The sequence below is a fragment of the Mytilus trossulus genome, chromosome 7 (assembly GCF_036588685.1).
Source record: "Mytilus trossulus isolate FHL-02 chromosome 7, PNRI_Mtr1.1.1.hap1, whole genome shotgun sequence".
In the NCBI taxonomy this organism is placed as follows: Eukaryota; Metazoa; Mollusca; class Bivalvia; order Mytilida; family Mytilidae; genus Mytilus; species Mytilus trossulus.
In genome coordinates, this window is record NC_086379.1 from 14,967,598 (window position 1) to 15,103,038 (window position 135,441).

The 135,441-nt window shown below is 32.1% G+C and overlaps 1 protein-coding gene across 1 annotated transcript; it reads right to left on the reverse strand.

Annotated features, from left to right (window-relative positions):
- Positions 1-3,407: 3,407 nt before the first annotated feature.
- On the reverse strand, positions 3,408-92,535 carry LOC134724675 (zinc finger ZZ-type and EF-hand domain-containing protein 1-like). Its single transcript, XM_063587846.1, has 75 exons — positions 92,444-92,535; positions 81,684-81,714; positions 80,778-80,859; positions 79,224-79,305; positions 78,743-78,814; positions 76,240-76,384; positions 75,941-76,005; positions 75,222-75,345; positions 74,788-74,896; positions 73,504-73,569; positions 73,080-73,226; positions 71,871-71,923; positions 71,423-71,501; positions 69,755-69,886; positions 68,917-69,033; positions 68,162-68,268; positions 66,836-66,916; positions 64,642-64,742; positions 64,390-64,405; positions 64,065-64,153; positions 63,555-63,610; positions 63,096-63,188; positions 62,585-62,647; positions 61,745-61,787; positions 61,296-61,412; positions 60,486-60,584; positions 59,744-59,841; positions 59,261-59,354; positions 57,973-58,078; positions 57,639-57,709; positions 55,195-55,302; positions 52,357-52,588; positions 51,754-51,824; positions 51,166-51,222; positions 50,168-50,296; positions 49,372-49,476; positions 48,957-49,024; positions 48,225-48,387; positions 47,835-47,946; positions 47,329-47,462; positions 46,768-46,853; positions 45,751-45,875; positions 44,939-45,018; positions 44,259-44,316; positions 43,829-43,902; positions 43,233-43,295; positions 41,924-42,000; positions 41,447-41,564; positions 40,651-40,832; positions 33,081-33,147; positions 32,620-32,683; positions 32,076-32,239; positions 31,586-31,782; positions 31,143-31,256; positions 30,482-30,525; positions 29,841-30,056; positions 28,406-28,530; positions 28,046-28,116; positions 27,655-27,736; positions 27,165-27,265; positions 26,481-26,652; positions 24,628-24,756; positions 23,077-23,379; positions 21,856-22,140; positions 21,244-21,344; positions 20,786-20,842; positions 20,193-20,303; positions 16,437-16,788; positions 15,562-15,773; positions 14,443-14,558; positions 13,742-13,901; positions 11,875-11,991; positions 8,845-9,004; positions 7,904-7,975; positions 3,408-5,008 (listed from the first exon to the last, which is right to left on the reverse strand). The coding sequence occupies exons 1-75, from the start codon at positions 92,495-92,497 to the stop codon at positions 4,898-4,900; spliced, it is 8,337 nt and encodes a 2,778-aa protein (XP_063443916.1). The 5' UTR covers positions 92,498-92,535; the 3' UTR covers positions 3,408-4,897.
- Positions 92,536-135,441: the final 42,906 nt, after the last annotated feature.

Below are 135,441 nucleotides of genomic sequence, written 5' to 3' on the forward strand. Positions count from 1 at the left end.
AGATTTCTTTTCACTTTTACTAAAGTTAGAGTGCGAAAACTAAAAGTATTCGGACGACGACAACGACGCAGACGACGACGCCAACGTGATAGCAATATACGACGAATTTTTTTTCAAATTTTGCGGTCGTATAATAAATGAGCCGGCCGTTGTGTTAACTCGATTTATCACAGTTTATAAATTGGGACTTGTCTGAGTACTTGCATATAACAGAAGGTAATAGGAGATTCAGAAAAAGCAAACACTCAGAATTAAAAAAAAAAAAGGAAAAAGAAATAATCGTATGTTACAAGTTGCAATCCACATCATGATCTGTGCATTGTATCTTCTAGCTATAAACCTTTCAGCTGAGGGACTGGTGGAGTTAAAAAAATAAATGAAATTGGACACATATAATGCCAGTTAAAAAGGAAAAATAGATGAAAATACACCTGCTTTGGTGATAAGTGGTTTTGGTCCATGTTAAATAATTTTTACCTATGGCCAGGTTGTTGCCCTACCAGTATCTTCGGAAACTACTCTAACATCGTGTCAACCAACCAGAAAATGTGTCTTTATTGTAACACAGAGTTATATTAATGAAAAGGCATTATACAGGTCTAACAAGAGTGCACACGCTGGATTGTCTTGCTTGTACTACTGATCATGATAAAATTCCTCAAATTGTGTATTGAAAGTTTTTAAAATACTGAAATATTTTACAAAATATCCCACAATATTGTAAACACTATTTATGATCCGTGTATATAAGGTAGTACTGACATGTAATGGTCAGGTGATATTTCCTTCAGGTGAGTGAGTACACCTTACACTCATTCCATGCAATTATTATGGTGACCTTTAGTTGTTAATTTCTGTGTCATTTTTGTCTCTTGTGCAGAGTTCAGTGTCTCATTGGCAATCATACCACATCTTCTTTTTTTATAATCAATACTTATTGCTAATATTAATAGTATCGTAGAAAAAGACATGAACGTAAAACAAGAGTGCACACACTGAAATGTCTCGCCTTCTTTACTAATCATTGATATTATTTTGATAGTCCTAAGTATAAAGCTTTATCAAAAACTGTCACATAAACTTAACATTAACCAAGATAACTAAACAAAGACCAATGAACCATGAAAATGAGGTCAAGGTCAGATGAACCATGCCAGGCAGACATGTACAGCTAACAATACTTCCATACAATAAATATAGTTGACCTATAACTTACAGTTTAAGAAAAATAGACCAAAACACAAAAACTTAACACTGAGCAATGAACCATGAAAATGAGGTTGAGGTCAAATTAAACCTGCGCATCTGACATATAGATCATAAAATACTTACATACACCAAATATAGTTGACCTATGGCATATAGTATTAGATAAAAAAGACCAAAACTCAAAAACTTAACTTTGACCACTAAACCATGAAAATGAGGTCAAGGTCAGACGACATCTGCCGGCTAGACATGTACACCTTACAATCATTCCATACAACAAATATAGTTGACCTATTACTTATAGTTTAAGAAAATTAGACCAAAACACAAAAACTTAGCACTGAGCAATGAACCATGAAAATGAGGTTGAGGTCAAATTAAACCTGCGCGACTGACATATAGATCATAAAATATTTCCATACAACAAATATAGTTGACCTATGGCATATAGTATTAGATAAAAAGACCAAAACTCAAAAACTTAACTTTGACCACTCAACCATGAAAATGAGGTCAAGGTCAGATGACATCTGCCGGCTAGACATGTTCACCTTACAATCATTACATACAACAAATATAGTAGATCTATTGCATAAAGTATGAGAAAAAACAGACAAAAACACAAAAACGTAACTATAACCACTGAACCATGAAATGAGGTCAAGGTCAGATGACACCTGCCAGTTGGACATGTACACCTTACAGTCCTTCCATACACCGAATATACTAGCCCTATTGCATATTGTATCTGAGATATGGACTTGACCACCAAAACTTAACCTTGTTCACTGATCCATGAAATGAGGTTGAGGTCAAGTGAAAACTGTCTAACAGCCATGAGGACTTTGCAAGGTATGCACTTACCAAATATAATTATCCTATTACTTATAAGAGAGAATTCAACATTACAAAAAATCAGAACTTTTTTTTCAAGTGGTCACTGAACCATGAAAATGAGGTCAAGGACATTTGACATGTGACTGACTGAAACTTCGTAACATGAGGCATCTATATATAAAGTATGAAGCATCCAGGTCTTCCACCTTCTAAATTATATAGTTTTTAAGAAGTTAGCTGACACCACCACCGCCGCCTCCGCAGGATCACTATCCCTATGTCGAGGTTTCTGCAACAAAAGTTGCAGGCTCGACAAAAAAATGACATGGACGAATGAAACATGAAAATCAAGGCAAAATAAAAGTTTCAAGGCAGGCAAGTACAATCATTATCTACACCAAATATGGTTGTGCTATTGATTTAAACATTAGGAGAGAAAAACCAAGACCTGACCACAAACAATTAATGTTAACCAATTACAATGAAAATAAAGTGAAGTACATATTACCCCTGTGGGACAGTCATATACAGTTTGCAATCAATAAACACACCAAATGACTTCATCAATAAAATATAACATTGAACCATGAAAATGAGGTCAGGTCAAATAAACCCTGTGAGATGGACATGAACATCTTTTAATCATTCCATACACAAAACAGATTGACAAACAGCTATTAGTACCCTAGATACAGAAATAATCAAGAAAACTTAACATTGCCCATTGAACCATGAAAATGAGGTCAATTCAGATAAACCCTGGTATATGATATCTCATCATCATTTCGGTCTGTGAAATGAAGTTAATCATAAAACTTTAACCTTGACAGGTCTTTACTTTGTAAAAAATAAAGCTTCAAACCAAGTAGTTTATGCTTCTACTGCCACTGAATTAGCATTCCTATGTCTTTTACCCTGCATTTATTTTGTTGCATGCAAGATAAAAATAAATAGATCCTCATGATATCTTACCTAACATTAACAATAATAAGAATGTGTCCAAAGAATGGACATGAATGCCCCCCTTGCACTATCATTTTCTATGTTCAGTGGACCGTGAAATTGGGGTAAAAACTCTAATTTGGCATTAAAATTACCATATTATAGGGAACATGTGTACTAAGTTTCAAGACTTCATCAAAAACTACATTGACCAAAAACTTTAACCTGAAACGGGACAGACAGACAGATGGACAAACGAACTAATGAATGAATGGATGCACAGACCAGAAAACATAATGCCCCTCTACTACCGTAGGTGAGGCATAATAAAAAGACAATTCTCCTTTTGAGGGCAGAGGGATTTTTAGTACATGTTGCTAGCAATATACAGCAATAAAATTCAAAGCTTTTTTTTTTTTTTAAATTTAATTGATATGATAGTACATCTATAACAAACTAATATCACAGCAAATATAACATAGTACATATAAAATAACTCTGATATACAAAACTTTGTCAAATATCTGAAAAGTATTTATGTAATGTTATTTGTCATGCTGAACTTTACTTGAAAACACCAGGGCTTTAGAAGGGGTTGGGGGCTAAATAGTTTTGATATTACCAATTTATTAGAAGTGAGTTATATATTTACATTATTTTTAGCTATATATATATAGACCATGTGCATGTATACCATAGGGCTCAATTACATTTCAAACATAAATATATTTTTTACCCTTTTAAAGTCCCACCCCTTTCTTTTAACCTTGCAAAGTATTATCATCAAATAGCAGAAAAAACATATATGGAGATTAACTATGTGTCAGTGTAGTAACAAACATCAACACACTTTGACTAGACTAACAGTTGTTTCTCATAAGAAATTTATCCCCAAAATAATAATTTTCACTCAGTTGTACCTATATTTACAAAATAAAGAACAAAATGGCCAACAACATCAAAATGTAGATGTAAAATTTGTTTTAACCAACTCCAAATTTGATGATTTCTTTAAGCGAGTGCTTGGATATATTTGTATTTGTAAATAATCATTTGAAGACTCCTAAACTGTGTTGCAATACACAAATTGTAACAAAAAATAATTGTGTATATTAATAACAAGTCTTATGCAATTTATCCCTTTTCAAAAATCAAAATGTCATATGATTGCCTATGAGATAACCAAAGTTCAAATGAAACAAATTTAAGCAGTTATAGGTCATATAGCTCTTTACAGGTTTCAGTATTACATGTATATATATCTTTAGCTTTCAAAGATTTGGCTTTACATGATGGAGGTGAATAATGAAAAGTACTTTATCTGGAAGGCAAGCATATGGACCCTTCTTTTTTTTACTTTTTAAGCTCCTTTATTTATATACTATTGTTTTATATTTAAAATCTTTCAAAGCACTTGCTATTTTGAAAAAGAGTATCCAACATTCATAAGAGTTATTATATCTAAACTAAAAGTCTTCAATTTGTACGAATATTAATCTTTTAATCCTAAAAAAGAAATAAAGTGAAGGATTAATAATAAATTATGTTACTTAGTATCTTAGAACAAGTTTATAAACTTAACATGATCTAATTGTCTTAATTTCTCATTCTTAAAACAACAGCATATTTAAACATTATTAGTGACACAACAACTAAAATTAAAAAAAAAAATACTTATACAGATACTGCCTTGTAGATATATCATAATTTCAGGCAAATATTACATGAATGCAGTAAACATCTGATTGTATTTAAACTGGTACCTCAGCTACTTAGTAGGTGGGTTTAAAAATAAATAAGTGTGCTATATTGTGTCTATAGGTAACCTTTCTCTCTCTAACAACAAATAGTATCTGAAGATTAAGTTTTAATCTCTCTCTAATAACACATAGTATCTGAAGATTAAGTTTTAATTTTTTGTTGTTTTCGTAGCTTTCTTCTTTCTGACAGCACTGATAATTTCTGTAGCTATGTTTGTATAACCTATACTGACACTCACAGCAGCAACATTTAAAATGCCCTACAATACAAATTAGACAGATTATTGTTCAGATTACAATAAAGAAATCAGTTGGATACAATCACACCAAAATCATATAAATAAATATGGTAGATAGTATTCAGGTGTAACACCACTAATTCGGGCCCAGCCAGAAAGCACATACCAAAAAGAACATATCTAACACAAAATAGTTCCTACGCACGAGTGTAAATAAAGGCAACAGTAGTATACCGCTGTTCAAAACTCATAAATCCATGGACAAAAAACAAAATCTGGGTAACAAACTAAAACCGAGGGAAATGCATTAAATATAAGAGGAGAACAACGACACAACACTACAATGTAACACACACATAAACGGACCAAGCATCAGACAAAATCCCATGAGAATAACAAATATAACATCAAAACCAAATACATGAATTTGGGATAGACAAGTACCGTGACACGTCTCATTGCACTGTGAATTTACACTCTAAAATAAGACGCAACATTAAAATGTAACACATAATAGAAACAAACAATAATATAACCATGGCCATAATCCTGACTTGGTACAGGAACATTCAAAATATGTAGGATATTTAGGTATTTTTGGCATCAAATGAAAGCTGAAGGACTTGTGATCATTGTAGAACACTTTTGGACTTTAAATTTTAAATATTAAAACTAGAGGCTCTTTAGAGCCTGTGTCGCTCACCTTGGTCTATGTGCATATTAAACAAAATACACAAATGGATTCATGACAAAATTGTATTTTGGTGATGGTGATGTGTTTGAAGTTCTTACTTTACTGAACGATTTTGCTTCTTACAATTATATCTATCATGAACTTTGCCCATTAGTAACAGAGAACTATATTTGGTAAAAATTTACATAAATTTACCAAATTAATGAAAATTGTTAAAAATTGACTATAAAGGGCAATAACTTCTTAAGGGGTCAATTGACCATTTAGGTCATGTTGACTTATTTGTAGATCTTACTTTGCTGAACATTATTGCTGTTTACAGTTTATCGCTATCTATAATAGTATTCAAGATAACCAAAAACGGCAAAATTTCTTTAAAAATTACCAATTGGAGGGCAGCAACCCAACAACCAGTTGTCCAATTCATCTGAAAAATTCAGGGCAGATAGAAATTGACTTAATTAACAATTTAACTTCTTGTCAGATTTGCTCTAGATGCTTTGGTTTCATAGTTATAAGCAAAAAACTGCATTTTACCCCCATGTTCTATTTTTAGCCGTGGCGGCCATCTTGGTTGAATGGCCAGGTCATCGGACACATTTTTCAAACTAGATACCCCAAAGATGATTGTGGCCTAGTAGTTTCAGTGGAGATTTTGTAAAAGATTACTTAAATTTATGAAAAATGGTTAAAGATTGACTATAAAGGGCAATAACTCCTAAAGGGGTCAACTGACCATTTTGGTCATGTTGACTTATTTGTAGATCTTACTTTGCTGAACATTATTGCTGTTTACAATTTATCTCTATCTATAATAATATTAAAGATAATAACCAAAAACAGCAAAATTTCCTCAAAATTACCAATTCAGGGGCAGCAACCCAACAACCGATTGACCGATTCATCTGGAAATTTCAGGGCAGATAGATCTTGACCTGATAAACATTTTTACCCCATGTCAGATTTGCTCTAAATGCTTTGGTTTTTGAGTTATAAGCCAAAAACTGCATTTTACCCCTATGTTCTATTTTTAGCCGTGGCGGCCATCTTGGTTGGTTGACCGGGTCACGCCACACATTTTTTAAACTAGATACCCCAATGATGATTGTGGCCAAGTTTGGTTTGATTTGGCCCAGTAGTTTCAGAGGAGAAGATTTTTGTAAAAGCTAACGCCGGACGACGACGGACGACGGACGACGGACGACAGACGACGGACGACGGACGCCGGACGCCGGACGCCGGACGCAAAGTGATGAGAAAAGCTCACTTGGCCCTTTGGGCCAGGTGAGCTAAAAAAATGCACCAAATTTTAAAAAGAGGGTACATTTTGTCTGTTTGGCAGATCTGAAGTAGGTACATCCGGAGTTCTGGGAACCTGTTCTTTTTTATATGCCATTAAAGGTATGCTGATTTTTTTCAGTACAAGACAAGTATTAAGTGTTGCTTTGACATGCAATGGTTGTCACTTTATTTGAACTTAAAATGAAAGAGGTGTGCCTGCTCGAAATGGAGGAATTTAACATAGAAAGTAATGGGACCATGAATTAGTGGTGCACTTCCTTAAACTCTTATTTATTTGGAAGAAAATAAAACCTATCCAAAGAATAAGTTGGTTTTCACCTGGCCATTAAAATTTTGTAAAGTGAATTTTAAGTTCCTATTGAATGAATTCCACAGAGAACAACTGTAATGGTATTTTTCATAAGAGAGTTCATTTTGACAACAACAAAAAAAAAATGGCCAGAAAAATACCAGGTGATCCATGGGAAAGGATTATTTCCTTCGCATAAAACGTTTTGCAGGAATGCATGGCAATAGTTATTTTCACATTCTTCTGGTTGATTACTCTTTTTTTTTAAAGTTTTTTTGGGGGATTTTTTTTACTTGTTTCTTTGTGCAGTTATCCATCAACAATTTAAATCTAAAACTACTCCTAAGTCAGTTCCCTGATTTTCTTGAAATCTACAATATTTTGTGTAGCTCTTCCTTTGTTTCTGGATCCAACTGATTTCGAATGATTACAATGGCTGATCATTTGAAAAATCTCTTTTTTTGTTTCAGTGAAAGATTCTGTTTATTTGTCTAAATGTCTATTTTTTCTGATTATTTTTTTAAATATATGTTTTAAATGATATGCAACTTAAAATGTGAATTCATAAACTCAACATAAAATCCCCCATGGTCTGGCCATATATCTTTTTATTTAACATTAGTTAACTGACCTGTTTAACAATTTTCTTGATATCCTCCATGTCCTGTAATGCCACTAAGTATTCAATAACAGCATCCCATTCCTGTAAATAATAACCAGGGGTTCAAGTCATAAAACTTTGCTCAGTGCTTGGAGCACAAAAATAATGCTCGAAACATGAAATCCAGCATTTTGATTGGTTGATTTTCGAGTCTGAGTACAAAAATCATGCTCGAAAGAATTATGACCGCAAGGCCAGATCCATTGTTTAATATAACCATTTTAATGTATAAAAATGTCAAACTTTACAATTTTTACAGATAGTGAACAATTATAAAATTAAAATAAAATACAGAAATTGTTTAATAGTAAAGTTAAGTGTTCAGCTTGCAAGAAAAAACATGAAGCTCAAACTTTCACTTGTAAACAAGGTCCAAAAAAAGTTCTGTGAAAGTCCTGCAAGAATTCTGTGAAAGACTTGAGGGAGTTCTGTGAAAGTCCTGTGAAATTCTGTGAAAGTCCTGCAAGAATTCTGTGAAAATCCTGCAAGAGGTCTGAAATTTCTGTGAAAGACATGTGAGAGTTCTGTGAAAGTCATGAAAGAATTATGAGAAAGTCCTGCAAGAGGTTTGTGAAAGTTTTGTGAACGTCCTGTGAGAGTCCTGGCAAGTGAGATTTCCACACAAGTTTTATGTCAAGATGAACTTACAGACAAGTGTTTAGTTTTCAACTTTTAACAGATTTTCTGTGGACACCCAGAACAGTGGGGGGACATATTTCAAATCTTAAGCTTTCATGTCATCAGATTTCTTTAAATGTCTAAACATGTTTTAAGATAACACCATGCCTAATTCTTACATTCTAAAAATACTTTTCTGTGAAAGCCCTGGTTAATGAAGGATACATACCAAGAGCGTAGTTTTCAAATTGAGAAAAAAGTTCTGTATACCTTTACTAATGGAGGGTACATACCATAGCTAAGTTTTCCACTTGTAAGAAGAGTTCTGTCAGAGCTCTGGCTAGTGGGGGAACCAATGTCTTTGTATCAGAACCATCTTTAGTTATACCATTATATAAATTCCACAGTGGTTTTAACAAACTCAGATCTATAGATAAACTCTCAGCTGATGATCTAAAGAACAAAATAAGATACAAAAAAAAAGATCAAAACTCTGTTTCAGGAGGCTCTCAGGTACAAAAATTTCAGCAAAAAATTAAACATTTCCTTTTTCATAACAAATTTTATTTATTACACTATTAGTTATTACTTTATGATATGCAACAAAAATTTTAACAAAAAAATTGATTCAGTTTAGCCCCAGATGACTTTTAAAATGTTTATATCATTGAAAAAGCTCCAAATTATCTCCCTTTGGTGAAAAAATGCTATTTTTTGGCATTAGAATTGAAATATCTTTTTTTACTCATCGGTGACCTATACTTTTTATTATTGTTTTCAAATTAGCTATACATAAACTAAACAATTGTAAAATTTAAGCGATTACTGTAATTAAATTCTTTTTTTATTTTGATATTACCTATTTTTCTCCTATTAGTTCAGGGCTATTCCAGAAAAAAATGTATGGGGGGGTTGGAAGGCTCATTGTATTAATAACACATGAATGATGGGTATCAGAGCAACTTTTCACACTATATTGCACTATAATTCTCAATAACAATTGTCTGGGTGGTGGGTGATGACAAAAACTGCCTTCCAACAGCCCCCCCCCCCCCCCCCATACATTTTTTTCTGGAATAGCCATCAACAGAAAAAAAGTACCTTTACAAAAATGTATGCTTCTTTCAAAGGCAGATTGTAAGCGTGAATGATTGGTGATACAGTCACTGACCGTTTATCACCATGTTTATTATGTTGACATTGACAATGTTTTACTGTAGAGTTTTATTTATGACGTCAATAAAACATAGTTTCTTGGAAATTTTACATCTTCTGCTCAAAATTAAGAAATGATGGTTTTTACCCTAAAAACATCATTTAGAACAGTTATAAGAGTTGCAGTATATAAAAAATAACCATGCATTGTCTCGAAATATCAATGTTATTTGCACTTGGCTCAAAACAGGGAGAAATGCTCGGCACAGGCTCACTTTCTACCTGTTTCTGAGCCTTGTACAAATAACATTGATATTTCAAGACAATGTATGGTTATTCAATAATTATTTTTCTGTCAGGTATAAGATAAAGTTCATTTATAGAAAAAATTAGCGAAATCTTATATTAAATACAAAAAAAATGATTTAGACACGCGGGAGCCCCCTTCAATGCAGCAAATAATAAGTATTAAATTTCTAAAATCAAGAGATACTTTCATCGGTTTTTAAAATTTTGTTGATTTCAAGGGCTTGAAAGAAAGTCAGTGATTATTCCTTTGTATAGAGGAACAAAATGGTTGTGCATAAAATATGTGGTGTAGTGGAATAAGGATTAGGATCAATAAACAAAAAAAAAAGATTTTCTTTTGTATTCAAGCTACAACTTTTAAAACTATATCATGACATAAAATTTAACAGGTTGATGGAAAAATTGAGGCAGTTCAATTAACATGAAATAAAGAGTTGTTTGCCACATCTACAAAATAAATAATAAACAAAGAGAATAAAACTAACCTATGTTGAGTGTGTATATAAAACTAACCTATGTTGTGTGTGTAAATAAAACTAACCTATGTTGAGTGTGTATATAAAACTAACCTATGTTGAGTGTGAATATAAAACTAACCTATGTTGAGTGTGTATATAAAACTTACCTATGTTGAGTGTATATATAACTAACCTATGTTGAGTGTATATAAAACTAACCTATGTTGAGTGTATATATAACTAACCTATGTTGAGTGTGTATATAAAACTAACCTATGTTGAGTGTGTATATAAAACTAACCTATGTTGAGTGTATATAAAACTAACCTATGTTGAGTGTGTATATAAAACTAACCTATGTTGAGTGTGTATATAAAACTAACCTATGTTGAGAGTGTATATAAAACTAACCTATGTTGAGTGTGTATATAAAACTAACCTATGTTGAGTGTGTATATAAAACTAACCTATGTTGTGTGTGTAAATAAAACTAACCTATGTTAAGTGTGTATATAAAACTAACCTATGTTAAGTGTGTATATAAAACTAACCTATGTTGAGTGTGTATATAAAACTAACCTATGTTGAGTGTGAATATAAAACTAACCTATGTTGAGTGTGTATATAAAACTTACCTATGTTGAGTGTATATATAACTAACCTATGTTGAGTGTATATAAAACTAACCTATGTTGAGTGTATATATAACTAACCTATGTTGAGTGTATATAAAACTAACCTATGTTGAGTGTGTATATAAAACTAACCTATGTTGAGTGTGTATATAAAACTAACCTATGTTGTGTGTGTAAATAAAACTAACCTATGTTAAGTGTGTATATAAAACTAACCTATGTTGAGTGTGTATATAAAACTAACCTATGTTGAGTGTGTATATAAAACTAACCTATGTTGAGTGTGAATATAAAACTAACCTATGTTGAGTGTGTATATAAAACTTACCTATGTTGAGTGTATATATAACTAACCTATGTTGAGTGTATATAAAACTAACCTATGTTGAGTGTATATATAACTAACCTATGTTGAGTGTGTATATAAAACTAACCTATGTTGAGTGTGTATATAAAACTAACCTATGTTGAGTGTATATAAAACTAACCTATGTTGAGTGTGTATATAAAACTAACCTATGTTGAGAGTGTATATAAAACTAACCTATGTTGAGAGTGTATATAAAACTAACCTATGTTGAGTGTGTATATAAAACTAACCTATGTTGAGTGTGTATATAAAACTAACCTATGTTGAGTGTGTATATAAAACTTACCTATGTTGAGTGTACATAAAACTAACCTATGTTGAGTGTGTATATAAAACTAACCTATGTAGAGTGTGTATATAAAACTAACCTATGTAGAGTGTGTATATAAAACTAACCTATGTTGAGTGTGTATTATCTTTAGCATAAGTTGTATAGATTTCAGTCTGTTTTCTCCTGTCTGTTTAATGGCAACATATACTAAGGTATGCCACAATCTGCATAAAGGCAAGGCTCTGGAAATGACAAGGTTAACATTTAAAAGTTAAAATTGACTGTAAAACCTTGTATTCTTATCATATTTAATGCAAAAATCTAGATACTCAACTGAATAACTGCACTTGTCAGTTAACCATAACTTTCTATAACCTCAACTGAATAACTACACTTGTCAGTTGACCATAACTTTCTATAACCTCAACTGAATAACTGCACTTGTCAGTTAACCATAACTTTCTATAACCTCAACTGAATAACTGCACTTGTCAGTTAACCATAACTTTCTATAACCTCAACTGAATAACTGCACTTGTCAGTTAACCATAACTTTCTATCACTTCAACTGAATAACTGCACTTGTCAGTTAACCATAACTTTCTATCACTTCAACTGAATATCTGCACTTGTCAGTTAACCATAATTTTCTATAACCTCAACTGAATAACTGCACTTGTCAGTTAACCATAACATTCTATAACCTCAACTGAATAACTGCACTTGTCAGTTAACCATAACTTTCTATCACTTCAACTGAATAACTGCACTTGTCAGTTAACCATAACTTTCTATAACCTCAACTGAATAACTGCACTTGTCAGTTAACTATAACTTCCTATAACCTCAACTGAATAACTGCACTTGTCAGTTAACAATAACATTATATTACTTCAACTGAATAACTGCACTTGTCAGTTAACCATTACTTTCTATAACCTTAACTGAATAACTGCACTTGTCAGTTAACAATAACTTTCTATAACCTCAACATAATAACTGCACTTGTCAGTTAACTATAACTTTCTATAACCTCAACTGAATAACTGCACTTGTCAGTTAACCATAACTTTCTATAACCTCAACTGAATAACTGCACTTGTCAGTTAACCATAACATTCTATAACTTCAACTGAATAACTGCACTTGTCAGTTAACCATAACTTTCTATCACTTCAACTGAATAACTGCACTTGTCATTTAACCACAACTTTCTATCACTTCAACTGAATAACTGCACTTGTCAGTTAACTATAACTTTCTATAACCTCAACCAGTTTCCTGCAGTTGTTACACGACAGGCATTAACTTACACATCATTACTGTAAAATCAATAGATGGTTTTTATTTTTAATGTTGTGGTCATTTTTTACAATGAATGTTGTGTGGTCAAAATATCATTAACAAACCAAGATTTATAAGGTCAATTTCTTGAACAGAAATTATTCATGAAGGCATTCCATAATATTTGTTTTATCTACATTGGCTAGAAGTATAGAGGAGGGTTGAGATATCACTCAACATGTTTAATATGCCACACGTTTGAGTCTGTTCCAAGTCAGGAGCCTCTAGCCTTTGTTAGTCCTGTATGATATTTGATTTTAGTTCATTTACTAGAATATGTTTAGGTTTTAAGCATGACATCCATTTTCACCAACTGGTACACATTTTTGTTTAGGGGCCAGTTGAAATCTGCCTCTGGATGAGGAATTTTCTCGTTGTTTTGAAGACCCATGTTGGCATTCAGCTGTCTTTTTACTCTTTGGTGGTCAGGTTGTTGTCTCTTTGACACATTCCCCATTTCCATTCTCTATTCTATATCATATCTCAAACCTATTTAGCACTAATAATACTTACATAGTCATAAGATATAATTCAGTACTGTAAAGATAACCCTGCCTATTTTTCGCAATAATAAAATCATTGCAATAATAAAAACATTGCAATGATTTCTGAATTTACAGTACAATATATGATGTTTTCTTTACTTACAAGGCCAACTTGGTTGAAAGGACATTATTTAGAATAGCATATCCTGTTTCAAAGCTGTCCCTGGTCAGTATAGAGCCAGCGGTCACACTAAACTTGTATCCCCAGTTTGATGTCTCAGATGGTGATTTCTTTATAGAAAATTTATACCATAACTTGTCACCTTCAAATATAACAAAAACATAATTTATTTTATCATACAGTTATCAATCACCTTCAAAAGCAATTATTAGCACAAATTGTCATACATGTACTATTAAAATAGAAAAACAAAGGATATGGGGTATAAATTTATGAAACAAACGGTACATGTACAAAAAAGAACACACAAAAATCAAAGGAACAGTTCTTTCAATGTTGTTCTTAATCTAAAAGTCAAAGTGAGGCCTTCAGAATGGAGCCCCAAAAAATAAAAAAAAACTCACTGCAATACAAATTTGAAATGGCCCCTACCACTGTTACATGTGTTATATAGGGATACATTTTTTCAAAGCAAATAACTTTAATTGTTAAAATATATGTGATTCTTTTATTTGCTTTGCAAGAAAATTCTCCCAAATCATAGAGAAGAGAATCAAATATAAATGACAAAGTCAATTTGTCAAGAAGTAAAAAACTGTCTTATAACAAGAAATTCCCCTCAAATCATTATTATTTAATACCTGCAGACTCTGAATTGTTTTAACACATTGTTCTATACATACCTTGAAATTCAAAGTTAATAAAGTTGGATGAATCTCCTGAAAATGTCTTAGAATTTTGTTGCATGTCATCTGATGTTGAGAATGTCAGTGTATCTTCATTCTGTCTTAAACTGCATCTATAAAATATACAATCAAATTACATTTGTAGTACAAAAGAAATTGAGCCAATCACATTGAAAGTTTTACTTATATCAGATTTAATTGGAGCTGGACCCCAACTACTGTGGTATATATCACAACCAGACAACATGGTTTAACTTACCAACCGTGCAAGGGCTGTATAGCCAGTCAAGGTCGTTAAAAACTTCCGTTTGTTGTTGGTTTAACATACTCAAACAGTTGATATTTAGTAACAAAGCTCTAAATAAACTAGATTGGACCAGTAACAAGAAAAATTGTTCACAAATGTAATAATGCACAAAATATGGATTACTTTATACTTATTTTTTTTTATCAGATATCTATTATGTGTTAACTGACAAAATATTTTTCCTTGCTTAAGAAAGATCTTATTCCCAAGATTATGCAATAATATAGGTCAAGGTGACCCAATTTTTTGAATGATCCTTCTTTTCTAACCAAAATGTATGCAGTGACAAAATATGTCAAACCTGTATCACTGGAGGACAGTATATTAATAGTGTAAAAATATGCAAGTGTTCGGTAAACAGGAAGTTGTCGAGTGATGAATCTGAAAAAGCATCACACGGTATAGCTGACTTATATAAATCCTGAAACCAAATTTCAGAAATCCTTGTATTGTAGTTCCTGAGAAAAATGTGAAGAAAATTTTCAACTTGGCTATCATGTGTAAAATCATACAAGTGCTGGGTAAACCGGAAGTTGTCAAGTGATCAATCTGAGAAAAATGCGACGAAAAATATTCATGGGACGGACGGTCTGACTGACAGAAGGACAGACAGAGGTAAAACAGTATACCCCCTTTTTTAAAGCGGGGGGTATAACAAACCAGACATCAAAGACACATTACCTGTATAGTTGTTTATTCTTTCAATTGATTGAACTTTAAAAATTAGTTAAAATCAAAGTGCAAAGAAAGCCTTAGCATTTATCTAAAATTATAAAAATGAAATATTAAATAGAATGAAGTTCACTTACTTGCTATCAAAAGATATCTGTAGTTTTGAGGCTCCAGGGATTTGTATAGCTTCCTTCATATCTTTGACACAATCTTTATTCTGTTTATAATCATCAGTGTTTAACTGTTTGATTAAGGATGACATTGTGATCTCCTCCATAAACTGGGCAGCCGTACAGGCTATGGGGATCAGGCTCTCTTTATCACTGTACTTTATCACTTTCTGTACAACCTGTTAAATCATAAACTTGTAAAAATTTCGTCTGCTTAACATGTAAACTTAACATTATAAATGATCCATGTAAATGAGATCATGGTCAGATGGACCCTGCCAAACAGATATATTTCTACTCATTGCACACTGCATACAATTGACTTACTGCTTATGGTTAATTCGCAACGGACCTAATCATTTTAACTTCACATTGACCAATGAACAATGGCAATAACTGAACAAAGTCAAGGTCATATGTTACCTGCCAGACATATATGTGAACATTACAATACACTGAATATATATAAATTAAACTATTTCTTATATTATCTAAGAAAAATTCTTAACCAGGGAAACTTAACTTGACCAATGAACCATGAAACTAAGGTCAAGGTCAGATGAACGTGACCATTTCAATATGTACCCCTTATATCTGTATATGTAATCAGATACTATGAATTCATTATTATTCGTGAGACTTCAATTTTAGTGAGTTCATGGAAAAGCTAATAAACAAGTTCCAATGTTCAACCATTAACAATTGTACATAAGCTTAAATGTATATGAAAAGATATCAAAACAGTTAACTATCCAGGAAAATACAATTTTTTCTCAATCAGTGAAAATTGGTATTCACGAAACAAATGGATTCACATAAATGAATGTACGAATTAAACCTACAGTCTGGAATACATCTTTAGTTTCTGATCTGTTGAGTAAGTCCAGGATACATGGGATATCATGAACTTGTTTACATCCCAATAACTCGGCTGTAATGGCAGGAGCAGATTCTGGCCAGTGTGCTAATAATTTTCTGAGAACTTGTCTAGCATACAACACAGCCATTGCCATATTGACTTTATACAGATATTCTCTAGAGCTAGATTTCCCTTGTTTTTCCAATTCCTTTTTGAGAAGTTCAGCGCTTCTGCTACGTTTTTGTTTCTGTATATCATCTTCCACATCATTATCTGGTGTATTCATAAGCTTGGTGTCTTCAGAACTTGCTTCCTCTTTTGCCTTTTCAGGGATTCTACAATCAAAATTACAATGTTGATAAAACTTTTATACATTATCTATGATAAAAGGGGTATTTATTAAGACAATTGTGTGACCTCCTTGTCAGAACAGAATGCTGACTTTAGAAAAAGATTTTTATATTTTTAAATATTTATTTCATATATATTTGGTTAAATATTCCTACCATGAAAATACATTTATATTATATAAACTTTGTAGAATATGTTGTCTATGCTCTCATCTCAAAAATTAATATAAATTCATATAAAATCTCTTCTTTACATTTCAAAATTACAATTTCAACACTTTTTTGTATGCAACTGTATGTGATGTACTATGATTTGGGTTTATTACACCTTGACAATATTTTCTTTTAGAAATGTATGGAAAAGTATAGTCAAATAATAGGATAATTTGACAATCTTTTGTTAATACTTTGCTTAAGAATTATTACTAGTAGTTTGGAAACAAAATATTATTCATAAATTAAACTTTTTTTGAGAGCAGTAAATAAGCTAAAGAAGCTATATTTATATGGGGTCACTGTCTTTAAGCTCACAATCTGCCTGCATTTTTGTTTAGGTACCTTTTTCTGTTGAACTTATAAGAGAAAAAAAGGTAATATCGAAATAAAAAAAGAACTTAATTACAGAAATAGTAACAAAAAGTAACAATAGTTAAGTTTAAGTACATGCTTATTTGAAAAAAATAATAAAAAATATAGGTCACCAATGAGCTAAAAAAAAAATTCAATTTTAATGCCAAAAAATGGCATTTTTTTCTACAAAGGGAGATAATGTAGAGCTTTTTCAATGATATATATAAACATTTTAAAAATCAACTACGGCCAAAACAAATTGGTTTTTTTGGTTGATTTTTGTACCATATCATATAGGGACAAAGTCCCCTATTACAGTAGAAAATTCAATAATTTGTTGTTTTTTTTGTTTTTTTTTAAATATTTCATTGTACTAAAGAACTCAAAATCGTTGAAATTTTGTTGTTGTTGCGTTATTGATTTCCGGATCTGCGCAGAAATCTACTTCCGTTTCCGGTCTTGTTTGCATGAGACTTTGAATAAAATGTATATTTATCAGTCTAAGAAAGGAACTTAATACTAATTCATTTTTAAAAATTGTTGGTTATAAAAAAAAATGTTACCTGATAAAAGTGTTTTTTTGTTTACATTGAATATGACGTCTTAACTTAAATAACATCCCAACTAAAATCCATAACAACAGAACCAAAATTGGAAAAGTTACGGTATTTCTGTTCCTCTTTTCAACATGTTTGATTTAAAAAAAAATCATACAGACATTCGTCTCCATTCACAGGTAATGCCTGCCTCATAATAAAATAACAACTAATAGTGTAATAAATAAAATTTGTAATGAAACAAGAATGTATCCCCAGTACATGGATGCCCCACTCGCACTATCATGTTCACTGGACCATGAAATTGGGGAAATAACTTTAATTTGGCATTAAAAATAGAAAGATCATAGCATAGGAAACATGTGTAGGCTGTAATTCAGTGGTTGTCGTTTGTTTATGTGTTACATATTTGTTTTTCTTTCATTTTTTTACATAAATAAGGCCGTTAGTTTTATTGTTTGAATTGTTTTACGTTGTCTTATCAGGGACTTTTATAGCTGACTATGCAGTATGGGCTTTGCTCATTGTTGAAGACCGTACAATGACCTATAGTTGTTTTAAATGTTTGTGTCATTTTGGTCTTTTGTGGATAGTTGTCTCATTGGCAATCATACCACATCTTCTTTTTTATAAGTTTGACTTCAACTTCATCAAAAACTACCTTGACACCAAAAACTTTAACCTGAAGCGGGATGGACGAATGAACAAACAGACAGACAGAGGAACAGACGGACGAACAGACGAATAGACACACAGACCAGAAATCATGATGACCCTCTTCTATCGTAGGTGGGGCATAAAAAAAAGAACAATAAAATATGTTTAAAATCACCATTTACACATACATGAATGCGCAGCTGGCAAACGGAAAACTGGAATTGTCAAGTTTGTCATAAATCCAAGATTCAAGTTGTCCATCTGTGTCAGTTTCAAATGCTAACTATACAAGCCTGATTAGGATAACTTATAAGGATGGTTCACAAGTGAAAGCAAAGGTGAACAATATACAATGGCTATTAAAGAAAAAGTGCTAAAATATGTGAAGTGAATAAAAGATAGACTTACTTATTCTGTGACTGTATGACTTGATGCTAGTAGATGCCTATATCTATCAGTTTCTCTGAGTCAGTGAATAAAAGATAGACTTACTTATTCTGTGACTGTATGACTTTGTGAAAGTAGATGCCTGTATCTATTAGTTTCTCTGAGAGGGACATGCATAAAAGATAGACTTACTTATTCTGTGACTGTATGACTTGGTGATAGTAGATGCCTATATCTATCAGTTTCTCTGAGTCAGTGAATAAAAGATAGACTTACTTATTCTGCGACTGTATGACTTGGTGATAGTAGATGCCAATATCTATCAGTTTCTCTGAGTCAGTGAATAAAAGATAGACTTACTTATTTTGTGACTGTATGACTTGGTGATAGTAGATGCCTGTATCTATCAGTTTCTCTGAGTCAGTGAATAAAAGATAGACTTACTTATTCTGTGACTGTATGACTTGGTGATAATAGATGCCTGTATCTATCAGTTTCTCTGAGTCAGTGAATAAAAGATAGACTTACTTATTCTGTGACTGTATGACTTGGTGATAGTAGATGCCTATATCTATCAGTTTCTCTGAGTCAGTGAATAAAAGATAGACTTACTTATTCTGTGACTGTATGACTTTGTGATAGTAGATGCCTGTATCTATTAGTTTCTCTGAGAGGGACATGAATAAAAGATAGACTTACTTATTCTGTGACTGTATGACTTGGTGATAGTAGATGCCTGTATCTATTAGTTTCTCTGAGAGGGACATGAATAAAAGATAGACTTACTTATTCTGTGACTGTATGACTTGGTGATAGTAGATGCCTGTATCTATTAGTTTCTCTGAGAGGGACATGAATAAAAGATAGACTTACTTATTCTGTGACTGTATGACTTGGTGATAGTAGATGCCTGTATCTATCAGTTTCTCTGAGTCAGTGAATAAAAGATAGACTTACTTATTCTGTGACTGTATGACTTTGTGATAGTAGATGCCTGTATCTATTAGTTTCTCTGAGAGGGACATGAATAAAAGATAGACTTACTTATTCTGTGACTGTATGACTTGGTGATAGTAGATGCCTGTATCTATTAGTTTCTCTGAGAGGGACATGAATAAAAGATAGACTTACTTATTCTGTGACTGTATGACTTGGTGATAGTAGATGCCTGTATCTATTAGTTTCTCTGAGAGGGACATGAATAAAAGATAGACTTACTTATTCTGTGACTGTATGACTTGGTGATAGTAGATGCCTGTATCTATCAGTTTCTCTGAGTCAGTAGGGATGACTGGTGCTTCTTGTGTAGATGCAGTCAGACGTCCTCCCCTGAAAAATAAATTGTGTATTTTTATTTATGAGGTTGTTTAACCCCGCCGCATTTTTGCGCCTGTCCCAAGTCAGGAGCCTCTGGCCTTTGTTAGTCTTGTATTATTTTAATTTTAGTTTCTTGTGTACAATTTGGAGATTAGTATGGCGTTCATTATCACTGAACTAGTATATATATTTATTTAGGGGCCAGCTGAAGGACGTCTCCCGGTGCGGGAATTTCTCGCTGCATTGAAGACTTCTTGGTGACCTTCTGCTGTTGTCTTCTCTATGGTCTGGTTGTCTTTGACACATACCCATTTCCATTCTCAATTTTATCATGAATCATTGCAGCAAAAAATGGAAATGACTGGCACACATTTGTTGCTTGAGCCTTAATCATTAAGAGTTTTAATTTTTTGATGTTTTCAAATAAAATAAAGTTATAACAATTATATAGTGTTACATTTTATAGTTCCAAATATTTATAAATCTCTACTCACCATTTGAGTGCCATCTTCATAATCTCATCCTTTGTCTGTAATGCTGAACTTTCCAGACTGAAAAAAAAGAGAATTTTTCAAAACCAGTTATTCAATAAAGTTCCATGAGTGACAACATATATCATCACAGGAAAAGTGTGTATTAGATCATATTGTATGTAATGAGGTTTGGCATTGAACCTGCACAAATTATTAAATCAAATAATGAAAATTGCATAAAGGGTGTAGTAATAATTTACCAATGAATTTTCAATTATACAGAAGTTTTAGGTTTAAACAAAAATGTGAATGTTGACATATAAACTAGATATAAATCTTTTTAATTTGATGGCAGATATGAATTGTGACACTGTTCTGCATAGTTAAAATAAAGGCCAAACGTTGAAAATTGAGTGAATGTTTTTGATAGTCATCATTCAATTACTGAAAGACAAATAGTATATTTCTGTAATACTTACTTTTCTATGAGTGCTTTATAACACTCTGAAGTATTTTTATCATTCATATCATAAATAGCTCTAAGTACATCTAATGGAACCTTACAATCACCATGGAAAAACTGAAATATACAAATTATAATCATAGAAAAGTGATTTGATATTCCCCCCTTCCTGTATAGTTTTTATAGCCTGCAAAATGCTTGATGAATGCATGCTGATCTTGTTTTGTCTTTTAGTTTTCTTGTAGTGGGTTGCTGTCTCATTGAAATATACCCAGATATCCCTTTAAATGAAACTAAAGTTATTATTTTTAACTAAACTTGCCAAGGGACAAATTTTCACAACATGTATTTCCACATCCCTGCATGTAGGTTTGATAGTCACCAAAATTCTTGATGACTGTATGATAACCTTGTTTTGTCTTTTGATTTTCCTGTTGTTGCATTGCTGTCTCATAGAAATATACCCACATATTCTTTTATTACAAAAATCACTATATAGTATGGAGAATGGAAATGGGGAATGTATCAAAGAGACAACAACCCGACCATAGAAAAAACAACAGCAGAAGGTCACCAACAGGTCTTATAGCATGTTATATGAAACTTTAATCATTATTTGAACTCTAACCTTAAACATTCCCTTTGTATCATCGTCTGCGTCAGGGAATATACTATTGACATCATCATTCTCTGTGTCGTCTGCTACATTCTCATCATCATCAGACGACGAAGGAGAAGATGATATTGAAGATGAAGATGTAGACAACAGACTTTCTTTGTCATCTCCTGATTTTTTATCCTTGGATTTCATAGGTTTTAATGAGACAATAGAAGGCGGTTCTGGGAATGAAGGGTGTCTTCCTTTCTTTGCACTCGAGTTCACACCATCTGTATACAACATCAGGGACAGAACCTGAAATTAAGGTGATATATTTTACATGTTACAAAACATATATGATTAAATACTAGCTTTACCAGCTGTCCAAAATTAATATCCATTGGTTTGATGTGTTTGAGCTTTTGATTTTATCCATTCGTTTGATGTGTTTGAGCTTTTGATTTTGTCCATTCGTTTGATGTGTTTGAGCTTTTGATTTTATCCATTCGTTTGATGTGTTTGAGCTTTTGATTTTATCCATTCGTTTGATGTGTTTGAGCTTTTGATTTTGTCCATTCACTTGATGTGTTTGAGCTTCTGATTTTATCCATTCGTTTGATGTGTTTGAGCTTTAGATTTTATCCATTCGTTTGATGTGTCTGAGCTTTTGATTTTGTCCATTCGTTTGATGTGTTTAAGCTTTTGATTTTGTCCATTCGTTTGATGTGTTTGAGCTTTTGAATTGTCAATTGATTAAGGACTTTCGGTTTTGAATTTTCCTTAGGGTTCAGTATTTTTGTGATTTAAATAAAAATAAAGAATTTCAAAACTAATCCCATATTTTTCTGCTGAAATTGTATGAAACCACACAAATTTAATCCTAGGAACTAAAAAATTTCTCCCCAAAATGAAAGTTGACATTTTGTCCAATATGAATTGGTAAAAGTTCTTTAAAGTTTCTTCAAATTAATCTAAAATAATTTGTTTAAGGAAATGAACAAACATTTGTTATAAATTGAGGTAAATGCATGAGGAATCCACATAATAAAAAAAATATTTGGAAAATTTAAATTCCAGGATGTGCATGTCCATATGCGGTATGGGCTTTGCTCATTGTTGAAGGCCGTACGGTGACCTTTAATTGTTAATGTTGGTGTCTATTTGGTCTTTTGTGGATAGTTGTCTCATTGGCAATCATACCACATCTTCTTTTTTATATTTACTATAACAAATGTTCATACTATAATTTACCTCCAAATCTTTAATGAGCCACTGCTGACTAAAATCTGTTCCTTTACTTGATAAATACACCAGACACTGAATAAAGCTGGCTTCAAATAGTTCTGTAGCATAATAAGTCTCCCCTAACTTTTTTAAGTTGTTGCTAAGGACCTTTAGACTTAGTGATAACACCCACACTGCCTCCACAGATATATCTTCATCAGTCTTGATCTTGGCTGTAATACTTTTTACAGTTTGTATAAAAACACTAAAGTGATCTGTATCCCATACTTCTGTTACCATACTGAGGCAATCAATAAATTTATCATTTATCTGAAGGTAAATTAAAAAAGTTGAATTCTATTTGATTAAAACATATATTCTTGGACCATTCAACATTTATTAAAAGACAACTAAATAAAAAATCCAAGTATGCTGGAAAATCTTCTGAAACTAAATTTTTTAAAAGCAAAATCTTATAACTGATCAAACCTAAATCATGTGTTCACAAGAAAAAGTTGCAACCTGCATTATATAGTACTTCTACCATATATAGTCGACCATGAAAATCTGAATTACTTCATGTAGAATTCATTAGTTTTCTGAGGACTTTATCAATATCTGATAAATTTCATTCATTTTAAAAGTATACTTATTTTGCAGTTTTTAAAATTTGACACTAAACTTTTTGTTGTATTTACAGCTTGACAGACTTGACTGTCCTTCATCTATTTGAGTTTTACAGATATAAGGGTCAGCTGTTCACCAGCCAATCATCTTCTGTCATTACTTTCTTTCCCATTTGAAATAAAATTTTAGCTCATTTATGGCAGGGGAATTTTAGCGCCTATATTCTGTAATACTGCAGTGTTAGTAATAACAAACTTGAAAAAAGAAAGGAGGAAAAGTTATCTAAATATGATAAGGGAGATAACTACAAATGTAGGTTTAACTTACTGTATGTCTTTTCCTTGTTTTGATGTCTATGACTAGAGTTTGGTATTTATCAGGGAAATGTTTTAGGACCACACCTGTTTGCTCTGTTCCTCTATGACAAGGGGAGGTAATAAGATTTGACTTACCGTGTGTCTTTTCCTTGTTTTGATGTCTATGACTAGAGTTTGGTATTTATCAGGGAAATGTTTAAGGACCACACCTGTTTGCTCTGTTCCTATATGACAAGGGGAGGTAATAAGATATGACTTACCGTGTGTCTTTCCTTGTTTTGATGTCTATGACTAGAGTTTGGTATTTATCAGGGAAATGTTTTAGGACCACACCTGTTTGCTCTGTTCCTATATGACAAGGGGAGGTAATAAGATTTGACTTACCGTGTGTCTTTTCCTTGTTTTGATGTCTATGACAAGAGTTTGGTATTTATCAGGGAAATGTTTTAGGACCACACCTGTTTGCTCTGTTCCTCTATGACAAGGGGAGGTAATAAGATATGACTTACTGTGTGTCTTTTCCTTGTTTTGATGTCTATGACTAGAGTTTGGTATTTATCAGGGAAATGTTTTAGGACCACACCTGTTTGCTCTGTTCCTATATGACAAGGGGAGGTAATAAGATTTGACTTACCGTGTGTCTTTTCCTTGTTTTGATGTCTATGACTAGAGTTTGGTATTTATCAGGGAAATGTTTTAGGACCACACCTGTTTGCTCTGTTCCTATATGACTAAAGTGGACCAATGTTCCTATTGTTAGTACCTAAAAAAACAAAAAAAAACAGATCAATATTTTAGCACATCAATTTATCAGTGCTGGTCCGAAACCACAATTGTCTACCCTTGATTTTCGTTGACAAATATAGTTCATAGTGTTTTTTTTATTCATGTTCTATTAGAAATGCACTACCAAATGATTGTGAACTCGGACCTGCTTTTATGTATAAAAAGTAAAATCACAAAAATACTGAACTCTGAGGAAAATTAAAAACAAAAAGTCTATAATCAAATGGCAAAATCAAATTGCTCAATTCATATCAAAGATAAATGATAAAGAAAAACAAGAATATGTCCAAAGTACAAAGATGCCCCATCCCCACTATCATTTTCTGTGTTCAATGGACCGTGAAAATATGGAACAATCTCTAATTTGGCATTAAAATTAGAAAGATCATATCATAGGGAACATGTGTACTTAGTTTCAAGTAGATTGGACTTCAACTTCATCAAAAACTACCTAGACCAAAAACTTTAACCTGAAGCGGGACAGACGGATAGAATAACGAACGGACGAACAAACGGGCAGACACACAGACCAGAAAACATAATGCCCATAAACGGGCCATAAAAATCAAATAAATCTAGGGTATTATCATGGGAATCAGGTTTACAGACAGAAAATTCTAATATTTTTTTACTTTCAAAAGAGACAACACAAGAAAAACATTAGACTAAAAATTTGTAAGCACATCAATATACCTCAGGGAAGCCAGCCATAACAAAAAGTGCAAATATAGACTGTAGATCTGGTTTGTCTGTCATAGATAACACACAGAACTTTACCTCAGGGAAGCCAGCCATAACAAAAAGTGCAAATATAGACTGTAGATCTGGTTTGTCTGTCATAGATAACACACAGAACTTTACCTCAAGGAAGCCTGCCATTACAAACAGTGCAAATATAGACTGTAGATCTTGTTTGTCTGTCATAGATAACACACAGAACTTTACCTCAGGGAAGCCAGCCATAACAAACAGTGCAAATATAGACTGTAGATCTTGTTTGTCTGTCATAGATAACACACAGAACTTTACCTCAGGGAAGCCAGTCATTACAAACAGTGCAAATATAGACTGTAGATCTTGTTTGTCTGTCATAGATAACACACAGAACTTTACCTCAGGGAAGCCAGTCATTACAAACAGTGCAAATATAGACTGTAGATCTTGTTTGTCTGTCATAGATAACACACAGAACTTTACCTCAGGGAAGCCAGCCATAACAAACAGTGCAAATATAGACTGTAGATCTTGTTTGTCTGTCATAGATAACACACAGAACTTTACCTCAGGGAAGCCAGCCATAACAAACAGTGCAAATATAGACTGTAGATCTTGTTTGTCTGTCATAGATAACACACAGAACTTTACCTCAGGGAAGCCAGCCATAACAAACAGTGCAAATATAGACTGTAGATCTGGTTTGTCTGTCATAGATAAAACACAGAACTTTACCTCAGGGAAGCCAGCCATAACAAACAGTGCAAATATAGACTGTAGATCTTGTTTGTCTGTCATAGATAAAACACAGAACTTTACCTCAGGGAAGCCAGCCATAACAAACAGTGCAAATATAGACTGTAGATCTGGTTTGTCTGTCATAGATAAAACACAGAACTTTACCTCAGGGAAGCCAGCCATAACAAACAGTGCAAATATAGACTGTAGATCTGGTTTGTCTGTCATAGATAACACACAGAACTTTACCTCAGGGAAGCCAGCCATAACAAACAGTGCAAATATAGACTGTAGATCTGGTTTGTCTGTCATAGATAACACACAGTGTGTTAGGTGTTGATGAATCACCATCTTCCACTCAGTAGATATGTATAAACTCTGTAATATCCTGGCCACAGAACAGGCCCATTCTAATCCCCATCTGTAATAAAAAATTAAAATATTGATGCAAAAATGGCCAAATATATAGACCCTGTGTAAACAACACAGATTTCAATGTAAAAGAAGCTTTAGAGGTGAAGAAAAAAAAGACAATAAAAAACAGTATATCAAGAAGAAAAACTATTCTGGTTAATTTAAAGTTATCAAGCTTTTTAGGTTTGAGTTATTTCATACAATTCAATATAATTATCAAATTATGATCATGGTAGAGTACAAAAACCACTTCATTCTCCATTTTTAAAACAGTCCTAGATATCCTTTAATAAAAGTTTGGTAAATATTGGGTTATTGTTTTCAATAGGATGTATTTATATTGTAATTTGTAGTGCCAACATTTATATTAAAATGCATAAAAAATGACAACTGAAATACCACAAAGTAAACACATCTTCACTTTTCATGTCACATTTAAGATGACCTTGGAGTCTTGGACTTGATCAGTCATTTAATTGTATCTATTTATAGAAATAAAAAACCATATATCTGACTTACTTTTCTAAACAGTTTGCTCCAAACGAGAAGAGATATTTGATTGACTTTTGACCTTCAACTTCACTGGTCCAATCCTTAGTAATGACTGCCTCATCTGCTACCTAGTGTAAATAGTCAACTATATTTTCAAGATCATGTCAGAGTATATAAATGAATCAAAACATTAGAATAACGGTTCCTAAACAGTATAACCTCCCTTGGATTGTCATAGATCAGCATATTTCAAATTGTTCAAAAAATAGATAAATATCTGTAAACCTAAACCAAAATGTTTCATTTATGTTATATTTTTGAACATTGAATTGATTGATAATTTTATGATAAACACATGTTTTATACAAAGCTGTATATTTTACAACAAAAATCAAATTTACAGGCATGCAGATTTTTTACTTGAAATGAGTTTTTTTTCCATGTGCTTTCTTATGCTTAAGAAGGCATTATCCAAAAAGAAAATATCCACAAAGCAAGAAAGCCAGAAAATAAATACCTTAGGTGATGATTTCTTCAACAATGGACCTAACAATCCCATAGCTAGATGTTGTGTGTTGACTTCATGGCCACTCTCTCCCCTGTTATAAATCATAAATATTATAATATGAAAGTGTTTTATCAACAATTGTTTGATAAAAATGAAGACATATTTATGTAAATGACTTAAAACTTTGTTAAATTTTACAACATTGACTGTTAAGTGTATACCAGAAATAAGTAAATTTCAATAGAATATAGTCATTCTATAAAAAAATATTATTTCAAAATACAGAGAATTTTAACACAGGGTTAGTGGTTTTCAGGTATGTTGTTGAAATTCAAATCATAGCTAACAAATTGTAAATCAATTAAACTTCCCTTGTTCCTAAAGTATATTCTATACTCACTTAGCTATTTTGAAGAGTAACTGTATAAACTCAACTGTTGAGAAATTAAACGTCACTCCTGGAAGTGTACTCTGGAATAATATAAAATGAAGGATTCATAGCACGGTGTTAGTATATATTCAATGTAACTAACAAGTAAAACAGACATTTGTTGAAGTCCAATTAGTGAATTGGGGAAAAGTTTGTTTTCATCAAGAACTTCAATGTATTGGTAAATTTTTACACATGAAGCAATATCTTTGAATTATATACCATTATATATATATTTAAAACAACTTTATTATCTTTTTTCAAAATTTTTGTTAAGATTTTTGAACCATTTAATATGATAATTAAATTCAGACAAATGTGAATACACACCTTTGAATCTGCTGGTATCATAGCTCCAAGTAATCCCATAACCCTCTCCTGGGAGTGAATTGCAAAAGCTTCTTCTTGTCGCTGTTCTAGTGACCTCCCTTCCTGTAAGATATCTTTACTTCCATCTAAAAAAATATACAAGTCATGTAAAGTTAAAACTACTAAACCGATACTTTCATATTACAAAATGTCATTCCTTATTTAATTGTTACATAAAGCTCACTCAAAACTTAAAGCTAGAAATTAGTCATTTTATGTATATACCTCCTGCATAACTCTGATTCCTTGTTTTGGCTTTGACTGTACTTTTGGTCCTTTTGGGATATATAAGCTCTTAAAAGTTTGTATAAGGTTTTTAATTTTATTTCTAACTTGAGCAATCACCTAGGAGACAAAAATTGTTATAAATCAAATTACTGTATAAAGAACATGAGATAGATTATAAGGCAGTGAGTGTTCTTGCTGAAATATGCTTTCTAGAAGAGGTGAAATTACAAGGTCTTTGGGGGGGGGGGTCTTCCCTTGGGCTTTCAAATTATGAAATTAAAAAGAAAAAGGCCACGATGGATTCATTGAATACAACAAAAATAAAAGTTTCAGCAAAAAACATCTTAATGCATCAAGTCAAAAATATAATTGATGTAGCCATTGAAATTTTAAATTGAATTATTTCGATTCTAATAGGACAAAAACGATCATTAAAAAAACTGAAGCAAGGGGGTAAAGCTGTGTGTGTGGCTGTTCTTTTTTACTCCCTGTTAGATGAAGCTCAAACATTCTAATAAATCCGTAGCTTGCATGGATTATTACAGAACAACCGCTAAAATAAAAATCTGTTTCATTATCAAAACCAACAATTGTCATTTTGATTTACATGTTTTTCTTGTAAGCTACCGTCAAATCCAAAGTTGATATTTCGTAACTAAGGAGCGGCCATGTTGACTTGCTGAAATCAGTAAATATGCGAATAATGCAATCGAATAGAAAATCAAACAAAACCTACCTTGACATTTTACACAACATTTCAATGGTTCACGTAACAGAAAACTTTCAACTCTAGTGTTTTCTTTTGTATGACGTCATGTTTTGAATTGACTTAAATGCGCCAAAAACATTAATAGACTTTCGCGGAATTTTATTTTATTTTTATTTTGTTGGTTTCTCCAAGGTCTTGTGCATTACTTCTTTTTATTATGCAACCAAATCAGAATAAAAGTGATTTTGTCTTTTTTTTAATTGAATTTTTAAAACAATAAAATCAGCAAAGGGTTTGCAAATAGGTTTCAATACATGTGGATTTACGTGGGAAGTATATTGTAACAGCCATTATTATGTACATCACAGAGTCTGCGCTAAGTATAGATATATCGAGAATTTTATCACAGTGTTGTTTGCTAAGAGAAAGAAGCACATCATATAAGAATTTAGTTTTTACCTTCAGCATCATCTGGTACTTGTTGGAGACAGTGAGTGACAGCATCTATACACTGACTCTGTAACTGGGCGGCTAACTTGATATAATCTGGGTCAGGATACTGATTATTATTATGGATTATATCTCCTGTAGCTAAAGCTTGTACTGTAAACAGCAGCCATACATGTTGGTGTATGTAGGCTTGTATCATAGAGTCAGAACTTTGGGATGTCTTTACTGAAAAAGGAAGAATATTATGATCAGAAAAGAATTAAACATTAATTGAACTTAAAAACTTGTATCGTAATAAGAAAAAGAAATAATAGGCAAAGTATTTCAAATGAATGCACAACCACGATCATGATGCATATCAAATCATTCAATTATACAATGTGAGAGCCTTTATACATGTACATGTATTGTATTTTCAAAATCCTTGACTCAAAAATAAATATATTTATAATGATACAGTGTGATTTCCTATAAAATATAACTGTATCATAATGGATTTAGCAGGGATTTGTTGCTCAATCTTTGGATTTCTGTTATTTGTCGTGTTGAGTGATGCATTTCTGTAATCTTTCTTTTGGCCATACGTTTTACCATTATTATGGCTTTTGAAGTACCCTTTTTTACAATAATTTTGTAACAAAGTTACTTACATTTAATCATTGGAAACTTTGTTATATCATGATCAGTATTGTGTCTGAAATTAAAAATAAATATTTATCTCCCAAATCCAAATAATGTGAAAGGTATATAAATTTGAAGATTGTCTTCTAAGTCTTAAAATTTGCTTTTGACACAAATTAGCAATATTTTATTTGAATTCGTAAAGCAAATATCTATACTCTTTCTTATAATTTGCATATCATAACAGTATACTGTAAATTCAGAAATTATTGAACGCATTTATTATTGCATTAATTAATGCAATTTAAATTTTTGCACTATTCAGGAAAATCCTGTACATGTATTCATATCATAAATTCGAAGTGTGAGTTCAAATTATTGCTATTATTAACCATGTCACATTTTTTTGCAATAATAAAAACAAATTAATAATTTCTGAATTTACAGTAGTAGAATATTGACATGACACAACTACAAGACAACTGTGAAAATAACCACTAAAATATACAAGTTTTGTCTTTGAAATCTCCATATCTAAACTATATCATAATAAACCACTTGACAATACCTTAGAAGTGCATGATATGAATGTTCTTGTACCACTTTTGTGATCAATTGTTTGAGTAACTATTTCAAAACTTTTCACTTTGATTTTTATTGAATAGAATGACATAATCTGAACAAACTTACTCTTTTGGAAAAGATCCTTTGTTATGACAGCCAATACAAAGGTCAAAATCTTCACACTGGTTACAATGTATTCTGGTACCCACTATAAAGGCTTGGCACATGTTACACTTATATCTGTAAAACATTAATAAAACATATTTTTTGGTAACCTACATAGATATTTCATAAAAACAGCAGTCCTATATTTTTTTCAATAATGAAACTAATTTCAATAAAATCAAGAATCCTATATAGATGCTTTAGAGTTATTACATTAGCTGGTATATATGTAAAGTATATATGTAAAATCATTTTCTATGTTCAGTGGACCATGAAATTGGGGTGAAATCTCTAAATTGGCATTAAATATCACTAAAAACTACCTTGACCAAAAACTTTAACATGCAGCGGGACAGACAGGTGAGCAGACAGGCGGGGCATAAAAATCCTTTAGCAGTACTTACACCAGATGAACAAATTCATGGTCATCTGCATGATCACCTTCTGGCTTTACTCCCCCAGCAAAACATGTGGCACAAAGATCCATATCACTACACTGTAAACATCTGTATCTTCTGCCAGGTAGTGTCACACCACAACCATCACAAGATATCTCCACCTCAAGTAGGTCACAAAACCGTGCAACAAACATCTGAACTTGCTATTAAGAAATATAAAAAACATAATTGTAATTAAAGAACTAAAATGTGTTTAAGTCTCTCCCCCTGATAATAACTATAAAATTCATTCCCAAGGAGTTCACTTCTAAATTTGATGAAAGTAGAGTGCCCCTAAAAAATAAACATACAGATATTTATAATAAAAGCATGTAAGCTTTACAAATTGCAGGGCTTATCAAACGCAAAAAAAATTACATATGCTCTGAATATAAAAGGGAAAATTTTCAAGACAGTATTTATTTATTCTTAAAAATAAAGAAAAAGTCCAAATTACCCTTTTTTCCTCTTTAAATTTTGGATCATCGACTTTGTTTTTTTCATACCACTCTTCAAAGCCAGAAGAGCAGTCTTCAAACCACTTGATAAACTTCTCATACTCCTTCAACTGATTGTCCTCGTCCTGATGGTCTACCATACAATCCCTCATCTTTACGGTTTCTGTGAATAGGAAATAAATTTAATATAATCTATCTACTGGTGGTTCAAACTGTCCACTATACAGATTATTCATTGTTTGTTTTTGAAAAGTAATATTTTGTCCTATTGAAAATGTATGAGTGTATCATAGAAAAAAGTGTATTAACTGCATTCTCCAAAAATAAAATTTTAAATTAATATAAGCAGATATGACTAGCCCTATGTTTTTAGAAGTGCCCGTTAAGAAACTTCTTGAGTAAAAAAAATGATATTGCAGGTTAATATCTTCATGTCTTTAAAAAATTATGTCCTTATTTTATAATGCTAAAGCTTTGATGACAGGAAACATTAAATCATGTTAAAAATAATAAATTTCTCATGAAGTTATTTGTTAACCATACCTTTAGCTACATCTAAGTACAGAGAGGGTAACTTAGTTTCTGTAACAAATGTCAGATCATAGGCCTACAAAAAATCATATTAAATAGTATCAAATATCCCATTAATTATCAATAAACACTGGACCTATAATACAAACTGGAATTGTAATGAAAATTATACCATAAAACTCCAGTAAAATGAATTTCTGTTGTGGCATTTGACTATTATTTGAACAACTGGATGTCAGATTTCAACAATATCAAATAAACAAGTGTTCTTGGTAATTGCAAAAAAAGAACTATGGAAATTAATCTTCATCAAATTCATGATGCATTTGTAAATATTTCTAAAAAAATGAATCACTGTAAATTGTTTGAAGAGGTTAACGAGAAGAACGGTATAGGTGTTGTTTTAAAGGTTTAATTCTCAAATGGCTCAACAAAAAAGAACTTTAAACTTTTATCTGAGTACAAAGACCTACCTGCCATTCCATATCTAGCAGATGTAACAGACACGCTTGAATGAACTCATAAGCTGGCATTATCTTCCTGTAAATATAGGTTGTAATTCTTATAGTCCAGCGGATATCAGAATAATTGATCACTTTATGGTAAAAGCATGAAACTTGGCATAGTGAAAGATTCAGGGGAATAGACAAAATTCAGATATGGAGCCACGAAAAAAAAATCCAATAAGGCCGCAAAATTCAAAATGGCAGACATTAGTATAACATAATTCACTTGATGAAGTCTTCCAATTTTAATGTGTTCAGATGATGTCACAAACTTAAGGAAATACAATTAAGATATGTCATTTATTATTTTTTTTAAACCTTATAATACAGAAATCATCAAAATGGCGCGTCAAAATGTCTAAGTTTGACAGTATTCGTATGTATACACCATCATTGTGTGATAGAAAGTTACCAAATCCGCGAAACTGATCATTTGATATCGACAAAGGCCTACAATGTATCATTAATGCCTGGGTGCATAGATAATATTTTCAAAATGGCGGCAATATTCAAAATGGCGCCGTTTAACATGTACAAATTTGACATTTGTTTTTAAATATGGTATACAAATGATTAAAAAATACTGGATAATTTATTTCAATACAAGCACGTATAAACAAACATATTATTATTTAATGTAACAGGTGACATTAACTATGAAATAAAAATGGCCGATACAGTTCAAAATGGCATCTTCGACGAGTTCTTATTTTTCACAGTTACAGGTAAAACCCAACATATGCAGTATTAAATCAGTGCAAAGAGTATTTTTTTTTTTAAATGAGATAAGAAATAAAAAAAAAACCTCACAAGTAACTATTTAACATAACCTGTACGAACTGTGACGCCCGTATATGACACGGAAACAAGGCGTAAAAATCACACTTTATCCTGGCGGCATTGCAGTGTTTACAAAATGCATGTCCAGGCGTCAACCAGGCGTCAACCAGGCGTAAATTAGGCGTAACTAAGGCGTAAACCAAGCGTAAAATTATGCGTAATATTTAAATGAGTACGCCTGGTTCAGAAAAAAATAGGCGTAATATGCAAATGAGTACGCCTGGTCAATGAATAAACCAGGCGTAATATCCTTACATAATACTACACTTATTTTAGTTCAGTGTATTAACCTAGTTGTGTACTTTTGTGTATTTGATACAAACTTCTGTACTGTTGCTTTTATTTCTTATTGTTTGACAAAAAACTTGAAATATTAACCTTTGAAGAAGCTAATATAGAAATAAATACATTTTATGCAGACAATGGCTCAAATAAGTTTAAGTTTGAATAAGAATTATGACAATTATTTTTTCTTGAAATAGAAGTAGCATTTTAACTAAGTTGTTTTTGAAAATAATTGTCTTTAGAACTAAGATATAAATGATAATACTGCAATTTAACTTAAAGTAAAAAGTTTTAATGTAATTGTCCAAGGATAAAGTTTTTGGGATTTCAAAAATTCTGATAGAACATAATACTTTAAAACTTAGTTATACTCACATAATTATTATCTACCATGTTATTACTACTTTCCTTTAATTTTATTTCACAACTTTCATTAATCTATTTGATTCAGTATTTCCAATTTCAGATTCTTCCAAAAAGAACAAAATAAGCAAATCATCCCTGAATTTATGAAGCTGCCATGTGTCCAACTCTTGCACACTAAAAGCAAAGAGCCAAATTTTGAAAAAAAATCCCATGATCCTTTAAACAAAGCATTATGGGTATTTCTATTTACGCCCGTAAGAAAATTTACGCCTTGCTTATTTCAATTTACGCCCGTAAGAAAACTTACGCCTTACTTATTTCAATTTACGCCAGGTTTACTGCTTTTTTCTACGCCCGTAAGGACTACAAATTTACGTTTCCTGCTCCCTTACGCTTGGATCTAGACACGTAACTACCACTTACGCCTGGTTTACGCCTTATTTCCAGGCGTAATACGCCTTATAATTTCGTACGGGAACAACAGATTAAAATTATAATTAAAATATGATACAAATGCAGGGAAATCAAAAGAAAGCACAGTCACGATCAGTTTCTCTTTCACAGTCCGGTGAGCAGTTGTATAATGCTGTGCATTTTAATGCTGCTTTCAAGAATTTACATGCTCCTATACATCCTTTCTTACATCCACAGTGAATGAACTCTTGGCATGACATTGAAGCTTCAGTAAGCACAGACCAGAATGGTACCCAAGTACCATCAAGTTTTTGCCAACCAAATAAATCTGGTGATGGCATACATGAATTTGCAACTAAACAATTGCGCCAAATAACACTACCTTGGTAAGCTGCACATTTCGTATGTTCAATGAAGAAGTGCATCTTGTGATGGAGGAATATTGTCAATTGTTCTTGTCTTCTGCGTGAATAACTGTTTTCTAAACTCATTCACCATATTAGCTGTACTAGACCGATCATACAAAAGCACAACATATCGTTCTATTACTTTTAACACTTTTAAAATTTCCACTTCATTTAGATTTTCAATAGCCTGCAGAAATGCTTCTGACAACTCCTCATATACGAACCATGTATCCCAAGCTGATTTCGTACCTTTCCCAGAAAAAGCTCACTCAAAAATGTTGCATAATTAGTAAAGGTTGAATCAAGTGCATTTGGTTACTATGCAATTATTCTAAAAATAGTAAAATCACGTGAAGGCCGCGTGGAGTCTGCATGCACAAAGCGTGATAGATATTGTTCGGAACCAAATTGCGTTCTGAAATTCTCTTGACTTTTTATTACTTTAGCGTATTCTCAATCATTTATTTATTTAGTATATTGATATATAATAAAGCCTGACGAAAGTTCATTCGGTTGTTTTGGGATTGTTCTTAAATATTCGGATACATCGGGATTTTTCAATTTCAAAATTCTGAAAATCAAGTCAAGGGTGCTTAAAGTTTGCATGCATCAAACATAGTGAAACCTTTGGGGGAACAACGTAAAAGTAGCATGTTCTGACAGAATATTAGACTTAAGTGAAATGTTTTTGACATCTCTTTTGAAAAAGATCAAAATGGCAGCCGTTGATATGGACACAGCAAAATTTGAAAAGTGAAGCATTTATGGCCTTCAACAATGAGAAAAATCAAATGCATTATATTTAGTTAGAATTTGTTTAAAAAATATGAAAAGTGAAGCATTTACGGCCTTCAACAATGAGCGAAACCAAATGCATTATATTTAGAAGTTGCTTTAAAAAATATGTAAAAATAAAGCATTTACGACCTTCACCAATGAGCTAATCGCAACTGTTGCTTAAAGAGTGTTTCGATGGAAGTCGTGAATTTCTGTATTTTTCCCATTATCCTGTCATTGGTCTGTATTCTTTATTTTTGTTTAATTATTTTGTTTAAATTTCTTTATACTTTACCACCCTATTAGCCTCTATTTTTTTATATTCGGGTATACAAGCGTATTGTATGCATTTACAGTTTAAGATGCCATAAATAAATTAATATAACTTCTGACACTACAAATTCTGTTAATAAGATATTTATTTAGGCGCTCCGTATAAATAACATGCTAAGAATCAATCAAGTTCATATGGACAGGTTACTCTGACATTTTTCTATAAATAGAGAATCAGGTGAAAGCTGCATGGGTTCTTATTATAGGACATTAATCACGACCAGGTCAAAAATGTTGCATAATTAGTAAAGGTTGAATCAAGTGCATTTGGTTACTATGCAATTATTCTAAAAATAGTAAAATCACGTGAAGGCCGCGTGGAGTCTGCATGCACAAAGCGTGATAGATATTGTTCGGAACCAAATTGCGTTCTGAAATTCTCTTGACTTTTTATTACTTTAGCGTATTCTCAATCATTTATTTATTTAGTATATTGATATATAATTGAACCATAAAACTAATTTTTGACTCTTCACATTTTACATAATCCGCTTCGCGGATTATTCAATGTGAAGAGTCAAAAATTAGTTTTATGGTTCAATAAATTCAAAATAAATAATAGCCATTCATTAAATAAAGAAAAAAAAATTAGACTATTTAAAAAAGATCTAGTTTAATTCCTAGTAAAACCTTCAAATTGAAGTTTGAAATGTTAGTATATATTAGATTTTATTGTGTAAGCTAAGAAATAGCAAAACATTTTACACTGTTTAAATCTTTTGAAGTTTTTTTACAAATATGACTTTCATAATGCTTAAAAGCCATGCAGTACTAGTGTTAGTGTATGTTATTTTTTTACAATTTATTTATGATCTTGCAAATATACATGTGTAGCTTATTTTTTTCTTATTTGTCTGTACATTTACCAATGATATGGAGATGGAGACATAAACAAAAATCTATACAGATAAGGTAAATAAATATAATGATTTATTTGCAAGCAGTGAACAATCATTTATCAAAAACAAAACAAGATTCTTCTTAATATTTTATTTTATTCAAATAGAGAGGCAATAAGGGTACTATAAACATATTACAATTTGATGGAAATTTGAAGAAAAACCACAATTTCTACATCATATGGTTACATAAGTACGACAAAATTTATGTCGATAAAAAACCTCCTGATCTGAGTCCTAATCTCCTGACCAAAATTTCCAAATCTCCTGATCTGAGTTTCACAGTCCATCACATGTATGAAGCTGAGACTGTGTCACAACCGATAAATGAATGGAACAATGGAAAGACTTTCAATTTCAATGGTCCTAGAGCAAGGCACAATCCATGAATTGAAATATATAGAAAGTTCTTTCCAGTGCCAAAACCTATCCACAGCTGTTCAGCCATTTGAATTCTCCTTTTAATGCAGCTGGGAATGAGGACATATCAATTGAAAGTTCTCCTTCAACTAATGGGATATCTGGTTCGATGAATATTAGTACAGCTGGTGGAAGATTTGAATAACTCTCTGGTAAAAGAGACACTCTCTTTGACTGGCATTTCAACATAGGTTCAGATTGGTCAAATGTTTGAACAACGCCTTGAACATCCTCTGAAATATGTTGGAATAAAGATATACCTGTACCATGGAATGAATCTTTTAACGAGATACTGCTTGAATTGTGATCAATGTTGACCTACAGTGGATTGGTAGGGCAAACAATACCTTCTTTGACATAACGACGACAAGCATCCTTGGCCATGGAAGTAGAAATTTCTAACACTAGGTCGTAGGAGACAGACAGTCCAAGATTGAAGAAAGTATCTACTAGATCACGTTTGCTAGTCTTACATGGATCATGATTCCCAAATAAGCACAAACTGGAGGTTCATGATCTTTCATGTAACGGTTGGATAGTTTCTTTGTACAACTATACATCAGAAGATGTGCTATTTGTTAATGTCGACTGAGAATATGAAAGATCCTGAATGTTGGGTCCAAATTGAATCATACTGACCAAAGTAAGCAATGACTGGGGTACATAAGCTTCCTGATATCCCTTTGGGAAGGTTCCTTTAAATTCTGAATTTGATGCGAAAATATCTTTACGAACAAACGTAGCTGATTTTGATATGTTGACAAACTCATTATCAAAGTCTTCTAAGCAGACTCTCTTCAATGCAGGTCCAATGTCATCATTGAAAGCAAGAATGTTTTCAAGACCTTGTTTGTAAGCATCTAAGTTAGGGAAATTACAATTCTGTGTTTTAGTCGTGTACTATTAACTCGAGATGAAACATCTGCACCTAGACATGTTATTCTTTCCGTATAAAGTTTACATACATCTGACAATCTGAAAATGCAATACCATGGATTTGACTTTCCTTCTTAGATTCGACATTATCATTTTTCATTTCAATTTGAGATGCACGATTATATAAGGAAACAAAACATTTAGAGTGGTACTTTGCTTCCTTTGCAATTAGATCACCAGCACTTAACTTTGCAAGTAATAACGTGTCATTTAATTTTACTGCTCATTCTCTCACACGTGTATCCTGTCTAAACGTTGAGGACTCATGAAGGGCTTCTTGGCCATTTTCATTACAGAAAAAGCACACAGACGGGTTACTGGTGGACTGAACGGAGAAGCTATGTCTAGTTTTCTTTTAGATGTGGTTGCTTTATCATATATTCTCTCATGTGAGGTTGGTTTTTCTGCTCTATCCAATTTTGTCCTGTTCAGTTTCAAGTTGCAAGATTTGTGCCAACATGCCTTTTGGTCAATGGAATACTGTGCTATTCCAGATCCCTCATCTAAATATAAGTTTTCAATGCACACATTAATGCCTTCAGGTATCAATCGTAATTCATGAAACTTCTAAATATTGTCAGCTAAAGATTGATTACCAGCATCAACATTGAGACGTTTAGATTGGGCATATACGTTTTTCATCTATTATTTCTTGGCATAGGATGCAATTTGCCCAACCAATATTATTTAACTTAGTTGGTTTGTCATATTCTACACTTGATACCCTGAACGTCTTTTCAGTAGCCATGTTGTAAGAAATATGATCGTAAATTAGTTTATATATTCCTTGTATATAACTTCTGTATGCCAGACGCGTGTTTCGTCTACAAATGATGTATCAGTGACGCTTGAATCGAAAAGTTAAAAAGACCCCAAAAAAGTATGTAATTTAATATTTAACGACCTGAAATCGGGAAAGTTTTGCAAAGCACAAATATTTGTTGATTATTAACAGCTTTCTAGATATACACGATATAGTTTCTGATAATAAGACTTTTGACGGCCATTTTGAATTTGTCGGCCATTAAGCAATTATTTTTGATTGTTCCATATTCAGAAAAGATTAATTAGCATCATAACTAGCAATATGCAAAGTTTTTTTTCTTTTATTTTCAAATGATCAATTATACCATTTTTTTACACTGCCTCATGACTGTTGGCTGCCATTTTGAATTTGTTGGCCATTATGGAATTATTTTGATTGTTCCATATTCATTAAAGATTAATAAGCACTATAACTAGCAATATGCAAAGTGTTGTGTTTTTATTTTCAATGATAAATTATACCATATTTTTGGACTCTGCCTCATGACTGTTGGTGGCCATTTTGAAATTGGCGGCCATTTTTTTTTTTTTTTATTGTTCCATATTTAGAAAAGATTATTAATCATCATAATAAGCAATATGCAAAGTTTTGTGCTTTTATTTTCAAATGTTAAATTAAATTATATTTTTGGACTCTGCTTCATGACTGTTGGCGGTCATTTTGAAATTGGCGGCCATTGTGGAATTTTTTTTGATGGCTCCATATCCAAAAATGTTTATAAGCATCATAACTAACACTGTGCAAAGTTTCATGCTTTTACCATAAAGTGATCAATTGTCCCAAAATATTGGACTTAGCTACTGGACTATTATTTGAATATTGTATTTCATTGGCTGATTTTACATTTCTTTATGATTCTTTTCTTTCTACATGTATTTCTTAATTTCAATGTGACCAAAATGGCAAGAATTACATTCTCAAAATCTAAAATCTGTAGATGGACATAAACAGTAATTAAGGGAGTGTTACAACAAATGATAATGCAAAAAAACTATGTACCAATAACTCTAAATTGAGATTTATGTGTTACTTACTTGTCTAACTCATGCTTGTGTAGATTATGAAAGGGTTCAGACAATCTTCTGATCAGCTGGTAATAAGCTTGTCTGACCTTAGCCTCTTGTTGTAAACCACAACCATCTAATCCATCAGCGTAGTGTTTAGCAAAGCCATCCTGATAGGACAATAATTCTTGGAAGAATAGCACAGCTGGTATCTGAAAATAAATAAAAGTTTTCTATGGATACTGATTTGTTTTAAAGCAAAGTAGTCTCCTGCTTTAATAAGACTGAGCAGAAACATTATTCATTATAAAATTAGTTACCCATAGTCAAAGATTGGACTTGAAAAAAAAGGTTGCAGTATTGTACAAGAAAAAAGTAAAGGTTGCTGTGTTGTACAAGAAAAAAATAAAGGTTGCTGTGTTGTACAAGAAAAAAGTAAAGGTTGCTGTGTTGTACAAGAAAAAAGTAAAGGTTGCTGTGTTGTACAAGAAAAAAGTAAAGGTTGCTGTGTTGTACAAGAAAAAAGTAAAGGTTGCTGTGTTGTACAAGAAAAAAGTAAAGGTTGCTGTGCTGTACAAGAAAAAAGTAAAGGTTGCTGCGCTGTACAAGAAAAAAGTAAAGGTTGCTGTGCTGTACAAGAAAAAAGTAAAGGTTGCTGTGCTGTACAAGAAAAAAGTAAAGGTTGCTGTGTTGTACAAGAAAAAAGTAACTTAAATCAATAATCTGAGAGTGGCCTTGCCATAGAAGCAATGTTAGGTATTTTCATTCATACAATTTACTTTTAGATTCAATATACTAAGTTGTATTGTACTTATTGCCAACATACCTGAAAAATTCCATTTGAGACAGATAGACAGTGAATCCTGAGGAATTCTGCTGTAAAGGAATAAACATCTGATACAGCTTTGGCATGGTTTACTCTCTCCTGAATCATTCTATTAACTCTGTAAAAACACAAAATAAATGGCCATTTTATTTTTAACAAGTATCTTCTATAAACATTATAGAGCTCAAAACAAAATTGGGGCATGTTTGCTAAGAGATGTTAAATAAATATATAATCAGTATATAACTTTATATAAGACTTTAAAAGGAAGCTTGCTTGACTAAATGGTGGTGTAACTGTAAATACATAATCAGATCATTACCAGTACTGTATTAAAACATAAAAAAAACTGTTACAAAATAAGTGGTAAATTTAACTTAAACTGAATGCAAACATTTACAATCATGTTTATCTTTTTATTGACAAGATTTTGTTTCTCTTTTACTTTATTTATATAAAAACAACTTTATAACAAACCTTTCTGTGGTCCATGCTGGATCCTGTACAAATTCTAACACCAGTCTAAAGGATGGGTATTTGTCTGTGACATCCAGCTTTAATATTAAAATATTACTTTAAATATGAATTAAAAAAAGATGAAATATACAATAACACATCACAAGAATAAACTATACAAAATCATAAACAAGTCAAAAAAATTTAAAGTGAAAAAAACCCCATTTACATATGAGAAAAGACAACCAATGATTAGGTTTCTCACTTGGTATATTAACATGTTTATATGAAGTAAAATAGTTCACTATGTCTACATTGAAAAACAGATATTTCCTTAACTCACCTTTAAATCTTTAGACTACTAATAATGAATGAATGAATTTTATTTCTCATTAACTACAAATTACATAGTTATAGAGAATATATATGTATAAACAATTACATTTAATATTAAAGCACATGTGAACAATACAAACATTAACATTAAATTACAAACTAACCAGGAGGAGTGACCCTCACATTTATAATTTTTATAAATCAACATAGTTTTTCAAGAACAATATAATTATTAGAGCTCATCAATTGTTGATATTTAAAAATATTATTAATTCGTATAATTTAACAAATTTGATTCGTTTTGAGATAGTCACATGTTAAACTATATTTTCGAAGGTAGAGAGAAAACGGCGGATAACAAAAAGCATATTGACCGGCAAAAAGCATATCGCACGGTTATTTTTAGAATATCTAAAAACTGATATACTTTGTGACGTAATGTAATGAATTTCAAAATATTGTTTAATGTTTTATAACACATGATATCTGTCATCGATAATTTGACAAAAAATCTTTAAATACATTAGATGTAAAAAATAAAAAGGGTAAATGAAATAACAACTAATATGTTGTTACTGTCAAGGAGACAATGTAATATCTATAAAATTCCAATAATCCTAAATGACGATTTTGATACAAATATGGTCGGAAATTAATAATATAACAAATTTAGCCTTTGTATGAGGTCAATACAGGATATATCGACCCAAAGAAGTATATCAACCTCGGACTTCGTCCTCAGTCAATATACTTCTTTCAGGTCAATATATCCTTGTATCGACCTCATACAAAGGCTGTATTTGTATAATATTCGGACGAAGAGTACAATAGTGTGGTAACAACCTCAGTCTTTCTTGATGTAAAGCATTACATGACATAATATACTGATATTCATCACCTACGTCTCTTGATTCACAAAGATTGCACAACCTATCATTTCTTGATGTTATTCCACCCGTTAATGTATATTGAGAAATATTGAGGTAAATCATACCTTAATTTTTTCATTTTTCTTGTTAGAAAGTTTCTTCCACTGCTTTGCTGCTTTAGATCTCATCTGTTAATTCAAAACATATTCAGTCAGTGTTCACCATTCTTATAAAATTATTCCTCATCGATTCATTTCAAAACATCATTTACTTTAATAAATATATATTGAAAATTTCTTTAAACACAACTATTTGATTTGGCATTAAACATGAATTAACCTGTAATTTTTGTAACTAAAATTAATAAACCATTAAAAAACAGGATATTTTTTTTCAAAACACTTCAAACCGAGTAAAAACATGTATGAAAGTATGAAACATCCGCCCAAATATTTCGGTAAACAGGAAGTTGTTGAGTGTTGAATCTGAAAACGTATCAGACAGTATAGGTGACTTATATAACCCCTGAAACCAAATTTCAGAAATCCTTGTATTGTAGTTCCTGAAAATATTCATGGGACAGACTGATGGATGGATGGACAGACAGAGGTAAAACAGTATACCCCCACTTTTTCAAAGCGGGACTATAACTTACATGTGCATAGTAAATAATACAATAACCTAATAGTGCTATTAAAAGACGATTAATGCTATTACTCACCTCATTTTTTAACTGGATCTTTGTTAAACCAGCAAACTTCAACAGGTACATAGCCTTATCTTTACATACCAATGCTGCAAAAATATATATGCTTCTATGTAAATATTGTTTTTGCACTGTTTGGGTTAAATAGGTTGAGGGTTAAGTAAACAAAATTTTGCTAATGTAAGGTGACAATTAGGGCTAAAAAGATATCAAAATATTCAAACAACCTTGATTTAATTTTTTTTTTAACTTATAAATGAAAGTGGAGATAAGTCATTTGAATGTAGGCAATTATTACAGCCGTCCATACTGCTACCTGGAACTCTACACTAAGTAACAAATTTTCATTTAGGACAGTGTGCACCTTCAGACCTTTAAGAAACTACAAACATGATTTTTGTTCACTTATTTTCTTTTAAATCTTATCATTGGTCTGAACAATTACCAGGTTCCTCGTCATTTTCTTCTTTTTCTGCTGCAGCTATTTTCTGTTTAAGTTGTAGCTATCAAAAGAAATTATAGCATGAAAAAGAAATTTTAGACACAGGGAAATCATTTCTGTTAATGCAAGCTTATGTTTGTCTATAATTCCTGATACACAATACATAATAACTACATTTCAAATGTCTGGGGAAACATTACATTCGTTCAAAAAGTAATTTTTAAATCATTGCTGAAAGATGAAAGACTAATGTACTTATGTTGTACTGTTATACCACTGTATGTATGTGCCTGTCCCAAGTTAGGAGCCTGTAATTCAGCGGTGTCGTTTGTTTATGTGTTACATATTTGTTTTTCTTTCATTTTTTGTACATAAATTAATCCATTTATAGTTAGCTCGTTTGAATTGTTTTACTTTGTCATTTCGTGGCCTTATATGCAGTACTGGCTTTGCTCATAGTTGGAGGATGTACAGTGACCTATAGTTGTTAATTTCTGTGTTAATTTGGTCTCTTGTGGAGAGTTGTACATGTCTCATTGCAATTGGCAATCTTACCTCATCTTCTTTTTTTTTAGAATGAAAAATTAATTGTTGAATTGCTTATTACTATTTCTTTAAAATCACATTGTTGTAGATTAATTTTTTATATCTTTGCTTTCTGTATATTGCAACAAAATACATACCAATTGCATTCTGATGGACTCAGCTGTGGAATAGGCATGTAATATACCATCTGATACACAATGGTCTCCAATGGATACAGCTAAAATTAAAACAAAACAAACTTAACTGTAAATGCACAATCATTAAAAACAAATATCCTCAACCAATACAGGTGAAATAAATAAGCAAAAAATATCCAAATGAACCATCTGAAACACAATAATCTCCAATGGATAACCGATTTATTATTGCAAAGTTAATTGAAAATGTATTTATAAACTTTCTCTAAGTTATTGACCTCATACTAAAATAATTCTAAAATGTTGCCCATCTTGTAAACTTACCAATATATTATTGTAATGTTTTCACAGTTGTGTAACCAAGGTAACTAACTAGTATATTTTAGTATATCCTCTCTCTCTTGTTTGTTGTATGACTATTGAAATCATTTGAAAGTATGTGCCTGTCCCAAGTCAGGAGCCTGTAATTCAGTGGTTGTCGTTTGTTTATGTGTAACATATTTGTTTTTCATTCTCTTATTTTGTACATCAATTAGGTCTTTAGTTTTCTTGTTTAAATTGTTTTACCTTTACATTTTGGGCAATTTATAGCTGACTATGTGATATGGGCTTTGCTCATTGTTGAAGGTCGTATGGAGACCTATGGTTGTTATTTTATGTGTCATTTGGTCTTTTTAATTGTGAGAGTTGTTTAATCTTTTTTTTTATATATCAACAAAATATTTAATTAGATCATTAAAGTTGTTGAGCAGCCACTATAACTTACCTATATATTTCTGTATATCATTTGTTGTGTAACTATAGTAACCTACCTATATATTTCTGTAAATCTTCTCTGAGTTGTTGTGTATGCCATATAAGGGAAGTAAACACTGCAATGACAGCATTCTCTATAGTTTCTCCTCCAACTTGTAGTCCTTTGTTATGGTCTCGACACCTTTTTACAAATAATCATAATATAAGTGACTTAGCTATTCTATTTGTCAAGTTTTGAAATAAAAAGTAGGGTTTTTGTATATTCACAAAATAAGAATTACAACATAACACAGTAGATATCTGTCGTCTTAAGTCAGAATATGTCTTTGTTAACATCTTAATGTGTGTGTCCATTCAGGACAATTTATTCATAACTTGGCAGGATTAATGGGGGAAATTGGCAGAATATACCAAGGGGCATTGAAAAACCACAAATTAACAAAAAAACCAGAAAAAACCTTGGTCAAAAAGAAAAAAATCAAAAGATTAACAACAGTACCAACAAAACTTGAGATACACAATTAACTAGAGAGAACCCAGGTGCTTGAAAGTGTCACCAGTTCCTACTTCACTGTCATGTTATTGCTGTTAAATACAGTGATGAACCATACAAAGTGATAAAGCATCGCACAAGAGTGGAACTGTAATTGTCTACCTCACTAACCCTAAGACATTAGCAAATTTAGATATATATATAAAAAGTTTAAACCCGCTGGATATGTTTGCCCTTGTCCTAATTCAGGAACCTGATATTAAGTAGTTGCTGTTTGTTGATGTGGTTCATAAGTGTTTCTCGTTTTTTGTATAGATTAGACTGTTGGATTTCTCATTTGAATGGTTTCTCACAAGTCATTTTTTCTGGCCTTTAATAGCTTGCTGTTTGGTTCTTGTAGACCATACTTTGACCTATCATCATTTACTTTTACAAATTTTGACTTGGATGGATAGTTGCCTCATTGGCACTCATACCACATCTTTTTATATCTATACAAATTGTTAAATAGCTATTCAGATCTTAACATATCTTCAAGTAAATAAAATAGAATATCAGTTATATCTAATAGTGTACTTACTTTTCAATAAGCCTGAGTGGAGCCCCTTCTTTCCTGTCAATTACTTCCAATAGAAACTCTAACACACTTCCTGATGATTCTGCTTGCTGAAAAACATGGAAAAAATTTAAATATTTTTCATATTTTAGTTTTTATATTCACTAAAATATTGGCTTCCAAAATAATCACATTTTTGTCTGGTTAATATTACATGGATATCACTATTGACAAAGGAGAAAATTCATACATGATCAATGTATATGTCAGAATTTATGGAAATAATACCCTTATCAAAGGATCCATAGGATGTGCAGTACGAGGGATAAGGTCTGTCATATTTTTTTGTAAAATTATTTTTGGGCTTATTCAAGACATTGTTTTTTTCATTTGAATATATTACATTTTGTCATGTCAGGGAATTTTTTAGCCTACTATATGGTATGGGTTTTGATCCTTGTTGAAGGCCATATGGTTACCTCTAGTTATACCTTCATCCTTTGGTCTTGTGGATAGCTGTTGGTTACCATATCACATTTTCTTAGTTTTATACATTTGTTATATACTTCTAAGCAAATAACTTACAAATTTTCCTGACAATGAGTGTTGAAGTTTTCCTATCATATATCCCCCTCTAAACAGAGTTGTCCAGAGTTCACTCCGTAATACATCTTGTTCAGCAGTGTCCTCTGGGCCAATAGCCAAGGTCTTAACAGCCTCTGTAAAACAAAGAGTAATTAACATGAAACAAAGAAAAACAAGAATTTGTTAATGGGTTTTTAGAAAAAAATGTCATTTCCTGGGATCTTAAATTTTGTGTTTCATAGCTATTGAAATTTTCATTTTTCATTTCATTCCAATTAAATTGGGTGGTTTTTCGTTAAAATATGAACAAGTAAATGATATGGTGGATATGATTTGCATTTCATCCAATAATACAAGAATTCTGTAATTATCCTGAAGCTTAAAATGATTAGAAATGCAGCTTATTAATAATGATATAATAAATACATTTCTAACTAACTAAACATAACTAGGAAAAGTAATAAATGATTAAATAAAGTTTATAAAAAGTTAAAACAGCATCTTACGTGAGTTGGAAGCTAAGGTTGCTCCACACAGACGACCCATCAATTTTGTTAGACTGAGCTGTAAGTCAAAAGGCCATGATAAAGGTACATCAGGACTTCCTCTAGCTGTCACCTGTAACATAAAAACTATGTATCAAAGTAGATGTTGAGTAAAATTGTGTGGTTTTCTTTTATCTTTGGTTGACTGAAATCATGATTAAAAATTTGATGATGATTATAATATTACAATTACTGATATATGTATTAGGATAATAAAATTGAAAAATCTGTAAAACTTGAAGCATGCTGAAGATGATTTTAGAAGGAAAAAAAAACCAGCAAAAACACAATGAATAAATAAAATCATTGCAAAATAGTTTTATAAACCATTTGGTTTAACAGATGTCTTACTTTAAATTTATATCCCCATTCTGTATTACTGTTATCAGAATGAAACAGGAAGTGAACATGTGGCCCTGTAAACTGGACTTGTCTTGGCCATTTGTTAGAGCCAACCCTCTGATCAAACTTCATCTGGTAACCAGTAGCATCAGTAAACATCAAGTAGTCATACCTACATAACAAAAGATGGTCATTATTTTATGGCATTCTATACAATTATCATTACTTGAAGGGTATAAGTTTCTTGACTTTTTCTTGTTCATTATGATTAACAAATTTTGACAAAACCCTTCTGTAATAAATTTGAACCCATGTCTACCTGAAATTACATATTATACAGATTTTGTTTTACATTTTCCAGTAACATTTTGCATGTATATTACTATTAATTATTCAAGTAGTCATACCTACAGAATAAAAGATGGTCCTTATTTCATGGCATTCTATACAATTATCGATACTTGAAGGGTATAAGTTTCATGACTTTTTCTAGTTCGTAAAGGTAAGCAAATTTTGAATCTCCATGGAATTACATATATCCAATTTTTTTTTACATCATCCAGTAACATTTTGCTGGAATATAACTATTAATTTGTATTTGAAAAAGATGCATTTATTATGTGAAAGTCAGTACTGATCATTCTCCCAATTCAATACAAAAAGGTCTCAATGCTGATATTTAAAGTTGGTACTTGCATAAACATAGTTTTAAACACAATGCTGAGAGTACAATTTGTTTACCTTCTTTCTGTTTCACATCTTGGATCAAAATCTATGATGAATCTGTTAGCTCCTGGACAACTGAATACCTGAAAACAAGAATAGTTATGAATATACAGAGCATTTTTTTTATCTCCCATTGTTAATAAGTTCCTAAAAGGTGCAAAACAAGCTACAGCTACCTCTATTTCAGGAAAACTTGTTAAGGTTCTGCAGAATGTAGGATCTTTTTCGACAAAAGTCGAAGGCTTGACAAAAATCTACATTTTTGAAAAAATTACCTTTTCTGAAATGTAACTGAAGCTTTTTTCAGAATTTTAAATTTTGAAAGCTTCGCCTGTACATTATCAAAAAAAATAATTCTTACGTTCTGGTAATACAAGGTATTTATCTCCATAACCCATGACTTAAGTTATCAACTATACTAGAAATATACCTGTGTTTCATGTTCATTGTTATGGTAACTATGTGATGACTCCACTTCCCATGTCCTTAGTACAATGTCATCTGTCTGGACAGTTGACCAATGATCACTTGTTATCTGAAAAAACATTTTATTGATTAATGATGTAAAATATCCAGAACAAATATAAAGTTTTTCTTAGTTCATGAAATAATTAATAGTGTAGATATTTAAGTAAATGTATTAAAAAATAATAATCTATTTAAAAACAAAAGTGATTATTTTTGTTACATGAACTTTTTGTTATATATACAATGTACAAGAATTCAGCAACCAAAAACCAATCACAACTGAGGTCATCGTTCAGAAATTTTTCATCTTTGACCTTTATTGTAGTTCTTTATAACACTAAATCTATGAGTTCTCCTGGTATGTTCAGTGAAATTAGACAAAACTTGCATGGGGAGTTGTCTCTTTGGCACTTCTACCACTTCTTCAAATTTATATTGCTCATTATCTGCCTCAAATACTGTGGATTCATTTATTGTCCTGGATATTTATTTTATATTTATTTATTGGAGAAAAAAATTATTAATCATGGATAATAAATTTCATGGTATTGTCAAAACATTTTCCTTTTTTAGTCTTTATACAGTTTTGCTTTTAAAAGTCTACATACTGGCGACAAAACACTTTTTTTTGGAAAAAATAAAAAACCAAGAGTAAGACTGTTTTTTTTAAAAGTTTGACAACATGCAAATAAATAACAATCACCTTACAGCAGAAGAGCAAAAAAACTTATATTTCAGAAATAAGTATGACAACTTACATTTGGAAATATTTCAGGAAGCATTTTAGCAAGGTCATTGAGGTCAAGGACAAGATGTTGGAAACTGTGTATTAGCACCACCCTAGCTGTAGATCCACAATAATCACAGATGTAGGTCAGCATCATTATCTGTTATCACAAAAGTCAACATTAAACAAAATCACAAATATGTATCAGTAATAAAATAAACTTGGATCAGAGCTCAAAACAAAAATTACATGTTCAATTTGTGACAGTCAAATATGGAAAGTACTTTCCTATAGTAAAAACAAAATTTAAAAACAATGCAATTGTCTCCTGACTGTAACATGAAGAACTTAACATTGATTGGTATATTAAGGTGGTACCTAACACTACAGGGAAGTAACTCTGTAAAATCAGCAGAATGTTTTAATGAGGTTGTGTTCATAAGGGAATATTAAGCTTCTCAATGACCAAAATAAGTGTTTGTCAAACTGCTATATAACTAATGTAATTTTTCTGAATAAACGGTTGGTTCAAATTTTTTGAAATTTTTATATTTTTGTCAAAGGGTCAAAGTAAATACTTTGTAAAAATTTTAAGAAAATTAAACGAGCCAAATTAATTTTAGTTAAAGTGTTACGTACCACCTTAAGCTTTCAGCCTTCACAATATCAGTACCCAGTAATTTTGCAATATATATGATCATATATACAGGCTTAACACTTCCACATTTTGTATGTGCCTGTCTGTAGTCAGTAGTCTGTAATTCAGTGGCTGTCGCTTGTTGCTGAATATCATATCTGTTGTTCATTTATTTTGAACATAAATCAGGCCATTATTTGTCGTGTTTGAATTATTTTACATTTGACATTTCAGGGCCTTTTACAGCTTGCTGTGCTGTATGGGTTTTGTTTGTTGTTGGAAGACAGTACAATGAGCTTTGGTTGCTCTCTATATTTGGTTTCAGGAGGAGAGGCTATAATGCCATATCATCTTATTTCTATAAGTTTAAAAATAATTTAAGTATGTCTTACCAACTGTCTGATAATGTTTCCAAGGAAGGAAGAATTTGGAATCTTGAAAAACTCCATCTGAAAATAAAAGTGTACTATTGATTTTACATAATTTGCAGGTTGGGGATCCTAATACTTTGAAGAAAAAAAACCTTGAACAGGGAGTCCTGCATAGAATGGTGACAGAAAGCAAAATGATTTTTTTAAACAGTTGTAGATAAAGTTTAAGCAACTAGTTGCAGGAAAACTGGTTTAACAAATGTATGATTGTAAAGGATACAAAGCCTATAAACTTAGTCACAGATATAAAGACAAACATTTATATTATTGCTAGTTTACTTTAATCTTACTTTAATCTTACTGACTGATAATTTCCTTTCACAGCAAAGAAGAGTGATATGAAAAATTATCGCTAGAAACTAAGGGTGCACATGCAGTTTTCAATGTAATTGTAGGTGAAATAGCGATAAACAGATCATCATTGGTAATCTCAGATTGATTGCTTTTCTCACTTTGGCCATACTGGCTCAAGTGAGAAAATCAAACTTATTGAGATGACCAACAATAATCTTTATTGTTTTACTTGATACAAAGAGGTTATCTACCTACCAGTTTCTCCTTTGACTGTTTTAACAACAGTTTACAAGCATTTGTTCCTTTCTTTGCAACAGACATGGCATCTACAAAATCAAATAATTCAAAATATTTATATCACCAACTTTCATTTTCAAAACATGCAAAATTCTGTTTCATAAGAGTGACACTGAAAAGTTGAATGAAAATCAAATAATGCCATCTCATAATTAGCCATAATTTTTTTACTTTTACTATAAAACATACAACCATGCAACAAGTAATGAATTCTTATGAACCAATGCACTGTAAAAATTTGAATTGATTTGATTTTTTGTGTTAAATATGCCACCTTTAAGCACTGTTTTATGGCTATTTTGTGGCAGTCAGTTTTTTATTGTTGGAGAAAGACAGAGAGGAGAGGCTGGAGAAAACCACTGACAATCCTAGTCAATTAAGATTGTGGAGTCGTGTGTACTCGCTTGGGCGAGGTTTGAACTCACAAACTAAGTATTGACTGGGTAATGATTACAGTAATAACTACTTAGACCACACGGCCTCGAGGCCAATGCACTGTTAATAAGACTAACACTAGTAGGTTATTTCTATGTCTGACATTACTCTGTAAACAGTACTTACACTGGTATGCTATTTCTATGACTTTTTCTTTCTGTAGGTCTGTTCGAGTCTCTTCCTCTAACATGTGTGACCAGCACCATGACAGTAGACTGGTCTGTAATGAACATACCAGCTCCAGGAGGTGTATCACTTGTTCATGACACTCCCCTGTATCTAACGTATCTGTAAACTCATGGTAGGTCACAGAAAGCATGGTCTCCATTATATCTAACACAGCCTGAGAATTGTAGTCCTGAAAAATATATCAATAAATAGAGGCATATATAGAACTATTTTTTTTGTTGCTTTATCTTATATTTCAAAGGGTTATTTTTATTTGAAGAAGTTTGTTTTGATGGCATTTCAATTTCTGATTCAATTTATTTATAATTTTTACAAACTAAAGACGCAAGTGTTGTACAAGACTTTCTTAGTATGTTTTCTTCAGATGTCTTATAGTTATTTGTGTCCTTTGGTTGCCATTTCTTTGACAAAAAAATCACATCTGCCTTATTCATATAATTGTTTAATATACATACTTATGAAGAGAAAGTTAACAAAAAGTCAAATTGCCCTAAAATTCAGGTTGTAATTCTGAATCAAGACACTTCTTACAACTTCATTATTATACACAGCTGACATAAAAATCTATCATTCATTTTAATTGATAAAATCTTGCTGAGGTAATGCAAAATTATCCTCTTTGAATTATCACTATATATTAAACATCTTCAGGCCACAATTAAAAGAATGTATGTTTCCCCCAACCCCTACCCACATTTTTGGAGGTGGGTAGGTAGGTAGGGTTTTTTTTTTTTTTTTTTATATCTTGATATTTTTTTTTATATCCAACAGAGCAAAACAAATCGATTATGTGTATGTCTGGCATATATAGCCATCTGTAGCAACTTAAATGTACGTGTTAAATTATCTAAATGTTTGTAGCTCTCTGTGTCAGGTGTCAACTTGACATTAATTTTATTTTATTTTATTTGGATTTGTATCTCAGAATTGTTCATGACTGATTTTTTTCCCTCTTTGACAGTGAGTCTGACTACTAAGTAGCAAACTGTTTTAAATATATATATGCATGTACTGTAGTTGTTCAACCTGAAGAATGTTCCATCAAACAATTTACCCTCTGACAGCTCAGGACTCAGATTTTGCTTCTGACATTGAGGAAATCACCAATATTAATAAAAATCAAATTTTCTTGCTTTCCTCTGAATTTCTTATTGTGACATCTAAAACAACGACAACCATGCCCAATGTCTTTACATAGAAAGAAAACATCTTTTTGGAGATCATTGGAAAAGATGCATATTGTCTACATTTGAGAAACAGATTCCAGTGTTCTCCCCAGGATTTTTGGATAGCGGCAGCGCTGTGGTAAGCGCGTGATTTTCCACAATTCTCAGTAACTTTGTCGCGTCTTGTAAAATAATTATCACTAATGTAGTTTCTCCTTTGTACTTATATATTGTAGGTGGCCTTTTAAAAATATTATAGAATTATTGTATGAAGTGAAATAAATTTAAAAAATGGTTTATTAGGTTATTAAAATGGCATGAAAAATTAAAAATATAAAAAATTTAAAGAAATTTGTATCAAATTATCCACTAAAACGGTTTGTTTCCTCTATAGATGTACTCCACTAATAGTTGATTGATATTTTCTGCATTTGGCAAATTGATTGTTAATAAATTATCTAGATCTGTTGGAATGTGTCCTGTTTTGAAGTATATTTGATGAAATAATTTGCCTCTGGCATCTGATTACAGGTCCCATTCAAAAAGGTAGTGTTGTACATTTTCTTTTTGTTTTTTCAAGATTTGACAATACTTCTTTTAGGTCTTTCCCTCCCAAATTATCTCCCTTACTGGCTGACATAACTTCCTGTTTACATGTGTGGCCTTTATAGCATTAAATACTATTCCTAATCCAAGCCATCCTCTGTTTACATTAAATTTCAAGCGATATTTAAACAATATATATTGATGATTGGTTGACAAATATCGATATTTCATATATATCTACACAAAATTTTCGTTTTGTCTTATTCCCTTATCCATTTGAAAAAGAACCACGGATGGACAAGTAATCGTAATATACGGGCTTATAATGAATCTCTTGATAACAGAGTTGCCTCCTTCAAACAATGCAGGTTTGACAGTTCGGTAGTAAAAGCGAAAAAGTAATGATATAGTCATAGATGGTTCAATCAATGGTCGGGACCACGTTGTCAGAGAAGGGGATAACACTTCCCTTATATTTTTTAGAAATGAACTTTTCAGCACCTGAGACATGTATTAAATGTCTCTGTCCATTCCTTTCTTAAGTTCGGTATCTTTTAAAAGCGAAAAATTGGAGGAAGGAAATGTTAATTTGGCAGTAAAAGTTTTTCAAATGGCACCATTTTGATCATTTATTGAACTGGTCCCTACGATATTTGACATCGTTGGGTGAATTAACGATTTCGCGGATAAATAAACCAGTCGATCACGTGAGCGGAATGTGTACAAATACAGGATGTTTGAAATTCAAAAACAATACCGCTGATTTTAGGTCACCATAAAATGATCATCGGCACCGGAAACAACCCCGAAAAATTTCCGGATATAAAAAAACATGTTGCAAAAAAACGGAATAAAAACTTTTGAGTCGGCGGGATTTCTCTGAGTCGGTCGGGCGAGGGGAAACAAACCATATTTTTATTTTGGCCTCACATCATGTCAAAGTTTCTTTCTAATTCATTGCCTCTTTCACTTAAAGTAAATTATTGCCTCTTTGAATAAAAGTAAATATCCAAGTTCAAAAGACACTGTCACATATGGACAAAGTGAAGTACAATTATCTTACTTCTTTGACATGGTTTGGTAGTTCTAACAAACCACTGGGATCTACAGAGCTGAAGAATCTACACAATGACTGGAATACTAACATCACAGATGGAGACTTGGACAAATTCTGTAAATATTAAACATATTTTATAGCTTTAAGATGTAAAATGACTGAATGGACCATCTTAGAAACAGTGTTGTATTATGAGTAAGGCAAACATTCTTCAGGATGTTTTGATTGGTCCACACTTTCTTATGACACAAATAATGAGGATGTAAGTTGAATTCTTAAATAGTTCATAAAGTTGTTTTCTAGTAAGTGTCATTTTTATATAAAATACCATAGTTTTGCAAGCAATAACTCTGTGTTGAAGGCCGTACATTGACCTACATGTATAATAGTTTAACTTTACAAATTGTGACTTGAATGAAGAGTTGTCTTATTGGCACTCAAACCACATCTTCTTATATGAATGAATGAATGACTGAATGAATGATTTATTATAGTGCAACCTGTATATATAATGTTACAGGCATTTTCTAAATTTAGGCATTTTGTAAAATGACTGAATTTTCAGGCAATTTAGAAAATGCCTAACCTCGACAGGCATTATACAAAATGACTAAAAATGCCTAGTCATTTTGTAAAATGACTGAAATTTTGATGCGAAATTCCACAAATTGCCTGTTGAGTTTCAGGCAATTTGTAGAAGGAAGATATCATTTAGATGCATATGACAAAATAGACAAAAACACAATGTCTTACAAAGATAATAACTAATGGTTTGGCATAACTAATTTATTCTCCAAAAACCAGATCGGAAGTTTTTTTTATGCCTGATGATATGTTCTTTTTAGGGAAACTACGCTAAGTACGTACTCGCTCTGTATTTGAGATACCAACAGTGAATTTATGATTAATTTGTCAATATGGCAAACAGACAAATTGTTCTGTCAATAGAACAGAATTTACAATCACATTTTAAGAAAATATAGATTAAAAACAGTAAAGTGTAACATATGAAATAGAGAAATGTTCGTTTTGCTGGTGTTTTTTTTTGCTTTCAGTTGCAAATATGTCATGCATTTTTTAAGATGTGAACAATTTGGTTATAATCCGTATGGATTGACCTGGATAAAGGACCTACATTTAGACTGCAGCTTGCAATTAAAATGAAGGTATTTAGGACAGGAACAGAAAATACCCCTTCAGAACAACCTTAGAGTTCTCAAAAGAGTTGTCCGATCGTCTGAAAATGTCAAGGCTGATAGATCTTAACCTGAAGAACTTTTGAACCCCCATGTCAGATTTGATATAAATGCATTAGATTTAGAGATATATCAAACCAAAAACTATCTTTTACCCCTATGTTCCATTTATAGCCATGTTGGTCATGTTGTTTGGCAATCAGGGATTACACAAGATACTCTAATGATCAATTGTGGCCAAGTTTGGTTAAATGTGACCTAGTAGTTCCATAGGATAACATGTTTTTAAAAGTTAACAAAAAAAGATGGAAGACAGCCGCCGAGATGAGAAAAGCTCACTTGACTCCCTTGGCTAGGAGAGATTAAAATCGACAAAGAAAAGAAAATAACAGTGCTTTAACAAGAGAAGCGTTTCCTGCTAAGAATCCTTTGATTTTTTTTTTAGAACATATGAAAAAAAGACAGTCATCTGAGATGTGTGTGCTTATTGCGTAACCTTATGTTGCCTAATGTTAAGTACTTGATCAGTAATGAACATGAAAGGTAATGAAAGACCTAAAAGTGTGATGGTCCAGATTTCTCCAATCTTAATCAGATTTTACGCCAAACAATATATTTGCAAACAATCAGGACAAATACTATGAAGTTCTGTCGTGCAAACATTTTTAGAAATATAAAATAAAATGTCAGGTTCTGTTCTTGTAATTGTAATTATTCAGTAAAATGTATTCTTGATTATTTAAGCTCTTCATTCTAATTCAGTAATTATCACAAATAAAACAGCTCTGGTTTTCAGAGCTTTCAAATGTTTTTCTTAAGATTTTTTTCTATAAAATAATTTTAGGCATTGTGTAAAATGCCTAGAGAATTTAGTCATTATGGATAATGACTGAATCTTTCAGGCATTTTGGAAAATGCCTAAAGTTTTCAGGCATTTTACAAAATGCCTGTAACATATACAATAGATACATATCAATACAATATTACATTACAGCAAGCCAGATAGGCTTACGATGCACTGACAACTCTTATATCTAATAACTGTTTACATAAAATACTTCAATCAATGTCAGCCATATAAGAATAAATAAGATTGGTCTATTTTTGCATCAAAATCATAACAAAAAGTTTTTATAAGTTTCTACAGTTATGTTAAGTTCAGTGCAGGTGGAAAAAGACCAATTATCACCAAATTCTTATTTCTTAAACAAGAAAATAAAAGATAGAAGTCAAATTAGAACTGTATAAAGTTACCTCAACATGGTGCATCATTGAAAACAGCTGTTTTCTTCTGGCATCTTTGTCTGGGAAAAACATCGCTGCACCTGAATAGTAGGACATTCATCACTCATTTTGTTTTCTTTCATTTTTATTTAAATTCATTTAAATAAATCAACAGATAAAATTCAATAAAACATACTAGAAACACTTGGAAGAGATTAAAAATTTTCAAAAATGAAGTGTGATATTTCCAGCATGAATCAAGGTGTGTTTGAGTTGCTGTAACTGTAAATCTGACCTGAGGGTGGTAAAGACTTCCCAGAATTTAGCTCTATTAGGTGTTGTTTGTCATTATTAAGTAACTTACCCTCTACAATTAGCTGTTTACATAATCTGTATTTCTTACTAGTCTTTACTACTGCAGAGTCATCTATTACTTTACAGAAATGTTCAAACATCTCCTCTGCACATTTCTGTAAGAAAAATATAGAAAAAATACTATTCAATTAAGGAGTGAGTGTAATATTTTTTCTGTCTATGAAGAAATAACATGAAAAATCTGGTGCACACTGAAAAACGTGCTAAGCAGGTTATTTAACAGTGTGCACCACATTTTTTATGCTATTTCGAATAGACAAAAAAAATATTACAGTAATTTCTTATAATTTAATTCTAAATTCCTTTTAAAACCGTAGAAAACCATTAAAAAAAGTTGATGACGTCATGGTCACTTGACAAAATTATGTCTATGGGCTCATAACAAAATAACGTCAGCCAATCAGAAGACGTGTTACATCCAAAATTCAATTATATGATTCTAGCTAAGAAGATAAATTACATAAATGCTTTATTTAAAAAAAATCCATTTCAGAATATGTCTGATGTTAAAAATTCATAAGAAACTTAATAACGAAACAAAAAAAACAATAGATGCACAAGGAGCAGAGCAGAAATAAAGTATCCTAGCTTAACCCTTTCACCGTATGCTGCCCAGACAGAAACTACTCTGAGATGATGGCTTCCCTGGCTACTATTACTCAAGTGGGAGATCTTAATAATAAATGTTAAAAAAAATCTTGTTTGTATTTATTTCCTTTAATAACACCATGTTCACAGTTTTGTTCATGTTTTGAAAATTTTTTCTTCATAATATATTAAAATTTTCCAATTTTCAGCATTTCTTAGGTGAAATTCTCAAAATTCTGCTTTTTAACCCCAAATCGTAATTTTTTAACCCAAAACGGCAAAATTTTTAGGCTGTACCAGTTCCTCACATTGAACGATGTCCATTCCAAGTGTTTTGTACATAAAACAATGTTTTTTATGTCAAAAAAAGTATACTAGTTTGGCTTCAATTCTTCCATATTCTTTTCAAAAAAAATATTCCCTCATTTCAAGTTCTCGTAAATTTCGTAAATTTCCTCTGATTTTGACACGGTTTTCAACAAACGGAAGCGCCATGTTTACACTTTCATCCAGGTATTAATCAAAGAAAGATAACTCATGTTTGCACTGTTTTAAGCAGGAAATGTAGAAGAGGTATTCCGATCCTGGTAAAACGGGACTCATCGTCAGCTGTTGAAGCGTGAATCCCGGTAAACCAGAACTCATCGGCAAAAGGGTTAACAATAAATTTCCAGACATTATATCTTTACCTTTTTCTCTCCCTCTGGAGCAGACGACACTGGCAGAAGACAATACATCAACTGTAACATCAAAATAGCACAACTCTGCCATTTCTCTTGGTCACTGTAAAATATGGATCAAATGTGCTAATCAATATCATACAAGTAAGACATATTTTTGTAAAATCTTGTTTGCATTATTATTTTTTTTGCCAAGATATATCACATCATATACTACACACACTTGAACATTTAGTGCAATAATAGAAGATCATCTTTTAATATCAAATTCAAATATATTCCAAATGTCACTGAGATAAAACTAGGTAAAATTACAATCTGCTAAATGAAATCGGGTGTAAATATTGTTAGATTGCAATACTATTGAGGGAAATTCAGTCAAACTAGAGGAATCTCACAAAATGGTACCCCTTACCAAAATCTAGAGAACTGTCTTTGTCTGTTTTATTGTGTAATTTTCATTGAGTGTATCTTGTTCTCAGGGTAACTTACTTATCTCTGAAAGCAGTATATAGTTCCCACAGGGTATCGATAGGTGTATCTCCAAACTCTAAGTAATCTGACTTCCCTGAGGAAATACCTTTCTTCACCTAAAAATAACAATAGGAGCCTTAACATAGAATTGTCAATATTTTCAGTTAGAGCTGGTAGACTTATATTCTATACTTTTGATATTACTTTTCGTAATAGTAGTACTTTACACTGTAAATGTCTTTTTGAGATAGAGCAGATGAGATTTTTAAAATATTTTTTAAATTTATTGTATAAAAGAAACGTACTACAAAATAACTGTGTTCTCAGGCCAGTGACTTTTAGTTGCTATTTCTACCACATTTTTTTTTTTTTTGAGAAATACCTCATTAAAGACATTATCTTTTCTTTTTTTTTCTTTACAGAAAATGAAAAAGCCTTTCTATGACTGTTTAGTCTAAACTCATTTTTTTCTTCTTCTATTTTTTATTACCTATATGCTCATTTCTCTAGTTTTACGTTTTAAAAATCTTTGATATTTTAATTGTGTAGCAATAAGCATACTAATTTGACAAGATTTGTCCCACAACTTTCAGATCAGCCGTAAAATGTAAGTACACTTAAGTGTTCATTAATAGCATAAGAAGTTTATAATTTACAGCACTTAAATTGTGGTTTGTATATTTTAACAAACATTAGCATTCTACAAATCATAGTCAATACATATCAAAACATATTGCTAATCTCTAACCAACAAACAAACCTGATCTTGTGCTAGATCAACTATGAACTCTAATACATGTTGTATAATCTCTAAACTGTTACAGTTTGGTTTCTTGTCAGGGTTTGGAGGATGCTTTACCTGCAAAAATGTCAAATATCTATTATGATAGATTATTTCTTATATATGAAGATTCAGAGATAAAATTTCAATAAGAGTCAATAAATTACATCTATCTTTAAAAGTAGCAATTTAACAAAAGAGAAAGGAGGCATTTGTAGTCACTTTTCAAATGAAATAAAATGGATTATTGCTATTTAAATTTTACAGAAATTTCCTTTAATCTTACTGACTGATTATTTCTTTTTTCAGCACAGTAGAGTGATATGAAAAATAATCACTAGAAACTAAGGGCACATGTGCCTGTTGTCAATGAAATTAACAACGTTGTCATAGGTAAAATAGTGATAAACAGATTATCATTGGTCATCTCATCTCAATTGCTTTTCTCATGTACGCCGTTTGAGCTCAAGCAATAAAATCAATCTGGTTGTGATGATCAATGATAATCTATAGTTATAAAATTTTGATCGGCCAGTCCACTTTTCAAAATATCTTGTAACAAGGATTCTGAAAAAGTTGACTATCTGTATGCGTAGCCAGGAATTTCCAAGGGTTGGTTCGTTGGACCCACAAACTCGACTTTAACAGTCACAATTCGAACAGAACATTGACTTTAATAGTGCTTATTTATTTTTAGGGGGGGGGGTTCGTCCAAAACCCCCAAACCCCCCCCTGGCTACGGGTATGGTATGAAAAGTAGGCATGCACTTGACTGCTATAAAAACTTACAGACACTTCCTCATCTATCAATACTTGTTTTCTAGGAAATCCATAAAATCTGACCCCAGCTACAGACAGCTTTGTTTCCTTCTCTTGTCGAGGTTCTAACAGCTTTATCAGGATATACTAAAACAGATATAAAATATAATAAACAATTTGTGAAATTTTAAACATGATGCAGTAACGATATTAAAAATTAGAATCCAGGAAATTTTGTTTAAATTTATGTTTTTCCTAAGTTAACAAGGCTAAAACACTTTTAATATTACAGGTATTCTGATTATATTTAATCAATGAATTAAAGGATTACAACAACAAAAAAACAGCAGAAAACTTACAAGTGCATTGACAGAGACAAAAATTTTCAGATACCAAAAAGTTCGGTCAAAAATTTCAGTGGGTGGAAACATAATACCACAAACTTCTGTCAAAAATGATGTGTCTTATGAAAAACTCACCTGCCCAACAGGATGCCAAGTAACTGGGATGTCTATTTCATTGCTGCAATGAGAACAATATTGATATGTATAGATTATCGGGTTTTCTACACATTGATATCGTAAAATATCAGCCGCGAGCCACAATGTGAACCTTTTTAGCGAGTGAGTGTAGCGAACAAGCTAAAAAGTTTCACATTGTGTTGAGCGGTTGATATTTTACAATATCTATATGAAGAAAACCTGATTATCTTTTTATTGTTTTATTACTGATCTTTTCTTTCTCCCTAAGACAGTTTAAGCTTGATGAAAGAGCAAGCCTGATAACGTCTCCTCTCGAATTGTGACGTCGCTGATAACTTCTTCTCTCACATTGTGAAGTTGCTGATAATGCCTGGTCTCGTTTTGAAGTCTTGATACGAGAATTACGGAGCGACAGAGCAGGGTGATATTGGTGTAGGGTAGGACGATAAAATAAGACACCAAACCACATACATGTATCAGTAAGTTGGTAATTTTGTTTCTATTTAATATATTGGCCTGGGACCAACAAACAATTGACATATTGTCTTGATATCTGTCTATTTTTGAAGACTGCATGTTGCCCTATGAATTTAATATGTTATTTTTGTGTATTTGATTGGTGTTTAATGTAACTCTAGCATTATTGGATATTTTGTGGCAGCCAGTTTTATAGATGGAGGAAGTCAGAGTGCTCAGGGTTGTTATTTTTGCTATTTTGACAGCTGTCTTATTCAAAAGATAAACCACATATCTTGTTTTATTCAAATGTACTTCAAATTAAATGTTACTTTTATGTCCATACTAACGAAAACAATTGATCCCTTTATCATATCTTACCAATCATCTTCAAATGTAAAATAGGCCACAGGATTGTCTGGTTTACCTGCTATGCCTGCTCCCCTGTAAAATAAAAACAAATGTAAAATAAGCCACAGGATTGTCTGGTTTCCCTGCTATACCTGCTCCCCTGTAAAAAAAAAAAAATATGAAGGTGCAAAGTAAAAAACAAATATTTAAGAAGGAGACCATCACCCATCTATGTCCAATTACAAAGTAACTAAGTTGAGATTATTTAAAGTTTCATAACAAGTGAGAAATGGATATCCCCTGATATCAACTTCTTGTTTAATTTCAAAATAATTATTAGAAATGTGAAAAAGACATTTTGTATCCTGAAGAAACTGAGCAACAAAAATATCAAAACACCATGATGGACATATAGAAAGCAGAAACCGTTTTTTCAGAGACCAAAACATTACATATTTAAGAATTAATAATATTCAATATTAAATCATAGTTGTACTGCTTCCTATTTGAGTTTTTATTGATGTTATAGATTAGAACCAACCTGACTTGTACACTAAAATCATACTCCATTTTGCCCCAGTCATCATAACTCTCAAATCTTTTGGCATGTTCTTCCATGTTGAATTTCTCAGTGCTAAAAAAGGTGTTGTCAATGAAATTATTTTTAAAACAGTTACCCAAATTCAATTTCAAGGTCATTTTAGTTCTAGTTAAGTCCATACAATGTTAGTTTTCCATAGAGGCTAATTTTGTTCTGCTGGAATACTGTACTTGCTGTCTAGAATCCTACACAATGCCTTGTGGCAAATATAACCTCATTGCATTTCTGGCTTAACAAAATTTCTATTTAATGCCATTTGGCTAAATGCTTTGTGGAGTCAGTATACTCAATCAACTAAAGTGCTTTTAAAGTAAAAATATCGTCGAAGAAAAAACACAACTTTTTGTTTACTCATCAAACCAATCAATATGTATATTATTAGCATGAATAGTATTTTACCTGTCTCTATAAACAAATAAAAGTCCTCTTCTAACTCCCTTACTTCCTTGTGCATTCTGAAAATAATCAAAAGCATGAAGAAATATATTATGTATAAACAGATTTTCCTGCACCATTAGCCATTATTTTTGTTCAAAATAAGTTAAAAGTCTGGACCTAAGGCAGTCAAATAGATCCATATAACCTCTTTTCCTGGAAAAATAAACAAATTTGTGACTGTATACAATATTTTAAAAAAGTCTTTTTTTTTCATTAAAATTAAAAGTGTAAAATGTATTTAAATTTTATATAGATTTTACAAGTCTGTATTAGACCTGATAGTTATTTTGCAAGGTTGTGCCAAAAGACCTGTGGCTAAACTCAAACTGATTATGAAAATTCAAGAATGTACTGAACATCTCCAAATGATTCTTCAACTTTCACAGTTTATCTTGGATCTGTTTTTACTCAGAAAAGCATTAAAACGAAAAGTCAATCTTATCATTACAGATCATATTTTATATCAATTACCTTCAGTCTTATCCTAGTTATCTGTATAAACTCTGTACTTTTAAATATTATGTTACATTTTGTTTTTCCTTCCTCTGTTGTATAAAATGCTAAAATATAAACAAACATGTGATTAAAAAAGTTGGCAGTTCACATATTCTATCTTGCAGTTTTATTTTGAAAATCCTTTGGGTCTTCGGTCATGCACTCAAAACTGTGTCAAGAAGTCTTTTATCTTCTATCTTCCTATCATTACAATAAATAATTCTATGGAAATTTTGTGTAATTCTGGTTATTTCATTTTCACTTTTTTTACAGTTTTGAATGGTTTAAAAACAAACCTAACCTAAAAAAAAAAGAAGCTACAATACTCATCATAATGCCATGATTTAATTCATAATTGTCATTATTTGGTTTGATGCTTGAATACATTGTTTTTTTTTCAAGAATTTTATATTTTTTTAATGAAAATTCCCAAAAATTATTTGGCTGTTAATATATTATTTTGCAGTTTCATTTCATTTGATATTTTTATGATCACTCTTGATGGTGAACAATGCCACTATCAGTTATCATCCATGTTAATATTACCTTCCACAGGCAATGAAGTCCATGTGTGATTGAGAAGATTTTCTGGTCCTGAATTATCATCCGATTTCCCTCCATCAGTACCAAGTATTGTCACTGGTAACTGGTGCCCTGCATAAAATATTGATTTACATTTTAGAATAATTCTGTATACAAGTTCCCTATTCTTATTCAAAAGTTACATTTTTCAAACTATTACAAACATTCATCAATTTTCTTGAATCTGCCCAGTTGGTTTGTCCCTAGAAGTATTTACACGTTAATCAATACTGTTCAGTTGAAAATCTTGTTTCAGGTGACTTTACCTTTACTGTTTTTGGTAAGGGGCTTTTTCAGTCCCCAACATCAACTCCATTATTCCAAGACCAAAACTGTTTTAAGTTATAAATGAATATAGTAGTCAAGCTTTTCAAATGGTACATTGACATTTATAAACCCAATAGGTCACAGTGTTCTCCCAAGGATTTTTGGATAGCGCTGTGGTAAGCGCGTGATTTTCCACAATTCTCAGTAACTTTGTCGCGTCGCGCGGTTGGTTTGTAATTGATTTTTTATGTGTTTTTCCTATATAAATATGCTATTGATGTTTTCTCTTGTAATGATGTCCTCATCATGCTCATGGAAGTTACCCTTTGTTTGCTAATGTTATTGTCTAGATATAGACATGATAGAAGAAAAGTCTTTTTCTCCATTGTAAATTCATATAATCCTCATATTATTATCTGTCTGTAAAACTCAAGGAGAAGTCTTTTCCATGGTGGGTCTATACCAGACTGCCTATGTGAAGATTTCTTATTACTAACAGGTGATGTTTCAGAACATGTAGGACCAACAATAAAGTCATTGTCAGCTTCTGTGAGAAAGTTTTCAATGACAAGATTGGTATTTTTTACATTTACTTTTATAAACATTTCTAGCAAAGTGCAACTTTGCAATAAAAATGAGTATAGTATTTTTAAGGAAGAAATGAACTTGCCCTTTCAATAATATTCAAATGTTATCAAAGATTTGCTTAAAAAAAGGCTAAAATATTCCAATTATGAATTATGAATATAACATGTATGAAAGAAATCCTATAAAAATATTTTAAAGATATTTTTTATTTTAAAGGTAAATTACCAATCAAATACATTATGTATGAAAATTGAAGCAATAACCACTTTTAGAGGTTGTGCTTGATAATTCTATAAACATTTGAATATGTGCCACAAGATCGGTTTGTCAAGATTTGACAGTACTTCTTTTAGGTCTTTCCCTCCCAAATTATCTCCCTTACTGGCTGATATAACTTCCTGTTTACATTTGTGGCCTTTTTAGCATTAAATACTATTCCTAATCCAAGCCATCCTCTGTTTACATTAAATTTAAAGCAGTATTTAAATAATATAAATTGATGATTGGTTGACAAATATCGATATTTCAAATATATCTACACCAAATTTTCGTTTTGTCTTATTCCCTTATCCATTTGAAATAGAGCCACGGATGGACAAGTAATCGTAATATACGGGCTTATAATGAATCCCTTAATAACAGGGTTGCCTCCTTCAAACAATTCAGGGTCCACAGTTCGGTAGTAAACGCGAAAAAGTAATGATATAGTCATAGATTGTTCAAGCAATGGTCGAGACCACGTTGTCAGAGAAGGGGGTAACACTTCCCTTATATTTTTTAGAAATGAACTTTTCAGCACCCGAGACATGCATTTAATGTCTCTGTCCATTCCTTTCATAAGTTTTGGTATCTCTTAAAAGCGAAAAACTCGAGGAAGGAAAGGTTAATTTGGCAGTAAAAGTTTTGCAAATGGCGCCATTTTGATCATTTATTGAACTGGTCCCTACGATATTTAACATCGTTGGGTGAATAAACGATCTCTCGGATAAATAAACCAGTCGATCATGTGATCGGAATGTGTACAAAATAATACAGGATGTTTGAAATTCAAAAACAATAGCGCTGATTTTTGATTGGATAGCGCCGCGGTCTGCCCAAATACCACCGCGGTGAATTCAAATAGCGCTGAACATCGCGGCGCTAAAACGGCCTGGGGAGAACACTGGGTCAAAATAGAATTGTTGACATTTATTCTTAGGAAACATAAAACTCATGGTTCAAAATTACAATATTGTCTTGTCCAGAATTTCAGATATGAAAGATTCCTTTCATATAAAGCATAAGACATGTTTAATGACAAAAATACAAACCTGATTTTTCCCAACATGAATCTCTGGCCTGTAACATCTTTCTCAATAATTCTGAACATGGCAAACTTGTCTCTGGGAATTCTGAAAATAAAATCAACATTGACAACAGAAATTTGACATAGATAAATTATAAAACCATGCATGTTATTCTTTTTTTTACAAAAAACCTTGAAGTGTAAGCATAACTTTTTAATTATCGATATCAAGAGTTATGCTGAACGTGTTTAAATATAGGAGTGGGCAGGGGTCGAATTGAAGCTTTTTTGTGTACCGGCCAGCCGGTCCAGTGGACTGAAAATCTACTGGTCCGGCTCCAAACCTACTGGTCCTGCACAAATGAAATTCATTTGACAAACACTAATATAAATGAGAGATGTTTACGTTTATTTTCATGATTTTCCCTTCCTTTGTTTCCTCTCCTTAATTCTCGTAGTTTTTTAGTGCTGTTCTGATTGTTTATTAGCAAGTACAGAATCTAACATAACATTTGAAGATCTCGTTACAAAAATACATTTCTTATCTAGGTCTGTCACTGTAAATTGTTCACATGATATACAATCCATTACATTGCAATTAACTATATAATTAAACCATTCGCGTTTTTTTACCTATGATTTTTTATATTTACGTTTCTTTTTGTCAATTTCATAAAGATCTTCCTTTTAAATGTCACTTATTTTTTTATTTTTTTTGTCCGACAACTTGACTCATTCCGAAAATGTCCACATTTTGTGTTGTTGTGAAGGACGCTTAACCTCGATATTAATAAAAAGTTTATCAATTGTAATACTTAGTACCTTCAGTACTGTGTAATTGATTTCGCAGGTAAATTGTTTTGTAAAAAAAATTGTGATTCAATCAGGGATTTTATCGACAAATTTCTACTAATTCGCCGGACCACAAGGTGACAAAATCTACTGGTCCTACTCAAATTCTACTGGTCCCAGACCACCGGACCAGCGCTAATTTCGACCCCTGGGAGTGGGATTTATTACACTTGTATGATCCTTCCTGCTGACAAATTCATTCTGAACTAAATTTTTTAAGAAGTAAATCCATAATCATGAACTTTAAACTATATAAAAGACATATTTTAATAACGGTTTTAAACACCTTTTCGCTTTTTGTCTGCTAGTACTGGCTCTTGCAGACGTTCACATAAATTTTAATGACACGAGAGAAAATGTCAGATGAAACAATAAAAAGTGATAACGATATGATGTCAATAGTTCAAGTGTGGTAAAATTTCCAGTAAAAAAAATGCTGATTCTGAAATAAAGATAAGGTATATTTAAATGCTGAATGGCAATATTTTTTAATTGTCACCTTGAAGAAGCTTTAAGGTCCTCAGTATTCCACCCACATTTCCTCTGGCTAGATTGAATGAAAGTAGCATATGTAATCCTTCCTGAACAACTTCACCATCATTGCTACTACAATAAAAATTATTTTGTAAATCAGAAAAAAATATCCAAGGTAAACAATTCTGCACAAGTCTTAATTTGGAAAGCAGATATATTTTTCAAGTTAACAAAACAGTAGATATTATAATATTATCAGACATAAATCTTATTTCTGTCCACAGCTGAATAAAAAATATTACACAGCTTTAATAACATATATGATCATATATAATAAGAAAGAATTATAATACTTTAAATTGAGAAAAAATAATTTATTTTATTTTTCAGATAAAATGTCATCTACATTCATTTAATGTGTTTGAGCTTTTGATTTTGCTATTGGATTAGGGACTTTCTGTTTTGAATTTTCCTTGGAGTTAAGTATTTTTGATATTTTACTTTCTACCAAAATTGAAGTTCATATAATTAAGTATTGTGAAAATGTCAAAAATTTTGAAAATGATGAATTTCAAACAATGAAAATAAAGATATATGATACTTCAATTATCACATGTCTCAGTAAGATGTACTAAGAATAGAAAAGTAAATGACTTAATTTGTGGACGATTGAATGATTGTTATCAAGTCAAATGGTGTAACCCATTCATAGAAAAAAAAACATAATCCCTCTATTCACAACTTTCATCATAACATATTTTTTTAGTTTCCCAAACTTACAGAGCTATATCTGTGACAAACTTCTCCACCTCCTGTAGAACATATTTAGATAGAAACTTTGGTCTCTCTGTACTGGCAGGACACAATGATAATGGTGGTATGTTATCTAAAGCTCTCCTGAAATAAAGAAAAAATTAAATCCTATAAAATTATGAACAAAGACATGTGTTTCAAATACTTGCAGTTCAAGCATACAATTTGTTTGACTTTGAACTAAGTCGTCTTGGTAACATGTTTATGATTACAAGAAGTCTAAAACTTTTAAAGCATTTCAACAATGTATCAACTTCAAAGAGTGAATCGTTACAGACTATCTGAGGCTTATTTCTGTACAAACTTTAAAATTCAAAGATATTTTTGGTGTGGATTAAAGGTTTAAAACTGAATAAAAATTGCAACCAAAGTCCCTATGATTAAGTTTTCTGGTAATTTAAAATATCAATAGTTAAAATTGTAGAATGAGTTCTTGTGTCAAAAGGCATTCAGATGAATAACAGTATAAATGGTCATATTGCTGGTTTCACTGGTAACATCATCATGTTTCTAGTTGCTTAGGTCTGTATAAAGGTTATATTGGATGTTTCAGAAACATTGGTAAAAGTTAGTGATTAAAATGTTGAGTTAAGGTAATTGAGGTTGTTAGAACCTGTATGTAATACTAACCTTGTCTGATCCAATTCATTTACTGAAGTTGTGAATTGAGTGGTATTGTATTGATATCTATTTTAACTAAGATCTGTGCATGTTTATTTCCTGAAGCTGTGGACTTATTGCCAATGTATTTAGACTCTACATGTTTTAAGTACCTAATATGTGGCCTGCAGAGTGTATAATTTACCTTGTATGCTCCAGTACCATTGGTCTGAGTTGTGGGTTGAGTGGTAATGTCATGGTGACTGTAGAGGCTAGGATTTGTATGTACCATACAGCTGCGGCATCTCCAACATTTATACCTAATTCTTTCATTACTCTGTAAAACATCAGACAGTTATGAATTTTATGAGAATCAGTTAATGTTTTGTCTGCTAAGTCATTACATTTTTATTCAAAGATAATAAATATTTATGATTTGTTAATTCATTGTTGAGCCTTCGACTTTAGTCGAAAAAGCGAGACTAAGCGATCCTACTTTCCGTCATCGTCGGTGTCGTCGGCGGCGGCGTCCACAAATATTCACTCTGTGGTTAAAGTTTTTGAAATTTTAATAACTTTCTTAAACTATACTGGATTTCTACCAAACTTGAACAGAAGCTTGTTTATGATCATAAGATAGTATCCAGAAGTAAATTTTGTAAAAATAAAATTCCATTTTTCCGTATTTTACTTATAAATGGACTTAAGTTTTTTTTCTGCTGGGAAACATTACATTCACTGTGTGGTTAAAGTTTTTAGAATTTTAATAACTTTCTTAAACTATACTGGATTTCTACCAAACTTGGACAGAAGCTTGTTTATGATCATAAGATAGTATCGAGAAGTAAATTTTGTAAAAATAAAATTCCATTTTTTCGTATTTTACTTATAAATGGACTTAGTTTTTTTCTACGGGGAAACATTACATTCACTCTGTGTTTAAAGTTTTTAGAATTTTTATAACTTTCTTAAACTATCCTTGGTTTGTACCAAACTTGGACAGAAGCTTGTTTATGATCATTAGATAGTATCCAGAAGTATATTTAAAAAAAAAAATCCATTTTTTCTGTATTTAACTTTTAAAAGGACTTAGTTTTTGTATGAGGAAACATTGCATTCACTCTGTGATTAAAGTTTTTTAAATTTTAATAACTTTCTTAAACTATTCTGGGTTTGTACCAAACTTGGACAGTAGCTTATTTATGATCATAAGATAGTATCCAGAAGTAAATTTTTTAAAAAGATAACTCCATTTTTTCTGTATTTTACTTTTAAATGGACTAAGATTTTCTTCCAGTTAACATTACATACAGTCTGCAGTTAAAAATTTCAAAACATATATTACATTCATTAACAATCCTAGATTTTCACCAAACTTGGACAGAAGCTTCTTTATACAGTCAAAAGATAGTATTAAGAGGAATATTTTTATTGATTTTTTTCCTCATTTTTGTTGAGCCTGAGATTTACAGCAAAAGTAGGCGAGACACTGGGTTCCGCGGAACCCTTACAAATTTTTTATACATATATCTTTACAAAGACCTATGAGATCATTTAGTTATATTTTTTGTACTTTGTACTACCATGAAGATGTCTTGCAATATCATTGTCATCTTGAGTTAGGGAGATGAACCAAATGTTTAAAAAAAAAATGCTGCTTTTTGCCAAGCACATTTAGGGGAGGAGCAAATACTGTTTACTAGGGTGATAAAAGCAATACTTAGTGTGCTGTTTGTAAGAAAGCTAAATTTGTATTAAGCTTCAGATATTTTTAAGAATTAGGCAATTTGTATGCTGCATATGATTTATTAAAAATTTGTGTACAATAAGCAACATAATTAAAAGATTTCCTATCCTTTTCTATCAAACTTACTTGTACCCGACAGTTTTAATTCCATGAATCCTTGTGTCACAGCCATCATTTCTACATCTCTTTATGTTTATCTGTATAACTGCAAAGAAAACCTTGTGTCAGATGAAGAGCACAAAAAAAAATATAACACATTATAATTGTTTTCATTGATTTCTGCTACATTTCTGTCTTTCACAATATTTATGTTATTTTTCATACCAATTCATAGCTAGTGATAAAAGAAATACATTGGTAACTTAAAGCACTTAAAGCACATTAATTGGTTTTAAAAATATTTGCCCATCAATTTATAGTACAGGAATATATTTCTTGGTTTTATACACAAATATGTTGTGCGAGATTTCTGACATAACATTGTTTTTTTTGTCTAGTTACTTCCCTTTGACTACAACATTTGCTATCAAACTGTTAGGAGGTACATGTATATGGAAATCATCTTTTCACTTACTTGGGTAATAAATCTTACAGTTCTTCAACAAGACAACATCACCTGTCACATGACTGAAATATAATTACATAATTATTATGTGCAATTCAAACTGTTTAAGGTTAGAAATATATTGTCCACATTTATGTATCCTAAAATAAGATATTTATTTTTTATCATTTCAAATTTATTCTGTCTTAAACCATTTGCAAATTAATCTTGTTATTAGGTCTCTTTAAAGAGAGGAGTATTTCTCTAATGAAGTTATTTATCTATGTTTTTGAGCAACAATTTTTTTATTATTCCTTACCAAAACATATTCCAAAATTCCATTACTAATAAAATGGCTCAAATGGTTTATTAAATATTTCCATTTTTGTCGAGCCTTCGACTTTAGTCGAAAAAGCGAGACTAAGCGATCCTACATTCCGTCGGCGTCGGCGTCGGCGTCGGCGGCGTCCACAAATATTCACCCTGTGGTTAAAGTTTTTGAAATTTTAATAACTTTCTTAAACTATACTGGATTTCTACCAAACTTGGACAGAAGCTTGTTTATGATCATTAGATAGTATCCAGAAGTAAATTTTGTAAAAATAAAATTCCATTTTTTCCGTATTTTACTTATAAATGGACTTAGTTTTTTCTGCGGGGAAACAGAACATTCACTCTGTGGTTAAAGTTTTTAGAATTTTAATAACTTTCTTAAACTATCCTGGTATTGTACCAAGCTTGGAAAGAAGCTTGTTTATGATCATAAGATAGTATCCAGAAGTAAATTTTGTAAAAAAATAAATCCATTTTTTCCGTATTTTACTTTTAAATGGACTTAGTTTTTCTGCGGGGAAACATTACATTCACTCTGTGGTTAAAGTTTTTTAAATTTTAACATCTTTCTTAAACTATCCTGGGTTTGTACCAAACTTGGACAGTAAATTTTGTAAAAAGATAACTCCATTTTTCTGTATTTTACTTTTAAATGGACTTAGATTTTCTTCCAGTTTACATTACATACAGTCTGCAGTTAAAGTTTTCAAAACATTTATTAGATTCATTAACTATCCTAGATTTTTACCAAACTTGGACAGAAGCTTCTTACAATCATAAGATAGTATCAAGAGGAATATTTTTATTGATTTTTTTCCTCACTTTGGTTGAGCCTGCGATTTACAGCAAAAGTAGGCGAGACACTGGGTTCCGCGGAACCCTTACAAATTTTTGATATAAGTTTACCTGGGAATTCTTATTTCTTTGAGTTGTCTAAGGCTCCTGAAGTTTTTCCCAGCAACAATATGTATAAGTTCTGGCATATAACTAGAGTCAGACGAGGCCACTGCTACGGATAAAGTCTTTATTACAACATTTGTTTTCGTATGTAATCTGTAATAAAGAAAAATTTCAAATGATAGACATTGAGGAATAAAAAAATATGAAACAATGTGTCTATTCATTGTGACTGAACTTTAGGTGTTTTAATCATTCTGCTGCAGTATTGTTTTCCTTTGCAAAATCCTGAAGAAATTTAAATTTATCAGGAACTTTCAATGATCAGCATTAGCAACATTACCATAAACTATTTAAAAGAAGCTACATGCAGGCAAATTTTTGCTTGTTTTATAAATATGTGTCCAAGACTTAACACTTCATAATACTGTACCTTATCCAGTGTGACCTAGCTGTACCATCTGACTGCCAGTATGTGTTAGGATCACCATTGGTTAACCTGTAATCATTCATAGTAATAAATCAATTGTTGGCTTCATGTATAGTTTTGATATCCATCCATTGATAAGATTTAAAAAAGACAATCTACTTTTGAAAGTCGGAAGTGTGGGTGTTTATAACTGCCACTGAAACCACAAGTATAAGCTAAACTAATGGCCTCTCTGAAAAGTTGTTACCTAAGTTCAAGTCATTTGAGTTGGGTACACTTATGCATGCATATGGTATAAAGGGAGTTAGTCAAGATAAGACAACAACATTGTCCCGTAAATGACAAATTTAAGTGTGAGTCATCATGCAAGCTACCAGGCCATCTACCATCTGTTTAATTAAGGTATCTTCGACAAGTATAAAAGACAAGAATGTGTCCCCAGTACACGTATTACGTAAAATTAGAAAGATCATGTCATAGGGAACATATGTACTATGTTTCAAGTTGATTGGACTTCAACTTCATAAAAACTACCTCGACCAAAAACTTAAACCTGAAGCAGGACAGAAGGACGGACGAACAGTCGGACAGACGAACAGATGATTAAACGAACGAACAAACAGAGGGACGCACAGATCATAAAACATAATGCTCATAACAGGGGCATAAAAACAATGTCCTATGTATGAACATACTATCCATGAACAAATCAGATTAAGTTAGGTGATCTTCCTCCAATCTGATCACTCAAAATGATTAACTCAAGTTCAAAATGTCATTCTTAGCATACTGCACTTGTAATTCAAAGTATCAGAAAACTGGAAGTACAAGTCGGACAGATAAAAATCGTTTCAACACTGTCAAGCTGTTGACATCATTTTCAATCAAGCGGTACATGCCACTTTTGAAAAGACTTAAGATATTACATTTTTTGCGCCTGTCCCAAGGCAGGAGCCTCTGGCCTTTGTTAGTCTTGTATTATTTTTATATTAGTTTCTTGTGTACAATTTGGAAATTAGTATGGCGTTCATTATCACTGAACTAGTATATATTTGTTTAGGGGCCAGCTGAAGGAGGCCTCCGGGTGTGGGAATTTCTCACTACATTGAAGACCTGTTGGTGACCTTCTGCTGTTGTTTTTTTATTTTGGTCGGGTTGTTGTCTCTTTGACACATTCCCCATTTCCATTCTCAATTTTACATGTTTAGAAAAAATATCACAATATTCTTTATCTAAAATTTACTTTTTAAAGAATGTAAGAAACAATTGTGATTATGAGAAATTTACCTGTACGATTCTGATGAATTAGATGAGACTTCAATATTACTATGACAGGGACTGATTGTTCTTAACTCTTCTCCAGATCCCAATACACCTTCTTGAGTGAAAGAAGGACCTAAAATATGCAACAAAATATAATACAGTCAGTTAAAACTTCAAATTATTGTTGCAATAATAAATCTAATAAATCAATAATCTTGCAAAGGCACTAATCAAAATATTATTAAAAAAAAATATATCTCTTTCTCAAAAAAGTCAAACAGAATCAACATCCTGGGGAAGTAAAACATCTTTCTAATGTAGAGGAAGAGGCATGAAACATAGTCTACTTTTATCAATATCATTTTATTTTAAAAGAGGTTGCAGATTCGCATTTAATAAATACAAGCATGAATTTTAAATTCAAAGTAAATGAAAAGAACAAAACCAACAGTACTTACCACTCTCCTTAATATTTTTGAAGACATGTTTGAGAACCGATGCTCTCATGTTGGCTGTGTTATTGAAGCCATTCAGCAGAGGGAATGGTAGAAAGGAACTCGGGCATCTGTTACGTAATAAATACTGAAAACAAAAGTGGTACACACAGATTTTATAAGCATATTAAATCAGTATTAAAATCAACTACATTTCAATACAATAGTTTGCATGTAAATAATTGTTTACAATTTTATTGTGAAAAAATACAATAATACATATACCATATACTAGACTGAAAAATTTCCAAAAACATTTTTAAGTAAGTGTTGGTTAATAAAGCACATATATATAGCAATGTGCATGAAAAAACAGTTTTTGAAAACTGAATAGATGATCCTTTTCAAAAATGGCTCTCTCATGGGTGAAGCATATATTGGTTTATTAATTGTTCACATCCATCTGCATGTTATGATGATTGACCTTTTTCATGTTAGTTGAGGGTCTATAAAGGCTGTTCGCAGTTCAGATATCTCGATTCAGTGGTAAACAGCCATCTCTAAACCACACAACTGCTTAGAAAAATTTGAAGGCAATCCTTAGTAAAGATTTTGAAGGTATCTATAAAAGTGCTAAAATCCTGCATTAATAATTGTCTGTTCCATGTCAGTTCATCATCAGCTGTCTTTGTGTAATGTATGTATTGTTTCTCTACTCTATGTTAGAGAGTAAATTTACAAACCTTGAGTATTTTTTCTGCATGTTGTTTAACAGCGTTTTTATCTCCAGCATACACATCAACAAAACCTGAAATAGACAGTATTATTAAAACTTTCAGTATTTAACTGCACAAGGAAAGAAATATCATCACAGTGAATAGAGATGTAACCAGCAATTTTTTTAATTTCTTATAACTTACATACATTTTATGAACAAGCTTGCAGCATTATCTTTAAAGCACTTTATGTTATCTTTTCCTGATTACCAATGTTACCTAAAATATAAAGAAAATTAAGCAAATAGAGCTATATTGATATTAACCTGGTGTAAGTGAGCAAGCCTGCATCATACGAATACTCCTTCCTAATTCTCCCTGTAAGTTAGGACCACTCATAGACTTGACTGTTTCTATCATTGTTGAAGTCTCCACAACACCACTGCCATCTGTGTCAAACTGCTGGAAAGTCTACAATTAATCAAAAGCATAATATAGTAGTCCCTCTATGATAATGCTGCAAGAAATAAAATAGAGTTCTTTTTAGTACTGTGTAACTTAAGTTAATGTAATCTAAATATCAGATAGATAATTTTCAATTCTGAAAACTTACAAAATGTAATTTTTTTCTTGAGGTCTTTTATCAATTTGTTCACATAATTTAGATACAGACTTCTTAAAAGTCATATAAACTCTTTCCATGATAAATATTTAAATGTTATTTAATGAATGGCTATTATTTATTTTGAATTTATTGAACCATAAAACTAATTTTTGACTCTTCACATTGAATAATCCGCGAAGCGGATTATGTAAAATGTGAAGAGTCAAAAATTAGTTTTATGGTTCAATAAAATCAAAATAATCTATTGCCATTCATTATAAATAAATTTTCATCAAAAATAAGGCTCAAAGAACTTTTAATATTATTTATATTAACAATAACAACATACACACATGTTGGCGTATGAATACACACGGTCAGAGTGGGCGTGTCGCCATAAAAATTGACAACATTGAAAATAAAACTAATAATTTTAACCAATCAGAAGACAGTAAATACACCAAATTTATTTATTATGTTTTATCTCAGTTAGATCTACATTTAGAAAGGTTCAACAAAATAAGGTGGATAGCTATTATTCATGAATATTCAAATTTATTCCATTTTCTTGAGGTATATAGTTGAATGTTTTACATTTTTATAAATACATATATCATAATCACATAAATAGTGTAAAAGCAAATAAAATCTGAAATATGTAATCTATTTCCATTTTTTCTCTAAATTTGATACAGGCACAACAAGAATGTGTCCATAGAACATGGATGCCCCACACTACCTTGACCATGAACTGTTACCAGAACGGAGAAACAAACAGACGCACAGACTGAAAAAAACAAAATGCTCCTAGATGGGGCACAAAACAAGAGGCTCTCAAGAGCCTGAATCACTCACCTTAATTTTTTTGGTTAAATCTCTCATCAATGATTATTTTGGCTTTTCAATTTATTTAAATGTTCTTCGAATCGTCCTATTTTCTTCAAAAGCAAAAAAAAAAATCATTTTCTCCTATGTTCTATTTTAGCCATAGGAGCTATGTTTCTTGACATACAAGGAAATGAAATATAAAATTTATACTAGATACTCTGAAACTCATTTAGCCTGAGTTTGGCTGAAATTGATACAGCAGTTTCAAAGGAGAAGATTTTTAAAAGTAAGTCAACATGATGAACAAATTGTGAAAAAAGTCTTTAAAGGGCAGTTACTCCTTAAGGGGTCAATTGACAATTTTGGTCAAATTGACTTATTTGTAGATCTTACTTTGCTTAACATTTTTGCTATAAACAGTTTATCTGTATCTATAATAGTATTCAAGATAATAACCAAAAACGGCAAAATTTCTTTAAAATCATCAATTCAGCGGCATTATACCTGAAAAACCAGTTACCCAATTCAGCTGAAAATTACAGGACAGGTAGACCTTGACCTAATAAATACTTTAACATCTTGTCTTATTTGCTCTAAATGCTGGAGTTTTTGAGATATAAGCCAAAAACTGCATTTTACCCTGTGATCTATTTTTAGCCATGACGGCCATGTTTTTTGACCAAATAAAAAATAAAGCACAAACTTTATTTTATACACCCTACTGATCATTCAGTTGAAGTTTGGTTGAATTTAGTTGAGTAGTTTTAGAGGATAAGATTTTTTAAAGTTAGCAAATATGATGAACAAATTGTGAAAAATTGTCATTAAAGGACAATAACCCCTTAAGGTGTCAATTGACAATTTTGGTCATATTAACTTATTTGTAGATCTTACTTTGCTGATCATTTTTGCTGTTTACAGTTTATCTTTATCTATAATAATATTCAAGATAATGACCAAAAACTGCAAAATTTCCTTAAAATTACCAATTAAGTGGCAGCAACCCAACAATGGTTTGTTTGATTCATCTGAAAATTTCAGGGCTGATAGATATTGACCTTATGAACATATTTACCCCGTGTCACATTTCCTCTAAATGCTTTCGTTTTTGAGATATAAGCCAAAAACTGCATTTGACCCCTATGTTCTATTTTAAGTAACGGCGGCCATGTTTTTTGACGGATCAAAAATGGAAGCGCACTTTTGTGCAGGATATACTAAGGAACAATCATGCTAAGTTTCATTCAAATCCAACCAGTAGTATCAGAGGAGAAGATGTTTGAAAAATTGTTAACGACGACAGACAACGACAACGGCCGCAAAGTGATGAGAAAAGCTCACATGGCCTTTTAGGCTAGGTGAGCTAAAAATCTGTTTTGTTCATATTATAATCTTACCTTAATTGCATCATCCCTGGAAACACTTTTGGTCATCAACCAATCACAGAACTGGGCGATAGATATTGTCTCCTAAAATAGTAAGCAATAATTAACTCAGAAAAAGTTCCAAAGACATCAATACTAAAATATTCAATCTAAAAATGGAAGATTACTTTTCTTTAAGTTTTATTTCTTATTCAGTGTAAGATTGAAACAGTTTCATCAAATTATGAATTATAGCAACAGTCTGTATAAAAATAACGCAGTGCAATTGGAAGTTTTTCCATTTCTGACATGAACAGCTAAGAAATTTACACAGATACAGAATACTCAGACTTCATAAAGTAAAAACTATTAAATATTTTTATCTTCCATCTAGTGTGCTGTAAAAGTGAAATCAGTTTTCTTCTATTTTTTTCTGCACTGCATGTGTCCATGTACATGATGTAAGTGAGTTTTAATGAATTTTCATACATGTATATGAGTGTGTAAAACAAACCTCCTGTTTACTATCCTTATCATCCAACCATCGTAGAATCTGTGTTCTATACTGCTGTAATACATTCTCTGTTATTTCTTCCCTGAAACAGAAGATACAATGTTAATGGAAAAGAAAAGGATTGCTGCTGTAAACAGTAATAAGCTTAAGTTATATCTTGGTCAATATCCAAAATGTACCTCAAATTGAGTAATGTTAAAATATTGTGTAAACAAAAAATCTCTGAGCATGGATATTAAATGTTTCAATTTTAAACCAGTTACATGTACTGATCTTAACTATATGTATTGATTTGAAGAGTAGAAGATTATTGAATAAAGGTGTTAAAACTATGGAGTTATAAAATGTATGCAAAGAACAACTTTCAAAATACCTATTGAGTGTAAACTGTAATTATTACATCAAAAGGCTGCAAACAAAATACTTTTCAGTGAAGTGCTTAAACATGGAAAAATTTGTAAGGGTTCCGTGGAACCCAGTGTCTCGCCTACTTTTGCTGTAAATTGCAGGCTCAACAAAAATGAGGTAAAAAATCAATAAAAATATTCCTCTTGATACTATCTTATGATTGTAAGAAGCTTCTGTCCAAGTTTGGTAAAAATTAAAAATAGTTAATGAATCTAATAAATGTTTTGAAAACTTTAACTGCAGACTGTATGTAATGTTAACTGGAAGAAAATCTAAGTCCATTTAAAAGTAAAATACAGAAAAAATGGATTTATTTTTTTACAAAATTTACTTCTGGATACTATCTTATAATCATAAATAAGCTTCTGTCCAAGTTTGGTACAAACCCAGGATAGTTTAAGAAAGTTATTAAAATTTAAAAAACTTTAACCACAGAGTGAATGTAATGTTTCCCCGCAGAAAAACTAAGTCCATTTAAAAGTAAAATACGGAAAAAATGGATTTTTTTTTTTTACAAAATTTACTTCTGGATACTATCTTATAATCATAAATAAGCTTCTGTCCAAGTTTGGTACAAACCCAGGATAGTTTAAGAAAGTTATTAAAATTTTAAAAACTTTAACCACAGAGTGAATGTAATGTTTCCCCGCAGAAAAACTAAGTCCATTTATAAGTAAAATACAGAAAAAATGGAATTTTATTTTTACAAAATTTACTTCTGGATACTATCTTATGATCATAAACAAGCTTCTGTCCAAGTTTGGTAGAAATCCAGTATAGTTTAAGAAAGTTATTAAAATTTCAAAAACTTTAACCACAGAGTGAATATTTGTGGACGCCGCCGCCGCCGACGACGGAATATAGGATCGCTTAGTCTTGCTTTTTCGACTAAAGTCGAAGGCTCAACAAAAATATGAATTTTGCTTCATACCCTGAGAATTTAACCACAAATGATAAAATGTCACAGCTTCAAAACAAAACATCATATATCATGTATATATCCAAGTTTTCAAAATATGAGCAAATGAATTGAGGAAAAGGCTACCAATACCTCATATTTGGAATCAATTACAAACCTTGACCCATATGTTAAATTTACAAACACCTACATCACTACACATTTATTACTTTTCCCAATCAACCTACTTGAATTTTGAGACAAGATTCCTTAATGCTGAGTGATCGAACAACTCATTTAAATCTCTAACTGCTGGAGTTTCCTTGTCACCTGAAAATATAAATAATTGAAAATGTATTATAGTTTACTTTCAACTGTATGTTGAGGTCTTTGTCTTACATAAGAAAACTAAACTCAGATAAATATGTGTTTTCATTTCTTCTTTAAAAACAGCCCCTACCCATTTATTTCTTGGAATAATAAATAAACATGTAGGGTCATTTAAGAAAGAATGTAATACATGTAAACTGCAAAAAAACATAGTGAAATACTCTGGAAAACATATCTGGTATTTAATTGGAGAGATAACATTAGTAAGATGCTATCTCCACAATTTCTATCCAAAAAGTCATTAATTATATGATTTTTTTCTTTTTAATTCAAATAAGAGAATAAATTTTTAAAAATTTGAACGCAGCACAATTGATCTCACGGTCTGGCGGAATTTGAAGTAAATTTGCGAATTATAGATTACTTCACTGCATCAAGTGTGTTACATTTGTTGAGCGTTTAAAATAAAAATAAATTTAACTCTTGAGAGTAGAGAAATATCATAATACACGAGTTATATTGGTGGAATCTGCTTCTCTAATGATTTTTCTCCTTCCTTTTCAAAGATTTATATGAATCGTCATCAGACATGGTCACCTTTTTTCAGGATGTCACAATAGGAAATTCACTCGGGTTTCCACTTTCTATATATACAAGGTGATAGGACCTGCTGCAGGTATAGGTCACATGAAATTATAGAGATCTGAAGATTTCTCTTTGGAAAGGAATTTCTAACCTCCTTTTCAGAGAGTGGTCTTCAAAGATAATATTTGTTTAATACTGAGAACTTCACACTATTGACCAATACTTATATTATAACAAACCTGTATCTTCAGAATCTGAATTTTCATCCATCTGGAATAGAAATACAAGGAGAAACATAGTAAAGATATCATGGATATTAACATACTCAAATTTATGATTTATACTTTTTTTTATAGAGTTTACAATGCAAAATGTAAATAGTTATAAAGAACATTTTACTTTTAATAACAACAATAAAAACCCATTTCTAGTATCAAACATAAATTAAAAGAACTCGCCAAGGAATTTGTTTTTGTTATAGCTGATAAAGCTGCTAATAACATCATTATTGTTTTTGACGTAAATTTTACATTGAGCTAGGATCTGCAATAGGAAATCATGAATTCATCAACATTCCAACTGACTTCATTTTCGTAAAACAACATCTGTTACAAACATAAACTTTAAGCTACTTATTTACAAGCGGTACCAAATACAATTGTACAGTGAAAGTTCCAACTATGTCATGTCATGCGTATATGTACTGGCATCCGAAGCTACATAAAACACCTTACAAATATAGATTTATTTTATCTTCAAGCCATTGTACTAAATTGTCTATTCTTCTTTCTAGGTAACTTGGCACAATCAAAAACCTAATTACTTTTGAAGTGTCAAGTGTCAAAAATTTGTTGGAAGTACTTGATAAATTGCATGCTTATATTGGTGATTTTGAATCTGTTCAAAGTTTTATTTTCTACCCTATACATGTTGTATACTACTTTATTCTCATGTTCTTACTAAGAAATAATTCACATCTAACTAAAAGGGCATTTATAAAGTCAGAATGCAAATACATATATGGTAATTTTTTAGAAACAATTAACAAACAAAAGAACTATGTCAATTAAACATGCTTGGATTCTATAACCATTGATAACTGCCCTTGAATTTTTGATAGATAACATTTTTGTTCGCCTTGGGGATTCCGTTAACCATCAAGTAATAGGAATTCCAATGGGGACTAACAGCGCCTTTTCCTCGATCTTGATATCTATATCATTAACGGGAAACTCAATACCAAAATTTATGATAAAAGAGATGATTTTTCAATTCCTATCATTATTATCCATTTTTAGATGATGCATGTATGTTCCCTTGTCACCATCTTGAGGTGTTTATATTTCTCAACTTGTAAGATTCGTTCGTGTTAGTAACAAAGTATTAGATTTTAGCAAGAGAAATTTGTGTATTACTGAAAAATTATTACACCATGAATTTAAATATCACAAACTATTCAAAACATTTACTAAATTTTATCATCAGTACAAGGACACCATTCGTAAATATAATTCAACATGCAGACATCTTATACGCTCAGGTATTTCACATCCAATTTTTTATGGTAACATTCTATACAAATCACAAAAATGTTGCCATTCACCTCATGAGTTAACAAAACCTTTAAACAGACTTATTTAGAAGGGATATAGTTACGATAATGTTGTAAGGTCATTAAAGATTACATATTTTGGCTTTAATATTGATTCACTTATAGGGTCTTTGCATCGGAAATAAACACATGTATTCTAAAACCAGTAATTGGCATAATACGGGTTATGTTCTTCTCATATATATTATGATAGTATAATACTAAACCCCTAACAAGAGGGATCATACTTGATATTCACATGATGAACACTTAATCTTGAAATCAGTTTAATTGAGGTCTGGAGCTGGCATGTCAGTAACTTCTATCACCATGTGACTTAAATGTAGGCATCACTTCTTCCAATACATTGTACATGTTGAGGGAAGGGTAAAAAATTTGGATTTTATTCTACACAAAATATATTTGGAAATCAAAATTTAATAAGTTGGTCATCATGATCCTCCCATAATAGTGCGGTGACTGAAGGTAGATTTTTTTGACTTTAATCTCCCCACCGAACACACACCTATATAATATATCATTCGAAAGAGGAAACCTTGTGCTATAACATTATGCCTGTCGTCAATACTTCATATGGTCACAATTTTTTTTAATTGAGGTCAAAGGTCATATGCACCAATCTGTGAAAATTTTGAAGGGTTTCAATTTTGACATTTATTTCTATTTCTAATCTCTACCTCAATACAAACGATACTGTTTTAGCTTTAGGAATGTTTGTTATTATACACAAACATTAATCATAACACTTTTTTTCATAAAAAATGTCCGTAAACGACGTTTTATTGACAAAACTGCAAAAATCCAGTTTTCAACTCATGAAATCTTTAGAGCACCGTAGCTTTATAAATATTCTCAATTTCAGATTAAAATCAAGAGTCATGAAGGACAGTACTTCCAAATTATTTTTTAAACTATCATATAGGGTGTGGTATCAAAGCAAAGCAATAATACACTACAGTCAAATATGACCTCAAATTGATTTTTTCGGATGGTTTTGTTATTTCAAAGGAATACTTGTAATGTTGCTTCTGTTCTTCCACAATTATTGTGGCTTTCATAGTATTATCTGCTGTGTATTATTCTCTTGTTCTTGTCTATTACATTATCTTTCTGGTATCTGTAACCCCCCTTTTTTCCTTGGCAACGTACCACAATCTTCAAAGGTATTCTATATAAAAAATAAGATTTGGTATGTATGTTAACGAGACTCCTCTCCAAAATAACCATCTGACACATTAGTTAATACTTATGTGTCACCTTCAACAATGATTAAAAACTATACTGCTTTGTCTTCAATTTCCAAAATAACAAATGTATACGAATGATGTAACATTCTTATATATTAACAAAATAAATTAAGAAAACACACACAAATATAGCATATATCAAGAAACAACAACCACTGCATACCAGGCTCAGGTCTTGAGACAGACACATACAGAATGTGGCGGGGATTAATTATTTTGGAGGCACGCCAACCCTCCTAGAACTTGAAACTTTGTGTACCAGCTAGTGCAACAAGCAACACATTTATGCGTTATCTCCGTCATCTTCATTTTCAGCAAGATTCACAAGACGCGTATTAATATTCTTACACATTTCACTTGCCTGGCATGGACACAGGTCTGTACATGAAAGGTTCTGCTCAAAGCAAACACATTCTTTTGAGCATACAGATTTTCCTTTACAAGTACAAACAAGGTCTTGTAGGAAGTCCGAGGACATTTGTCCCTCGAAAAACACAGGCTTCAAACCATCCTTATCAATCCATCCAAAATTTAACGGAGATCTAAGAGGTGCGATGACATCCATATGCTTGTCTGCAAGGATGCTCGAAGCAAATGTTGTGTAAATGTTGATTCACAGGGGGGAAGCTTGGCCAGAGACGCATCTTTAGTTGTCGCTAGTTTTACACGCATTTTATTAAGGTCACTATGAAGGTTTTTGAATTTACCCTTTTGGTCATACAGCATAGCAACGAACTTTCTTGCAACTGAAACAGATTCCTCAACATCACAGTTTGCCAGGTTTACTAAATCAGACACATCACAACACACCTGCTTCAGAACTTTGAAAACCGTTTTTTTACCTATACCAAACATTGCCGATGTGGTGTCACATCCTGAAATTGCATGCACTGCAGGTAAACATTGACTAACGATGGAATTCAAAGAATTGCATAGTTCATGTATAGGTATAAAACGTCTTGCATCTTTGGTGCTCGTTACAGTTCCTGTTTCAAACCATAGTTCTGTTGTGTTTTTCATAGAAGAAAAGTAGTGGACACAAAGAACTATAACATCCGTGTCAGGGGATTTCACTATGATCCTGCCTTTCAAGTTACCACTACCAAACTGTTTATCAGCATAGATTGCGTGCAAAATCATACGAGTATCAGCTTCTTCATGCGTACTGTAAAGATCAACGCAGTCTTTGACAGTTTTATTACAAATGCGTCTTACGATTTGAGGATCGGAAAAAGTTCCAGCTAACGTAAGTTCATTATTATTTACTAGTGCATTAGGATTTTTTGTATGGTAACCAACTATAAAGCTACCAAGAAACCGGAGCAATGCTTGCTTATTTTCGTTAGAAGATAAAAACTTTTTCCAGTCTGGAAGGGATCGACCTTCAATTATTTGGAAAACCTTTGCTGTAAAGTGTGATCTACCATCACGTTCCGCGGCTTTGATAGAAAGTTTGACGTCATATCTGTCAAAGACATCAACAACGGAAGATGCTTTTGAAAAGCCGCGGAGCTGAGATTGAACGATCTCTGTCCCAATGTCACCAAAAGTTTTCAAATTTTTAGCATTGATACACTGGATAAGAGCCATACCATCCCTTATCAAAACGGTAAGCGATTTATCGAAGTCAGGGAGAGAGTGACAATATGACGTCTCGTTTTCGAGTTGATGGCAAAGATCGGCTTTACATGATTTTCTCATGGTTCCATCATCATGAAAAAGGGCTGTAGGGATTGGTCCAATCGGAAATGACAACACCTTTTCAACAGTGACGTCATCTCGACTATTTGCTAACACCAAAGCTCGACGGAACACGAGTTCAGGATTGATATGAAGATTCAAAATTTCACCACTTCTACATTTCAATTTTGTTTTTTTCGTTAGGTCTTCAAATGATTTTAACTTTGACCGAGGGATAGAACCAAAGAAACTACGAACCTTACCTTCACAAAAAGCCCCGTCAATAAATGATTTTGCCATTGTGTTACCATCATTAACAGCTGACGTCAAAGAGGCCTGTATGTCTTTTGAAGCGTGCATTCCAGTAGAAATGTTTATTAGTGATGGTGGATGGAGTTCTGTGGCAAACGGGTCAGTCATTTTTTCTAGAACATGGTCTAAAATTTTCTGAACTTGTTCTTCATCTCGAATCAAAGCTGTTGGCTTAATCTCATCATGGTCAACGCTTTTGTCATTGATGCAACCAGACCGAGTTTTCATTTCTGACGTAAAGTCTGCAAGCACATGTCGAGTTAAAGACCATCTCATCAGGGCTGGCTTTTGTCGTGTTATGCCACTGATGCCACCACAACCTTTAGAATCTTTAATGACAGATTTTTCAGTTGCCATGTCACTCCATACTCCGTTGAACTTTCCAGGCTTCTGGCGTATCGAAAACTCACCTCGTTGAAATGCTAATTCTACATCTAGTGGTCATGATATAACATATCAAGCAGGTAGACAGGTAGCCATCTTGAGTAGTTGATCCTATTTGTAACATATATATAGGGCAACATTGCAGCAGTAGAGCTTAAGTGAAGGGACCAATTTCCCTCTCTTTCTGATCTTACATTTTGTAGAAGTATTTCAATGGCTTCCAAAAACATGTTCCAGAACAAAAATGTGGGGGAATTTTCACAACCCCAAATCCGGAACTCTTCAGTCAAAGGCAAAATGTTTGTTTCAAAAAAAACTTTCACCTCAGCAAAATGTTTGGCTTCTACAGTTTTCCCTGCCTGAAACATTGACATAAACGTGGAAAAAAGGGTCAATGTATTTTCCGGAAGTTTTTCAATCTTATCATTAAGCCAACGAAAGAATGCTCCAAACCACAAAGAGCAAATTGCCTCGTAAACTAATGTAAGGCCTCTTACTGCACGGTTAAACTGTTTCCCGCATAACATCTGATTCTCAGTTGCAGCAGCATACACAGATGAATCAACTAACAAATCACGAAGACCACCATCGCCCCATAATTTACCAATTGCAGCAATAAAACACGATAATGTGTGAAATCCACCCATTCGTATGACATGGCAGTCAAATGTTGTTGGCAAAGCCCACTTTACTTGCTGAGCAATTGCATACAGTTGTTGGTCAAATGTCTGGATAGCATGATCTTGTCCCATAGACTTGGTCATGTCCAAGCATTTTTTCATGGTAGTAAATACTGTAGACATATCACTTGGCTTTGAGTCAATTATGGGTGGGTATGAAACAACTGAATATTCTGTCCTAACTTCTGAAAGAGTGCTATTGTACCCACTCCAGAAAGGAAGCTGGGGAGTGTCAGATGGCAATGCAAAAGGTAATTCAAGTACACCTCTAGACAAAGATCTCAATAGCACCCATAACATATCATGTGAATTTGTTCTATCTGTGGCGCAAAGTGAAATTTTTCCATATGCATTAGGAACTCGGGGTGGTTCTGTTCTATTTTTTGGTTTATGGAAAATAACACAATTCATCATGGACATGGCATCCTCGGTCAGTGTCAAAGATCTCTCATTACCACGTTTTATCTTAATTGGTTCCATGGACGATTCTTTGGAATTACTGACTTGGAAAACTGCCCGTGCCATTGAATGAAATGTGTTTTTTCCATCTATTGTTTCCGTATTTAAATCTATGTTATCGGCGCCTTCTTGAACAAGACCTCCACCATTTGCAACATGGGAAACATTATAGGGAACGTACACACCATCTTGGATTCGCTCAATTTCATGATTGGCAACACTTGTCAGATACCGTCGAACTTCACTATACGAAGCACAAAATCCATTTGCGTTCAATGTTTCAACAAGGTGTTTCGAACCAAACTCATGGTACACTTGTAAGGCCAATCCTAAATGAAAAGGAGTAAAACTGTTTTTGGCCACAGAAACAATAGACTCGACAATCGCCAAGCATTTACGCAATTTATCGGGTGCCACTTCTTGTGAATATGCTTGGTTGTATGCAGTATCGTCAAGTAACCATGAAATGAATTTCAATAAAGACGAAGGCATTGACTGCATTGAAGAAGGAAGAGACAATTCATCCGAAGTTGGGTACTCGTCTGTGGAAATCTGCAGAGTTTCGATGTCTTTCCTTAATATACTTGCGGCGGAATGCAATATCTGTTCGTTATTTGGGTCTATTAAAGTTGACATTGATGCCTGCATTTCTGAGATTTTGAGGTCAGTTTTTAATTGGCTAGCAGCTGATATGGCATCTCCAATAGTTATGTTGCTACTGAATATGATGTTAGACTTACCCTGACCCTGTTGTGTTTGTAAGACAACTGAGTTCCTATAAAATTCAATGAGTTTAGACTGCAACTTCCAAGTAGAATATTTTAGATTAGAATTAGGAGGAAGGAAAGATCTGTATTTATCAAGTAACGTTGTCATGAGGAATGCTTTTTTCTCCACCATTAAATCATTGTCAATAGCCAATATAAAATTTGTAAAAGCAGTATCGTGATGTGAGATTTCTACTTCAACGGGTTCAGATTTTTGTACAAAAAATGTATTTTCGTTTTCAGCAAATATTTTGTAATGCAACCAGAATGATAAAGTGCTTGAAGTTTAAAAGATTGATGGGAAATAATTTCAACTTTTAAATCATCGTCATTGCTTTGCGCCACGGATAAAACATTCTTAATACGCTCATCTGATTGAAACTTGCGTAGTTTTCGATCTTTCTTAAAGGTTTTCTTGCAACAAAAAATACAAGAGCTCCAGTCGAACGGTTGCATTCTCGAACGCGTACAAACCCCAGAAACTGAGGGGCAACAGTCTGATAATTGTCTGTCGTCATTGTATGTCAGACAAGTAGCTTCATCACTCTTAAAGGGGGAACAATTATGTTTACTTGTGTAACTTTTATAGCAGGATCGATGGTAAACTGCCTGCATTTCTTCAAATGCGCAAGTATCAAATGAACCAAATTCATCTAGAACCCTGCTGTACACCTCATCCAATCTTTTATTCATTGCAGAAACAAAAGTTGACTTACCTATACTTGTGAATTGACTCAAACGTTCAGTCGATGGTTTTTGGCATATTAAGCAATGCATAAAATTTGACGACTTTCGTCTTTTCTTAGGACTAGAAGGGGCAAGTTTCAACGGACTTGACGAATCGTACATGTCGCAGAATTTTAACTGAAACTATCCGTCAATTATTTAGTGTTTTACAGTAACAATTTTCTGACAAAGTATATATTTGATGTTTTATAACAAAAAAATAGAATATAAACATATACAAACAAACTATGTACCATATACTAGTGCACGTAATTGAAAATATTTGTATATAATAGCGAAAAATGTAGCAATTTCATATATCAGTTGAGAGTAATTATTGACCATAAGGTTTAATAATACAAAAAACGTAATGGAAGAGAATTGATCAAGTTCCGTGTTGAAATTTAAGTTTTGTAGTCAAATCTTTTTCCTATGATATCTAAAGGCCTTTTCATATTTAGGGTCCGAAATTTTTATCAGTAACTTGTTTTATAAAGTACTTTATGGTTAAAATATTATTGGATAGTTTTTGATACTACTATAAAGAATAAACTAAAGTTTGTGTCTGAATTTGCAAATAAAATTACCTCAATTTTCAACAGTCAAAATTAAGTAAAATTATAGAATTAAAAAAAAAAAAAATACTGAACATAATAGTTCGACATATGATAATAACTTAAGAAAAAAATATATCAATTAATTGTAAACAAATATGTTCAAATTTTCATTTTGAAAAAGGGGGGTTGAAATATTTCAATATACTACTAGTCATTAAAACGACTTTTTAGAAAAATGTGACCATACAAACTTCTGACGACAGGGCAAAAAGTAAAGAAGAAACATTTGTCTTCAAGTTAAGACCATTTTTAGCCGTGTGTTATTCGGGGAGATTAAACTCGCTATCTAGACGACTTTTTACACTTCTGTCACCGCACTATAAGTAGTACAAGAAGTATGGTTCTGTACTTGTAAATATAGAATAAAGGACTTTTATTTTTTATACTGACTTTATCACGGTAAAATAATCAGGTGACACCAAAATATTGGATAAAATGTGCAAATTTTGAAAGTTGTAAGTAATGTATATATAATTATGTAAAAGAAATTTGAAATTTAAAATATATAAAATTGTGTGTTTTACAGCTGTAATTTCTCAAAAACACCTTGTTTGTGTTTGATTAGATTTTTATCCAACTTTGCCAAATAAGGGGAGATATCTCAGATAAAATTTATAATAAAAAGTGTTATGAGTTTATATTACCTATTTTGATATGTAGCAAGAAAACAGGTTCAGTGACCCCATTTTTTATTTTCTTATCTAAAAGCATTTCATGAGAGCAATCTTCTCACATTTTATATTAAAGTTCTGATGGTACATTTTCTTTTCAGCAAACAAAATTTGATTTTCCATGCACAATCTGTACAAAATCTGACAGCTTTGCACAACCTGTAGCCTGAAAAAAAGTTAGGTGACCCATACTTTCAAATATATATTTTTGAAAAAAGCATGATTATGATGATAAAAACTTCATTTTGACAAGTAATCAAATAATTATATCAATTTTAATTAAGAGTCCCTGGTGACCTAGTGACCTTAAAGACAATGGAAAAGTGATGTTTATGACGTCAAAAGTTTGAACGGCACAGGTAATCGGCAAATGATCGGGACAGATTTCAAAATAGTGATAAGGTGTTTTCTTTATATATCCTACCGTAGTCTAAAATCGTTTATCTTGTCAGTTCGTTAGGTTTTTGTGTTTGAACTTAACACATGGGGAAACTCCGCATTGACGTCACTGCGCTACTTCCGGCGTAGTAAAACAGTGCAGAATACATTTTTTCTGCACTTTTGAATAAAAAACCATTTCTTAAGATAAGTTTTCATTGTTGTTCTCAATTATTGGCAAAAAATGCCAATTTTCTAATGCCTGTTTCAATCCTGACTTTCGAATGTCTATAAACATTCTAGAACTTCACAAAAATTCCACTTCCGGCCTCCATTGCTTTGTGTACATTTCATTCAGCGTCATCAATCTTGTGGCAGGCAATACAGGTCAAGCAAATCCTATTTTTAGGAAATTGAAAATGTCATGCTACTTACATCTTTCATGATTTTCCCGCGAAAAAAAGCCAAACCAAGATGAAAGGAAAACTATATGAAAAAACGATGTCCATGCCTTAATTTTGTACAAGAATATAGAGTTCGTTAATAAAAAACAATTAAAATTTATTTTTCATAGAATTTTCTTTTTATTCATTATAAAAAGATCGATATTCTGACCATCATGACTGGAAGTAAATATTCATACAAAATTCCTCTGATGTCAAAAGGTATGGCAAAAAAAGAATTTTTCTGTTTCATGAATAAAACCCAAAATTATTCCAAACTATTTTAAAGCAATATCCCACAAAGAAATATCGTCATTGCCGTAGACTAAAAATACCCTAATTGACAGTAGAGCAATTTGATTGGGTATAACGAACTGACATCACGTGATTTTAATGCCATTGAAAATTAAATGTAAACAAACAAGGTCAGAAGGTTCAGTATGGGACAGCATGGTACATTTAGTTACTGACAAACAATTATGAGTTACCAAGCTTGACAATGCATGGTAATAAAAAATGAAAGCTAAGTCTACAGAAAAAATAGCCTTAGGATAACAACTTATCAACACACCTGGATATAAACCTTATCGCTATTTAGTCTAATCCGGGTAAAACAGTCATTTATCATGTTTAAACAACTTCCTGTTTGGGTCAAGCGGTCGAAAATAGAGGTTTTTCAGTAGAGGGCTGAGGGAGGAAAAACTTTAGAAAGCGATCATCAAGAAACTTAAATAGAGTTTATTGCACTTCCTAGTGTACAAAATGTACATTTGTAAAATAACTTCTGGTTATAACAAATTTCTATACAAATACTCAGTGTGACTTATTAAAATGGATAAAATTATATGTTAAGGGACCTTAATCGAACAGGAACAAGGAATAAAGAATTTAGGCAATGAATATGAATAATAACCCTGCTCAACAAGACAACAAATGGTCAACATCAATCAAAAGTGATCAATTAAAACTGAACAATGCGTTGCACTTTAACCTATTTTTCGATAAATAGTAAAAAATAATTACTTTTGTTGTTTCTGGTGCGTCTTCAGATTCACTGATACTTGATGAATTTCCCATAGTTTAAAAGATTCATTATTCTTTGCTCTTTCGATTCAAAGGGTTTTAGTGGACCGGGGAGAGCAACTAACTCAACTATTCATTAAAAAAACCGGAAGTCGTTTTTAAAAAGAAAGGCAACACGTGAACATGTTCTGATATGTTTTATATGTCTGACTTATAGGTTCACGGCCGACACTCGGCTAACCGAGAGATAGGTCGGTTAATCTATATTGAGTATGCGGCTATATCGGCGGTGGGTCTGTTAATCGGGTTGGTTATACGTCTGTTAAGAGTAAAACTCACAATTCAATGTTAAACTCTGTTAAATATACAGATTTTTGGCATATTATGAGAATCACATCAAAAAAAGAAAAGTGTCTGACAAAATGATATCTATCATAGAACATTTTCCATCAGTAAACAAAATGCATAGCCTGCGCGATTTTAAGTAAAACGAAAAGGCGTCGTGCAAGTATGTGTTTTTTTATGCTTTTACGCATAGCAAAATTTTGGATAAAAGGCTAAACAACATTTTTAGATATGATTTTAAGGACACAAAATAGTACTTTGGTTCTAAAAAAATAATTGTCATTGTTAAATATTTCATAATTGTTATATTAGTTGAGTTATACCACATTTTAATGTATTAGGGGAATACAGTCTGTTAATGGGTTGGACAATTCAAATCGTGTCAGTTAAGAGTCATTTAGCCACGACAATAGTCTTACTACATTGAGTTTATATTTTCACATTGGAAAAAATTAGATGTACTTGTGACGAAAAAAATACAATACGGTGCAACAGTATCCTTATAGAAAGAGTACTTTTATTTAATTTTTTTTCCTTTGCATTTAATTAAAAGGGTGTGTCACTTCAATATAGCGTTATATGGACTGATTGGCCGCTCGAATTCGCATGAATTTATTATTTGCGCCAAGTTATCAATCAGCCGTATTTTTTAGTCTGTTCAAAGTCTGTAACATCTATGAATCTGTCATGTGTTGCAATGCAGCTGGTTAAATTCAATGCGTTTTCTTTGAAATACTAAGGCTTTTCTACCTCAGGAATAGATTATCTTATGCCGGCGTCACACATTGGCATATAGACCGGCGTGCACCAAACGTACAGAGAAAATTGGCAAAGTCGGTATACGTTAGTTGCACGCCATAGGAACGCTTAGCAATCGTTCAAAGCGCGTTGCATAAGTTTGAAGTACGTCGAAATACAAAGGTAACATTGAGAAAGGAAATGGGGAATGTGTCAAAGCGACAACAACCCGATCATAGAGCAGGCAACAGACAAAGGCCACCAATTGGTCTTCAATGTAGAGAGAAACCCCGCATCCGTAGTCGTCCTTCAGCTGGCCCCTTACAAAATATGTATACTAGTACAGTAATAATGGGCGCCATAATCAACTCCGAATTATACACAAGAAACTAAAATTAAAAATCATATAAGACTAACAAAGGTCACAGACTTGGGACAGGAGCAAAATTGCGGAGGGGATAAACATGTTTATGAGATATCAACCCTCCCCCTATACCTCTAGCCACTGAAGGGAATTAAATACGCTTGATGAACGCAAAAACCCGAGGAAATTTGTATGCAGCATAAAAAACATACAACATACGCCAATATATGTTTCTTGAACGTCGGATATACGCTTAGCCTTAGGTACGCTTCTAGTACGCCCAATACACGCTTACAGATCGTTTTGCACACGTTACAAATATGATTGACAGGTTAAATACATCCAAAATTACTAGCATAATGGCAGCGTAAATGATTTTTAACACGCCGGAGCTATACGCTGATGTGTGACGTCGGTATTAGTTGTATTTCCTCAATGTTTTTCAACCTCGTTTTTTGGCCTTTTAAACATTTTTTTCGAGCGTCACTGATGAGTTTTTTCGTAGACGAAACGCGTGTCTGCCGTAAATATAAGGTGTAAATATCAAATTTCAATCCTGGTATCTATGAGGAGATTATTTCCGGTATGTATTTTCCTTTGTACCGAGTCATCATTCTCATTTTCTGCCGCATAAGGAAATATCTGTACCAAGTTTTAAACCGTGGTTCTAAACAAGAAATTGACATTGGTAAGTTTTTTTTATATTTGTCTTGGGTGCTGATTTAATGTGTAACAAAAAGACAATTTTATATTCCTGTAAATCACAATAAATGCATAATATTATTTTTATTTTTCGAGTAATGATGTATTCCTATGATATCGTAAGTCATTTAGCCAACTCGCAGTACACAAACCTGCTTGTTTTTCTATCGAGGGACCTTCAAGGTGGTGTTTGTTGGAATTATAAACATATTTCAGTTCATTTGATAAAAAAAAAAATCAAAAGTGAAAACTAAATTATGCATATGTTACACATGGTCTTATAATATTAAACGTTTAATTTGAGTTTTCCGCGATGTACGATCATTACAAAGTAACTACCAATCGATTTATCAGTACTGTATGAAAACGTTTGGAAACTTAATGTGATGATACAGTGCATGTAATATCAGATGCATCAATGGCAACATATAAACTTAATATGTTTCATTGTTCATGTGTTGTTTCCATATATTGTAGCCACTGATCTTGAGCCTATCCCTTTATTCAGATAACACCCCACATAGCAATTAAATTAAACTTGAAATCATTCATAACTCTTAACAGACCAATTAACAGACCGGGTTTTATACATCCGACCCATTAACAGACCATATTTTTATCAAAAATTGATTTATGTCACCAAAATACATTTTTTCTTGTAGATTTTTCACATATTGATGTTAATATGGTAAACAAACATAATGCCCGTCTTTTTTCGATGTTCAAAAGATTGCATGCAAGTAAACTCAACCAACTTGTCATTTTTGTGTACATTTTGTGTGTGTAAAATGTGTATAAATTTACTGATGAGTAACTCGCCTTTTCATTTTATAGATCGTTTATTGAAGCTAGAAAAAAAATAATTACACCACTGGATTCAGTACTCCAAATCATTTTGTCAGACATGAATAGTTTTCATGATATAAATATAATTAAAAAGTTATACAATGAATAATGCTGACCTTGCACTGATTTTCACGATAACACATGATTAACAGACTTTAGCCAACCCGATTAACAGACCCACCGCCGATATAGCCGCATACTCAATATAGATTAACCGACCTATCTCTCGGTTAGCCGAGTGTCGGCTGTGAGGTTACAAGAGCGCAATTATTTGTTTACATTCAACCGGCAACCTTATTTGGTACTCAGAAAAAACAACCTCGAAGCTTCTGATTGGATGATGCAAGTTGGAATTAATTTTCGCATGACCATATCTAATTTTTTTTGCTGTAATAAAAGTCTGAAATCTATAGTCTCAGAAACTGCAACCCATTATTTTCTAGTTTGAAATGAAAAATGCATTACAAATAATTGCGCTCTTGTAACCTTGGTGAGGTAAATGTGTGGTTTTATTGACTTTTGAAAAACTGAAATTCACTGAGGCCAATGGCCGAAGTGAATATCAGTTTTTCAAAAGTCAATTAAACCACATATTTACCGAAACAAAAGACAGTAAATGTTTTATTCCATATTCCGAGAGAACTGATTAATGTAATGGAAAATATTTACCAAAACCAATGGTACATCAAACGTTTTTTACCAAAATTATACACGTAAAAGCACGCGACGTTTTGCGCGGTGAATATCCTTTGACCGCAGGTGAATATGCTAATTTATTCAAAATCCTATTCATATAGAAAAACCTACTAATATTTTATCAATATGGAATAATCCCCAATATTCATGCAATAACCCTTTTATTGTATAGCAATATAATATATATATTGAGAGTGAAAATTGGTTAAACTAAGATTTTTCGTTGATGACGTCATGAATTTATTTTGAAGATTTATTTGCATAGTGCAATATGAGAATTTATTGCACGCTAATTTTTGGTTACTTTCTGTGGGAAATAATATATTGCTATACAATAATAATAATAATAATAATAATAATAATAATAATAATAATAATAATAATAATAATAATAATAATAATAATAATAATAATAATAATAATAATAATAAAAAACTGTATCGGAATATTGAAATGTATTTTTCATAAGATTTGTTATCGGACGTTGTATGAAAAGAGAATTATTGTTCGTGATGAATGCAAAAAATACATGCATTGACCTATTGGTTTGTTTGTTTAGTTTATTATTCATTTATTTCAAAGACATTTACAAATACATGATTAGTTTAAGATTTTTAAAAGTGTGTGTATGGCTGAAGAACTGTTTGCATTGGTATGATAACAGAAGCAAAGGAAACTTGCGGTTACAGTGCACACAGTACTGTAGAAGTTGCACCGTTTAAAAGATTTTGCAAGACCTGAATATTAATGTAAATAAATTGCAATGACAATGATGAATTGTCAATGATATCAGAGACATGTTATACATATCTTAATATGATTTTTTTGGAAATTTTGGAACTTGTTCTGAATATTTCCCTAGGCACTGGCCTCTCTAACAACACGACAGGTTAGCGACTATAACTACTATCACACTGAAATATAGTTCCCTATAGTTCTCATGTTTGTGCACATAATACACATATAAACTGTGAAAAAATGGGTATATTTGTTTAGCAGTTCATTCAAGAAATTTGTATGTTATTAAGAAGTGTTGATGTGCAGGCTTTTTTTTAAACCATTTTGATGAGGTAGATTGTTGTAATTGAGTATTGATACAATACTAGTATGATTGACAACTGTCATTATCACCAAACAATCAGGGACAAGGTGAACCTTAAATAACAATGCCCCACCTCCTTAACTGTCAATCAAATTGACCACATTACTTATCAACATCAGTCCAATAAACATCTCAATACACAAATATTTGACCTGACAAATGAATTCACAAATGTATATATTAGTTGTTTGATATATAAGGGTGATATATTTATCTATTGCCTATTACTTTTGATCTAGACGAAACGCACATCTGGCGTACTAAATTATAACCCTGGTACATTTTGATAACTATTTACACCACTGGGTCGATGCCACTGCGAAGTTCCCCGAGGGTATCACCAGTCCAGCAGTCAACATGTGTGGGTTCTGTGTTGACATGAATATTAATAATGTGGTCTTTTTTTTTTTTTTTTTTTTTTTTTATAAATTTCCAGTTTTCAAAACTTCAAATTTTCGAAAAACTAAGGATTTTCTTATCCCAGGTATAGATTTACTTAGCCGTAAATGGCATAACTTTTTGGAATTTTGGATCCTCAATGCTCTTCAACTTTGCACTTGTTTGGCTCTATAAATATCTTGATTTCAGCGTCACTGATGAGTCTTATGTAGACGAAACGAGCGTCTGGCGTACTAAATTATAATCCTGGTACCTTTGATAACTATTTACACCATTGGGTCGATGCCACTGCTGGTGGATGTTTCGTTCCCGAGGGTATCACCAGCCCAGTAGTTAACACTTATGTGTTGACATGAATATCAATAATGTGGTCATTTTTATAAATTTCCTGTTTACCAAACTTGAATGTCATAAGAAACCTGAAATCAAAATAAAATAATGCATATTTATTTTTTATAACTCAATGGATAGTTTTCATTATAAAACTTATGCTTATATACTTTTTTTCTGAAGAAAATTCTTTAATTTATTCATATTTAGAAGAAGTTTACTTTATTTGAATTGCTTCCTTCCTTCCAGGAAGCAATTCCACCGACATATTTTCCGTATGCAAAGTGAACTCAGTGTGACCCATCTCGTAAAAATCCGGTGATTACAATACGCATGTATGTCCTTAAAATAAACTATTATCTGAATTTACATGTTAAACACGTGCTCAATTTCCATGCTTTTTTGTTCATTTTTCGTGCATTTTTGACAAACAGGTGACAATCGTTAAACTAAGGCTTCAAAACACGAACTTGAATCACCTGCCATATTTTCACAACATTGACCGATTGAAAAAAAAATTGACGATTATACGAAATTTACACGAAAAAAATGATAGATTCGAGCACAGAAGACTAAGTTTATGATGTTTGTATGCATTAGTTCAAGAATTGGAAGAACATTATTTTTCACCGGTCACTCGTTTCTTGTGACTTTAAATTTTCGAAAAAATAACGATTTTCTTATCCCGTGTATATATTTCCTTAACTGTATTTGGCACAACTTTTTGGAATTTTGGATCCTCAACGCTCTTCAGCTTTGTACTTGTTTGGCTTTATAAATATTTTGAACATCGTGCACTGATGAGTCTTATGTGGACGAAACGCGCGGCTGGCGTACTAAATTATAATCCTGCTACCTTTGATAACGATCTACATTACATTAAGTGATCCTGTATATAAATTCATCATAGATACCAGGATTAACTTTTTTATATACGCCAGACGCGCGTTTTGTCTACAAAAGACTCACCAGTGACTCTCGAATCCCAAAAAGTTTAAAAGGCCATATAAAGTAAGTATGTCTGAAGGATAAATGATTAATTTAGGATTAAGACGATCTTAAAAAAAAGAAATATAAATATAAATATGAATATATAAAAGGTATTCAAGTTAGGCCTATTATTTACTTGATAAATTTCCAATAATAATCTGTAGTAAATCAATAATTTAGGTTATTTCACTTTTTTTTCTTTCAGAAATTGGCTAGAAACAGTTTTGAAGATTTTAAAACTTCTTTTTTTATAACAAACCATGTTTTATTAATTTATTCCCCATCAATCGGCATTGTGTCTATTTTAGTCATTTGAATTTTTATAAGAAATGAATATATATTTTTGCGATAAAAAAAATCTGCATTTCAATAAGATAAGTTGTTCAATTTGTTTACGTTGAAAAGGTACATTCAATGCCATGTGCTGAATAAATACTATATAAACTGATCAAAAGTTACTCTACAACTTTTAATCTTCAATTTCATATAACCTATGTTTCATCTAACAAAACGCCCCAAAACAAAATTTTTAGCTTATATTTGTTGGCACTAAAAAGTTCTTAGACGTTTCGTCAGCCAGCCCAGTAGTCAGCACTTCGGTGTTGACATGAATATCAATTATGTGGTCATTTTTATAAATTTCCTGTTTACAAAACTTTGATTTTTTCGAAAAACTAAGGATTTTCTTATCCCAGGCATAGATTACCTTAGCCGTTTTTGGCACAACTTTTTAGAATTTTGGATCCTCAATGCTCTTCAACTTTGTATTTGTTTGGTTTATAACTATTTCGATGTGAGCGTCACTGATGAGTCTTATGTAGACGAAACGCGCGTCTGGCGTACTAAACTATAATCCTGGTACCTTTGATAACTATTGATCTAGGACTTATGTCTTACGAGGAATTGGTAACATTTACTAGAATAATTTTTTATTTGCATTTTTTTAAAACATGTTCAAAACAGGCAACATTATTTGGATAAGATATAAACTGAAGTTTACATAAAATTGTGCAAATTAAGAGACCCATATTATTTAATTTGAGCTCATTTTATCTTCATACTGGAAAGTACACTTTTATTCCTGCTATAACCCTGCTGTTTTCAGTAATACTGTTTTATTAATGTTCTTTTGTCCTCACCGTACCTTAATATGTAATTATTCAAACTACTCTTCCAATATTTCCACAGGTGCTATCCAGCACTTTGATTTGATATGGAAAAAGACCAGTGACGATACATTTACCTATTTTATCCAACAAGACAACTCTCCACACAAGAGACAACTACACATGAATAAACAACTATCGATCACCGTATGACCTTCAACAATGAATAAAACCCATACCGTACAGTCAGATATACAAGACCCGAAATGACAAATGTTAAACAAACGAGAAAACTAACGACCTGGTTTATGAAAAACAAATATATAGTAACACACCACTTTCCACTGCGACGTTTGTATACATGAACAGAATTGAACCTTCTATACTAGTTCTTAACATTAACCTGATTTATATAGTGTCCAAATAAACTCATCATAGATACCAGGATTACAATTTTATATTAACGCCAGAGGCACGTTTCGTCTACAAAAGTCTCATCAGTGATGCTCGTATCCAAGAAATACCGTCAATCGCTTTAAAAAAAAAGAAAAAAAAAGAAGGAAGATACCAGAGGGACATTTAAACTCGTATAAAGTGGAAGACAAACCGGCTATCGGAACAGTCTAACCAGAGACATAAAATACGATATACTTCGTATATAAACTCTGGTGGAATGTTGCTTCATAGAAATAGAGAAAATTCAAAAATTGGGAAGCAGAACTCAAATCTTTTCTTGTAAAATTTGTTCTTGCTCCGCATTGAGACCATCGTCAATTTCTAGTTATAAGTCAAGCTATGAAGAGGGCAGGCAAACTTAAGGTGGCTCGGGCCAATTCAAAGTTTATATCAGAAGTGCCATATTTTTTGTTATTTTTATCTTTACAGAAAACGAATAAAATTGGTCGAACAAATAGGGGGTCACGGACCATTTAAACTAAACATTTTACTTTTTAAATAGAGGTCTTGCCATATTTTTATCGGAATATCGAAAAAACGTTCTATGACGCTTTGTCAAATACTGTAATATAAAAAGCTGAAATATGGCTTTAAAGAATGAGCAAATAAAAAAACATAGGTTACCGATAAGGAAAGATAAATGTTTTGCCTTACAACCCAAAATTTTGGCGGGAAAAAGGTGAAATTGGTTGACATGTCATTTTGAGTCTTTCACCGAATTTAACTGCTAGTAGTCTGTTGTTATTTATGTATTATTGTCATTTTATTTATTTTCTTTTGTTTCGTCTTCTGACATCAGACTCGGACTTCTCTTGAACTGAATTTTACTTGATTCTGCCTGTTTAACTTCTTTGGATTCGAGCGTCACTGATGAGTCTTTTGTAGACGAAACGCGTGTCTGGTGTATATACAAAATTTAGATTGGTATATGTGATGAGTTTATTTAAAGTGCGTATTGTTTAAGAAATAATTCATGGAAGCCATAGATTTGTTGGAAATTTACACATGGCCTGGGCCGTGATATTCGAATTTTATCCTGAGCGTTAGCGAGGGATAAAATTAACGAATATCACGGCCCAGGCCATGTGTAAATTTACAACAAATCTATGGCTTCTATGAATTATTTCGATTCTAATAGGACAAATAAGTTCATTCAAATACTGAAGTGAGGGTGGGTATGCCGTATGTGTAGCTGGTCTTTTTTACTCCTTGTTAGATATATATTCAATAGAATAGAAAACAAAACAAAACCTACCTCATAATTTCATTTTAATACAATGTTATACGAACTTCGATGGTCACAAAAAAAGGTTATATTTTTGTGACATTGACGAATAAAAATATTGATTTTATACTGCAACTCAAATTGGTATATTGATAGCTTTTAAAATCGTAACATGAATATCAGGCTTATTTTCATCCCTTAATGAACCCCTGATTGTCGAGAAAGTGTTCCATGATGAAATTGACCTTGCACTAAATATAGCTGTGTTACTATATTTAGGAAATGAACAAAATTAGGTTCAAATACATGTGGATCTACGTGGGAGGTATATTGTAACATCCATTATTATGTATATCTGTGAGTCTGCGCCATGTATAGATATATCGAGAATTTTCACACAGTGTTGTTTGCAAAGCGAAAGACGCACGTCATATTAGAATGTGCGTTAACTTTTCTACATTGGCTAGAGGTATAGGGGAAGGGTTAAGATTTCATAAACATGTGTAACCCCGCCGCAATTTTGCGCCTGTCCCAAGTCAGGAGCCTCTGGCCTTTGTAAGTCTTGTATGATTTTTAATTTTAGTTTCTTGTATATAATTCAGAGTTTAAAATGACGTCCATTATCACTGTACTACTATACATATTTTTTGAGGGGCCAGCTAAAGGACAACTACGGGTGCACAATTTTCTCGCTACATTGAAAACCCTTTGGTGGCCTTCGGCTGTAGTCTGCTTTATGGTCTGGTTGCAAGTCAGCCGCTACTAGAAGACATGTAGCACATAGTTTACTTATACATTTTCCCATTTTGAATTCAAATCTAAGTGGATCTTTATTTTAATTTAATTTTATTTGAAGATATTTTTCTAAGTTTAAATATTCCTCATTTCCTAGTACTTTTTTTTTTTTTTACAAAATTTCACTTTTTCATTATCGTTAAATTCTTGACTATTTTCATTCCTTTCCCTTAATATCGATGACACGTCTGCTCAAGACGATTTTTCACATAAACCTTGAATATCTACTTTGTAAAGTGGTATGTAGGTTATGGTTATATCTATTGAATTTGTTTTGCTGATGTGTGTGTTATTTTATTTTCCATCATTTCCGCATGATTACAACAGATGGAGGTATCTTTTCTAAAAATAATATTTATACCTATGTTAGTACGTTTACCTTCAAATATTGAATGTCATATAGCAAATTTTGACAAATGAAAGATTTTTCATCTTAAAAATAGTATATGTACTTTTAAGTCTTATAATAAAAACAAGCCATCCAGTTATAAAAAAAAAACATATGCATCATATTTATTATTTGAAGTTTCATATGACTTTAAGAAAAAAATCGGAAAGTCCCTGATCCAACGAAAAAAAACCTGACTAGGTACATGTAATTCTTTCTGTAGAAAATAGTGGACTAACCCTGATTTTATAGCTAGCCAAACCTCTCACTTGTATGACAGGAACATAAAAGTCAAAGTATTCCAAAAGAAATGCTACTTATGGAGAACATTAAAACGGTATTGATATTGTCACTGATGCAAGCCGTGGTAGCAGAAAAAAACTCTTGTACACATACCTAGTTTGCATTTTTATTAGGACAAATACGATTGTCTGTGTTGAGGCCACTTCAAAAGAAGATTGTACAAATGCACAAACCCCTGAACAAATTTTGACAGACAGAATTAATAAATATTATAAAAACCTTTAAGGTGTATACGTAGTGAAAATTTGCGTTTGCTGTCATGACAGAAATACCAGTGTACATTAATTGATCCGTATTTATGGAATTGACAGAGAATCGACAAAGGATATCTGTCATGCCACCAAAACATAGCCAAAGTAATCAAGGCCATTTAATTTGGACCAAGATATACAAAAGAACGAATGAAGCAATCTTAGTTATCGGACAAAGCGACAAGCGTAAAACCCATCTTTATTGGACAATAAAAAGTTGTAATAAGGATTCAGTGAAACTTAAATTAAGAATAATGAATATAGTTGAAAAATATTAAAACAATCATGTACACTGTAGTGTAGTGTGGAGGTTTTAAAATACTCCATTTGAATTATGAACCATCTAAATATGTAATTAAGGATCCAAAAGCAGAGATGTTATAAGGTCGGTCTCTAATGGACATACAGGTAACAAAATCGGCAACTGATTATTTATATTGTACATTCAATAGTTCTACTCTTTTATTTGATGAAAAGAGAATTAACTTCTACAAAAAGGTGTCGTGTTTGATTTGAATAAACATGTAACAAGACAAACCACATCGTTTTCAACATGTTCAACTGTTCAAAATACAAATGGCCAAAAAAGTATGAGTACAAGGTTTGTAACGGAAATCTTAGAATATGTGGTCTGAAATCAGTTTAATAAATAAAGGCAATAGTAGTATACCGCAGTTCGAAAAGTCATAAATCGATTGAGAGAAAATAAATCCGGGTTACAAACTAAAATCCAGGTATCGAAACACATTAAATAAGTTTTCATGTTTACTTAAATTAATAATTTTTTGCCTCACTATATTACTGTCAAATTATTAAAACATACTTGTAAGTAAATGTTTGTTTCCTTTATTTTTGTTATTATATCTACTACAAACCATAACTATTATATTCACAGTTAATATGATAATTCGTTTGCTTTAATTTCCCCAAGCATGTGCATTTGTTTGGTTTACATTTAGCAGCTATAAATACAACCTTTTACCTCTCAGTCTTTGTAAGAATCAGGCAATTTAGGTAAAAATTAAAACATGATTAGAAAAAAACCACCGAGCTAATCATGCTATTTAATACTAACCATCATCCTGAGTTAAAAAGTATTAGTCTTTCGTTTGTGTGTGTCTTGTAATATCAAATACATTGTTAGAAAATTGGTTACAATGATAGCAAATTATAGAGTTAACTCCCCTTATTCGTGAATTTCTAGTGGATTTCAACCAAATTGTATCTTCTATTACCAGAATAGAAAATGGAAATGAATGTTATTTTTGTGCATAACTACTTATTATGAACTGAAATCAATGTCAAGTTGGGTGGGGTTTTTTGGTCATGTTTTCAGCACTGCCTGATTTTTGGCAGACTTAAAAATCACATTATCAGTCAAATTTTCATTGCGCATGTATTCCCGATCATCTGATCGGATGTTATTGGTTTAAAAACTTGTCACAGATAATCAGTTGCAACACAAAATAATAATTATTTGATAAAAGTTACCTATATTTACAAGTAAATATATATGTACAAAACTGTTAAAAATAAATATCCATAACCAGCCTATTTAGACTTACCTGACACTAAATTAACAAAAGAAAACAATGGAAACTACCCAATTTATTAAGTATTCACAAACACATCTTTAATAACGATTTAAAAGATTCAAAATCTGACAAAAGTTAAAGTCTTCAGAAAATGGAATAAAATTGTCGATTGAATTTATCTTTTAAAAAGAAAATAGAAGTATTTACACTGATACATAAATACGACTTTAAGTGTTGTGTCGTCCGCATTCAAATCAGTCGTTGAGTGATTTAGGTATAGATGGAGATTATAGATTTTGAAAAAAAAAATATAATAAAGGGCCTAGAATACGGTCCTGCGGTACACACATGTTACTTCTTTACCTGAAGATATATTGTTCATTTTTCCTTTTTTCGTTTTTAGACCTGTTGTGTAAGTAGGATTTCAGCTATCAAAAAGAAATTGTATCAAACTTATAAATCTTAACTTTGCAAATAAAATCGAGTGATTAAGAATATCAAATTCTTTTTATAAAATCTACCTCCCTTATTATTTCGAATGAAAAGTGTGTACGTAATAAAAGGCAACCGTTCGCACTTAACCCTTACTATGCCACAGAGCCTATATTTAGGCTTTCTGTACTCCTTTCAAATGCCAAACGGTCTTTTTTTAGGCTTGGGAATGAGAAAACACGTTCATAAGAGTCTATAAAAGGCCCAGACATGTAAAATCACAAACATACTGAACCCCGAGGAGAATTCACAAAGAAAATTCCCTTATCAAATTTCAATAACAAAAGCTCAAACATATCAAAGGAATGGATAACAACTGTCACATTCTTGACATTGCACAGGCATTTTCTTAAGGGCATACGATACAGTTACAGGGAAGGTAATGACGTTGCTAACGTAATTTGTTATTTTCGCGACGTCAAACTATGACATATCGGGAAAAGATGCATTTTTCGACTGATTTTTATCATTCAAACTGATTTAATTTGAAAACGAGTTCATGGACCCCTATTTTTCAAAACGGCATTTTGTTTCATTTTGCAGGGAGATTATGTTACCCAATTTTTATTAAACTGTAAATAGAGGATTTTTTTTTATTTTAATAAACATACAGTAAAAAATGACGTGATTTCTCAATTCATGAACATTAGATAAATATGAGTTATTTCTGAATAAAATAATGCACATTTTTTTAGGATATTTATAAAATACAGAAATTAACAATTATATAACAATAAACAATTTGTGTTTATCTTTTATAACAAAAAAGTTATGTCTTTCTTTCGAAAAAGAAATTACGGCCACAAATCTGGATTTTGAGCAAATATACAAAATGTTGACCTCATTTTACTCAAAAAGTAGCACATGAAGGTATATTTTTTATTACATATTTGATTTAATCAGGTAAAAATAGCCTATATGCAAATTTTCATGAACTTTTAAATACAGGATCAAAACTGTATCGTATGCCCTTAAGTGGAAAATGGTGTATTAAACTGGGTTAAAAGCTAGCTTAACCTCCCACTTATTTGACAGTAGCATCAAATTCCAGTACATTGACAACGATGTATGAACAAAACAAACAGACATATATTTATCGGTAAACATGTCAAAAAAGGGTCACAGCGGTCAACATTGTGTTATAATCTTAATCACTATATAAAAAAAAATGTAACAATGAAGCACACAACAGCATAAAGACCAAGCATGTTAGCAAAAATGAAAGACATGAATACAAAAATTTACTATAGTACAATAAAACAAAAACGGTATATATAAGTACAGAGCCACGTCATATATGTATCAAAGAAACATAAAAAGTCATATACAAAGCATATAAGAAAAATTAAAAACCACAATACAAATGTGTTTACAAATAGCACAGTATTCGAGTACAACATGTTATTAAATCAACGTCAGAACCGAGAATCTATATTTCAAGACCATCGTGTATTGTGAAGTTGATACGGAATATTTATCAACAAGGTCTTGGAACCTTCCGATGAACGTTTTTTTATTGATAAAAATGAGGAGACGTTCTTTGACATATCGCTGGTTCATTAACTTTCTGCTCAGACATTGGTGACATTTTACAATGTATTTTGCAGGAGATGCAAGCTCTTTAATACCGAGTTAGCTCGGAAATGTAACTCCTATAAAAGCATTGTTGATTATTTCATTTAGACGATTTTCAGTTGAAAATTTAAATTTGATTTAACTTATTTCAGAAAAAACAATTCGAGATTTAAAATTATCTAGAAGGTCTTTAGAGTTTTTTAGAAGCATACGACACAATTTAACAGAGAAAACTAATGGTCAAAAGTAGACAAAACAATTTTGACAGACATGAACGAATGACAACCACTAAACTACAGGCTCCTGAATTGGGGCACACAATAAAGCATGTGGCGGGGTTTGACATTTTTGTTACCCCTAAAACATCCCCTCACCTGGAGCAGTGGTATTATCGTGAAACATAAGAATTACCTTGAGAAATAAGTTGAGAAGGGTTTAACACCTTAGATCGATTAAAAAATTAAAAAAAAAACAAACACAAGCACAAATCAGGGTAATAACCAAAACAAATAATGCGTCTTAGACTAAAATATTATTCAAAACACATCCAACATCAAATGATTGTATTGTTTTGATGTCATAAACAGTGAGAAAAAAGATGAACGTGTGCAATGCGAAAGTATAAGTATTGGCAGATTTAATAATTTACCAAATACTTCTAATAGAGGTACACACTCAATTCAAAATAGTTATCACTAAAAAGAAATCAATAAACTTTTTTTAACTTTGGTGATTCGAAAAAATAAATCACAAAAATACTGAACTCCGATGAAAATTCTGAAAGGAAATTCCCTAATCAAATGACAAAATCAAAAGCTCAAACACATCACACGAAATTTGATTTAGAGTTAGGATTAATTGAATTAGCTGCAGCACAAAATACTTATTACAAAGTCCACTGCAGACACGTTTAGACTTAATTTGTTTTGGAAATTGGTATTTTTTTCATAAATCGGTGACACCGTTAAGTCCGACGCATTCGATTTACCGAAAAGTCTGAATTTTTATATAAATATCTTTATTAATACAATCAAACCGAGTTTTTACAAATATAATCAGTATTTTCGTTTTATGCAACAACCCCGTTTTAAATAACTAATACCGCATGTGAAGGTAACGGTAACTATACCAGAAAAATAGTTTAACAAAAATACCAGCTGAAAGGAAAATTTGAAGTTCATAAAACTAACGAGATCGAAATTTGAAATATATAAACTTAACAGAACGAATCACATACTTAATGTTGTATTGAGAAGCAGAAACGCTTAATTATATAGATTTTGTCACTGCATCAGGTGTGATACAATATTTATATTAACTATTAGACAGTTTATTTTTCACATTTTAAACGCGAGATATGTTGAGCTTTAAAATGTTCTAAATTCACTTGTTGAGAGAGGAGAAATAACTTATTCCACGAGATGAAGATGTCTTTTATAGCACAACATTTGCAAAATTCCCAGTCTGTTGCATCATCTATGTTCTCGTCCATCATCTTATTTAATGCACTGGCAATAATATCATCAGATGACTGGAATTTGGACGGATTGCACCAATAAATTCAAATACTTTCTTTGCTTTTCTTTACATCAACGTGGAAGCAACGAAGCTTTACTTTCCACTTACGGCGTTCGTTGAGGAAGTCGATATTGTCCGACTCCTGATCTAAATTCACTAAAATTCCATATGTACATTGCAAGTGAATAATCAACGCGATAGTGAGGTCTTCCCAATTCTTTATCCAGTTTGTATGAAACCATTCTGTATGGACATCATCTGTTTCAAGAATTATAACGACCTTCCTAATTGTTTTATTATCACCATTTTCATTTTCTATGGAACTTAAGGAATAAACTGAAACGAAACAAAATACGTTGATTATAAGACGAAATATCAACCACCCATAGCGGGTTTTAATTTACTAGTAGTAAGAATTACAGCATATCGTGACAATTCATGGATTTTTATGAGGTTGGTACAATAATGTTTGACATCATGATAGAATGTAAACAATTGATTGATAGTTGTTTGCTCTACGCCGCATTAGCACAAGATAGATGAAACGAATTTCACGTTGGTGAAACAATGAACTTGGAAAATCGATAAATCTAAATTGACTAAGAACCAGAAAAATTTGATAATATTATTTAAAGTTATTACAGCCAATTTCGTCAGTTTATGGAAGTGTTTATGAATTTCAAGAATCAATGGAAACACTATATTGTATAACATGTATAAGTCTATCTTTCGTTAAGCGAAAATATATCTTTAGATCCAAATTTTAATTCCATTGGTATTGTCTATACTGGTAAAATATTACTTCCATGGCTTGATTGGCTTCATAAAAAAATATATAAACAAAATCAAACTAAAAGGGGAATACATATAAAAAATTAAAACAGCACATTTAATAAATTCTTGCATCCGAGGCGCTCTTCTGGATTTACCGTCATCGGGAACGCTCAAAACTAAACATTTATACTGACAAAAACAAACACTATCAATCATTGGAACAAGCGAAAAGTAATTTCAAAATTGTTGACTTTGTAACAACATTTTCTATGGAGAAAAATATGGATTAAAACTGGTTAAAAATATACATGTATATATTAGAAAATAATTGTATTATCTAACCAAAGCATTATAATAGTATTAAAGATTAAAGACGTACTAAAACACACATTACAAATGTTTCTTATCTGAAGTTAAACTAATTGATAAAAGTTGCAAAATCCCCGATGCAATTTGATTCACTGATAACAGAGGTAACTACAGGTAAAGTTCAACTATTTTTAGCCGTGGAAAATCCAATTATCTCTTCTTTCAGAAAAAGCACCAAAAATATATCAAACGAAAGTGAAACACACTGAGTGACTTCTAATTTTTTTTCAAGGTTAATGAATACGAAGTACGAATATTTCGGAAGGAAAATGCATCAATAATGATGAAACATTTTTTACTCTATTGTGATTATAATAAAACTGTAAGACATGCCTTTTTTTTTTAAACATTTGTACTAAAAATAATAACTTTAATAATTTAACTGAAGAAGAAAAAAAAACATTATTTACTAAATCCATCAACGCCTCTACAAACAATTAAGATAGGATCCTTCTTGAAAAAAACATTAGAACTCAGGGCAGGGGACTCTTTTGCCCATACATGTTTTATTTGTTATCTAATTTTCAAAATCAACATCTCAAAATATTCAAAATTGTATGTAACAAATATGCTGATCTTACAAGCATATTTTTGGTGGTCAAAACATTTTACGATTTAGGACACATGCAATTTGGGAACGGACATTCTTTATCTATAAATTTCACTTTTGTGTTATTGTAAATACTTTTTAATAACTTAACTTATTTAAGTTATTTATGGCGTTTGTTCTTTTATATACGAAATAGCTTATATATCTTACTATCAATTTACACAAAAAACACAAACAAAATATATAGAAAGAGTCCTGTGATTTAAGACAGAGACACATCATACAATTGTCTTATATGTATCCCGCGAAGGACTGTGATGGGACCTGATATAGAATAATACATATTGACCAAATTGTTAAGTTCAGTTCAAGGAGTATGAGAATCATATACATTTTTTTAGTTATCATACTTTCAAGGTTCTGTATTGAAACATAAAATTGCCATAGATCATTTATAAGTCTAAACGTTTATATTTTTTTTTAGGAAAGAACTTTATATACATTAAGATTTTAAACAGAACTTCATTCTTCACATTATCTAGAGAATAGATCTAGAAATACAATTTTGAAATGCCGCTGTAACTTAATGTCCGTAAATAAGTAGGTAAACAGTTTAAGGAAAGTAGACATGAACATGATGAACATGATAAAAATCAAGGTCACAGTAATAAGCTTTGATAGACCTTTAAACCGGCTATAACTTCAGCTTTAAAAAAAAAGAAAATGCTTATACATGTTATACGGCAAATTTGTGTAAGCGCAGAACTACCTTTATTGTCTAACGTAACAGATAAAATCAGAACGTTATGTCCTCCGTTTCCTCTTCGAAACGTGCAGTCTTATTTTAAGAACAGTTTCTTTATCTAGCGTTTATTTGTACTGTATGTCTGTCACGAAATGTTGTCAATTTAGCGGTATTTTTAACATTGCTATATAAGCGGGAGGTTTGGCAAACTATTAAACCAGTTTCAACTTAAATTGTCCTAAAAATTTTCCGAACTAAGTCAGAAATATGACAGTTGTTATTAAATAATCCGTTTTTATGTATGATGGAGTTTTTGTTGCAGTTTAATGTTTCTGTTGTTCCGTTGTTTTCCTCGTATCTTTGATGTGTTTCACACGGTTTTAGTTTGTAATTCGGATTTGCTTTCTCTCAATCTCACGCGTGTTAATAATCTTTTTACCATGGCGTTGCCAGTATATTTTCGATCTATGAGTTTGACCGTCCATCTTGTATCTTTCGCCCCTCTTTTAATAACTTTTGAACCAGATGCTCAGGGCGCAGCTTTATACGACCGCAGAAATCGAACCCTGAACAGGGGGGTTAAAGGGAAAATTCACGATTTTTTACTTATGGTTTAGATATGTTCATTATGACATAATATATATATTCACAAAGTTTTATCGCTATATGTGCAGTAATAAAGGAGAAATTCAATATTTAATGAAAAAATATTAACTACTTCCTGTAGGTCGTGACGTTTTCTCCTGGTTTTTGCATGCCGGGATTTAAAAAACAATCATTAAAAGTCTTGGTTTTTAATCATCTTTTAACGTAATCGTAAGCGCGCCGATGACTTATGCTTTATCTAATAACCATCCGATAATAAGAAGATAAAACGCACATACGTTCAATTGTACATATTCATGAGATAAATTTTCTATGTTAAACGTATATATTCGAATTATTTTTGTAGACAAGACAAAAAGTTATAAATTGATTTTTAATTAATGTATTTTCGGACTGATAAGGTGAACAAAGTAAAGTACAATAATCTGTAAAGACAATATGCTGGTGTACTCTTATTGACCTTTTACTATCTCTGCTATGACTTGGTTGATACGATGTGTGTATTCACGGTTCTGTAGCAATACTCGTAGATGGCTTGTTGAAAGGTAAATTGTTATTTGCACTTCGGTATTTAACCACGCCTCTCGGGCACACCTTGCCAGGTGTGACTGTCTATTCGGATCAGTGAATTATAAGACAAAGGGAGCATCCAATACACATATTTAAAATATATATTCAAGTTGGTGACAAATAAAAATTGATCGCCGTGGAATTATTTAATTATGTTTGGTGCTATTATTTATTTGAATTCAAATAAGTTAATTTACTAAGAAATACACAATTTTTGGTTAAAGACGGGAAACTTAATTCATATGTCCGATTGAAATGATTTACACCTTTTGTCCTTGATTGAGGTCTAATAAAAAGGAGAACTTAGAAATTATAAATAGCTTTACCAAAGTATTTTTATTTGTCTTTATTAGGCAAATAAATGAATGAGAACACTTAGATTTAGACTTTTTAAAAGCCACGTACAAATTAATAACTGGAACTCACTGAAGATAACTCTACCGAAGCGGAATATAATATGAACGAATAAAGAAAAAATACTTTTGTACTTGAGAAGTCTTAAAACATTGACAGCAAATTTAAGGTCTTCTTGGAATGGAATCGAAAAATTACGAATAGATATTCTTTATCAAGTGTGAAAAACGTCAACCAAATTTAATCATAATCGGGGACGTCCTTATTAAAGTAGTCTTCGTCTCACAACGTATAATACTTAATAACTATTTGACCAAAGATGTTTAAGGGCATACGATACAGTTACAGGGAAGGTAATGACGTTGCTAACGTAATTTGTTATTTTCGCGACGTCAAACTGTGACATATTGGGAAAAGATGCATTTTTCGACTGATTTTTATCATTCAAACTGATATAATTTGAAAACGAGTTCATGGACCCCTATTTTTCAAAACGGCATTTTGTTTTATTTTGCAGGGAGATTATGTGACCCAAATTTCATAAAACTGTAAATAGATGATTTTTTTTTAATTTTGATAAACATGCAGTAAAAAATGACGTTTTTTCCTCAATTCATGAACTTTTGATAAATATGAGTTATTTCTGAATAAGAAAATGCATATTTTTTAGGATATTTATAAAATACAGAAATTACCGATTATTTAACAAAAAACAATTTATGTTAATCTTCTATAACAAAAAAGTTATGTCTTTCTTTCGAAAAAGAAATTACGGCCACAAATCTGAATTTTGAGCAAATATACAAAATTTCGACCTCATTTTACTTAAAAAGTAGCACATGAAAGTATATTTTTTATTACATATTTGATTTAATCGAGTAAAAATTAGCCTATATGCAAATTTTCATGAACTTGTAAATACAGGATCAAAACTGTATCGTATGCCCTTAAAAACAAAAGACAACGAATTTAATGTCATCTTTCCCTATTTTTGAATGTAATTATAAGTCTGTTCAACTGGCAAGAATACCCCTAAAGCGGACAAATATCTGCCAAGCAGTTTATTCTTTAAATTTGCTGTCATTGAATATCAAGAAAGAAAATAAATCCCGAAAATGATTTGAAACTTTAATACTCAATAGCTTTCCTAGAAAATATTCACATCCCTCGGGGATTATTAGTGTACGTCCAGTTGCATATGTCGGAACAGTTGTGGTGATGACGAATTTCTTTCTTTATTCGAGAACAATCTAATTGATATATAAATCTGTGATTTTACTATGTTCATAACTTCGATGAACCAAAGCAAGTTATAGATCGACCTGTATTTAAATCAAATTGGTCCTCTTCTTCTTCTTCTTCTTTTGGTATACAATAGTCTATCGAATTGGATGATTACATACTGTTGGTATACGTGGACTAGTCTATTTACAAAACTTTTACCCCAATTTGCACAAAATGTATGTTTCTTTCTTATGTTCAATGTATACATGTATATATTTTAAATTGCGCTGTAGTTCCGTAACTTTCTATCCGGGCGTATAAACGAATCGTCGACAACTGCGCACATTTTTTTAATCAACATTTCTGGAATGATCCAACTATGTCCTTTACTATTGACAACGAGTAAATATTACATTGTCCCAGAGACATATAATACAATTATATGTCTCTGATTTTCCCCAAATTAACCCTTGGAAAAAATACGTATATTTGTATATCTTCAATTTTTTTTTTTTTTTTTTTTTTGGTATCATTTTTTTTTTTATAAATAATATTCTTTACACCAGAAATTTTATTTATAAACAAGCGTATGAGTTAAGTAATGACTAGTATATTATATCACTTTCGGACACTCAAGACAGAGATGTATATTATACATGCACCTGATAGTTCAAAATGGAAAGTTATAAGTTATCGGCCGTGTACACTGATCAATACCTACAGAAGTGAAACGATGCATGAACTTGCAGGCCCGACAGGAAATCGCTTGAATACCTGGTCGTGTCACCTTACACCCCTCACAACACCTTTGGGAGTAATACCTTAAGCCATGCGGGTGATCAGTGGAGCGAAGATCCTAATTTATTTGAATAAAGTATATTACTTTAAAGAATTATGAACGAATTAGATTTTCAAACAATTTTCACGGAACTCTTATTTATGATTTGAACTTTGACTTTTTAACTAATTCCAATATTAACAGTTTAAAAATAACAGACTATATGGTTATTAAAAATATAAGAACATTTTCCGAATCAAGTTAGTTAGTCAGATAAAACAACCGTACAATTGACAAGATATCGACATGTAATTACGACAACATCGGTTACTGTAGTTTTGTTTCTTTATGGTTTATAGACATATCGTGATTTTTATTTGGACAAGATAACAAAATGGCGGAACGCAAAGAACTGATACTCAAAATTTAAAATCGATGGTGATCTCTTATCTAGCGGAATAAAACTTTAATATTTATAAATTTGAGCATTTTTATACAGAATGGACATAATATGAATTTTTGATTTTTTTGCGAAGTTTCCCTTTAAGTATGGACACAACACCTATTATGGTCCAATATCCAAAATCTAAATACATAGTTAGATTCAGCATAGCATAGAACCCAAAGAATTCAATTTTTGATGAAATCAAATAATGTTCAATTTTAGACCCTTTAGACCTCAATGTAGACCAAATACATGGTGAGATTTAGCATATTGAAGAATCCAAAATATTCATTTTTTGTTGAAATCAAACAAAGTTTAATTTTTGACCTTTTCGAACTTAATGTAGACCAATTTTAAAACGGGACCATACTGTGCAATTCAATATTTCTTGCAATTGCGCAAAACTGTGCGATTGGAAATTTCTTGCTATTGCGCAATATTGTGCAATTAGATATTTCTTGCTATTGCGCAATACTATGCAATTGGAGATTTCTTGCTACTGCAAAATATTATGCAATTGAAGATTTCTTGCTATTGCGCAACACTGTGCAATTGAAAATTTCTTGCTATTGCACAATACTGTGCAATTGAAGATTTCTTGCTATTGCGGAATACTGTGCAATTGAAAATTTCTTGCTATTGCACAACACTTAAAATATTAATTTTGGACCTCGATTTGGACCAACTTGAAAACTCGGTCCATCATCAAAAATCTAAGTACATGTTTAGATTCAGCATATCAAAGAACCCCAAAAATTATTTTTTTGTTAAAATCAAGTAAAGTTTTATTTTGGACTTTTTGGACCTTAATGTAGACCAATTTTAAAACATGACAAAACATTAGGAATCTGAATACACTGCTAGATTTGGAATATCAAAGAACTCAAAAAAAATTTTTTTTGATGAATTCAAACAAAGTTTAATTTTGGACCCTTTTGGTCCCTAATTCGTTGGGACCAAAACTCCCAAAATCAATTCAAACCTTCCTTTTGTGGTCATAAATTCTGTGTTAAAATTTCATAGATTTTTATTCACTTTTACTACAGTTATTGTGCGAAAACCACGAAAAATGCTTAGTTGGGCCCTTTTTGGCACCTAATTCCTATCCTGTTGGGACTAAAATACCCAAAATCAATCCCAACCTACCTTTTATTGTCATAAACCTTGTGTTTGAATTTAATAGATTTCTATTTACTTTTACTCAAGTTAGAGTGCGAAAACCAAATGTCTTCGGACGACGACGACGACGCCGCCAACGTGATATCAATATACGACCAAAAAAATTTCAATTATTGCGGTCGTATAAAAATAATATTTTTTTTATTTTTTTATACCGATTTTATAATCAAGAATGTCCGTCTTGACGACCTTATATTCGAACTGAGTAAAGTCAGTAGACTATCAACAATTGTTTATTCTATTGGAAATATTTCTTGTCAATATGTTTCTTAGGGTAAAATATGAAATGAAATTTAGATGTAGCGCACAAACCGGTGCGATACCTGGTGTGTTAGAGACTACGCGTGCATTTGATTGATAAATTGACACGAAAAAAATGAAGTTGCTGCATCGTAACGTGACATCAAAACCTAATATTTGCGACTTTAACGTCATGTCTCTAACTTATTGGTAATTATAAAAGCCATTAAGATCAAATTGCCGATAAATTTTGAATAATGCAATGATATTGATATGTCACGAAGTAGATAAAGAAAACTTTGCACGCGAACAAAATGTTAACGTTCTCACTGATAAATTGATCGATTGTAGGAATGACAAAGGGTGTATTTTCATAGACATGATAGATGCATTTAAGCATATGGACATTACAATATTGACGTCATTGCTCAATATTTTAGAGCATCACATCTTGAAAACAATCTTAATATTATAAGACGGTTATGATAAAGGGTAAACAATGATTGATTTACAACCGCCTCGGTGGTATTAAGGTGGCGTGTTAGTATCGATTGCAAGAGATCGAGGGTTCGACCACGGCCGTATCAAACCAAAGACTTAAAATTTGGTATTTACCGCTTCTCTGCTAAGCACGAACATTGAAAAGTATAGCAAAGTTTTGTAGGTTCGGAGTCAGAATAATGTGATATGTCTTACTGCAGACGTTTACCATGATGAAAGAGTACAATAAAATCCGCTCAGTGTGTCGTTCTAGTACTTATTCTTAAAACATTTATATCGTTCTAAATATGCAAATTAATTTCCTGCTGAACGTTAAGCAGCCTTTCATCTCCATCATCATCATACAATGATTTACAATGCACGTGCTTAACAGGGAGTTAAAACAATAATCAATATTTACCTGTTTGCCTGTCATCTTCATCTTTTATTACACAACGTTTGCAAAATTCCCAGGCAGTTGCATCATCTGGAATCTTGTACATCTTCCTATTCAAGGCTCGGTCGATAGCTTCCTCATGCGAATGACATTTGCGTGGATTGCACCAATACATCCAAATGCATTCTTTGCTTTTCTTTAAATCAATGTGAAATCGACGAAGCCTTACTCTTCCTTTACTGCTACTGTAGCAGAGGCCAATAGTGTTGCTCTTCTGATCTAAAGACACTAAAATTCCATATGTACTGTGCAAGTGAAGAATCGTCCCAATAGTGAGGTCTTCCCAGTGTTGTATCCAGTTTTTATGAAAAAATTCTGTATGAACTTCACCAGTTTTGGGAATAATAACGACCTTTCTAATTGTTTTACTATCATTATTTCCATTTCCTATATATTTTAATGAGTAAACTGACGGCATTTGCACGACTTTGCACCAGTGAACAAATTCAAAAGATCTATTTCCAAAACAGCTGAATCGTTGCTCTCCTATTCTTGACATTGCTCGGTCAACTGTAACTTCGCGTGGATAGGTGAAATAACCATTGAATCCTTTCTTTTGAATCACTTGTTTTGTCACATCTATTCTTAATTCTTCTTTGATTATCTCTCTCGTTGCTAGAATACTTTGAAGCCCGTAATGAACAATCTCAAAATTTTCTATGGCCTTTTTTATTACAACTGCCTCGTGCCATAAGCCCCAATATGAATATATTATCACATCTCCTAGCTGAACATCTTCTAATGATGTTATAACGAAATCTTTCCCCTGACTAATAATGCTATCTGCAAAATGTGACGCGTTCCGCCCAATGATGCAATAGTTTTGTTCATTAACCTTTGCTCTGGCTCTTCTGATGATATCCTTTGTTTCGAATATATGTAAAGGATGATATAAATATACGTTTATTGTGTCCCGTTTTAAATCGAATGGAATAGTTTCTTCTACAACTGTTTATTGAAGATCCATAATGTACGATCGTTAGCTGTACTGTTGAAGGAGAAGTGGAACTCCTTATTGCCGTACATATAGCTTTGTGTAATAAACCATAATGAAATTTAAATTCTATCACATCTCCTGGCTTAATTTCCGTTCGTATTCTGACTTGGCGCTTTTCGTATATGTTAGTTGAAATCAATTTACCTCGTCGATGATCAATATAAACTTGTGGTAGTTTTAAGTCTCCTTGATTTCGAGAAAATGGTCTGTCATACTGTAGTTGACTTGATAAGTTATGTTTAATGTTTAAATAGTGATCGTTTGGAGTCTCGTTTACTTTGGCCCAGAAGCAAAAATGCGAGGAACGATTTGAAAAGACTGCAAATTTTGTCTCACCAATCCGCATTCTAGCACGTCTGATCACTTCGTCAGGGTCGTATACTGCGTAACCGGAATAGTCATGACGCAACACTTTATTCTTTGTTAAATTGATTTCTATCTCTTCTTCAACAATTATTCTCCAAGATATCAATGACGGCCATGAATAATGCACAATTCTAAGTTTACCTTTGTTGTCGCCACTGTTGATTTCAACGTTAGACACAACCCCGTCATGTTTCAGACCCCAATGATAAAACGTTATAACATCACCCCTTTTCAACTCTGTAAGTTTATTTATTTGAATTTCAAGTCCACTAAATGGACTTTTAAACCATGAATACGCATTTTGTGCTAGATACATCGAAGCTGCTGACATAATTACTGACCCAGAAAAAAATAACGATGCAAGCCATGTAGTAGTTGCCAAATGTAGAAGCCCAAACCCCCCTAAATTTGAAATAACATAAGCGCAAAATGTAAACCAGATTTCCCATTTTTTCTTCAAAAAACATTTCTTGCAAATATGATTTTCCTGAAACTCTTGATAATACTTACACGTTCTGAAGATGCAACATAATAGGTACGTAAGAGTCATACACCCTAATGTAATTGCTGCTGCCTTTGAAATTATCTGTGCGTATTTCGTTTTTCCAGCTTGGTGAGCTACATCATCTAAAACAACATTTGTTGCTTTCAGTAATTCACGAAGTAGCTGGGAACATTTTTCTATAGCACGTGCTAGTTTCCCGATTTCACAACCAGCCTCGTGTGCCCATGGTATAACTGTTCTTACCAGGTTATCCACCTGTAAACTTTGTGGTTTTCCAACAACGCACCGACGTACCATATGTTCACAGTTATAAAAAAGTGGGGAATAGTTTATCTGTTCACTTTCTGCTAACATTTGCTCAGCTGTACTTATAATCATTTCTGGAGAATGGGTTTGATAACGATAGATGTATTTGTAAATTTCGTCGTTGTACAAGTTTTTAGTTTCTTCTGTTTCACGAATTTTTATTGATTTTGAAAATGGGGTCCATATAAAATGAATCATAGTAATCATTGCAGACGATCCATCAATGTCTAATGGGCGCACCGACTTAAGCAATGCATGGTGCTTGTACAAGGCATGCTGCTTCTTGGAAAGGTTAAATTTCAGCTTTTCTCCAGCTAAGCAGATATGGTCGCCAGGTTTTAACTCATGGAAGGATAAAATACGATGTTCCGTGGCACCATAAGTACACTTAATGGTCGAATCTGTTTCCTCTATATTATTATTTTCGTCTGTGTCATGTGTGAGGCATGCATTTAAATCAACGTTTGTCTTTCTATTCTTTGACAATCTTTTTCTTTCGGGGTTATCTGACATCTTCCTGATCTTCAAGGACCAAGGAAGAAATATTAACCGTACCTAAAATAAAAAAATAAGGAAATGCATAAAATCATATTTGTATCCATTCGCTGTCAAATAAAATAAGAAGCTCATAAACAGCAAAGTCAATATACAATTAAATAAAATAATAGAAAAAACAAAGGATATGACACAAAATAAGTACATGTACAACAAAAACATACAAAAAGAGTGAGCTTATAAAGGGATTTTTTCCTGCAGGTTTCTCTGTCCACTTGTTCGTCTAGGAACATTTTCCCTCAGAGTATAACACGTATTGCTTCCGTAAATACAATTAAACGTCTTTTAGTCTGAATGTCTCTTTTGGTATCTTTTGTCTTTAAAAAAAAAAACACCAATAACAAGAACTAGATACTCAGCTGAGGGCTGTAGTATACGACCGCTTATATCGAACAATGAATAGTTTGGGCAGGTAAGGCCACTTCATTGAAGCTTGATACCTTTCTGGATTTAGATAGGGATTAAATATTTGACACAACATAGGTTTCTGACACAGAATGAATGTGGTCAACGAATTGATAAACAATAAGAACTAGATACTCAGCTGAGGGCTGTAGTATACGACCGCTGATGTCGAACAATGAATAGTTTGAGCAGGTAAGGTCACTTCATTGACACTTTGGACCTTACTTTGAAAACCTAGGCCAAAATCAACAATCTAAATACACTAAAAAAAAGTTGCGGAAATTAGACACAGTTAAATTTCGGACCTCAATATTGGCCAACTTGAATACTATGCCCAAATTCAAAGTATTAATACATGCTTCGATTCAGCATATGAAAGAACCAATCCATGATTGTTTTTAATCCTAACTCTTTTTAACGTTTTTAGACCAATTCAAAGACATTATATATATACAATCATCATAAACATATGAAAGAACTACACTAATTTAGTTTTAAGTAATCAAACCAAGTGTTATTTTCAACCCTTTTGAACCTGCATATGGATCAGTTCAAAAACAGGGCCCATAATTCAAAATATAAATACCAATCAATTTCAGCACATCAACGAATATAATAGCTACCAGTTATTTGTACTAAGCAGAACAAAAGCTTTTTTTAATACCGAAATATGACCAAACACGTATTTTGGACCTGCTCTGTTTGGTAATCTAGATCTGATGTATGGTTTGTTTCAGGCTCATTAATCTAAGTGAGCCTTAAACAAACCATATATCAGATCTAGAGTTACAAGAGAAAACACAAATACATTCAGTCAATCACCTTCAATATGTTGAGTTAAGACAATTTTTTAAAATATGATGCACTATAATTTTTGTTGTTGATATCGCATAATTTCTTTCAATTCATAATACTTTTAACTTAGAATGCAACATTATTTCAAACAGAGTGGAATATTTTAACAATATAAATAAGAAGATGTGTTATGAATGCTTATCAGACAGCTCTCCATCCAAGTCACAATGTATAACAAGTAAACACTTATAGTAGTTTACAATATATTTTGTTTGTTTCCTTGTGCATTATTTTTTTTTGGACATATTCAATATGTTCCTTATGCACAGATTTATTTAATATACACAGGGATATAAAATGAAAGATAAATTTGTTTGGATTTTATATGAAGATCAGTTTCCTATTACAAGCAATGACTGTGCTTACATATCAGTACCAAAAAAATAAGACGACGCGCAATACCACATCCCTCCACCAGAATTCAAGTGAGGTAGAAGTAAACAACTAAAGATATGGCCTTCCAACAATAAGCAGAATCCATACTACATAACGATCTTAAAAGGGTCTTGACAGGACAAATGTAAATCAATTTAAACAAGAAAACTAACAACCGGATGTATGTAGAAGACAATAAACAAACACATAAATACTTTACAGCAACAAACAACATCTACTGATTTGCAGGCTTCTGACTTTGGACAGACACATGAGGTTTTGCTTTAATAGAATGCATAAAAATTACTACCCATTTTTTTAAAGTTTTTGTTTTATTTGAAAAACACTTTTAATTTTGCCATAAATGCGCACCAAAATAGTATGGTAGTTTTATTAAGCTCTTTGTTACATTAATATGCATCTTTCAACATGCTAAATTCAGTCAGGAAATGTTAAAATCTATAAGAATATTTAGCAAGAGACGTGACAATATCATAATCAATCTCCCATGCAATATCGGTTCTTGCTCTGTCATAATTTAGAGACAGCAAAGATCTATAACTCTGCATGGGAGATTGTGGGTGTGTTTGGATATCTACCTTTAGGTAACATATAGACAGAAAATAAGTAAAACTTGGTTAAAACGTAAACAACCCACGGACTACCTATAGGTTTTGCTTTAGAACATGTTGGTACCTATGGTTTGCAACGCAATTCCAAACGATTTTTATCATCTGTGGCTATTAAAATGGCACACAATCAACGACAGCAAAGGCTATTAAAATTAATTTTAATGATGAATATGACTCAGATGGAACTCAATGTCATGGCATTACTCACTACCATTCATATGGAAAATGCTCAGCAGATATTGTTTTTCTTGGACAACAAAAACAGTAGAAAAGGTTACTTATTACTATTCAGAGACGATACCAATTTAAGATTCATTTTCGATTAAGCAAGACATCTTGTGAGGTCAGTGGCGGATCCAGAACTTTTCATAAAGGGGCTGGGTGTTGCGCTGACTGACATAAAAGGGGGCCTCCAGTCATGATTCAGTGATATTCTATTTAATCAACATACTTTTTCCATCGAAAAGGGGGCGCAAATTCCCCCCCCCCCCCCTGGATTCGCCTTTGCCGATATGGTTTCTGCATATTGACCTGAACAAGTGTTTCATAGCTGAAGCGTCGGCGAGGCTCATGCAGGAGATATAATTACTATTTCCTGTTTCAGTTTTACAAAAAAATCAAGCTAAAATAATAGAGTTTTGGAAAGTTATTAGCGGTCGTCATTGCTCACGTTGCTGTGTGAACAACAAAAATGCAAATGATCCAAAGGGGAGGAAACTATTTGTACGAGATAAATGAAATTCATGAAAAAATCTAAATAAGTAAACTAGTCTAAGAGAGTCTTGAATAAGTTGAAATTAATTGTGAAGGTTGTATATAATAATGTATAATATGTATGTAATGTAATATAGAATATCTCATGTGCCCTTGTGTACTTGGTGATGGAATTTATGTTTGCGGCAAGATTTTATATATACATACAACGTCGTATGTTTAAGAACCCATACTCGTCGTTGAATTTTAGATACATATAATTCTTACGTTTCTATGGAGGATCGTCGGTCAAGCATACTAGGATCAATTTAGGGTTTTTAATAAAGTACAGATAACTGTTAATTGTTGAGGACTGTGAGTGTTGCTCTGTTGTCCCATATCTCATTTCAGAGATGTCAACTTAAGATATAATAGGTTGCTAAAACAGTTTTCCGTGATGTTGCCCAATTCATTATAGTTTTGTATCCATAGAAACAAATATGGTTAATTCCAAGTTAAATGTTGATATACGTGACTCTTCTTCTGATACTGTCTGGATAAGGGTCCTTTAGACTGCACTTGTCTAATACAAAACAGCAAAGTACATAATGTAAAGACTTTACAACTACCTATACCTTGCAGTAGGCTATTACGACCAAACATACTGATACATGATTCGAAATGCGACAATATAAAAAAGAAGATGTGGTATGATTGCCAATGAGATAAATCTCCACAAGAGATCAAAATAACACAGCAATTAACAATTATAGGTAACCGTACGGCCTTCAACAATGAGCAAAGTCCATACCGCATAGGCAGCTATAAATTAAAAGGCCCCAAAATGAAAATGTAAAACAATTTAATCGAGAAATCTAACGGACTTATTTATATGAAAAAAAATGAACGAAAAACAAATATGTAACACATAAACAAACGACAACCACTGAATTACTGGCTTCTGACTTGGCCAAGGCACATACATACATAATGTGGCGGGGGTAAACATGTTAGCGTGATCATAACCCTCCCCATACCTGGGACAGTGGTATAACAGTACAACGTAAGAACGAATTATAAAAATCAGTTGAAAAAGGCTTAACTCATCAGATGGACAAAAATACAAGTGGACGTGGACGTGTACTTGTACATCCCAACAACAAAAATACACTAGGAACAGATCTGAGAGTACTCACAGTTAACTGACAGCTAGTTCAAAGCCACTAGCAATTAATAAAAAAAATCATGCATCTAAGACTAAATTATCATCTGTACACATCCAACATCAAATGGATTTAGTGTAAAGACGTCATAAACAGTCAGAGAAAAACATGACCTTTTGCAATGCCAAGATACAGGTATATGGACAGATTGAAGATCCATGAATGTGTATATGTATATAACATACTAGTAATATTTAATTCGCTTTTAATTTACTGATAACATAATCAATATTTATACCAATAAAAACAATATTCAATGATCTTATAACATGGTTGAATTGGTAACCTTTTAGAATAAGTTTATCATGTTTAGGAGCGATAAGATTACCAGGATCATTTCTAAATTTCCGCGCACGGTTAACAACATTTCCGTAAAAATGAGGATGTGCTATCCCGTTTGAAATAAGTTTTCTACAGGTACATCAAAACTTCAAAACCAAATCTTTATACCTATGAAATAATTGAAAAATTTAGTAAAGGTTTTAAGTAATTTATGGTAACGATATCCCTGGTTTAATAATGTATCAGTAATACATAGATTACGTTCGTTAAAATCAAAAACGTCACAACAGACACAAGCATAGCGAACGAGTTGTGAAATATAAACACCGGAAGATGGTGCCAAAGGAACATCACCATCTAAAAATGGAAAATTAACAAGAGGGAACAAAAAAAATGTATTACTAGTACTTGTGATTTTGAGACAGTATCATTCACACAAATGTGATAATTGTTTGTCGAAATATTAGACAAGCTAGATATAGAGCTGACGACGCCATACCCCTAGTTTGTAACTTTTCAATTGCTGGCTTACATCATGCAGTATTTTCATCACTGCCAATAAACTGACGTATGAATCGAAATACGAAAACTGTTTAACTTGTAGTGACGGATCCGGAACTTTTCATAAAGGGGGGGGGGGGGGCTGGACGCTGACTGACATAAGCTCCAGTCGTGTTTGAGTGATTCCCTTAATCATCAACACATACTTATTTTTTTGGTTACCTGTATTGGCGTGTTTCAAAAAAGTTTGATAAATTCATCAATGTATATCATTAATGTGAATAATATTATATATCATAATCCAGCGTCTTTGATAAGATGATAAATTTTCTAATTATTTTGATTTTAGAAATTAAAAGTTTGCAGAACGTTCCAAAAAAAAAAGTTAGCCTTTAGTTCTCGGAGTAACATTCTCATTCCCTATAACGATCTTTCATTAATGACCCTTCGTGCCCCCCATTACCATCGTGTAAAATAACACTTGTCTGCATGTCCGCGATTCAAATGGTTTTTCATTATTTCGTCAACAAAATGGAAGGGAATTCGTGTAACGGTACCGTCTTTCCACCGCTACACCCTTTATAAAATAAGGGGAACGATATCAGATAGGCATTCAACCTCATGAATCGAAAAAAAAAACCGCCATAGTAAAAGGGAAAGCATATCCTGTTTGACATGTCACGGGCACCCGTCGTGCAGCTCATGTTAGTGTAAATCCGGTAATTCGACGAATTCGGCAGGTTTCTACCATGTTTGTGACGTAATATTTTCATTTAACCATGCTCTTAAATATGGGTAGGAATGGCAACCTATAGTTAGTAAATGAACAAAAACTGTGGGTGAACCCTAGGGACAAAAGGTCATCCATGGTCAGATTTATTTCTCAAAATAACTAACCATAGGTACCTAGAGTTACATATAGGTAACCATAGGACGCATTAGGCGTATATCCAAACACACCCTGTATCCTTTTGCGCATGAAAAAGACCCAGTTCTGGAGTCTGCTTATCCTTCCGGAGCACCTGAGATCATACAAAGTTTTTGATGGTGTTCGTGTTGCTTAGTCTTTAGTATTCTATGTTGTGTTTTGTGTACTATTATTTGTCTGTTTGTCTTTTTTTTTGTTGCTATGGCATTGTCAGTTTATTTTAAATCTATGAAATTTACTGTCCTTCTGGTATCTTTCGTCCCTCTTTTCTGATAATACGTAGAAATTAACACTTTTTTGTAGGCATTTAGTTACAATTTCGAAAACTTGCGATGAGGTTGCTTACAATAGATTTCTTAATAAAACTTTTTCAGATAACATAATGACGATTGTATTTAAGTGCAAGACACAATTGTCACAATTTATTTTTTTAACATTTCTCGCACTATAATTTGAAGCCAATTAACTACTCATTTTATTTTTTCGGTATTCATTAAGTATCAAATGCATCATAAGATTCCTTGTATTGCAATTTAAGAATAGCCTGATAAATAATACTTAAAAGATTGAAGAAAGATACCAAAGGGGCAGTCAAACTCATAAATCTAAAATACACTGACAACGCCATGCCAAAAATGAAAAAGACAAACAGACAAACAATAGTCCACATGACACAACATAGAAAACTAAAGAATACACAACCCTAACCCCACCAAAAACAAGGGGTTATCTCAGGTTCTCCGGAAGGGTAAGCAGATCCTGCTCCACATGTGTCACCCGTCGTGTTGCTTATGTGATAACAAGTCCCGTAAGTAGTCTAATTCGGTAGGTCACAATCATGAAAGGGAAGGGGATTGTAGTTAGGCGTTAGGAACATATCCGATATAATTTGTGAAACGGTTATTCCATCACGGTCAACCAACTCATGATGGCGTCCGTAAAATTTACGAAGGAATGATTTCAACTTATATAATAGCTTCCTTGTGAGCAGCAACCCTCTATCAAGAAGATCATGATAGGGAATGCAAGCACGGGAATATCGTATCAATTGGGAGATATATACCCCATATACAGGTGCTGCTGGAATGTTGCCACCTAAAAATGGAAAATTCACAATAGGAAAGCTGAAATCAAGTTTTGTTTTCAACCGACCCTCATTGTCAATTTCTAGATGTAAGTCAAGATATGAGGCCGACTTAACTGTATCTGTAGTATCTTTTATCTCTAGTTCGATTGGATAGATGCGTTCCAGATGGTCACCAAATTTTTAGTGAAAGAACATCATCTATATAGCGAAAAGTAGAGTTGAAGGATATTGCTATTTTCTTATCCTTCTTCCTAAGAAGTTCCTGCATGAAGTCAACCTCATAATAATAAAGAAACAAGTCGGCAAGTAGAGGGGCACAGTTTGTTCCCATCGGAATGCCGACAGTCTGTTGAAAAACACGTCCCCCGAACGTAACAAATATATTGTCAATCAAGAAATCAAGCATCTTGTTAATATGAGTTTCAGGTATTTTTTGTTTGAATCAGAGTGATCCTTTACAAAGTAGGATTTATCCCTCCCTAAGACAAGATACTTGTATCTACGTTGGCCATTCTTTTTTGTTAAACAAAGCAATACCAACTCTTTCAATTTGTCTTTTAGTTTTGAATGTGGAAAACTTACGATTTCCAAATCAATGACACAATTGACAGCACAACCATTCAAACTGGTGAACAACTGCCTCTTCGTGGGTTTATAATATTGAACATTTAATTCAGAAAACTAATTTTATTTTCTATGTTTAAATAAACTAAACACATAGAAAAAAAACTGTTGGTCACATTCTTGATTTAAGTATAGATATCAATACTACCATATTTAGAAGGACAAATATATGCATAAATATGTTGATTTGCGCTTTAAGAATCAGTCATGGTTAGAGGATGTATTTATTATGATCGAATTAGTAAAACAGCTGATTCATTTATAATTAAGTATTAAGTTATTTACCTTGCAATGGTGTGTTCGTTGCTTCTCCAAAAGCAAAATAGTTGGGATTTCCAAAAACTCTCAAAATAAAAATAGTGCAGGTAATTTCCCAAACTCATTATAGTCATCTTTTTGGTGGCTGACATGCCTAAAATTAAAACATATCGGAAAAGAATAACCAAAATGCAAAACTCCAGGGAATATTCAAAACGGAAAGTTATTTTACAAATAACAAAAGCATGAGCTCATTTTTACAATCGATCGATCACAATTGATGCACATCAAACGAATGAAAAACAACTGTCATATTCCTGACTTAGTACTCACATTTTTAATGCAGAAAACAGTGGAATAAACTCAGTTTTAAATACATGTTTCGTCTTTTATCTTCAAAACAGATGTAGATAAACAAAATCTGACAGGAACAACAATGCTTCAGTTGTTGAAATTTATATATAGATATAAAGAATTATCACGACGATCTTCGTAAATAAAAGTTCTTAACCAAAGTAAGACACATTATGTATGTATTTAAAATAATTGTATAGTTTCCTATCTGAAGTCATGGTTTTGTGACGGTGTCAACATATTCTGTATAAAAAAGGATATAGAAATGAGTGACAATAAGACAACACTCGGTCAACCAGAAACCATATGACATAAAGGTCAACTATAGGTAATCGTTTATCTATAAGAACACAATTTGGATTACTATAAATTAACATCATTTATAAATAGTGCAGGTACTTTCCCAGGTTTATCAAAATAATCTGTTTCATGTCCGACATTGTTAAAACTAGAACATGTGGTTAAAATAATGTTTGCCTTTTATCTTTAAAAACGATACAGAAAAATATTTTCCTATCTATTGAAAACTATAATAGATTGAGAAGATATACAACAACCAACAACAAAATACAAATAAGATACATTCTACCAAAAAATGAGATTTTAGTCATGAATCGTATTCAGGTCAACAAGTTTTTTTTTGTATTCTCTTGTCCATATTTTTTTAGTTCGTTTGAATATTTGAAAGAAAGCCCGATTCAATTTGATGCCTATGTAAAGAAATGCGTGATTTACACAGTGATCTCCTTAAATCTATACCTTTACTCAATAAAAGAAAGATAATTTGCATAATCAAAATTTGTTTGAATTTTAAATAGTTGAATACTTTCCCATCTAACGTAATGCTTTCGCTTACATTTCAGTACTCAATATAAAAAGAGGATGTGGTATGATTGGCAAAAATATGAAATCCATTTCTTCTTTTTTTTTGGGGGTGGGGGGGATATAGACATGAAACATAGGTATGAAATTTGACTATATGTAAATGTATTATACACAGCCAGCGAGGGAAGAAGTGCAATGATCGACAATTTTTTTATTTTTTTTTAATAATATATAGAAATAGGAGTTGACGTTCCCTTTGTTCAACTATTATCTACTATATATCTTTTTATTTTTATTTCCTTCAGGATTATAAGAAAAATTTAGAATCAAACAATGTGTTTTAAAACGAGTTTATCCGACAGAACAGACACATATGTGCCAAAGTCTTTCTTGCAAGCAGGCAATTCCAACCGTATTTGTCAGGTGCCGTTTTTGGTGCATTGTTAAAAAAATTCATCATAGATAACAGGACTGAATTTTTTTATTATTATTTCTACAATTCGAAATTTTTTTCATGTATGAATGGGTTTGAAACTAAGTGCTAAGGAGGCATAGTATTGTTTCAAAAGTAATAGGTTGATTTCTATAAAACTGAAAGTGTGTCAATGCTGATCCTATCCCCTCAGCGTATAGATAATGACCGTTCACTAACGGTCAATTGATATTTCTTTGAGAGACATTTGCGTTATTTATTGATTATCTGAAGGGGTTACGTAATCAAATTGTCTTTCATGCAGTTCATAGACCCGTCACAAAGCGTTTTCACTCTCAAATTTTAATAACCCATTGGACCTCAGTGACGAAAACGTGCATTATTATTCACCCCTACCACAATGTGTTTCGTGTACAAAGGATGACAACTTTTAACTGAAAAAAATGGTTAAAACCTTAGTTCAACAGAGACTATTTTTGCATATATATTTATATATATTAAAAATTAAATACACAAAAAGAGTTTTAAAAGCTGCATTGTCTAGCGCTGTCATCCATCTTGGGACTTTTCAAGACTATGAACGTCGCTTTGAACGTCGTTATGGGGAAAACATTAGTATTATGACGTAACGTCATTGTTCGTAAAATATTAGTAGTATGACGCAACGTTATTGTTCATGTAACTACTAAGCATTAATAGTTATCAAATGCACCAGGATTATAATTTTATACGCCAGACGCGCGTTTCGCCTACATAAGACTTTTCAGTGACGCTCAGATCAAAATAGAAAATTTATCAAAAATGACCATATAATTGATATTCATGTCAACACCGAAGTGCTGACTACTGGGCTGGTGATACCCTCGGGGACGAATCGTCCACCAGCAGTGGCATCGACCCAGTGGCGTGAATAGTTATCAAATGCACCAGGATTATAATTTTATACGCCAGACGCGCGTTTCGTCTACATAAGACTCATCAGTGACGCTCAGATCAAAATAGAAAATTTATCAAAAATGACCATATAATTGATATTCATGTCAACACCGAAGTGCTGACTACTGGGCTGGTGATACCCTCGGGGACGAATCGTCCACCAGCAGTGGCATCGACCCAGTGGTGTAAATAGTTATCAAATGCACCAGAATTATAATTTTATACGCCAGACGCGCGTTTCGTCTACATAAGACTCATCAGTGACGCTCAGATCAAAATAGAAAATTTATCAAAAATGACCATATAATTGATATTCATGTCAACACCGAAGTGCTGACTACTGGGCTGGTGATACCCTCGGGGACGAATCGTCCACCAGCAGTGGCATCGACCTGGTGGTGTAAAGCTTGGCGTCAAACACTTTTACAAATTTGCGGGAGGAAAATTCAAATTTTTCCCGTTCTTCAAATGTTCAGAACCAACAGAAGAATACCGTAAAGAACTAGAAAGAAAATTTATAAAAGTGTTTGACGCCAAGCTTAATGCTTAGTAGTTACATGAACAATAACGTTGCGTCATACTACTAATATTTTACGAACAATGACGTTACGTCATAATACTAATGTGTTCCCCATAACGACGTTTATAACGACGTTCATAGTCTTGAAAAGTCCTAAGATGGATGAAAGCGCTAGACAATGCTGCTTTTAAAACTCTTTTTGTGTATTTAATTTTTAATATATAATTCTGTACACCGCTTGAAAAGAAACTTTTTTTGTATTTATATATATTTTATTTGGCAATCGTCAATGGCAGTCAGCAGGGTTAAATAACATCAGTTGTTCGACCTGTTAGTCAAATGCGTTTTGTTTAAATATACTTTTTCACTTTTTTGGTCTTTTGGAAAATGTTGTTTGTGCTGTTTTTAGACCCTTCTACAACGAAATTTGAAAATCAAACAATGTGTTTTAAAACGAGTTTATCCGACAGAACAGACACATATGTGCCAAAGTCTTTCTTGCAAGCAGGCAATTCCAACCGTATTTGTCAGGTGCCGTTTTTGGTGCATTGTTAAAAAAATTCATCATAGATAACAGGACTGACGCTCAGATCAAAATAGAAAATTTATCAAAAATGACCATATAATTGATATTCATGTCAACACCGAAGTGCTGACTACTGGGCTGGTGATACCCTCGGGGACGAATCGTCCACCAGCAGTGGCATCGACCCAGTGGTGTAAATAGTTATCAAATGCACCAGAATTATAATTTTATACGCCAGACGCGCGTTTCGTCTACATAAGACTCATCAGTGACGCTCAGATCAAAATAGAAAATTTATCAAAAATGACCATATAATTGATATTCATGTCAACACCGAAGTGCTGACTACTGGGCTGGTGATACCCTCGGGGACGAATCGTCAATGGCAGTCAGCAGGGTTAAATAACATCAGTTGTTCGACCTGTTAGTCAAATGCGTTTTGTTTAAATATACTTTTTCACTTTTTTGGTCTTTTGGAAAATGTTGTTTGTGCTGTTTTTAGACCCTTCTACAACGAAATTTGTTTGACATGCACACGTATAAAAATTGCGGTTTTTATCCAACGCAGTCATAGGTTTGAACGTAGTTTTCAATTTAGACTGGTTGATGTTTAGACGAGTTGTATATACATTATGTACACAGCCATGTATCACCATCATTGATGGCGATCCGATGGATACATCTGTTGTAGGGTTGTCACTGACTCAGACGTACTTATGAATATAATTATTTTCTGTGACTGTATCTTACATTAATTTGTAGGATCCTTTACTATAGATAATTTAGCTGATCTGTAACAATAACATCTTCATGCCTTATATATCATGTACTGTAGTACGCCGCTAGATTAAAACTGACGAGGAAAGGTAACATATGCCCACCGAAAGCTCTTTTTTTGAGAGCCCAGGTGGTCGTGTGGTCTAGCGGGACGGCTGCAGTGCAGGCGATTTGGTGTCACGATATCACAGTAGCATGGGTTCGAATCCCGGCGAGGGAAGAACCAAAAATTTGCGAAAGCAAATTTACAGATCTAACATTGTTGGGTTGATGTTTAGACGAGTTGTATATATATATATATATATATAAACGAGTCTAAATTGAAAACTACGTTCAAACCTATGATTGCGTTGGATAAAAACCGCAATTTTTATACGTGTGCATGTCAAACAAATTTCGTTGTAGAAGGGTCTAAAAACAGCACAAACAACATTTTCCAAAAGACCAAAAGCGTCAAAAAGTATATTTAAACAAAACGCATTTGACAAACAGGTCGAACAACTGATGTTCTTTAACCCTGCTGACTGCCATTGACGATTGCCAAATAAAATTGATCACAAGATGTTAATATAAATTTAATACGTCACAGAAAAAAAAAAAAAAAAATTGTTAACTTGTGGACAGGATGTTGTGCCACAAACATTCGGTGTCAATATTTCTTTAGTACACCATATCCGGATTTCGACAATAAATGTCTCTTCAGTGATGTTAGGGATCGAAACGGTATTTGGAAGGCCACATAAAAAGTACCCTCATTTTTTATATATATATATATATATACGAGTCTAAATTGAAAACTACGTTCAAACCTATGACTGCGTTGGATAAAAACCGCAATTTTTATACGTGTGCATGTCAAACAAATTTCGTTGTAGAAGGGTCTAAAAACAGCACAAACAACATTTTCCAAAAGACCAAAAGAGTGAAAAAGTATATTTAAACAAAACGCATTTGACTAACAGGTCGAACAACTGATGTTCTTTAACCCTGCTGACTGCCATTGGCGATTGCCAAATAAAATTGATCACAGGTTGTAACAAAATGGATCTTATTATAAATTTAATACGTCACAGAAAAAAAATTGTTAACTTGTGGACAGGATGTTGTGCCATAAACATTCGGTGTCAATATTTCTTTAGTACACCATATCCGGATTTCGACAATAAATGTCTCTTCAGTGATGTTAGGGATCGAAACGGTATTTGGAAGGCCATATAAAAAGCACCCTTATTTTTAGAGAAAGTACCCTCATTTTTAGATTAACTCTTGAATTTTAAGAGTCAATATATAGGATGAACGGATCATATAAACCGGAGGGAAAATATGATACATGCCCAAACAAAAAATATAAACGAGTCTAAATTGAAAACTACGTTCAAACCTATGACTGCGTTGGATAAAAACCGCAATTTTTATACGTGTGCATGTCAAACAAATTTCGTTGTAGAAGGGTCTAAAAACAGCACAAACAACATTTTCCAAAAGACCAAAAGAGTGAAAAAGTATATTTAAACAAAACGCATTTGACTAACAGGTCGAACAACTGATGTTCTTTAACCCTGCTGACTGCCATTGGCGATTGCCAAATAAAATTGATCACAGGTTGTAACAAAATGGATCTTATTATAAATTTAATACGTCACAGAAAAAAAAATTGTTAACTTGTGGACAGGATGTTGTGCCACAAACATTCGGTGTCAATATTTCTTTAGTACACCATATCCGGATTTCGACAATAATATATATATATAAAACTCGTCTAAACCTCAACCCAACAATGTTAGATCTGTAAATTTGCTTTCGCAAATTTTTGGTTTTTCCCTCGCCGGGATTCGAACCCATGCTACTGTGATATCGTGACACCAAATCGCCTGCACTGCAGCCGTCCCGCTAGACCACACGACCACCTGGGCTCTCAAAAAAGAGCTTTCGGTGGCCATATGTTACCTTTCCACGTCAGTTTTAATCTAGCGGCGTACTACAGTACATAATATATAAGGCATGAAGATGTTATTGTTACAGATCAGCTAAATTATCTATAGTAAAGGATCCTACAAATTAATGTAAGATACAGTCACAGAAAATAATTATATTCATAAGTACGTCTGAGTCAGTGACAACCCTACAACAGATGTATCCATCGGATCGCCATCAATGATGGTGATATATATATATATATATATATTATTTATATACAACTCGTCTAAACATCAACCCAACAATGTTAGATCTGTATTATTTATATATATATATACATATATATGGTTCGCTTCCTCTTAACTTTAAAAAGTTTACAAAATGACGAACTCAAAGGAAAGTTCTGAACGGAAAGTCTCTAAGCAAATGGCAAATTAATCACTTGAAGTTTAGGGATAATGTTGACATGATTAACAAAAAACTAGTATTAGGTGTACCGCACGCACAGATGGTAACATTGCAATGAAATAAAATCTTTAAGGAGTTATAATTGTGTACACTTGACGCACTTCCGTCTTTATAAGTTTTGATAAAGACGCACGAATCAAAATAGTGAAAAGGCCAGATCAAATACGAATTTAGGTTATCATATAAACATAAAAAAAGTATTTTAAAACATCACGCGGGTAATTTTCGTACATTGCATGATTTCTGTTTAAAATGATTACTATACTATCGTTATATTGTTAATCCATCAAAGAAATAACCTTTCAATTACAATAGCAGACTTATAATGTTCTACGCCAAACGCGCGTTTCGTCTACATATATATAAAAATATTGATAACATTTTTCAAAAACGCATTTAACTAACAGGTCGAACAACTGATGTTCTTAAACCCTGTTGACTGCAATTAACGATTGCCAAATAAATTGATCACAAGATGTAACAAAATGGATCTTTGTATTAATTCTATTACAAAACAGAAAACAATAAACTTGCGGCAAGATGGTATACAACAAACACGAGATGCTTAAATTGTTTACACCATATCCAGTTTATAAGATCAATCCTATTTTGACTCTAGAAAATTAAAGAGTCTAATCTAAATTGAGGTAAAACAATATGGCCTTCCAAATACTGTTTCGATCCCTAACATCACTGAAGAGACATTAATGAACAGATTTTGAG

Excerpts from the sequence above, each read along its gene's own strand:
- LOC134724675 (XM_063587846.1), bottom strand. The coding sequence starts at position 92,497 with ATGGGAAATTCATCAAGTATCAGTGAATCTGAAGACGCACCAGAAACA. Across the intron at positions 50,297-51,165 it reads GAAACATTATCAGACAGTTG|ATAATGATGCTGACCTACAT; the intron begins GTAAGACATACT and ends TTGTGATAACAG. Across the intron at positions 20,304-20,785 it reads ATGAAGATGGCACTCAAATG|GGGAGGACGTCTGACTGCAT; the intron begins GTGAGTAGAGAT and ends TTTATTTTTCAG.